General features: G+C 39.1%; 3 protein-coding genes across 6 annotated transcripts; 1 reads left to right on the top strand and 2 right to left on the bottom strand.

The window, feature by feature from the left end:
• Nucleotides 1-54,601: 54,601 nt before the first annotated feature.
• On the bottom strand, nucleotides 54,602-99,590 carry TBK1 (TANK binding kinase 1). The gene is made up of 21 exons (XM_036894924.2): nucleotides 99,476-99,590; nucleotides 97,459-97,573; nucleotides 92,257-92,397; nucleotides 89,192-89,321; nucleotides 87,142-87,323; nucleotides 82,406-82,566; nucleotides 79,525-79,635; nucleotides 77,899-78,078; nucleotides 76,006-76,202; nucleotides 75,220-75,278; nucleotides 74,738-74,829; nucleotides 72,606-72,707; nucleotides 71,721-71,799; nucleotides 60,063-60,184; nucleotides 59,892-59,968; nucleotides 59,279-59,318; nucleotides 58,692-58,793; nucleotides 58,475-58,571; nucleotides 57,983-58,089; nucleotides 57,532-57,603; nucleotides 54,602-54,816 (listed from the first exon to the last, which is right to left on the bottom strand). Exons 2-21 carry the CDS (start codon nucleotides 97,543-97,545, stop codon nucleotides 54,765-54,767), a joined length of 2,190 nt encoding a protein of 729 aa, XP_036750819.2. The 5' UTR covers nucleotides 97,546-97,573; nucleotides 99,476-99,590; the 3' UTR covers nucleotides 54,602-54,764.
• On the top strand, nucleotides 63,956-65,143 carry LOC130679096 (uncharacterized). Its single transcript, XM_057486849.1, has one exon. It carries the CDS (start codon nucleotides 63,956-63,958, stop codon nucleotides 65,141-65,143), a length of 1,188 nt encoding a protein of 395 aa, XP_057342832.1.
• Nucleotides 99,591-102,208: 2,618 nt separating the features above from the next.
• XPOT (exportin for tRNA) lies at nucleotides 102,209-142,977 on the bottom strand. 4 transcript variants are annotated; one of them, XM_036894867.2, is made up of 25 exons: nucleotides 142,575-142,977; nucleotides 139,431-139,564; nucleotides 136,828-136,910; nucleotides 126,652-126,708; nucleotides 125,890-125,959; nucleotides 124,981-125,199; nucleotides 123,937-124,121; nucleotides 123,455-123,623; nucleotides 122,020-122,256; nucleotides 121,007-121,045; nucleotides 120,813-120,875; nucleotides 119,776-119,900; nucleotides 119,255-119,399; nucleotides 118,972-119,091; nucleotides 118,510-118,604; nucleotides 117,205-117,274; nucleotides 114,258-114,496; nucleotides 113,031-113,316; nucleotides 111,916-112,105; nucleotides 111,235-111,351; nucleotides 110,954-111,069; nucleotides 110,249-110,296; nucleotides 107,045-107,116; nucleotides 105,028-105,084; nucleotides 102,209-102,801 (listed from the first exon to the last, which is right to left on the bottom strand). In XM_036894867.2, exons 2-25 carry the CDS (start codon nucleotides 139,488-139,490, stop codon nucleotides 102,775-102,777), a joined length of 2,889 nt encoding a protein of 962 aa, XP_036750762.1. In that variant the 5' UTR covers nucleotides 139,491-139,564; nucleotides 142,575-142,977; the 3' UTR covers nucleotides 102,209-102,774. The 4 variants fall into 4 exon arrangements, with proteins under 4 accessions (XP_036750762.1, XP_036750759.2, XP_036750763.1 ...); XM_036894864.2 differs by lacking the exon at nucleotides 142,575-142,977 and having other exon boundaries at nucleotides 139,431-140,603; XM_036894865.2 differs by lacking the exons at nucleotides 102,209-102,801; nucleotides 142,575-142,977 and adding an exon at nucleotides 105,678-105,727 and having other exon boundaries at nucleotides 139,431-140,604.
• Nucleotides 142,978-144,179: the final 1,202 nt, after the last annotated feature.

Below are 144,179 nucleotides of genomic sequence, written 5' to 3'. Positions count from 1 at the left end.
CATAACATTCCTCATGTAATTATAGATTAATGATACCAAAATTAAAAAAAAAAAAGCCTCATCATCACCAGGTGCATTACTTTCAAGTCATATTACACTTTGTTTCAAAAGAACACTTTGCCTATAACCACTGCAACTAAAAACCTAACCTGATGGTATACGGTGCTCAGTTAGGTCTCTTGTGAGCTTTGTGTACAGTCCCGGCAAGTCCTCACTGGTAAAAGACCAATAGTCCAAATGGTTCATAGGCCCCCAGAGTGCCTACTAAGTCAGCCACGTGGTGGTGGGCTCAGGGTAGACCCAGCTACTGTGGGCGTTATTATACAAAGGTCAGTAATTGGATGGTGGTTCCATTAGTTTTTATCAAGTTTTTTTAAAAAATCACAACTAATATTAAACACACTTTACATTGTGACTCAGTATACAAGTTTTGCATATACACAATTGTTATGGATTGAACTGTGTCTCACTCCCCACCCCCAATATGTTCATGTCCTAACCCCTGATGCTTGTGAAATGTCACTTTGTTTGGAAATAGGGTTTTTGCAGATGTAATCAAATTAAGATGAAGCCTCTGGGATGGGCTCTAATCCAGTGTGACTGGTGTCCTCATGAGAAGGGGGAAATGTGAACACAGTCACATGCACAGAGTGTAAGGCCAAGTGACAACAGGGGCAGAGGTGGGAGTGGTGCAGCTGTGCACCAAGGAGTGCCGAGGACTGCCAGCCTCCATTGTTCTACCCTGAGTTTCAGAGGGAGCACAACCTGACTGACATCTTGATTTTGGACTTCACACTTCTGGAACTGTGAGAGAAGCCACCCGATTTGTGGTACTTTGTAATGGCAGCCCTACGAAATGAAAACAATAATTAGAACAAAAATTTTGCTAAATGAATCTGACCTTAACCATATATGATTTTATTCTACTGTTATGTTTTGAAAAGGCTTGTCATAACCCAGTCCATTGATTTTACAAACCACCAATCAGTTGTGATCCACAGTGTGAAAAATACTGGACTAGAAAGGCCCTTTCTCTTTCCAAACTTAAATGGGGTGTAGATCAGAAGAACCAGAACACAAAAAGACCTAGTTTTGTATTTTTTTCCTCAGCATAACCAATCTTTACCCTCTAATCCCTGATAGATTCTGGAAAAAGATAAATATTTTGATATTAGACAGCACAGTTATAACATTAAGATTGTTCATTAATGACATTTGGCTAATGCTCTTAGTTTCCTTCCCCCAAATAACAGATACAAAAACACCTAATTGTAGCCTAAATGTGATGACTTTTATCCCAAAATTCTAGGCCAACTGCCAATCCCAGAGGTGTTGGTCAAGGGATACAAACTTGCAGTTAGAAGGTGAGTTCTGGGGAGCTAATGCACAGTATGGTGACTATGGTTAACAGCACTGTATTATAAGCTTGAAAGTTGCTAGTTTAGATCTTAAATGTTTTCACCACCAAAAAGAAATGATAAATATGTGATGTGATGGAGATATTAGTTAATACCTCAGTGGTAATCATATTGTAGTATGTAAGTGTATCAAATCAACATGCTATACAACTTTTAAACTTACACAATACTGTATGTCAATTACATCTCAGCTTTAAAGAATGGACAAGTCCAGTCCTATTAGAAATGCCTCTGCAGCTGAGTAGTGGTACAGAATTTCCTACCTGGTTATTTGGTTAGTAGATTGACTAGACCTCCATCAAAGAGGCATCATTTTGTAGATCAGAACCTACCTGCAGGGGTGATTGAATGCAAGGTGGCCGAGGGAGGCAGTAATGCTAATAATGCTTGGGTGACAGTAGAGGAAAGTGAGTGGTAAAGAGCATCATCAGCTTCTCTGTTGGGGAGTCTTGTCAGTGTCAGGTCGATTTACATTTATGACTGTGAGTTCTTAGACTCTCTCAGCTTCAATTTACTTATCTCTTAAAATGATGATAATATCCCCACCTCCCTGGGATGTTGCTGGAATTAAATAAATTCATTGCATATTGATTAATACATGTTAATGATAAACAACACATAATTAATTGGGGCAGAATTAATGCCCATAAAGCAAAGTGCCTGTTACATTGTAAATCCTTACTAACTATAAGATATTTTTGTCATTATAAGACTATAAGCCCCTTGAAGGCAAAAAATGCAATTAAAACATCTTCATATACACCTCATAACTGTGAACACAGTGCCTTGCACACGGGAGTTGTACAATAATGTTGGTTGAAGGAATTTGCTTCTAACAATGCAACAGCCCTTCTACTGGTTCTTTCTGCCTCACAAATCACACTGATTTCTCAAAAGAAGGCTATAATCTGAAAGGCCACAATTAACTTCATGGGCATTAAATGTACCTCATCAATCTAAATGCTGCAACAAGTGGAACTGTTCTCAGCTTCTAAAGATGGGAATAGCTTAAAGGACATGCGTGAGGTCCATCATCAGTCTGTCGGCAGGGCTGGAAATAGAAGCCAGAACTCCTTGCAGCTGGACCCCTATGGGATGGGCTAGTCCTTTTTAAAGAACCTCATTACTGTAAAGCTTAACAAACTGCTGTACATTTCTGGGGAAAATAGGATTTTTCACAGAGAAGAAAGGCTTTCCCTTCTTCTTTACTCTGTTCTTCATGGGAAGATTATGCCACAGTTTTAGGGATCCTTTGGAGTAATGAAAAAATCATGACTACCGTTTTTGTTTTTGCAAAACACATTGGGGTCCTTGGTCAGAGGCACTCACATTTTACATATTCGCCCTTGCAGTCTGCATGCCTCTGTGCATCCTGCATCCCTTACTTTGCATAATATCACAGATCCTTTTCCATGTTCCTACCCTTCATCATAAATATAATTTTTAGTGGCTCAATTTTTAGACCACTGTGTAAGTACCATTTACTAAACCATTCCCTCATTTTTAGTCCTTTAAATTCGTTTGCAGGAGTTAAGCATACATTCACAAAAGCATATGTGTCAAATTAACTCTCTTCTTTGTGTGAGCAGAGGCAAGCTTATGGACATTTTAGATATTAGATTTAAGATATTATTGACTAACTTGCTTAGGAAAAGCCTAAAAGTTCACCGGTTATTTTTCATATACCTACTTTTTCACACTCAAAGCAATTAAGTCAGTATTGTCAGAAACTGAACACACTACCTCTCTCATAATATTGAATTTCCCCCTTAAATTAAAGAAAGGCAACAGAGAAGACAGAAAGGGGTGACTGGTGTTTTGGTCCCAGTTTTTCAACACCTGATGTGTATTGGCCTACATGGTCTTTCTCCCCAAGGCCATTCTCTTCTTTTTTATTATGTATCAGCCTGTGGCTTTGGTGGGTGTGGGTAAAATTGTAATTTATCCAGAATATCTCACCTGGCTTTAGTATATATGCATATCAACAGGAGCTCAGGGGTGGAGAGAAGTGTGGCTTTAGTGGATTTGCATAATTCCTCAGGAGTGGAGAGAAGTGCATCTCCATATCAGTGGGTAATTACCTGGGCAACGGAAGGCTTATCTGTACCTGAGAGGTGAGGGGGAAGGCCGATTTTGCTTCTGCTGGAGCAGGAAAGAGAGATGGCCACTGGACTGCAGTTTGTGAGCAATAAACAGATTTTAAACTTTGTTTCTCCCTTTGACTGATTTTGGTTTTAGAGGTATTTTGCCCAGGGATTTCCTTTCCCCGGACTTACCGTGGGATATATTCCGCATCCAAAAGTTAGCCCTGATTAGTCTAAAGGAACTGTTTTCAAACAAAGTAGAAAATGCCCCCCACCCCGATGCCAAATTGGGAAATTGGGGTGGTGTTGAAGTGTCTAGTTAGTGTTTGGGGGGCCAGGGATGCTGTGGGACAGTCGTGTACCATGAAGAACTAAATTCCCCAACGGCACCCTTATTCAAAGATACTTGTCTACGCTCAGTCAAGATACTCTCATCAACCTGCACAGTGATTGGTTGACGTGTCCAGTCTTCAGCCAACCAGACCTCGGTGTTCTTCTGTGCTCGCTCTACCAACAACTCAAAACTGAAGACTTAACTGAAGGATAATTTACATATGTAGAAATGTGAAACTCTGGGAAGTACAGCTCAATGAGTCATCACAAAGTAAATACACCCAGGTAACTACAACCTAGACTAAAAAAAAGAACACTGGCAGCATCAAGCCCCTCAAGCCCCTCCCTATCACAGTCCCTTCCTTCTTTTCCAAAGGAAACAATTTGCTAGAGTTCTGATACCACAGATTTCCCTGATTTTTAGCTAATATAAGTGGAATCATATAGCTTTTTTTTTTCTTTCAGTCTGGCTTCTGTGATTCAACACTAAGTTTGTGAGATATATCCGTAGTGTTGATAAATCTGTAGTAGCAGTTAATTAATTTTTATTATTGAATAGTATTCCATGGCATGACTATTACAATTCATTTAACTACCGATGGACATTTGGATTGTTACAAGTTTTCAGCTATTATAAATAACGTTGCTATCAACATCTTATACATGATTTTTGATTAACATATGCTTACCTGTTCAGTAGCTAGGAATGGAGATAATGGGTTATGGTACATGCATATGTTCACCTTTAGTAAATATCACCAAATAGTCTTTCAAAGTATGTGCTAATTTACTCTCCCACCAGGAGCATATGGGAGTTCCATTTGCACCATTAGCAATTTATTCATCTGAATTTCCTGACTTATGCTGTTGAGCATATTTTAATATATTTATTGGCCACTCTTCTTTTGTGAGGTTAGTACCTATTTATCTCTTTTCCCCATTTTCCTATTGCTTTTTTTTCTTATTAATTTAGAGGGGCTCATTATTTATTCTAGATAGGAGACCCTTGTCAGTCACATATGATTTTTTTCCATTTCAATACTTGCCTTTTTACTCTCTTAATGGTGCCATTTGGAGACCTGAAATTCCTAATTTTAATTTAGTCTAATTCAGAACTGGCGAACTTTCTGAAAAGGTCAGATAGTAAATATTTTAGGCTTTGAGAGCCATAACATCTCTGACACAGTTACTGAAGTTTGCTTTTGTATTATGAAAGCAGCCATAAATAATATGTAAATGAATGGGCATGGCTACCTTCCAGTAAGACTTTATTTACAAAAACAACTGGTCAGATTTACCTATGGGGTATACTTTGCCAATCCCTAGTCTATTTGTCAATCATTTAATTTACGGTTAATGCTTTTTTCAACCTACTTTAATAAATATTTTCTACCCCAAGATCATGGAGACATCCTCTGTTATCTTCTAGAATCTTTATTGTTTTACTTTTCACATTTAGATTGATAATGTAACTGGAATTTATTTTTCGTGTATAGGAATCCAGTTTGTTTTTCTTTTTTCTATCCAATCTATACAGAAGCATTTATTTCAAAGATAGTTCAGGAGCATCACATTTGTCCTAAATTGAGTGTCCATAAATGCATGAGTCTGTTTCTGGGATCTCTGGGTTCCTTGATTTATTTGCTCATCCTTGAGCCAAAAATCATATGGCCTTAATTGTATTCATTTAATTTTTCTGACAAAAAAGATATTTCCATATTGTTTTCCTCAAGATTGCCTTAGCTATTCTTGGCCCTTTGCATTTCCACATGTATTTGGATATTTGAATCAATATATAAGTTTTCACAAAAGACCTATTGCGAAGTCAACTGGGATTTCACTGAAGAGATCAATTTGGGGATAACTGATATGTTTACAATATATAGTCTCCCAAACCATGAACACAATATAATTCTCCTTTTTTTGTATTTCTAAATGTACCTTCTTTAGTTTCTCTCAATAGTCTTTTGTGCAGAGATGTTGAAAATCTTTTGTTTGCTATATTCCTAGGCATCTGCTTATTTTTCATACCATTATAAATGTTATTTTTTTTTGTATCATTAATCTACAATTACATGAGGAACATTATGTTTACTAGACTCCCCCCATCACCAAGCCCCCCCACATACCCCATACAGTCACTGTCCATCAGCGTAGATGCTGTAGAATCACTACTTGTCTTCTCTGTGTTGCACAGCCCTCACCCCCACATTATACATGCTATTCATAATGCCCCCTTTCTTTCCCCCCCCTTATCCCTCCCTTCCCACCCATCCTCCCCAGTCCCTTTTCCTTTGGTAACTGTTAGTCCATTCTTGGGTTCTGTGGGTCTGCTGCTGTTTTGTTCCTTCAGCTTTTTCTTTGGTCTTATACTCCACAGATGAGTGAAATTATTTGGTACTTGTCTTTCTCCGCCTGGCTTATTTCAGTGAGCATAATACCGTCTAGCTCCATCCATGTTGTTGCAAATGGTAGGATTTGTTTTCTTCTTATGGCTGAATAATATTCCATTGTGTATATGTACCACATCTTCTTTATCCATTCATCTACTGATGGACATTTAGGTTGCTTCTATATAAATGTTATATTTTTTAGATTTTATTTTATGATATTTTTTTCTTGCTGGCATATAGAAATACAATTGATTTTATGTATTGTATTTGAATCCACTGACCTAGATAAATTCACTTCTTAATTCTGATAACTGATCTGAAATTTCTTCAGGATTTTTATGGACATAGTCATGTCTTCTGCAAATTATAACCATTTCATTTCTTTCTTTCCATATTTATCTTTTATTTCTTTTTTCTTGCCTTATTGCATTGGCTAAGGTGTCCAGAACAAAGGTAAATAGAAGCTCATCAACAAAACCAAAGGGCAACCTACTGAATGGAAGAAGATATTTGCAAATGATATCTCCAATAGGGGATAATATTCAAAATATACAAAGAACTCATACAACTCAACACCAAAGGACCTTAAATAATCTGATTAAAACATGGGCAGTGGACCTAAATAGACATTTTTCTGAAGAAGATATACAACTGGCCAGTAGACACGTGAGAAGATGCACAATATCACTAAGCATCAGGGAAATGTAAATTAAAGCCACAATAAGATGTCACCTCACACCAGAGTGGCTAGTATCAACAAGAAAAGAAATAGTAAGTGTTGGTGAATATGTGGAGAAAAGGGAAACCTCATGGATTGCTGGTTGGATTGCAAATTGGTGCACTCACTATAGAAAGCAATGTGGCGGTTTCTCAAAAAATGAAAAATAGCAATACCATATGACCCAGCAATTCTATTTTTGGAGAATTTACCAAAAAACAAAAACAAAAACAAAAAAATCACTAATCAGAAAAGTTATATGTACTACTACACATTTATCACAGTATTATTTACAAGACCTGAAATATGGAAACAACCTAAATGTCCATCAATAGATGAATTGATAAAAAAGATGTGGTACATAGTTACAATGGAATATTACCCAGCCATAAAAAAAGAATATCTAGTACTATTATCTCTGAGCTTCCCTTTCCATATCTGTTAAGTGGGAACAATAAGACCAATTTCATAAGAATGTTGTGAGCATTAAATGAAGTGATGTTTTAGTAAACACTTAATGAACAGTCACTATTGTTATTCTCACAATTTAATTGCTATTTTTTAAGGTAGTAATTGAACTTTATTCAACTTTGAATTCTCTAATACTTACAACAAAATAGGTATTCAATTAATATTTCAGAATTTGCAAATTCAACTTGTCTTCATATATGTAAAGTAAAAAAACCCAGCTTCATAGATTTGGACAGACCATTTAACTTCTGTATTTTTGTAACAATACTAGACTTAGTCTCTATGGTTTCTTCAAGCTCTATTTATTCATTCATTCACTTATTCATTCATTCAGTAAATATTTGTTGGACCCCAACCATATGCCAGTCTCTGTGTTTGTTGCTAGGATTCAATCATGAGCTGAACAGATGCGGCTCATGCTCTCACAGAGTTTACAGTCTAATGGGAGGAAGACATAAAATACATAATCACACACACAAATTTATAATTACAAGCTGTGATATGAGCCATGCAAGAAAGGTTCAGGGAGCCATTGGAGAAATTAAAAGGGGAACCAAGCCTAATCCAGGGCAAGAGGAAGCTTACTAACATCATAATCTATGAATTCTGAGCTTGGTTGAAGGACCTTTGCCCTCAAGCTATCAGAAGGAACAGGTTGAAATAAATGACAGCACCAGCAGAATCTCAGAGATCACTCTGCATGCCCCCACTGTTCTCACCAGGATACCTTGGTTTGCGTACACTGCCATTTACAGCCGGGCATGGCCAAGCACTCGGGAACCTGGGCAGAGGAGGCGACGCACCATTTGAACAAAATCCATCTCCCAATTTTAAGGTGAGCATTGGAACTGCACAAAGAAGGTGCCACAAATCTCTCGACAGAACAGCTATGTTAGGGAGATAATTGCTGGAAATGACTGGTGTGATGCATTACCACCAGCTCAGGGGAGACTGCAAGAGCTTGGCTTTTTCCCCTACATGACAGCCAAAAAACACAGGTGTCTTAAAGAAAATAAAGTGCAGAGAAGAGTGCTGAATGATCAGGAAGCATATTAGCGTTGAAGCCTCAGCCCAGCCTGGTGGATCTCCAAACAGTTTGTTGGGGGCACTTTCTCTCCTGTTGCCAGGAAATAGTGAGGCATCATCCTGGCCTTCAGGTCTGAGGGCAGTGTCCTCACTTCCTGTTGCCAGGTTGCCTCACAGTCCTCCAAAGTCCTTGTCTGGGAAACCTGACCACCTCTCTTCTCTGTGCAGGGGCTTCAGGGCCCCAGCGTCTATCACATGGCATTATAAAGCCAAGAACAGGACAAACTCAAAAATGAACTGTCATTTGTAAGGACATTTCCTGAAGCACCTCTTCCTCAAGCAAGCGAGGTAACATCTAGAAGCCTGACTTCCAGGTACTGCCTATTTCACACGCACCCTGCTTCTCTGTTCCCTTAGATTTTTCTTATTATGGGTTATTCCTATCTCTGGAATTCAAAATTCTCTTGTAAGTTATGTATAATTTGGTCTCCCTTCAGAGTGTCCCATGAGTTACATGTTACCTCCACAGAGCGCACGCCAGCGTAAGCCTTTCTGGAGTCAGAGTCCCCTGAGGTACAAAGATTTACATGCTTCAGGAAAATGCTTCCAAATGGTCACTGACAATTCCTTGAAGCCATCCTGACTAGCTTCTAAGGAACTGGGAAGCAGGCAGAGTTAAAAGGACATAACCTTGAGCAAGGTTTCTAGATAATTCTAGATACTTCCGGCTTGCAGATGACTTGAGATCCCCTCAAGAGCCTCCTCTGTGGCAGAATGTCCCCTTTACCAGGCTGTAATGAACCACTCTGCGGTGGCAGAACCCTCAAGGCTTCTATACTAAGCAAACCCAGTGGGAAATGCCACGACTGACAGTAACACAAAAGCAGCTTAGATTCTTGTGGGGGATGTTCGTATGGCTGGTGGGGTGTTGGGAGGTGGGAAATGCAGGCAGCTCAATGGCCCTTTAAACAGACAATTTTTCCCTTTGTTTCTGGCTGCGGGCTAAAAGTATGTTTCAATTTTCTAGTCAGCAAGTTAAGCCAGATGCACATATGGTGGTTGACAAAGAAAGAGACCAGTATGAAAAGATATTAAAATTCAAAACGCACTTCAGGGACGGCCTTCTCCTCAAATTGCATGGTCATGTGGAGAATTCATAAATCAGAAATGAGATCAAGTGATGGTGTTGAGTTTAGGTTTGTTTGTCCCTTGATATTAGGATGCTCAGATGAAAAATATCAGGGAGAAAAGGCCCAGGTAAACATTTGTCCTCCTGACCCATCCGCCATTGAACATCAGTTTTAGGATGGCACCAAAATAAGTATTCTGAGAGGAGAAAGGCATATAATCAGCATCTGTCCACTTTTTAATTAAATCAGTCATTTACAAAGACACAGACTCTGCTGGGGGTTCAAGTTTCAAAGAAAATATACTATCCAGAGCTTGTGCAACTTGCAAGGCAAAGTCTGAGAAGCAAGATCAAATTGGAGCCAGCTAAGGCCAGAGTTAGAGTGAGCCACGTTCACAGGCCTAAGGACGAGAAGAAAGCCAAATGCACTATAGGCAGGTTCTGTGTTTTTAAGGTGTAGATTGACCCCCTAAAGAGTTATTTTTAAGTGGAAAAGACCCAGGAATACATTCCTCTATAGGAACGATGAGATTAACATAGTCATGTTCTCAGATTAGTCCCCAGAATTCTACCTGGCACAGTGGAACTAGAATCACCGTCATCATCTGCAGATCCCAGACCTGTGCCTTTGAGCCCCTAGGGTGATGGTGGTGAGCCGGAGGCAGGAGGGCCTGGCTTCACCCACGGCAACGTTGTGGGGAAGATGTCAGCAGGCAGGTGGAAGGGTGTGTGGTCTGTCTACTGCACAAAGCGCCGGGCTGGAGTCCAGGCGGAGTCAAGCTGGGGCTCAGGCAGGGCTGTGGCTGCCCGAGGAGGAACCTTTTTCTCATTGTGCTAGAAAGCTATGCCCCAAAGGAGCTCTGGCGGCACTAACAGCCACAGTGGAAGATGGCTTTTCTTGAGTGGGGTATCCAGAGCAGGGAGTAATTTTGGTAAAAGGCATCAGTGGGAGAGAGGCAGGAGAAAACCTGCTGTCCACATACATTTCTATTTCTGAATCAGAGAACACTGGAGAGAATATAAACATGTCCAGACCAAAATCTCTCCTGAAAGCAAAGTGCGGTCCTCACCTACTGTTCTCATGTTCCACTTTGAGACCTGCTCCAACTGACCTGGCTGCTTCAGTGAGGGGACAGCCGCTAACTCAAAAAAGGCTCATTACACTTCACAGTTGGTGCCTGTGGGTTAATGAAAATGACATACTTTCTGTAGAATGGGACTTCCCCCCTCCACCTGCCCAACCAAGTGGGTGAGCAAGGGCCCACCTACAGCTCCCGCTCTGGTGGAGTCCAAAGACTCTTCTGGAAACAGAAAAGGAGCAAGAAGGTATGGCCACTGTGTACTGTATTGGGACGTGCACACACACACTCCAGGGTGTGGAGGGACAGACAGGGGAGTCCATCCCGATTCTCTTCGAGCATGCAACTCAAGACAGAGGAACAGCAGCCTGGTGGGAGAGGCTGTGCCTGCCTGGGTGCAGGCCTGGGAGGCAGGCCCAGAGTGGAGGGCAGGAAGCCCGCAGGTTGGCACCCGAAGAGGAGGCTCTGGTGTGTGGAGCCACATCTCCCAGGCCAGCAGCTCTGTCAGTGAGACTTCAAGAGACTCGTTCACGGTTTGGGTTCCGAGCAGTTGGAGCTCCAGAAGGGTGTCATTCAGGGTGAGAGTACCTGTTACAGGCAATCCCCTGTCCTAGTCCCCCTGCTGCAGGCGATGCAGGTGAGCAGTCATTCAGGGCCCTGGCTCCTCCCAGCCCTGGCTCATCCCCATCTCTCACTTCCCAAGCTGTCTCCGCTCAGCCAGTAGATGAGGAAAGTGACTGGCGGCTGCACAGGGGAGGTTCTGGGGCCAGGCCTGAGAGTGGCCTACAGCCCTCCCACTTCAGTTTCATTGGCAGGAACCGTCTCCATCTGGAGAAAATACTGGCTTGCGGCTTGCATGGAGGGGATTCCTTCCACTTCTGTACTTGCCCTAGTTCGGGCAGGAGGGCTGCGGTGTAGCTGTGACTGATGAAGGCAGGACCAAGAGCCGGGGTGTGACTATCACCTCCTCGGAGGTAGGTATGCTGCAAAATCAGGTTCTTTCCACGGGAATCACCAGGGACCCCATGCTTTTCCAGCACCTGCGACGGGCTGCTTCTAACCAGGCCCCTTTGGAAACTGATCTACCACAACAGTTGCAAACCCCAGCTGCTCCTTTACTCCTTGGCCCTGAACAAGAGAATCAATTACCCCTGCGCTCCGTGAATGGCAGCATCTGCTCATCTGCCAAAAGATAGGATTCATGATCTCGGCCCCCACTGTAAAGCTGTACTTAATCTGGACCGATTCCCTGGAACAACTGCTTTGTATCCTTGGTTCCCAGCCGGCAACAATGAAAACATCACCTCAGACTTTAGAGTCCAGAATCCCTACCCGTGAATCCCTACCTGTCAAGGGAGATGGGGGCAGGCATGCACAGTGAGTCCTATTTTACAGATGCCCTGGGCACAGAATTGTTCGCAAAGTGGATGTCTTGTTTATCTGCCACAAACCTGCCCACCATCTCTCTGCTTAGGTCTCCCTGTGGGCTCCTAACCGTGACAACCTGTGGTCTATTGGTCTCTACTGGGAAAGTTCTTGAGGGTCTACCTGTGGAACCCTCAATTCACGTTTGCTTTAGAGTTCTGTGTTGCCGTTTTAGGACTCATTTACTACCATTGCAGCCTTCTTCTTTTCATCTACTCTCTTGGTCATTTTGGCAACAAACCTTATGACTAAGCCATTGAGAACTGGGGCTTTTCTCCTTTCAGGACCCTTTCAGGTCTTCTGGGTCTGGTTAACATACTTACCAAGTGCCCACCAGTTGCAAGGCAGGTTGGACACTGAATTCTGAGGCCAATGGTCTTCCTTCCAGTGAATTCTGCTCTGGAATGTGTTCTTCAAATGCTTTGCAACAGTGCCCATGCAAATGGATTAAATGATAACACAAAAAATGTAGAACAAGATAGTTCACATTCCTTAGGGAAAATAAAGCAGAGATGTCTAGGATGGTGAGCATTCTTAGAAAGGTTTCCCTCCTCTCTTATTCTGGATAGAGTTCCATCAGCCAGACTCTTCGTGCTTTGGGCATGGGTGATGGGTACAAAGAGATGCGCCCCACAGAGCCCTCCTAACACACACCCCAAGTTGAAGCAAGAAATTTTCTCTGTGCTTAGACTGGACTTTTGCATCTTGCTCCCAGTATAATTGTTAGTTACCTTCTTCTACTTATGTATGCAGAATTTACTTCTGAGGTTGTTAAAAATTTATGCAACAGTGTTGAGACACAACCAATTGTTTTCTCAAAGAACATTAATTGTTTCTGCATTAGAGATGGCAGTTTGTGGAAATGTGATGGGGGAGAGGAGGTATTTGTTGAATTTAGGGGCTAATAATTATCATCCCCCAATCCAATAAAATTAGGGTAGTAGTTATCAGGGGGCAGGGGACCCTCACTTGTTTTATAAAACATGCTCTTTTGAAATTACACATGTTCGACTGTCAATTAACAATCATTGTGTATCAGTTGAGAGCGGAAGTTAATGCTGACAGCGTTTGGGATAATAACTCCACATTTGGGCTGCTGCACATTGAAAGCCAAAAGATCTAAGTCGGTGGTCAAAATCTGCACCATTAGGTGTACAGAGGCCATGTACGTTGGAGGTACTCCTCATTCATTCAGCACATATTTTTGAGACCCCAATCTGTGCCGAACTGGGACAGATGCTCTAGGGGTGCAGTCATGAACAAAACAGATACACCCCTTCTCTGATGAAACTTACATTCTACCCAGAGGAGACAAATAAATATAAGCTAGAGGGTGGTAAGTTAAATGAGGAAGATAAAACAGGGTAACGTGTTAGAAGATTACAGAGGGGCTACTGTCATTTGGGTGGTCAGGGAAGGCCTCATCAAGAAGATGATATTTGAGCTTAGACCTGAAGCAAGGAGGGAATCCAGGCATGGAGAACAGCAAAGGAGCTCAGCACTGAGCCTGGCCTGTGTAAGGGCTGGAGCCAGTCATCACGGCTGGAGTCTAACGACTGAACGGGGCGTGCGGTGGTTTGAGCCAAGATCAGCAACGCAGGCAGGGACCAGGTCATGAAGGGCCTTGTAAGCACGGTAAAGAGGCAAATTTTATTTTAAGGGCAGTAGGCATTTAAAGAGGCATATCATGTAATCTGATTTCTCTTTTAAAATATTCTGCTGCTGTGTTTCAAAGAAGCGAGAAGCATGATAGCAGGTTGTCCTAGGTGGTGCCAGTGAGAGATGCTGGTGCTTGGACAAGGGTGGTACAGGGGACATGGAGGCATATATACACAGTGGGTATACGCTGGTTATTTTTTGGAGAGAGAGCCAACTGAATCTGCTCATTGGATGTAGGGAGAAAGAGAAAGGGAGGAGCCGAGGAAGATTTCCAGGTTTTTAGCTCGATGAACTAGCTGCACGGAGGTGTCATTTATTTGGAAGGGAAAGAAGGGGAAGAGGTGGGGAGGACTGGCATGCGGGAAAAAGACAGAAAAGCACCAGTTTGGTTTTAGGTACTTTTCATCTTGCTAAGAGGGCAAATTGAACTGTCACAGAATTACTTAGGATGGTCCTCCTCACTGGGATGTCTAAGGAGCTTCTATATGCAAAATAAATGTATCACAATGCAGACTGCTCCCTGAGGCAAGGGAGAGGGGCTCCCTGGGGCATTTTTTTTGTATGGTGTTATGTTTTTGTTGCAGGAAGTTATGCAAGTGCATGGTCCTGGGGTCATATCTGCATAATAATTCTGACTGTAATCAGTGACTTTATGTGCCTTCAAGAAGCTTTTAGAAAGGAAGGGGGCAGTTTTGCTTGTCACCATGCAGGGCTGGGGGGACCACTGGCATCTAATCCCTGGGAATAGGAATGTGAGATGTGCTGCAAGGTATGGAATAGTCTTCACAGAAGAACAAAGGCCCTGTCCAAAATTCCTGTACCTTGGGAAAGTTTATCTAACATTTCTGAATCTCTCTTTCTTCATCTTTACAATGAAGACATTAGGTGAAATCATCTCTGAAGACTGAGCCTCCTTAATCTATGACTCACAAGGTATATGAACAATAGTGATAGAAGTAGTTTTTAGGGGAGCTGGTGGGGGTTGTGGTGGCCACGAAAACGCACCACTCCGATCTCCTGTGAAGGAGCATGCATGAGTTATGGCGGCAGCCGCTGACCTTCTGGATCCACCCCAGCACTTGCTTGGAGACCATGCTTCCTGCAGGCTGCTCCCAGCCTCTGACTGACCAGGGAAGGGGGCTAATGCAGGTCCATTCCTGCAAGATGCAGGACCCCTTTCATGAGTGACTGGCTCAAGGACTCCACATCAGCCTGGTGCAACTGTTCTTGTGATTGTAGCCCAAGGCTCTCCTGCCCAAACTTCCTTCCTTCCCCGCCTCCCTCCCAGGGGTCAGACCTGCACAGCTGCCTGAAGGCTCTCCCTGCCTATTCCAGCTCTGTCCCCTTTAGCCTTAACAATTGTTTCCTCAGTAAATCTCCTGCACTTCTAATCCCATATTGCCTTCTGCTCCTCAGAGAACCCAGACTAAAGTGGGGCTGGCTGTGGTTTGAGAAAACAAAAGGGTAAGATGGTTGGAGAGAACTATGGGTTTGGAGAAAACAAAGCGCTGGGAGACTGGCCTCCTCACTGCCCAGCAGGCTCAGACAAGGCTATCCTGAGTGGTAGGGGGGTCGGGAGAGTCCCTGGCACAAGGTCGTGGCACAACTGCTAAAGACTGGCCATGCCCAGGGACCAGCAGGTGAGAAGAGTCCACTGCTGCAGCAGGAGCAACTGGCCCTGGTCAGGTCCTGGAATCGCAGCAGGAGGAGGTCGGGCTGTGCTTACCTGTGGGGGCAGGGAGAGGTATGTGGAACCTGGTGACCCAGTTGGGCACCTCCTGGTACTCCGGCTAACTGCACATGGACACACAGCAACCCCCAGTATCAAAAGGGGATGATTGCCAAGAACTCAGGTCCTCAGGAATGGTGGTCTGGGTCACACCACATGGTAAGCCACTGAAGCCAGCCAGGGTGGGGAGTTTGCGGTGAGGGGAATCAGACGGACAGGGAGGGCAGGGGAGACTGGGTACCGGTTGTGCCCCACAGACCATGGGCAGCTACAGGGAGTGTAGTTTGTCCCACTAACCTTCCTCTGTTGAGTCTCTTCTCAGGAAGAGAGGTCTGTGTGCCATGCAGGAGGCGCTCCCCGGCATGGAGAAGTACATATGTGTGATGCAAAGGTGGACTATGGCAGCCCCAAAAATGCTCAGCTCACACCTCCTGTTGTGGCAAGGGAGCTGAGGGCCCAGCTGCAGACCCCTGCGTCCACCCCACATGCACCCAGAGCCACGTTTCCTGTGGCTGCTTCTCCCCAGTGACTGAGCAAGGAGGTGCTCATGCAGGCCCATTCCCACAAGACCTGGACCCCTTTAACAAACGGCTTTTATTTTCAAGTTTCCATCCTTTTAATTTAAAAGAAACCATTTTATTAACATGCAATTGATGTAAACAAAGCCATACATATGTAACATGGCCAACTTGATGGGTTTGGAGGTAAGTACACATCCATGAAAGCGTCACCACCATCTATGCCATGAACTTGCCCATCACCTCCGGATTGCCTTCCCAGCCTCCTGATTTATTATTTTGTGATAAGCACATTTAATGGAGATCTACCCTCTTAGCAAGTGTCTAAGTATACACCACGGTATTGTTAACTGCAGTCACTGTATTGTACACTAGGTCTCTAGGACGTATTCATCTTGCAAAACTGAAACTTTACACCCTTCAGCTCATACCTACCCCCCTCCACCCCCACCCAGCCACCATTTTCCTTCCTGCTTCTCAGTCTATTTTTCATTCCTTGTGTAAGTGTTACCATGCAGTTTTTGTCCTGTATCTGGCTTATTTCACTTAGCATAATGTTGTCCAGTTTCACCCATGTTGTCACAAATGGCAGGAATTTTTTAGTCCACATTTTAATGGACTCAAAGACTCCACCTCAAGAATTTCTCAGAACTGTGCAGCAGCCTCCGGCTCTTCTATGCAAGCTCTTCCCATCCGCTTCTCCTTCCTGCTCAGGTGCCAGGTCTGGTCACTGCATGAGCTCCCTCCCCCTTTTCTCTGGCTCTCTCTCCTTCCCAGAGGATCCCACAGTCAGTTTCCTGGCTGTCTAATCCCATCCTGACTTCTGCTTCTTTGAGCATCCAAATGATGCAGAGTGTCTTATGAATTCTCATTAATCTACTTTAAGATGGAGATTTGACTGTATAACAGATTGCAGACCCATCAGAGAGTTTCTTAGAGGTATAAATCTCTTGTTAAATGCTTTATGAGCCAGACACTTCCAGTTTTCAATTATGGTCATATTATCAAAATTCACTATTTATTCACCCAAAAAATATTAAATGAGCCTCCATTATGTGTCATGTGCTATGAATATAGTGGCGAAGATGAAGTCCTGCTGTCAGAGCTTATATCCTAGTAGGAGGAGACAGATTCTTGCATTCAAATGTTTATATCTCACTTGTGTGTACTAGTAAACATTGCTAGCTCAACATGTGCAAAACTGTTCTCATCCTCCCCCACCAAATCTGCTTTACTCTTAGCCTCCCCGCCTCAACAGGTGGAAACTCTGTCTTTCCAGTTGCTCATCAGTGCCAGCTGGATCTTCAAAAGACACCCACCCCCGACTACATCTCCCCTCCCCTACTGCTACCATGCTGCTCTGAGACCCCACAATCTCCTGCTTGGGTTTCTACAGCAACCACTTAGTAGGGGCCCTTGATGCCGCCCCTGCCTCCCTGTGGTACCTTCTCAACCCTGTAACCCCGGTGATCCTCTCAGAAGAGAAGTCAGAACACATCCCTCTATTCAAAAGCATGTGACGGCTCTCCATGTTACTCAGAATAAAAGTCGAAATATGTTTAGTGGGCTACATGATCGCCCGTCATCACCCTTCCTTACTCTCTCCCCTTCACTCACTCTGCTCCAGCCACCTGGCTTCGAACATGCCAGCCACCCCTGCCAGAGCCTCTGCACCATCTGGTCCCTCTGCCTGGGCCACTCCTGCCTGTTAACTGGATGGCTCACCCTCACCTTCGTCAGGCCTTTCTCAGATGTCACCTGCTCAGTGAGACCTGCCTCGACCACACTAAAAATTCTCAAAACCCCTACCCCTTGGCATTCCATTTCATTTTTTTTCCTTTTCCAAAGCAATTAACATTATACTATGTAATTTAATTCTATATTTTGCTTATTGTTCATGGCCTGTTCTCTCCAACCAGAACTTAAGCTCCACAAAGGCAGGGGTTTTTGTCTATTCTGATCACATGGTTGACATGCAAAGAATACTTTTAGAATGAGGTGCAGGCCTACTTCAGGGAAGACTGCTCCCTAGAACTCCTGGAAGGCAGGGCTGGGCTGGTCACCAACGCCCCACGCAGAGTGGACATGAGGGGAGCACTTGGAATCTCAGTGGTTGCAGGGAGCCAGAAGGCAGAGCAGGCATCTCCCTGGGATGCTGCTAACGGGGGTGGCAGCTTACCTGCTGCTACTCTTAACACTCACTTGGCCACAATAACTCCTGGACCCTGCTCACTTCCGTTTTTGTGTTTGCTGGAATTCTGTGCTTAAGAAAGACTTTGTACCAGATTCCTCTGCAATCCTGACAGCATTAACCCTTAACCTCTGCTTTTCATCACATTGTAAGAGGAACAATGATCCAGAGACAGGGAGATGGTCAGGAGTCGGAAAAGAGAAGGGTTTATCCTGTTTTGTTCCCAGGATCAGAGGTTGGGCCAGTGGCCTAAAACTGCAGGGAGACGACTGTCTATTCAGTTATCAAGTCATCAGTGTCCCTAGCCATGTCAAAGACTCCTCCTTAAATTGATAAGTTCCCCATCAGGGGAAATGTTTAAGTGGAGACTGGATGGTCACCTGTCAGGTTGTAAAAGCCTGACTAGGAAGGAGTCAGGCCTACTGACACCCAAGATCCTATCTCCCTCTGAGATGTGGCCTCTGTAGCCTTGATAGGGAATCAAATGTTTTTTTTACCCCAAATGGTATATTTCTTCTTATGAAGGCTGTATTACCTGAAGCATTATCTATTTCATTATAATTCTTTGAGAAATTGTAAATTTCTTAGCAGTAATTCACCAGCACTACATTTTCACAAATCCTGCCCTTTCACCCCTCTGGGTCCCAAGGTCAGGGACGTTTAACCCCCCGGGGCCACCCTCAGTGCCCTGGAGTGCTGCACCCTAGAAGCACTTAGACACATTTGCTCCCTGTTTATGGCTCCATCAGTTTTAATTTACAGAAGGACTTTGCCTCTTCTCTTCAGTGATTGAACCTAGTGAAATTCCTGAGCCAGCCTTTTAATAGTAGTTCATAAAGGCATTGGACAGGAGAAGCTGAGAACACGAAGTGCTGGGTGAGAACTAAAAGAGAAGGGGACTGATCAGCCAGATGGTGTTGGAAAGAAAACAGGCAATCACAGCATTAGAAGTGGAATCCAAGCTACTCATTTCAGGAAAAAGGACAATGACACCCTGAGTTCCAATCTCTTGCCCTGGACCTCCTGGGCCTGGGTTCTGGTGTTCCCACCACACTTGATCTCTGTCTCCCTCCCCCTTCTGGCCACGTCCACCAACCCCTGGAATTACAGTCTCCCATAGCTTTTAAAAAAAAACAAATCACAAAGAAGGTGTTAACTCTTCCTAGATACCACATTTAAATTAAATCAGCTTTAAGGCTCCCCTAAATGTGGGGTGGAGGGTCACAGCCTTGTTAGCTCCTGGTCTAACCACCCCCAGGCCTTTTCAGAAGGCTGTTAGGTCTTTGGTGCTTGTGTAAGGTGGGCTTACAGTGCTGTGTGCATTTTGTAATCTATTTGAACATCTTATCTCTCAGTTCTTCTACTGAAAAATGAAACCTTTTTGAAGACATTTTGTAGTCCTCAAACTAGCCATGGACCTTTGCTGAGTCACTTGGCCTCATGGGAACTCAGATTTCCCCTTCCGCTAACCACCAGCACATCGTGGTCCTAAACCAGGTCTTCTGCTAAATGCCTACCATAGGGTTGTTGGGAGAATTAAAGAAATAGTACTGTTAGCACATTAATTGAATAATTTCCTGCCTAGCACTAGGCTAAGTATTTTTCTACACATTCTCTAATTAAACCTCCATAAAAGCCTTAAGAACAAGATAGTGCTACACTTGTTGCTTACATTTGAGGGATGAGGCTACACAGCTGGACCAAGGGCCACCCAGCTAGGAGCAGTTGTATGCCTTGTACCTCTGGCTCTTGGTCACAGTGCATACACTGTAAAGTGCTGGAGAAGAAAGCAGATAGCTGTCATCTTTAAGGGGTTCTGGAGATCCCTCACATGCCCCTCTTCTCTGCTCTTCCCCGCTCTGAATCTGAATAAGGTTGAAACCAGGATCAAAGTCATTTAGGGCAAGCTTGAGTCAGTAGAAACATCTGGCTGCGAAATGTGTGGAAGCAGGGCTGGGGTGCAGGAGGCTGTACTGCCTGAGCAGTGGGCAGACAGGACCGGAAAGTTCACCGACCTCATGGACATGAGCTTCAGTTTTTCCTTTTCTTTTTAAGCGGGACGCATCTCCTCTGGGTTCCCGGTAGGAAAAGAGAAAGAAGAGGGAGGGAAGGAAAGGGAGTTTTAATGGAAGGCTGGGTCTGTAGATAAAAATCTGTTATATTTCTCTCATTTGTAAAATCGTTTAACCTCTGTAAAACCTCAATCTCCTGATCTGTAAAAATAAAAACAGCATCTTGCTGATTGAATTATGGTGAGCCTGAAAATAAAACATGACGAGCACATATTAGTTTAATTAATGCTAACAATAAAAAATTATTATGATATATGTCTAAACCTCAGTTATGTCCATCATTTCTCAATGAGTACTAGCAATCAATATATTTACTGTCTTTTCACTGGAATCGGGCAAACGCGCCAACATAAGGTAATCAGTGCTAGAGCGCCCTCTGGTGGCCCTGTCGCCGCAAAGAAATCCAGCAATCCCGACCTGGGTCTCGGGGCCGGGAAATTACATCCACCGAGAGGAGAGCAGCGTGCTACAGGTATTCTCAGCAGAAAACGGCGCCAACTCGTAAAGATTAAGCACAATTGTCTACGTATGTTGGAGTTTGAGACTTATGAAACTAGCTGCTATTCAGCCATTTAGGCCTACAAAAAGCGATTTCATACGGTTGGACTCAATAAATGCCGCTCTATGGGAAATAACTAAAATTCTGAATGTGTAAAGCCTGAAAATAAAGGAAACAAAACACAACACACTATGACTTAAGAATGACTTGACGGCCTGTGGGAGCTAGAGCGGAAAGAGGAACCGACTACCTCTCAAACCCCTCTGGGGCTGTTTTCCTAAGGTCCTAGCTCTCTCACACCTTTCATTCTTAAATCCCTGCTCTCACCTCAATTAGAGGCACAGGTGGTGGTGGGCTTTTGTGCCTCCTTTTCTGCTAGTTCTCTCAGACCTGCCTCTTCCTTCTCTGCTTTTGAAAAAGAGCCTCTCTCAGCACCTCGGGAGGACAATTGATGGCGAAGCCCCATACTCTGCCTAGCTCTTCGGGGCAAGACCAGGTTGTGGGGGTCACATAATCACCAACTTCTCTGAGTCCTAAGTTTACTAGTTACAATTTTAAAAAATGAGACCTGGGATTCCCACTCCTTGGAATTTACCCAAAGAATACAAGTTCTCAGATTCAAAAAGACATATGCACCCCTATGTTTATCGCAGCACGTTTTACAATAGCCAAGAAATGGAAGCAACCTAAGTGTCCATCAGTAGATGAATGGATAAAGAAGATGTGGTACATATACACAATGGATATTATTCAGCCATAAGAAGAAAACAAATCCTACCATTTGCAACAACATAGATGGGGCTAGAGGGTATTATGCTCAGTGAAATAAGCCAGGTGCAGAAAGACAAATGCCAAATGATTTCCCTCATTTGTGGAGTATAACAACGAAGCAAAACTGAAGGAACAAAATAGCAGCAAACTCACAGACTCCAAGAAGGGACTAGTGGTTACCAAAGGGGAGGGGTGTGGGAGGGACGGTGGGGAGGGAGGGAAAAGGGTCTGAGACGTATTATGTTTAGTACACATGGTGTGGGGGATCACGGGGAGAACAGTGTAGCACAGAGAAGGCACATAGTGGATCTGTGGCAACTTGCTGCACTGATGGACAGTAACTGCATTGGGGTACGGGTGGGAACTTGATAATATGGGTAAATGTTGTAACCACATTGTTTTTTCAAGTGAAATGTTCGTAGGAGTGTATATCAATCATACCTTAATAAAAAAATTTTAAAAAAAGAAAACGAATTGCTCTATAATTTCCCCACCTCACCCACCAAATCTTAAGGCACTTAAGCCTTTAAAACAATTCTTTTTTGGTGGAATACATTATGCAGGAGACTACAGGTGAATTTATAGTGAGATAAGCCTGCTTAGTAACTGCTGGTGGGGGTGTAAACTGGTACAGACTTTCTGTTGAAAAAAATCGGCAATATTTTCAAGAGCCATAAAAGCTCCTGACCAAATAATTCTCCTTTGGCAATCTGTCTTGAGGAAAGGAGCAGGAATGTGGGAAAAGACTCCTACAAAGATGTTGTCACGGCCTTATTTATAACAGTAAGAAACAAAAGAAACAGAATTGTTTAATACTGTGAAGATTACAAAACTCAAATTTGACTTCACAAATGAAATTGCTTTTATATTGTATATATTTTGGGGATTATGAAAGTAATGCATGATTATTATAGAAATTTTATAGGAAATGTCCATAATTTTGAGCTGTATGTTAAACTACACACTCAGATTTATAATTACTTGCCATACAGCAGTGAAATTACTTTTTCTGTGGGTCAGAAATAGCTGAATACCAGCTAATTTAATAAGAAATACTATACTTTAGAAATCGTGTTTTCAAAGACTATACAGTGACAAGGAAATGGTGACACTGTAATGAAGAGTTAAGATATACCTATATGTATATTTATCTAATTATTCCAACTACATAAAGAAATACATATGGACAATAGACCCTTAAAAAAAAGAGGAAAGAACTAATAGAAAGAGAAATCAGGAAAACAATTCCATTCACAATAGCATCAAAAAGAATAAAATACCTAGGAATAAACCTAACCAAGGAAGTGAAAGACCTATACCCTGAAAACTATAAGACACTCTTAAGAGAAATTAAAGAGGTCACTAACAAATGGAAACTCATCCCATGCTCCTGGCTAGGAAGAATTAATATCATCAAAATGGCCATCCTGCCTAAAGAAATATACAGATTCGATGCAATCCTTATCAAATTACCAACAGCATTCTTCAGCAAACTGGAACAAATAGTTCAAAAATTCATATGGAACAGCCAAGGACCCCAAATAGCCAAAGCAATCCTGAGAAGGAAGAATAAAGTGGGGGGGATCTTGCTCCCCAACTTCAAGCTCTACTACAAAGCCACAGTAATCAAGACAATTTGGTACTGGCACAAGAACAGAGCCACAGACCAGTGGAACAGAATAGAGACTCCAAACATTAACCCAAACATATATGGCCAATTAATATACTATAAAGGAGCCATGGACATACAATGGGGAAATGACAGTCTCTTCAACAGATGGTGCTGGCAGAACTAGACAGCTACATGTAAGAGAATGAAACTGGATCACTGTCTAACCCCATATACAAAAGTAAATTCGAAATGGATCAAAGACCTGAATGTAAGTCATGAAACCATAAAACTCTTAGAAAAAAAACATAGGCAAAAATCTCATGGACATAAACATAATGACTTCTTCATGAACATATCTCCCCGGGCAAAGGAAACAAAAGCAAAAATGAACAAGTGGGACTATATCAAGCTGAAAAGCTTCTGTACAGCAAAGGACACCATCAATAAAACAAAAAGGTATCCTACAGTATGGGAGAATATATTCATAAATGACAGATCCGATAAAGGGTTGACATCCAAAATATATAAAGAGCTCACACACCTCAACAAACAAAAAGCAAATAATCCAATTAAAAAATGGGCACAGGAGCTGAATAGACAGTTCTCTAAAGAAGAAATTCAGATGGCCAACCGACACATGAAAAGATGCTCCACATTGCTTGTCATCAGAGAAATGCAAATTAAAACCACAATGAGATATCACCTCACACCAGTAAGGATCGCCATCATCGAAAAGACAAACAACCACAAATGTTGGCGAGGTTGTGCAGAAAGGGGGCCCTCCTACACTGCTGGTGGGAATGTAAATTAGTTCAACCATTGTGGAAAGCAGTATGGAGGTTCCTCAAAATGCTCAAAATAGAAATACCATTTGACCCAGGAATTCCACTTTTAGGAATTTACCCTAAGAATGCAGCACTCCAGTTTGAAAAAGACAGATGCACCCCTATGTTTATTGCTGCACTATTTACAATAGCCAAGATATGGAAGCAACCTAAATGTCCATCAGTAGATGAATGGATAAAGAAGATGTGGTACATATACACAATGGAATATTACTCAGCCATAAGAAAAAAACAGATACTACCATTTGCAACAACATGGATGGAGCTAGAGGGTATTATGCTCACTGAAATAAGCCAGGCGGAGAAAGACAAGTACCAAATGATTTCACTCATATGTGGAGTATAAGAACAAAGGAAAACTGAAGAAACAAAATAGCAGCAAAATCACAGAACCCAAGAATGGACTAACAGTTACCAAAGGGAAAGGGACTGGGGAGGATGGGTGGGAAGGAAGGGACAAGGATGGGGAAAAAGAAAGGGGGCATTACGATTAGCATGTATAGTGTTGGGGGGTGCATGGGGAGGGCTGTGCAACACAGAGAAGACAAGTAGTGATTTTACAGCATCTTACTATGTTGATGGACAGTGACTGTGAAGGGGTATGTGGGGGGGACCTGGTGAAGGGGGGAGCCTAGTAAACATAATGTCCTTCATGTAATTGCAGATTAATGATACCAAAATAAATATAATAAATTAATTTTTAAAAAGAGGAAAGAAAAACACTAAAATACTAAGAGTGATTATCTCTCGGTGGTGGGATTACAGGCAATTTTAATACTTTTCTTAAACCTTTTTACATTCTCCAAAATTTCCACAATAACCATGAACTACTTTCAGAATCACAAAAATATATGCAATTTGATCGGCAAAGTCAGTGAGATGTCATTTTCATAATCTTTATGGTATTGAAGTAGACACTGAATGCAGGTTTTACCAGATCAAAGTTGATAAGTAATGAAGCATGCTTTAAAATGTGGCTTGTAGTTTAAAAGGATTTTCAAGAATCCTTCAAAGTCCCCACCATATCAAAAAGCAGCAGGAAAATAAAAGTGAAAGAAGTATTTTCTTGGGTTTTTTTTTTGGTGCAGCGGCTACAGCCTCTAGGAGATTCTGCTTGAACTCTTCTTTTTAAGGGTCTCCACTGAACTGAAGCCATTCTGAAGTCTACCCTTTTTCAGTCAGTGGTCAAAGCCAACAGCATCGCAGATTATAACTAGACTGGCAGATGTTGCAACACACCAGCTGATACACACTTTCAAAAGGATAACATCCTGAGTCTTGAGATATTGCCAAGACTCAGAATCCTGCTAGTGATTTTGGAACCATGCACTTATCACTGTGCACCTTTAAAGCCAATAATAGAGAAGTTAAGCACGGTATCAAATCCCACTTCCCAAGAGTAGATAGATAAGGTAGAATATTAAAACAATGGATATGTAGTTCCACATTTTGGGTATGCCACATGGAAAGAAAATATTCAAGACCTAATTTAATTCTCATCACTCCTTGGGAGGAACGTATTATCCCGTAGATGTACACACAGGAAATTATATGCTAGAGTGGCATTCCCCTTTGAGGGAATTCTTATACTAACATAGAGGAATTTTCTGCACAGTCTGTTGGAAAGGCTTTTTTTTACATGCTCTGTGTGCCCTCCCTAGCAAACCAGATCTGTGGCTCCCCAAAACACCTACTTCTAAATCTTAAATGCCACAATTAAAAAATCAATTAAATATCAAATTACTTGATCACTTTCTAAAACTTTTAGAGCCACACAGGAGAGCTCAGTAGGCCTTTAAAAAAAATCTGTGTAAGAAAATAATGTAAATTATTCAAGCCTTGATAATTTGGGTACCTTTTGAGAGACTTCCCAAAGCATTTGTTTAAACCTTACACTTGAACTCTACATTTTTTTCAAGTCAAACAAGCATATATCTGTTCTCCCTAGAGCTTCTCATAATACCTCTTTTATCCTCTCTGCTTGCTCCAAAGTCATCCTATTAAATTACAGACTGTATCCCTAATACAGGCTTTTCTTCTTGAGATGAAGGCACTTTCTGAAGTTAGTTCTTAGGCTGGTACAACTTTGCAGGAACTCCAAAAGGCTCCAGTCATAAAATTCACATTAGTCATTACTTAAAATGAAGCCATCAGTTTGCCAGAAGACCTATTATTTGTGCCCTTTATGGCATCCCCATTTGTTTCCCATGGCCCTGCCAAGTCTAATTAAGTTGAAAGGGGATTTAGCAGATGTGAACCACACATGCTGAACACACTCTTCACAGCAGCTATTACTGTTCTGATCAAGAGTTCACTTTGTTAGAGGGGAGAAACAGTGGCAAACCAAAAACAAGTGGATTCAGTCTTTTGTGCTCAGCCCTGGTCAGGGGGTGATGGGGAATTGGCCTCTTGGCCCCAAATTCAAATACTTTTTATCCACATGTGAAAGAAAGATGAATATTGCTGCCTAATTTAAAATAATTTCAGTAATCCTAGTCAGACACACCAGGGTCCTCAACCTTCTGGGGAAAAAGAGCTGATTTTTTAAGAAAAGTCTTGATGTGTCCAGAAAGAAGATTGCAGAGGAGTGGGCACCACAGCCGGTCGTACCCCTTCCTTGGGAGAGTCTCAGCAAGCCAGGGAGAATAGTGAGGACCAAGGTGCTGGCAGACAGCACGCTGAGATCATCAGAGAGCAGATTACTACCTACTGGCTGGAGATCCTTGCTTCAATGGGATCCATAAAACCTGGTGGACACCCCACCAGGGTGTTCATGCTGAGGTTCTTTGCTGGATGTAGAAACAACCAACATGAACTTTCAGATTTCATGTCAACAATTACACTTGGCAACAAGACCACATGCAGAACATGGGTGAGTGAGTCATTGTGCTGATGAAAGCCTGGCATCTACCCCAAACCTGTTGGCTACACTATCCATGCATTCTACCGTGTAATTTCTAAAATCACAACCCACAGTTGAGCACAAATAAAAAATAAAATCTGATACTACATTCTTCTGATGCGACAGGCCCTGAGAAAAGGAGTAAATAATGGCAAAGAGGGAGCCTCAGCTAGACCCGAGGAAGATCACAGGCAAGCTGGGGGTAAAAACACCGTCCTACCGGCATACGAGGAGACCCATGTCGTGCAGCATGGAGCACTGCCTACCTGGGTGCCCTTTTTGCTTGACTGTCTCCCTTCACAAATGGGCATGCAGCCTGGAGATTTCCCATTTGGTGGATAATCCAGATGGACCAGGTCTCGGCAGTAAGCATGACATATGTATTTGCCGTCTGAAAGAGAACGCACGTAAGGCTCCGGTTAGTGGGATGTGACACAGGAAACCTGAAGCCCCGAACTGAAGGACAGCATCTGACTGGAGTAATAAAAATGTGTCTGTGTGAGGCCCATTTGTTCACAATAACATGTGAAGCCCATTTAGACCCTGCCCTTCCTTGAAATCCAAATGAAATATCTGTGAGTATATTTCATAAAGACAAGAGATTAAGCTATGATAAAAAATTTTCCAATATTAAAATTGAGATTAAAATTCACATAAAATAAAATTCACCATTTTGAAGAGTAAAATCCACTGGTTTTTCATATATTTATAATATTGTACAGCCATCACCACTCATTCCAGAACTTTCCCATCACCCCCAGAACAAATCCCTTGCCTGTCAGCAGTCACTCCCCATTACCTTCTTCTAGCCCTGGCGACCACTAATCTACTTTCTGTTTCTAGGGATTTGCCTAGCCTAGACATTTCGTAGACATGGAATCATACCATCCATGGGCTTTTGTGTCTGGCTTCTCTCACTCAGCATCATGTTTCTAAGGTTCTCCAGGGTTGTAGCATGTATCGGAATCTCACTCCTCTTATTGTTGAATAATATCCCATTGCTTGGAAGTGCTACATTTTGTTTACCTGCACCAGCTTATGGATCTTAACCTGTTTTCATTCCTACCAGTGAAGTTGCTGGTTCATATGGGAACTCTGTTCAATTTTTTTGAGGAACTGCCTCTTTCCCAGTGTAACTGTCTGTGAAGGTGCTCTTTCAGTCACATTACCGCACTCAAATGAGAACTTCTACGACTCTATAAACCAGCAAATAGAATCCGCTAAATGCTAGTCTACTCTTGGAGCCCAGTCAAGAAGGATCTTACATGATGAAATACTTATGGGACCTTACTATGAAAAACCTTACCTATTAATGTGGTGTCTGGGCAAGAAGGACCAACCCTGGAAGAAAATTTAGAGTGGGGGCTCTCCCTGCAGTTTTATTCTGGCCAAGGATAAAGCAGTCTACATTATCACCATTGTAAAAACATTCTGTGTGCCAATTACAGGATTAACCCTACAGGACAGTAACAGGGACCTTACAAAATAGCACCCAGGGTGACCTAGAAACCACAGTATCTAGCGTCAAATTCAGGTAGTTTGCAGAGACACGCATGTGTACATTCTTAAATCCTTGCAAAAAATACCAGTGCCGACTTCATCCCAGAGCTTATTAGACAGTTCCGGATGCAGTGGTAGAAGGCTCCGTCTCTGCCCTCAGTGGGAGAAATGGGAGAGAAAAGCAACTCTCACAATACAGTGTGGCAAAGGCTGGAACAGTATGGTGGGGACAAAGAACAGACATTTAAGTCGGGCTGGGAAGGTCCAGGAGGCTTCTAGAGGAGATTACACTGGGATGAAGTGGTCTAGGAATAGCCTGTTGGGTTGGGGTTGCGGAGGGAAGGGCAGTCCATGGAGACAAAGCAACATATACAAGTTATGCAGGCTGGACAGAGACAGGCTGCAGGCTGGGGACGGGCCTCGGGGGGCTGTTAGGTGGGGAGGGTTACATGAAGTGTGTGCTGGGCAGGACATCCTGAAAAGGCAAACAGGCTGAAACCAGAGGGCAATGGAAAACAATGGAAATACTTTAAGCATAAGGATGATAAAAACTAGGTCTATATGGTAAAATAAAAAAAATCCCTCTGTTAGCAGTGTGGAGAGAAGGTGGATGGGGGAACTGGCAGGTGAAGGAAATGAATTAAAAAATGATTTTATCCACTTCACTAATCGATCTAGTAGGTCAGTTAGCAAGTCCAATTATATTTGCTTACTGAGATTGAGGGATTTTATTTTTTATTTGTGCTTTTTTGTGTTTTCTACAGAGTTCACGTATTTCTTTTATAATCAGAAAAAATTACTTATAAAACATAATATTCATAATAGTGAGAGTATCACAGCAGTGAGAAATGGCATGGTCCTAACAAAAAGGCTGGCGATTGGGATGAAGATGCAAAGTCAAATTTGAGAGATGCCTCAAATCTAGTGTTACGGGGTAAATTTTGTCTCCTGAAGATTTCAGTGTTGAAGTCCCAGCCCTCAGGACCTCAGAATGTGGCTGTATTTGGAGATACTGCCTTTGAAGAGGTGATTACGTTGAAATGAGGTCATGTGGTGGACCCGAATCCAGTATGACTGGTGTTCTCACAAGATGTCAGGACACAGCACACAGACCGAGGAACATCTGCGTGAGGACACCTGTCTACGAGGCCAGAAGGGAGGCCTTGGAGAGCCGAACCTCACACTGTGACCTTGAAACGCTTTGATCTTTTGCCTTCTGGAACTGAAGAATACATTTAAGAAAATCTGTTTTCTGTTTAAGCCTCCCACTCTGTGGCGTCTGTTCCGGCAGCCCCGGCGGACTAACGCAGCTAGTATCGCCAGGATTCTGATGTGGGGAGAGACTCTAAGGGGACTCCCAGAATATGCTTTTCACGAGGTACACACTCTGGCAGAAAAGATGGCCGATTGAGCCCTGAGCAGTCTGAGAACCAGGTTCCAGTGGAACTATGAGGGAAGCTGTCCAGTAAGGAGTTGAGGGGGTGAGCTGAGACGGAGTCATGAGCTTACTAGCCTATGGGAAACCTGGGTGTGACTGAGAGCAGTCTGAGAATAGCCTATGGGAAAGAGCAGAGTTTGTTGGTTAGACAGACTGGATTTGAATTCTGCTTCCACCTCTTTCTAGCTGTGAGACTTTGCACAAGTTGCTAGCCGATTCTGAACTTCAAGTTACCATCTGTGAACAGAGGGGAAAATGGAGCCTCACCAGGCTCCTGTGAGCCCTCAGTGGTGTCACATAATAACTCCTGGAATGCTCTAGAGTTAGGAGCTCACCCAAAGGGGCAGCTGTCCCTATTATAGTAAGAACTAGACGGTCGTACAGCATGGGGAATATAGCCAATGATTCGGTACCATCTTCCTATGTTGACAGATAGTAACTGCACAGTGGGGGTGAGGAGTTATTAACAGTGACTCTTGAACCACTGTGTTGTATACTTGAAACTAAAATAAGATTGTATATCAATGATACTTCATTAAAATAAAAACATAGTTGAAGAAAAGGGAAAACAAAATCCAGGCACTGGGCAAGTTTTGTCCCATTACTATAATAAGCAAATACTTATTCCTTATTATAAATGAGGAGTTTTAATAGAATGGGAATACATTTCTGAGGAAGCACTTATTTATAAGACTTAAAGGATTTTGGAAGGCTAGCTACTGAATTTCATCTATACCAAAAGGCACTTCTTCTTTTTAACATGTAACAGGCATACATCTTACAATGAGTGGCATTTCATGGTTTAATAGACAGCATTTTCCTTCTTAACGGTGCATAAAATGATGTCACAATTGATAGTGTCTTATGTATATGATGAAATATGATAACACTTTGCCTTTATTACCAGGTAACCTATTCTAGAAATACAACTACTTATTAGTTTTGTAAAAACCTGTAGATAATAATACTAAGATGGTTGTGTGGCAGACGTACAGCCCTGTCAACAGTTTCCGTGGCTTAACATGAGGCAGGCATCTGATTGCCCACACTGAGAAACTAGACAGGCCATGGCTTAACACCAGGTAGAATTCCTCTGAGTCTATTCCAGCCCCTCCCACTCTAAACACCCCCCAACACACACCCTCTCACTCCCAACCTAGCAGAGGTCTTTACTAGCCTTGGGATGGGTTACTATCAGCCACTGACAAAAGAAAAGAGAAAGACTCCCCTGTTTTGCTTAGTATTAAATTTTTGTTAAATCTTCACTTAGATTTTGTTGATAATAAAAATATACCCCCCTTTTGGAGCTGCAGGCTCTCATACGCATCTCGGCCCGCGTGTGCCACTGTACCCAGACTCCTGCCCCGTTCTTCCAGCACTTAAAGCCTGAATGCGCTTTCCTCTGCCTCTCAAGAAAGACTTGGGAGTCACAGACCAGAGCCCTAAGTCCTTTAGTCCTTTCAGGAAGAATCTGAACTGTAAACACACGTCTTTGGTATTTATAACCGGTCAAAATCACACTGGAGTTAGTGTTCCATCTGTTATGGAAAATTAACCCTACTGAGCTGTCCTGTAATAGAATCTGCACAGCTCTGTGTCCCCAGCCTTTGTTTAACTCATTCAAAATCTAAAAGCACATTTGCCTACGAGAAATCGAGCTTCCTTGTGAACCGGCTTACAAATGAACTCAGATGATGGGAGACCAAAACAGCAGGCTCCGAGAGGCAGTCATCCCCAGCTCTGAAGACCAGCTGGATCTTTCTGTAACATCAAAGGCACGAACACTGACCCATTCCCCCCAGCAGCCCAGGTGCCATCCGATTCCAAGCAAAGGTAACCTACCCTGGATGTGAGTTTTCTTCGCCTGGAAGTTGATCTTGCCTGAGAGCTTATAAATCGCAGTTCCCATCTCTGAGCCCCGGCTCTGCTGTGCAGCATGGGGACAGCTGAGGGTGACAGGCTGGGCGGGCCAGCCCCGCTGACCTGTGTGACTCTGAGCCCTCTAGGAGGCCTGGCCTCCCTCTGCTCCCTGGCTTCAGATGTTTTTCGGACAGGCCACAAGCATGCCCAGCAGCGCTGTTCATCAGGGTTGTCAGCTTTCACAACCACATCCATAAATCATGTTAGAAGAGGCTGAGGAAGCATCTCCCAGTGCACGGCATTGAGTGGAGACGCCTGTCATGTAGTTGTTAAGTCCTTACAGACGTCTAGGTGAGCTGCATGACCTTTGGCAAGTTATTTAACCTCTCTGTGTCTCCATTTCATCTGTACAATGAGGATAATAACAGTTCCCATCTCACTGAGTTCTGGTAAGTGTGAAAAGTGCTTAGAATGGGGCCTGGCATCATAGTAAGTACTCTACAAGGGCTGACCATTGACATGATCACTGTCCAGAGAAACCTTGTGCTTCAGAAAAGCTCTCTGTGCTTCAGATAATTTACGTTTGTGAGCAGGGTTGGTGATTGATGGGAGAAGTGGCCTCTTCCAAGAATACTAGGAGGCACCATTTCAGATATAAATCAAATCAGGATTTCCAGGGTTTGGGGTAAGGGACCACTGTGATAAGAGCCAGGAAGAGGAGAAGATGCGAGGCTGCCCACCAGCATTCTTCAACCCGAAATGGGACGGCTTTCTATTCGTCCCCTAGACCTCAGTCCATCCTGAGAGCGGGAACTGCGCCTGGTGCCGTCCGTGTCTAGAACTCTAAGCATTCTCTGCCCAAGGGCCGCCTTCCTGGCGGTAAGAAATCCTACAGGAAGCCATGCTTTGCTGTCCCTGATCGCCCCTTTTTGCTGACTTCAAGGCATTTTTATTCCTTGGTTTAACTCTCAGGTCAGTGGTCTGAGGAAGGTGCATGGTTTCACCTTTCTGATGTCCAGGGACAGTGAGGAGCATTGATTTCACCCAAGTGGGATCTCTTTGGAGGAGGCACCAGGATCCAGCACACCCCCAGGAGCACAAAAAAAGCATTTCTTCCTTCTCAGTTGGCTCTGTCATTCACCAGGGCAGGATCTGGGGGTTTGGTTTTCCCATCTGTAAAGGAAGGGCTGCTTCTAGGTGACCACTATGGTATGTGTAGATGCTGATTTCCACTGAGGCTCTCACACGGGAGTTCGCCTGGCAAGGGGAGGGAGGGAAGCCACGCGGCCTACACAAAGCTACCGGCAACATCTGGCTCGTCTTTCTGGACCACCAGACATTATTTTCTATATGAAAATGAAACTGGGAGTGTGATGGAATGCAATTTGAAATTCCCAAGCATTTTTTTAAGAAAAAAGCAAGATTACAAAAATGCTCATTTTGGAAAAAATTGTGATGATGATTGAACACCATTGTGAATATGATTAATGTCACTGAATCGTGTAGTTAAATAGCAAATTTTCTGTTATAGGTATTTTTACCACTCTAAAAAAATGTTAAAAGCAATGTTTAGGTAGAGAGTCCAGAAATAAACCCACACATATCTGGTCAACGGATTTTTGACAAGGCACACAGTTCAGTGGAGAAAGGATCGTCTTTTTGACAAACAGTGCTGGGACTTCCAGATATTCATCTGCTTTTTATGTATTTTAAAATAAACTTCAATTCATACCTTTCACCATACATGAGAATTAACTCAAAATGGATCATAGATCTAAATATAAAACTTAAAGCCATTATTTGCGGTTTAATTTTATTTCCTGAATATTTGAGTTTTGGGAAGTAATTGCATTTTTGCATTAGTGATACATAAAATTATGGACTCACAGGATCAGAAGGACGTAGTTTAAAAGCTAACTATTCCATTGCCTGTGACCATTCAGTCTAGGGAGATGAACGACAGAGTAAAAATAAAGGCCACCCTGCTGTTGTAAGCATTTTCTCTAGATAGCACTTCTCTAGACAGCACTTCATTTCTCCAGCAGCCCTGTGAGGGGCCTGGGTTCAGAAAGGCTAAGGCATGGGTCCCAGGTTACACCTGTGAGTGGTGAGGGAGGCTAGACTCCAGGCCCGCCTGACCCTACTGCCTGTGCTCTTATCTCACCAGGCAGAGCCCCGTGGCAGCATCCTGGGCACCAGGAGTCCACAGCGGGCTCAGTCCCTCAGCCTGCCGGCCCTGTGTGCTCATTGGCACCCACGGGATGGCCGAGAGGGATGAAAGAAGGTGAGCCTACATTTTCAACTTCCTCTTCTGCTTGATGTCCAAACGTTTCCTTTGTAGCCAAATCAGTATGTGAGGGTTATTTCCATCTGCTAACATCAGGCTACCAGGGGACTGCTCCCCTTTCATACATTTCAGTGCGTCTTTTAAGAACCCTGAAAGAGCAGCAGGTTGATGTAGAGTCAAGAACACTGCCCTACAAAGGAGACCTGAATTCCTTTATTTCTGGCTTTTCCAACAACTCCCTGTGGGGTCTTTGAAAATCCCCTTAACCTCTCTGAGTCTTAGTTTCCTGAACTGGGGTTTGATTAGTTTAGTGTTCCCTGCTGATGACAGATGGTCCATGGTGGTACTAATACAGTGTCTTACATTTTCAGTAGTTAGGCACCAATTTTAACATGTAAAAAATCAGTTATTTCCCAGGTATCATTTCTTAGGATGATGCTAAGTAAAAAGGGCAAGTTATTTAGTAGCAAATACGAAGTCAGTTCTAGTATAGGGTTTTCTAAGTCTGGTAAAAACTGTGACAATGGCCTGTGAATGACCTACCTTTGGGAGACACTGGGCTGGAAAATGACAGCTGGCTGCCATTATGGCATTTACTGTGTGCCAGGAACCTTGCACTTTATATACATTAATTTATTTAATTCTTAAAACAATCCTAGAAAGCAGTATGGAGGTTCCTCAAAAAACTCAAAATAGAAATACCATTTGACCCTGGAATTCCACTCCAAGGAATTTACCCTAAGAATGCAGCAGCCCAGTTTGAAAAAGACAGATGCACCCCTATGTTTATCGCTGCACTATTTACAATAGCCAAGATATGGAAGCAACCTAAGTGTCCATCAGTAGATCAATGGATAAAGAAGAGGTGGTACATATACAAAATGTTACACTATTCAGCCATAAGAAGGAAACAAATCCTACCATTTGCAACAACATGGATGGAGCTAGAGGGTATTATGCTCAGTGAAATAAGCCAGGCAGAAAAAGACAAGTATCAAATGATTTCACTCATATGTGGAGTATAAGAACAAAAAAAAAAACTGAAGGAAGAAAACAGCAGCAAACTCACAGAACTCAAGAATGGACTAACAGTTACCAAAGGAAAAGGGACTGGGGAGGATGGGTGGGAAGGGAAGGACAAGGGGTAAAAAGGGGCATTACGATTAGCCGACATAATGTAGGGGGTGGGTACAGGGAGGGCTGTCCAACACAGAGAAGACAAGTAGTGATTCTACAGCATCTTACTATGCTGATGGACAGTGACTGTAATGGGGTATGTGGTTGGGACTTGATGATAGGGGGAGTCTAGTAACCATAATGTTGCTCATGTAATTGTAGATTAATGATACCAAAAAAAACAAAAACAAAAAAAACATACCATCATTACCATCTTTATTTTACAGAAAAGGACACTGGGGCACAGAGAGGTTAAGTGTCTTTCTTACTGTCACCTGCCAATACGTGGCAGAGCCAGGGTCTTACCTCAAGTCTCGTTCTTAGTCCTTGCGCTCTGCTGGCAACCTCAGGGAAGGGCAAGGGACGCACTGAGCCCCAACGCCAGGATTCCGTAGTTCAGCAGGTCTTGGACAAGGACAGTACAAGCAACATCAGGGGAGCTTGTAAACACTGCAGAGTCACAGCCCCTCCTGCAGAAGTTCTGGCGCTTAGATTGGAGGGGTGTGGTGTGAGGGTGCAGTTTAACCAGCACCCCAGGTGGTTCTAAAGCAGGTGCACCTGTGGTCTCATTGCTACGAAATGGCTGTGTAATTAGAACAATGGCTGGTGGGAGATGAGCTCACAGACTTTTCTCCCTGTTCCCCTGGCCTGTCACTCACACTCGAGGCTCTCTGTAGCCTGTGGGACGGAAGTAATGAGCTGACATCATGTCTCTTTCAACTGTTCCTTTTACGCACATCACAGTGGCAGTGAGGAGTCCACTGACTTCCACCTTCAGGTCAGTTCTGACAGCAGGTGCCTATGTCCCTGACCACCCCACCAGTAATAAAAGACACTCCAACGCAGAGGAAGTGGGAAAGTAGACTTTGAAAAACTTTGGTGGGAGCCAAACGCATTCTGGTCTGCAGAATCTCACCCACGCTCACCACTGCCACCTGCCAGCCCATTTTCCCCATCAGCAGCCAAGGCTCATTATGATCACAAGTAGACTGAGTATATGTAATGGGGCTTAAAAAGGCTGAAGAAGAAGAGCAAGAAAGTGTCGGACTTTCCCGAAGAGGCAGTGAGGAAAAGAGATGCTCTTGCCCAGGCAGGGCTTTGCTCCACAGGCCTGCGAACAATAAAGCAGGGAGAAGGGAGGGACTGATGGCGCTTCCAGAGCTTCTGAAAAGAAGGAAGCCACCTTCTGGTTATATTCCCCCCAGACACACAATCTAGACAACAGATCAGAAATGTACATAAATAACTGCATTCAAAGTACAAGATAGCAAAAAGTGCCACAAGAAGAGCACAAATATTTTCAAACAGTGATGGAGTAAGTTTGGAGAGCAAATGAATGAACATATTTTCAAAATTCTAAGACCCGATGCTCAGCAGTTGCATGAAGAGGCTGGAGCTGGAACACGAGCTGTTCAGCTTGCCATGGCCCCCACCGTTTCCTGTTTTTATCTTACCCTTGACCCTTCTGTGCAGTTAACAGGCCTGGATTCCTACAGGTGTGTGAGTTGGCATGTTGGCTGAGGTTGCTATTGCAAAGGACGCAGTGCAGGAGGGTGTGGGGATGAGAATGGCCATGTGGCTGGACTGGCGCCCGCCTTGAATGCCTTACAAAGAGTTTGTGAGATAAAAATCAGTGGCGCTCAGCTGGAGCGTGGGTGCCTTCTTTCGACCCTACAGCTTGACATCACTGCGTAATGAGAGGTGCTCTGGTGCATGAGAATGACCTGAAGTAGAACAGCTGCCACGAGCCAGGAGCACACTTGGACTTCGGGAACTTCACTCTGTGGGGAGCTTGGAGCATGAAGGAAGGATGATGGAGAGCTACAACAGCCAGCGAGTGGCAGTCATCCTGGTGGGGCCTGGGGCCCCCTCCTCACCACCAGCACTCCCGTTCGTTCCTGACTGGTCACCTGATAGGCTCGGGGCAGGAGAGCAGCCTGAGATGGTAAAGGCCACTTTATTAAAAACCTCAGTTCCTGCAGCAGTTTTTTTCCTTCCTCAAGCCACCCCAGAGTTCAGGGTCTTTGCTCTTAGTCTACAAGTGGCTCTGGATCCTATGCACATTTGGGAGCTGGTCTTCCCAGAGTGCTCCTGCTGCAGGCTGGCGGACCTGGGGGTCAAGAGGGAGCTTTTTGGAACTTTGGGGGACATTTTTGTTCACAAGGCAATGACTGTACACGGAAGCCTTTTTTTTTTTTTTTGAGCTTCTGAACAGAGAGGAATTTCAGAAAAAGAGCAGAGCAGCAGTTTAAAAAATGTGAGCTTCTTGCTTTGCCCTGGAATGAATCAGCTGTCCCCCCTTCCCCATGCCCTCCCCGCTCCGCCTCCCCAGTGCTTGATACCCTAGATTTGGGGAATGTGGCAGGTCCAGAAGCTTCTGGATTCCCAGAGGGCTCGGCAGCCCAGAGCAGGGGAATGAAAGTAAGGACATCCTTTCCCCACCTTTTTTTCCCAAGGAGACAGATTATCAGGATTAATTCTCTATAGATTTTGCTGCATTTTCAACCCCTACTGGGACAGAGAAATTTGTATATCCCCAACCTAAGCTGAAACACAAAGGGTAGTTAGCTCCAGAAACCAGAGCCAAGAAGACAATACTGGGGGTGGGAGTGGGGGAAACATCCAGTCGCTTAATTACACAGGTGGGCACTCCTGGGACTCAGCCTTCAGCCATTCTCATCAATGAGTTCTCAATTCTCCTGGCCAAATATCTTAGAAAGCAAATCATCCAAACCATGTGATGGTAGCCAGTCCTAAAATGGCTCTTGACAAGAGACTTGGTTAGATGCTGTGTGTACATGTGCATACATGTTTCTGTTCTTTTGTGTGCACACTGGGCTGGGTGGGAGGAAGGGGGAGGGTGGGATGAGGGATTAAAAAATTTTAACCACGTATTTCATCAACAGCACTGAGCACAAACCTACTGCTGTGCTGGTGCTTCAGTGACTAAAAGAAGCTGAAGACAGCTCCCTGCCAATCCCCTGTGTCCCCCAGCAAGAGCTGAGGTGAAAATAATCTTGACATCTGGAGAACAGACGTTCCATTTCAATTTGTTTTTATTTTATATGCTCTCAAAAAAAAAAAAAGAATAGTTTTGAGCCTGGAGAAGATGCATCCTGTGACACAGAGTTTTTGATATTTTTAAAGGTGTTCTACTTTGAACTTCCCAGATCTGTGTGGAAAACCATGTCATGGGAAGCACAATGCATTTCCAAAGGCATTTGCTTTCATGCCTCCTGGTGTTCCAAAAGTTTGTTGTTTGTGAAGAATTTATAGGTGTGAAATTAAAATTTGAAGCTTCATAACTTGAGCTCTGCATAATTTCAGACTCCTCCTCTCTTCTAGAGATGAATCAACCCAGCCAGTAAAACAGCTGTGTTCCCAGTGTTTTGGGGAATAGACCCAAGACGGTGGGCAGAGAGCTCAAACCCCAGCACAGCTGAGGCTAAAATTCACTTCCCCTGATTCTGCTGCTTGGCAGCTGTGTGACCTGGGAAAGTCAGTAAGCCCCTTTGAGCCTCTTTGATTCCTTCTTCGGTCAAATAAAGAGGAGTGGGGAGTAACAACACTGGTAGTGTTGAAGTATGGGTTGCAGACACATAGTTGTCATCCAATAAATGGTAATGGCCATGAGGAAACTTTGGAAACCAGAAACACAGACTTATGGAAGGAAGAAAAATATTACCTACAATCCTGACATCTGTGGACACTATTCTTTCTTCCTTTGTGTGTTAGATGTCACATGTAACTGCATTAGATTATCAGGTTACGAATTTCAAAACTAATAGAATTCTCTGCCTTTAATTTTGGCCTCGGCAGATTTACCTATTTTCAGGATCTTTGTTTTATCAGGACACCTTGGACATACTCAAGGTAGGACGTGGGCCAGAGTGGCGGTGAGGTGGGAATAGAAATGCCATGAGCTGGTTAGGATCCCAGTATCGGCCTCTGTCTCCTGTCACTGTCCAAGGATTGGGGGACAATTAATTAATTCTCCTGAGTTTTCCTGATACACAAAAGCTCATTGGGAGTATATAATAATAGTGGTGACTTTTCTTTTCTGGAATTTTAGATTGTATTATGTTCTCTTTGGTTTTTTTTTTTTCACATTTTATTGTACATTCAGAACAGTATTATAGAATAGTGGAGATAATGGAAATCCTCATCTTATTTCTGACTTTAAAGATAATATATCAGACATTGATGTTGGGTGTTAGTTTGAGGGAGGGATGCATAAAAATTATGTCTAGAAAATATATCTCCATCTATTTTTATTTTACTAAGATTTATTTATTTTTATTGAAGTATAGTTGATACAGAATATTGTATTGGTTTCAAGTATACAACACAGTCGTTCAACAGTTACCCATATTAATCCTCACCCCCACGAGTGCAGCTGCTCTGTTAACATAGGAAGATGTTACAGAAACACTGGCTATATTCTCCATTTTGCCATCCCCATGACCAACTTACATTATAATTTAGAAATTTTGTGCCCTTTTATCCCCCTCACCCTCCCCAGCCACCTACCCTAATGCCTCCCCCATGGTAATCACCAGTCACTTCTCAGTGTCTATGAGTCTACTGCTGTTTTGTTCATTTTGTTTTGTTTTTTTACTCCACAAATAAGTGAGATCATATGATATTTATCTTTCTCTGCCTGGCTTATTTCACTGAGCATAATACCCTCTAGTCCATCCTTGTTGTGACAAATGGTAGGATTTGTTTTCTTTTTATGGCTGAATAATATTCCATTATGTATATGTACCACATCTTCTTTATCCATTAATCTACTGATGGACACTTAGGTTGCTTCCATATCTTGGTTATTGTAAATAACAAAGAAATAAACACATGGGTGCATATATCTTTTTGAACCAGGGATTTTGCTTTCTTTGGGTAAATTCCTAGAAGTGCAGTTACTGGGTCCTAAGACTTATTTTTTAAAAACCAGGAATAGATGTGAATTTTATTATATGCCTTTGAGGCATATATTGAAAAGATTATAGGCTTTGTCCATTTTTTAAACCTACTGATACGGTGAATTACATTAATAGTTTCTTAATAGTAAACCACATTTACACTCTTGGTATAAACATTGAGGATAATTTATATAACCTAAATCTTTACTGATGCAGTTAGGTAGATTAGGAAAACATCAGTCTAAATAAATAAAAAGTCTGAATTATTTAATAAGTCTAGTTTAATAAGTTTTGTTCTCATTTTTACATACATTTACATCCAAATTAGAACTCATTTTCTGATGGCCAGCTTTACGAAATAGGTATGATGTCAGTCCCCTTTAAGGAAATTAATGAGCATTATTTTTATAATCAGCAATGGTCCTAATTAAATATAATGTAATGAAGTATTTAGAACAAGGTGGCTGTTCTAATCGGCTTAACATCCCCACTACATTCTCATCAAATAGTGTTTATCCATCTGTCTTCACAGCATGTACAAAAGCACACAACAGCCTGGCATAGACACTAAGTATGAGTCAGAAGAGGTTACAGTGAATGTTGTAATGTTCATTACTTTTTAGTCCTTTCATTTATTTCCTGAAGTTTCTGTTTTTCTTAAATGTACAAATTTCTGAAACAGAAAAGAAATAATCCTGGTCTCTCTAGAGTTTGTTAGGTTCATAGATAATTGCCCAGGACTTCTTTGGTCCTGGGAAAGAGACTAGAGATAAGGAATCAAGCAAGTTTCTGTCCTCCTGGAGCCCACAGTCAGTTGCTGGGGTATAATGCAGGATGAAAAGACAACGAGGTGCCTATGGGGAAAGAAGAGGTTAGAGGATCAATCCAAGAGGTCTGATACCTTCAGAGAGAACAGAAGGACCAGAGGGTAAGGGATTAGCAGAGAAATAATGCAAGAAATTTTCCCAGAGCTGAAAGATTTACATTCCCAGTTTGAAAGGGCGCAGTGAGAGCCTAGTTAAATAATTTTTAAAGGGCTCACTCCAAAGCACTTCATTGGGAAATGTATGAATACAAGACATGAAATGCCTTTCATGAACCCTTCCTATCAAAAGCTACTAGATGCTCTCCACTCACGTGAGGGAGTAAACAAAGAGAAAAGAAGGCGTGGGACTTGAAGTAGGCAATCCAGCTCAAGGAAGAGATAAAAGAAATTCCCAGAAAAAAAGACTCGACCAGGTCTAGAAAGCAACATGTGCACATTGAACTGAGAGTGCTCTGGGGTCAGGATGAAAGTGGGGATGTGGAAATGATCTTTACATATAAAGTTGTATTGAGAGGCTATTGAAACATGTGGAAAGAATTAGAGGTAGGAACAAAGAAAACAAGTAAGTTTAAAGAACCCCAGCAATTACTAATGAGATGGTACAAATTAGCTTGGACCGAGAAAGTTAAATTCTCTCCTACTATTCACCAGTCTGGGAAGATATGCTGATAATATTAATGTTTCTCTCACACTGCAGCTGTCAAGTGTCACATGACCCCTGAGAAATCTCCAAAACTAGATACTATGAGAAATTTTCCTGACAGAAATAAAATCATTACGAATGAAACATCACATTCTTGCCTAAAGGATCTAAGTCACTTTGACACAAAAAGGCAGCTTTGATTTTTAATCCACGTGCACAACCTCAGATAAAGATTTTCTGAACATGACGTCCCACATTCATTGTACTGTGATTTCCCAGCTAACAGGAGCCTGGGTTCACTGTGAAGTCCAGACCTCATGTGCGTCCCTTTATATGTATCCCCACTTTGCACCCGTCAAACGCTGCTTCATTTACATTTTACCAAACCTCAGTCTCTCTCCCCAGCCCTACACCATTTCTTTGGCGAGACCCTGCAACTGCTGCTGGGGCCTGGTCTCCAGTGCCGTACGGTCTACAGGTTTGTCTCCCGGATACCGAGGCCGCTGGCACTAGGGCAGTTTGTAGGTTCTTCAGATTTGGCTGAGACCCTTACCTCGGTTTCAATGTGCATATGTGAGACCTCAGAGTCTCCCGTGCTCAAAGCCTCCATCTCTGACTGCATAGGTTTGGCACTGGACCTGGACTCTGGTCATCTCAGGCCTTACAGTGTTAGGCTTGTTATGTGTCTCCTGAGATTTGAAGGTTCTCCTCAGACTTTCATACCTTCTGCTGAAACCTGGCTTTTAATACCCTCTCCACTCTTCTGTCTGCTTGTCCAGTATCTTGCATGTTGTGTGTCTCTAAGGACACTCCTCAGCCTTGTCTGCGCATTAGAAATTTGCTTTGGGAGAGAGCTTTTCATGACACATTCCACCTGCCAGGAGGCCACTGGTATTCAGGTCAGTGAATGGATAGCTTTAGGATTGGGGGCTGAGATACTTAGAAGTAACATCTTTACTTTTGACCAACCATCAGCCAATTTCTCATGGGCTTTTCTTCCAGTAAACTTACACTACCTCCTGACATAAATAACTTAACTGAGGACAATTTGGAACTGTGGTGGCCACTTGGGAGAAACTGGACATGAATAAGATTGCTAATTTAAGAGGCCTTAGGAAAAGATATTGTCTTATCCGTCTAAAGGAGAGAGAATTTTATTGAATGTAGGAGGCACCTATCCTTTACTTCCATATTTGAGGGATTAATAAATACTGATTTCTTGTTAGCATGGCTTAATGCTATTGCTAAGGGCCTGGGTTACTGTTTAAGCCATCTGTAAGAACTCTTCTTTTGGGTGTGAGAAGACATTTTTTTCTGCATCTAAATTTTCTCCTCTCTCCTTGCAGAGGGAAGATGACCAGCCTTTAACAGTGATAGTTTCATATTTGTCAAGCTTGCTCCCTCTCACTTGGAGTTAGAGTTTTCTTTTTATAGGCTACTAACTATAGGACAGACCTGTATTTTGTGAAGTCATCGCATCCATTAGCCCACCCATTGCCCCATTGATGGAGCAAAGTCCGCGAGGAGGTCACACACTGCTCTGTTGTCTCACCTCCAAGGGGAGTTGCCCTCCTCAGGGCCCCTCCTCTACAGGGGCATCCTAAAGAGAGCCACACAGTACTGGGAACAAATGGGGTGCCGCCCGCTGAGCAGCTCTCCCCTTCATCTTCTTCCCCAGGGAGGGAGGGGCTTTTTGTGTACTCCAGATGTGTTCACATTTGCCTCCTTAGAGAAGCAAGAGCCTTTCATCAGTCACCAAATCTCATTGAGCGAGCTAAAACCTGAGGTAAAGAGGGAGAACTGGAGATCTTTAGTGTTAAGAGTCCCACCCTGGAATTTCTCCTCCCGAGGCCCTGAAAGTGATGGCCTTGCCATCAAAATTAAAGCAGGATGATGAGCCGACACACCAGAGTGCCCCCGAGCAAGTCACACAAAAAACAAGGCCAATTTCAACACGTAGGAGCCTGAAGTTTAGAGCTCACCCCTACATATGGAGAATCTGGATTTCTTGTTTTTAAAAAGAGCATGTATGCATTTGGTATGTAAGCTCCTAAACTGGATTTAACATAAGGTCTCAAACATAGTGACAATTGACAATGCCCGTCCTGTTTCTGTGGATGAATAACCTGGTGAAATGCTACTTGACCTCCCTTTTGCTCTCTTCCAGGAACTATGCAGCTGCCTTGTCTTTAGTACTATGTATGTCAGTGTCACGGCATTTATAAGCTGGAAGGAATCTTTATAGTCAAGTCCAATCCCTATGTTTTCCAGATGAGAAAGCTCCAGTCCAGGATTGTTAAGTGACTCACCCAGTCACGCAGCTCTCAGCAGCAGGAACAAGGTCTGGTGCTGAAGTCCCCCGCCTTTCCACTGGACTACAGTGCTCTCAAGCTCTGAATTTTTCATATATAGCTGAGGTTACTCAGCTCTCAACTTAGAAATGGCTCCAGGCCATCAAATGAGGATTTTTTCATACACCTCTCTCCATTCTTTTCCTTTAAGATAATAGATTAGTGAGGTGGTTAAAATACTTGTTGAACTCAGATTTGTTGACTTTCTATATTTTTTCCTAATTCATGCCTTGGTGTAACTTGTTGCCTTCAAAGGTGGAGATGGGGACACAGAGAAGGAATGAGAGAGAGTGTGGTAAAGTTGTGTTAAGTTACATGGTGAGAAAGCCATCTGGGAGCCTTCACTTAATCAGTACTAAAATATCAATCATTGGTCTCACTCTGAGACCATTTACCTTTTCAAGTGCAGTTGACTGGGTACTTAGGGACCCCTGGTATATTCCATGGCCACCTTCAGATGACTCTAAGGTACTGATGAGTGGCAGAAAGAGTTTAATCCTGAAGAGGTCTTTTGTAGGTGGTCACATCCATTCATCTGCACAGAAGGCTGGCACAAGGATCCCTGGGATTGACATTCTAAGAATCAATTCGTTCTTTTAACTCATCCAACCCAAATCCCACATGGCTGTCTTTGTAAATCAATTCAGTGAGACAAATAGTTATTGTCAACTATACAAAACAGTTAGACATTGGAGATAGGATAAAAGATAGTTCTTGCTCTTGAAGGGAAATAATTCTGTAAGGCATGTATTTAAATAATCTCATTAGAATGGGGTAATATCTCAACAAAAGGTTTTACTTAATCAGATTCTAAGTAAAAAGATTGCTGCCAAACTAATGAGAATACTAGTAAGCTTTGCTTAGGAAAAATAAATGGCCAACTCTCTACATGTATAACTTATCCACTGAAGAGGTGCTCTGTAAATTACTCTGTGAGGGTTTATCAGCTCACATTCTCTGATGTTTACCAACCATAGCACAGTGGTGTGGCAAAAAAAGAGCATTGGGTCAAAATTAGAAAATCTAGCATAAGGTTCTGGTTCTTTCCAGGCAATAGTTTTGGAAGGTTAAGATAGTTAACATTTCTGAAGAGGATTACTCATCTTTAAAATGAAAGGAGTGAAGAAGATGATTTTTCTGAATTCCTTTGGGGCTCAAATCTCAAACCATGCTGTTCCGTATCTGAAGGGTAACATGTAAACAGAGGGACTTCTAAACTACTAAGTTAGAGTACCCGTACTTTGTTAATTGAAAAAGAATGAAAGAAAATATTAATCCAAGGAAAAATGGATGGTTGAAATGCACTAGGCCTTGCATTTCACAAATATCTTAATCAGATACCTTCCTTAGAAACTGTAGATCATAGTCATTTATGTTTTAATTAAAGGAGGGTCTGGTGCTGGATCACCTATCCTGTCATCAGATTGTTTGCTAATGTATATATATATCTTTCATATCTAGTTGAGGTTCCTCAATTCCCAACTTACTTAGAAATGGCTCCAGGCCATTAAATGAGGATTTTTCTCAGACAAGTGGTAAACGCTAAGCACTTATGTAAGATATAGAATGGCATGGAAACTCATCCCATGCTCGTGGCTAGGAAGAATTAATATCGTTAAAATGGCCATCCTGCCCAAAGCAATATACAGATTTGATGCAATCCCTATGAAACTACCAGCAACATTCTTCAATGAACTGGAACAAATAATTCAAAAATTCATATGGAAACACCAAAGACCCCGAATAGCCAAAGCAATCCTGAGAAAGAAGAATAAAGTAGGGGGGATCTCATTCCCCAACTTCAAGCTCTACTATAAAGCCATAGTAATCAAGACAATTTGGTACTGGCACAAGAGCAGAGCCACAGACCAATGGAACAGACTAAAGAATCCAGACATTAACCCAGACATATATGGTCAATTAATATTTGATAAAGGAGCCATGGACATACAATGGCGAAATGACAGTCTCTTCAACAGGTGGTGCTGGCAAAACTGGACAGCTACATGTAGGAGAATGAAACTGGACCATTGTCTAACCCCATATACAAAAGTAAACTCAAAATGGATCAAAGACCTGAATGTAAGCCATGAAACCATTAAACTCTTGGAAGAAAACATAGGCAAAAACCTCTTAGACATAAACATGAGTGACCTCTTCTTGAACATATCTCCCCGGGCAAGGAAAACAACAGCAAAAATGAGTAAGTGGGACTATATTAAGCTGAAAAGCTTCTGTACAGCAAAAGACACCATCAATAGAACAAGAAGGATCCCTACAGTATGGGAGAATATATTTGAAAATGACACATCCGATAAAGGCTTGACGTCCAGAATATATAAGGAGCTCACACGCCTCAACAAACAAAAAACAAATAACCCAATTAAAAAATGGGCAGAGGAACTGAACAGACAGTTTTCCAAAAAAGAAATACAGATGGCCAACAGACACATGAAAAGATGCTCCACATCGCTAATTATCAGAGAAATGCAAATTAAAACTACAATGAGGTATCACCTCACACCAGTAAGGATGGCTGCCATCCAAAAGACAAACAACAACAAATGTTGGCGAGGCTGTGGAGAAAGGGGAACCCTCCTACACTGCTGGTGGGAATGTAAGTTAGTTCAACCATTGTGGAAAGCAGTATGGAGGTACATCAAAATGCTCAAAACAGACTTACCATTTGACCCAGGAATTGCACTCCTAGGAATTTACCCTAAGAATGCAGCAATCAAGTATGAGAAAGACAGATGCACCCCTATGTTTATCGCAGCACTATTTACAATAGCCAAGAATTGGAAGCAACCTAAATGTCCATCGATAGATGAATGGATAAAGAAGATGTGGTACATATACACAATGGAATACTACTCAGCCATAAGAAAAGGGCAAATCCAACCATTTGCAGCAACATGGATGGAGCTGGAGGGTATTTTGCTCAGTGAAACAAGCCAAGCAGAGAAAGAGAAATACCAAATGATTTCACTCATCTGTGGAATATAAGAACAAAGGAAAAACTGAAGGAACAAAACAGCAGCAGAATCACAGAACTCAAGAATGGACTAACAGGTACCAAAGGGAAAGGGACTGGGGAGGATGGGTTGGTAGGGAGGGATAAGGGGGTAGAAGTAGGGGGGTATTAAGATTAGCATCCATAGCGGGGTGGGAGAAAGGGGAGGGCTGTACAACACAGAGAAGACAAGTAGTGATTCTACAACAGGTTGCTACGCTGATGGACAGTGACTGTAAAGGAGTATATAGGGGGGACCTGGTATAGGGGAGAGCCTAGTAAACAAAGTATTCGTCATGTAAGTGTAGATTAATGATTAAAAAAAAAAAATGCAGTTCCTATGTGGTGACCTCTAATGAGTTCTACACAATGATATAAAGGACATATAAAAGTGTAGGCAAAGGGTCTGTTTGTGTTTATACAGAGGATCAAAGCCTAATTTGGCTACCCCGAAAATGAACTAAGATACGATATGAAAGAGAACTTCCAACATCAGCACTCTCGGGAAGACTCATGCCAGAAGATGATCATCAAAAAACCCCAACAAAGATCCACGCACTGCTACAGCTGTAGATGCACCCATCCCACCAGTTCCTGGACTTGCCATGGGAATGAAGGAGATATCTAAGCTGGCCTGTGCATACAGTAAAACAACAAATTTGACTGGATCTATACTGTTGGAACTCAACCAAGAATTAGGAGAAGTGCAAATTGTAGCGCTCCAAAATCTTACAACTACAGACTATTTACTGTTAAAAGAACATATGGGATGTGAACAGTGCCCAGGAATGGGTTGTTTTAATTTGTCTGATTTTTCTCAAACTATTCAAATTCAGTTAGATAATAACCATCATATCATTGATAAGTTTTCACAAATGCCTAAGGTGCCTAACTGGTTTTCTTGGTTACACTGCAGATGGCTGGTAATTACAGATATGCTTTGGTTATGTAACTATACTCCTATTATGTTAATGTGTGTGCGCAATTTAAGTAGTAGCTTAAAACCTATACATGCTGAAGTTACTCTACAAGAAGATATGTCAGAGAAATAATCAATCTTCCCATGTTTTCTTCCGCCTGCTACTTCTACAGCTTTTCTTCTTCCTTCCTAATTACAACCCTTAAATAGAATTCGTGCCTCGTATCAAATTTACCGAGTATCATAATTCTTCCAAGTGGTAAAGATACCTCAAGACAAATGCTGGGCATAGAAGCCACAGGGCATAAATATGCAAAGAAGTAAAAAGCTAACCTTTTCAAACAATAAGGCTTCCCTCTCACTTACCAACTTCACATTTCCCTGTATGGCCCCGGAAGATGACTGGTTAGCCAGAGACCGGTAAGATTCCTCAAGGGAGGAACAACCTAAGACAGGCACAGTCGCGGGGGGCCATCAGGTGAGAAATTGGGGATCAACAGAGGTGAGGCTTAGAACCTCACCCCCCCTGTTCTGAGAGAAATCTGCATACGTGGATGTTTTATTGCCCTGGTCTAGCTTGGATTAACACATAGTCTACAGGCACACACCTGATCATCTACATTTGCTCTCTTACAACACTAAACTATGTTTTCTACCTTTATCTTGTATCTACCTACCACTTCAGCATTTTATTAAAAATAATAATAATAAAGAGAGAAATGTGGTATCCACATATAAATCAAGTATAAAAACCAAATGAGTATTCATATTTGAACTGTTTAGAGTTCATAATGCATGAGCAAAACTGAAAGTTTCTGTGATGACTGCCCTTGTACTGTTCACTATGTAACTTATTCATTATGTAAGAATTTGTTCTACATGTAAGAACTTGTTTGTTATGCCTCAGAAGATTGGAGACTGACGAAAATTAGGCTTGGGGTGGATTAATGATTGTGAATTGAGCATTGACTCCCCTATACAGAATTTTATTGTCGTTAACAACCATTTGATCAATAAATATGAGAGATGGCCTCACAAAAAAAAAAAAAAAAAAAGGACAGACTTCCAATGGTAAAATAAATAAGTAACCGGGATGTAATGTATAGCATAAGGAATATAGTCAAGATATTGTAACAGCTTGGTAGGGTGATAGCTGGAACCTAAAATTATGTATATAAATGTTCTACCACTGTGTTGTACACTTGAAACTAATGTAATGTAATACTGTGCGTCAACTACCCTTCAATAAAAAATAATTATTAAAAAAAAAAAAAAGATATAGAATGGCATGGGTGTCAAAGGAACCATAACTATAATACTGATCCAGTTGCAAGATGAAACATGATAAAGACAGTCTGCTTACCTCAGTGGAGGCGGTAGGTCTGCCGGGAGCCACGCTACTCAAGCTGTGTAGCAAAGCTCAGGCTGGAGGAACCCCCACAAAGCAGGGGCCTTCACAGCTGGCTCCCTCTATTACCCACCTTGATTTTGTTTTTCTCCATTATACTATTGGCTTTCCTTTTGCTTGCATTTTTGCCAAAGACTAAGCTAACCTTTGATAAGCAGCACGGAAAGGAGGAGAACATAAACTTCCCAGAAGCTTTTCAGGACAGTGCTCCTGAAGAATAGAACACACAGGGGCCAGATGGCGATCTTGGCATAAAATACCAAAACCTGCAGTCAGTTATTCCAACATTGACTACCCCATCTCCACCTAAGTAGGAATGCCCCCCTTGTTTGCAATGCTAGTGAAATTAGTGATGAAGAGTTTTAAAGGAAAATTAGAGAAATAGAGTTATAGGGGAATACTGAATGGAATACCTGTCTGACACTTGATCCATCTTCTCATGTTTCCTTCCATCTGCTACTTCTATAGCTTTTCTTCTTCTTTCCTAATTACAGCCTTTTACTAGAACCTGTGCCTCATATTTGGAATTACCGAGTACTATAATTTTTCCAAGAGGTAAAGATGACTCAAGACAAGTGCTGGGCCTGGAAGCCACAGGGCATAAATCTGCAAAGAAGTAAAAAGCTAACATTTTCAAAGAACATTACTTCTCTCTCACTTACCAGCTTTACATCTCCCTGGATGGCCCTGAAAGATGGCTGGTTAGCCAGAGATGGGTAAGATTCCTCAAGGGAGGAACAACCTAAGACAGGCACAGTCGCAGGGGGGCCATCAGGTGAGAAATTGGGGATCAACAGAGGTGAGGCTTAGAACCTCACCCCCCCAGTGTTGAGAGAAATTGTCCACACCCATGGATGTTTTGTTGCCCTTGTCTAGCTTGGATAAATACCTGGTCTATAGGCACAGGCACAGACCTGATCATCTATACTTGCCTTCTAACAGCACTAAATCATGCTTTCCCTTTTTTTGCATTTACCTACGATAGAATAAATATTATGAGGGGATAAAATGTACCCACTGCATTAGAAATATAGATGATGATACCTGCCTAGCTAACTGTAGCAGTGAGTGACCTGTACTTCACTCTGAGCTGATAAGACTCTATAGTCACTGCTACATGCTGCACGTTTTTGTGGTCACATGCATTACTCAGAAACCACTTTGCATAGAAACAAGAGACACAATAGAGTACATGTTGCTAGGAAAAGTTTAGGTCAAGGAACAGAAAAAAGATCACCTGTCTAACACTTGGCTAACCATGTATAGATTAGAAAGAAACAAAGAAAAAAGCTTGCCTATGCTTGTTAATCAAAAGAACAAATAAAAAATAATCATATCCTTGTGCAAAATGGTATAAATAAAGCTGTCATCGGCACTTTGTCAAGAGACCTCCTCCAACTGACTCCGTGTGCTGTCTCTCCATACACCGACTCCATCCTGCACCTTCGGGCATCCCACCCCTAGGCTGGAGCTGGACTCCCGCAAGGTCCACACCCTTCCCACCTGCACAGCATGAAGGAGAAAGCTAAGATCTGCAGAAGGTGCTCCAGAGAGGTCACTTACCCCTTTATGCCCCTCTCTCTGACCCTTTTCCATTCCAGTCAGGCAGGACTGGACAGAAAATGCAGAGCTTTAAGCAGTAATGTATTTAAGATGCCTAAAATCTTTCAGTTACACTATGCTTTATAAACTGACCCAAATAAAAGAAATACAACGTCCACTGTCCTTGCTTAGGTTTCTAAGGAGGAGGAACCTACTGTGATTATTCTTTTGTGTATTCTTAAGTATTTAATTTTACACGCCAATTAAGGCCATTGAAAATAAGAGCTGTTTGACTCATAGACACTGAGAAGTGACTGGTGGTTATCATTTGAGGAGGGGTTGGAGTGAGTGCTTGAGGAGTGTGCGGGGGAGAAAGGGGCACAAAAATCTCAATCACAATAGAAGCTGGTTAAGGGCATGGAGAAAATAGCCAGTGATTCTGTAACATCCTCCTCTGGTGACAGTAACTGCATAATTGCGGTGAGGATTTAATAATACAGGTAACTGTTGTATCACAGGGTTATACTTGAAACCAATATTGTCTATCAAGTATACTTTGATTTTTAAAAATTTAAGAAAAGAGCTGTTTTTGTTTTCTTTTAAAGCTAAATGTTCATCTCTATCTAGAAAACTTCTCTGAACCTGAATGGCTAAAAAGCATAAAATTGGATTATAAAAATGTTCATGGCTTTTAATACCTCACCTTCAAATTGTTTTTCTTCATTTTATCTCAATTTCCCCTCAGATAGCCATGTTAAACAAGGCCTTAGGAGCTGCTTCCACCCCCCTACTTAAGGGATGCTCTATTTTAGTAACAGAAACAATATTATCTGAAGTGAAACATTAGCCCGAGATAACTTACCTCCACCTTGGCTCCAGAGCAACTTGGATTTCCAATTCTTCAAGCAGGTCAGTGATTTGGGGAACCAGTGAAAGAGCTGTGCTATTCTTCTGAAGGTCTTGTTAAAGTCAGTTCTTATGGCCATGGCTAGAACTCCGAGTGTTCCAGAACGACTCTCTACAGAAATCATGGATGAGGAAAACACAGTAACACCCACATGTGACACTTTAGCTGTGAACTCTCTTCCAGCCAATGTGTCTGGGGACCACCTGTTAGCCCTAAATCCCCTTCCTCTGTCATTCCTTTGGTTTATCCTTTAGACCTTAGCCCTCATAAAGAGAAACTGTATTAATAGATGTTCTTTCTAAAGAAAGAGTTTTAATCTTCAGAAACTCTAACTTAATGCAACACTTGATAATTTTTAAGCACAGACCCTATCCCCATCCCACCCTGCCCCACTGCCTTCATAAAACACAATTACTTTCATAGGGGAGCAAAGTAACTAAATATCCCCTCATTCTGCATCCCAGAGAATTGTCCATGGCAATTAAGAGGACTTAGTGGTGACTAACAAGCTACTGCCTATAGCCATAGTCTTGATCCCATTTGTTATGTACATTTTTCACTGGAAAAAATGTATTTTAAACCTTGGCAGGAATTTATTCCAGAAAAAAAAAATTTCATTCTTACAAGTCAAGAAATGTGTAAAAGCGCAAGATTTTCCCCAGGGTCCTGTAACTTGTTGAATATTTCTCTAGACTGTTCTTCCACAGTATCCTGTATTTGCCTACTAGGCAACCAGGTCTGAGTGTCTCATCAACACTCCTGAAATTCTAACAATTGGTCCTTGTGCTTCCTGCTTCTGCCAAAGGAAACACATCTCAGCCTGCTTAGTCCCTAAACATACTGATGCAATATTTGGGCTCTGCTTTTACATGTCACATTGAATTTTTGGTGCTGATTTATACTCTTAAAAAATAATAATAACCCAAGGATATTATTACATTATCAGTTTTTATTTCCACATCAGATGTCTTAGTTTTCTATTCCATTTCCACCATTTCTTAGGAATTTGGACTTTGAGTCTCTTATAAGTGACAAGTGGGGAGAAGTCCAACTAAAACAACAGTGTTAAGACTTTTTCAGATACTTTGGTCTTCCTAAGAACGGGCTTTGGGGTGGTAGAGCCAGCTGAAGCAACAGTCTTAAGATTTATGTTTTCCTTTCAGCACTATCTGCTCCAACACTTCCTCAGTTTGAAAGAATTGTTTGCAAATTCTTGAAAGAAAATTGCAAATTTTCTATAGCACTTCCTCAGAGACAAAGCACAATGTGTAATATGCAATTCTGAGATAAAAGACTAGGTCTGGTTGTGGCTGAGAATTTTTGACATTTTGGATGATTGCTTATTCCTACTAAAAAGTCCCCTTCTTAATTCCAAACATCTTACTTTAGCATAGACCACCAAAGGAAGTGAACTTCATTGCTTAAAAAAATAACAGGAAAACAAAAAAAATCCAGGATTACTATAATTTTTTTCTGTAATTTACCGATGAATAAATTGTATTTTCAAAGAAATATTTTGAGGAGAACATCTTTTATAATTTCACTTAAACAGTCACTCTGAAAATCAGATTAGCCAACTGGTACCACCTTGTATTTATTAACTTATGATGTTTTCAATGAAGATGTATTTTTGAGGGTGAAACATTGAAAGCAAGAATGCTTGGTTCCATGTTGCTATAATGGGGAACAAAACATTAAGTTTTAACAATTAAGACATACAAGTTAGATGCACAATTAAAGACATACATATTAGATGGACAAATGGAAAACAAAAATCAAGAGGGACTGAACACCCCCTTGTCTCACTTTCAGAACAAACAGGTATTTGACAGGGGATAACTATTTTTAAAAGTAAAGTCATTCTCCCATGCATTTACAGCTATAATGCGTACACATGACACCTAAAACTCACCACTAAAATAATACATCCATTTGGGAGTTCATAAAAGTCTTACTCCATTTTTAGTTTCCCAATGTTCATGGTAGTCAAATTTATTTACTCTTTAGGACATGATGTCTTTTTGATACACAGGTTGTGCAAAATCACATTTAATACTCTGATAAATCAGAAGCCAAAACCAAAACCAAAACCAAAACCAAACCTTACTGAATGAAGTAATTTCTTGCTGAGTTTACTCTAGGACTCTGGATGGGTTTTTAAAGAGAAACAGATTTTTAAAGAGAACCTTCCTAGATTTGTATACCATAAATTTATGAAAGAATTTCTATTAAACAGAATCAGGAAGTTTAGAAAAGACACAAAATTGTCCCTACATCCAATATTCTGAAAATAATTTACCATCATCACCCATTACCCATATTATTTCTTTCAAAAGATAACTTTCGTTTCTCAAGCTGTTGTACACAGAAAAATATAAACTCTTTACATTAAAATTCATAAATTTATTGATATTTTTTCACCAAGTACTAAGCAGAATTTAAGGTATTTACGGCTTAGAACAGTTGAAATGATCCTAAAATTTTTATGACTGTAACACATATATAACTAAAATAAAAATGAATAGTATTTAATAATTAAATCACTTGAAAAAATTTGCTCAATAATTTATCTGAAATTAAACAGATACAAGGATAACTGGGATCTGGGCATCTTGTAAAATGAGATAGTATCACTTTATCCTTCTCATAAAACTGTGATCCTAGTAAAACAGTGGTTCAGTTCTATTCCCCACCCACAGAAGCCACAATGTGCCAACTCTCAAGCCTTTTTTGATTTGTAAGAATGACAATTTTGGGTCCGCTTAAAAAATGTTTCCAGGAGGCTGTCAGAGATGTGTGACTTAGTCTCACTCAGAAGAGGAGAGGATCAGCATCTCAGCCTATGGGTCATGGCTTTCTTCTGTGCTCACTGAGGTCAAATGTCCTCATGTAATTATAAATGTTGAAAGGTAAAATTACATCTTAACAGCAGCCAAAAATTTATATATTTTTAATGTATTTACAATATTGTACATATTTACATGACCACATCAAATACTGAATTGTAGAAACAGGAGACCATCTATACAGGCATTTATTTAATGCCTCAGCATTATTTCCTTGTGCAAACTGAAACCTTTCTCAAATTTCTTAGAAAGCTAAAGACAGTCAACACTGCGAAGGCCACCATCCATGGTTAAAGAGCCAAACCTAAAACACAAAAGAAAAAAGGCATCTCAAAAGATTTATTTATTTGGCTCCCAACATTTTAAGGAAGAATACAGTATACTTTTCAGAGGAATAAACTGTTATTTTTAAAGGTTTTTTTTAAAACCATGATCTGCTCTATTTTCACTGAAACAGTAGAATTATCATTAAGTATGTGAAAAAATACAGTTCAGTAGCTTGAGAAGACTTCTTAAGAGAAAATGGAAAGTGAGAAAATCTAGAAAATATTGGGAAGAACTGGATAATTTCATTTTGGTGGGATGTGATTTATAGGCAAAGATGTAGAGTTGGGAGTGTGACATACTCAAGGACACTAAGGAATGGAACCTGCTAGAACAGAATGTTATTTGGGGAAGTAGTGGGTAAAAAAAGGTGAGAGAACAGGTGGGGGGCCAGATTATTATATTCTTTGAATTCTGGTATGAATTGAGACTTGCCCTTTTAGGTAACAGGAATGACTAGGAATTTCTGAGCCAAGGGAACAGCATGGCATGATTAGTCTAGTGTTTGGGAAGATGGTTTTGGCTGTAATACCTATGGCAGATGGGAAGAGCCTGGGGTTAAGGTAACAGGTGGTAAGTTATTAGCACAGCTCACATGGAAGAGTAAAGGAGACCTGAATGAGTGTGATGGGGGGAAATACGGAACATTTTGAAGGAAGACTACCAAACCTGATGAAAGGGAGTAAAGAGTAAGTGTCTAAAATAACATGTTCAAGGAAGTAGGAGAAAGGTGGTTCCACTGAAGAGGATGAGGAAATCAGAGGGGAAAATGAGTTGGGAAGAGTGATACTGATTTTTAGGTAGAAAAAAATGTGAAGTGACTGCGAGTTATGCATATAGAGACAGTGCTCAAGACCTGGCTCCTATTAGTTCTGGCACAAATCCTTCAGCAGTCACTTAACATTTAAGTTATGACGATGCTGTATTTCATCACCCATATATTGCAAGTGAACTGTAATATAAACACAGGGGGAACTGACTGATTGGACATGCCTATGTTGGGAAGTGGGGATTTTATTCCACAAGGCATTAAGTGATTCAATGTAACAGTTTGTTAAAGTGTATTTTAATAGTCTCTTCTATTGCGGATTCTTTAGCCTTATAGGATAAATTCAGGATTTAGCTGAAGTTGTAAAGAAACTATAAATTAGATACTAAAAAAGTTAGATAATTACTATGTAAGTGCTATAAACCAATAGGAAAAAGATTAAAAAACCCAGTAGGCAATTGGCCAAAAAAGTTGAATGAAAGTAAAAAGATGCTTGACATCAGTATTAACCAAAGAAATGCAAATTAAAACAAAGTATCTGTTTTTCTAAACAAATCAACAAACGTTTAAAAACCTGATGACAGTATTGACAAAAGCATGGCTTTGTCTGTTTGGGACTATAACATATAAGCCTTTTAAAGAGCAAATCAGTAATACCTATCAAAGTTGAAGTGTGCATCATCCTTTGACCTAGCAATTTCACATCTAGAAATTGATCCCTCAAAAATTCTTACACAATTACATGAAGCTCTGTATACAAGTACGTTCACTGAAGCATGGTTTATAATTGTGAGAAATTATGCCCAAAAAATAGGAATGTGTTACAAATAGTTATGGTAGAATCACATATTGGAGTATTGGGAAGCTGTTAACAATGAAAAAAACATAGAGTTTTATGTACGGACATGAAAAAGTACCCATGACACATAACCTTCAGTGAAAAAGACTGAACAGAATTATTCCATTCTTATAAAACACACATGTACAATAAATTATTAATACTGATTATATCTGCAGGAGCAGAGGGACATGAGAAAGGGCAGGTGGAGTCTTTTCCAAATTTTTACCATTAACATGTATGAAATTTTTACAATAGAATGTATTCTAAAAATCAATTCATTAAAAAAAATTGGTAACACTACAGAAGCATCTGGTAACTTTCTGCACATAGGTCAAAAATTATGTGACTTTCTGATAATCTTTCTAAGCTTTAGGAACTTTTATTTAGTCTTTTTATTTGAAAGAATAGGTGTAGTGGGCAAAGGATTATTTGAGGATATAGGAGGCTGAGTTCTAGCTCCAGCTCATCTTTTTAGGTATGAACTTCACTACCAACAGAACATGGATAAAGGCTATCTGCTCTGCTACCTACTGTATAAGGTTGGAATGCATGTTAAGTAAGATAATGCAGTACAAATATGCCCTTCAAGTGTACAAGATACCATATAAATGTGAAATATTTCTATTAGCATTTTAGGGCTTACAGAACCCATGGATGAGCACTTAAGGGTACAACAGAACCTAAGAGTTCTATTAGCTAAATATGACTTACGTAGCACCATTTAGAGTGCTGGCATCTTATAAGCAATCTTATTCCAAAACTGAAAATTATGATTCTAATGAGAAAATATTATGAAAATAATGTGTAAGAGAGTTTTGTTTTCACAAAGTGGTTCAAACAAGCAAATAATTCTACTAACCAGTGCTTCTATAAAATGTATCAATCACAGTTGACTTGTCTTTATCCAAATAACCCTAAACATATTAAGAGGCTCTATGGAAGTCATAAAATATTAGGGTTCCAATTCTTATATCCCTTTCCCACTGCTTATCATATTGATACAAGCAGACAGACAGATACAAGTACAGATGTACATATACTCAATTGCATATAAAATCACAGGGCAGAATATTTGCATTACTCACCTTTCTAAAATATGGTTATTTTCAGCAAGTTCTTTAACCACACCTTCCATTTCTTCCTTTAATTTCTTCATACTATACATATAAAATAAGGATGATAAGCATCTCTGCTCGAAAAAGTATGCAAATATTTTAGAATTATATTTATATTATTTTAGTTCTCTAGATTGAACTAGGTCATTAAATAAGATTAGCAAATATACTCACAACAAATATAAAAAATTTCAAAATAAAAGAGTAAGATCGTTCACTACACTGATGGACAGTGACTGCAATGGGGTACGTGGGGGGGACTCGATAATATGGGTGAATGTAGTAACCACATTGTTTTTCATGTGAAACCTTCATAAGAGTGTATATCAATAATACCTTAATAAAAAAAGGAAAGAGTAAGATCGCATGCTGAAATAAACACACACAGAAATATCATAGTTACTAAATAATAAATTCTTACCCTAGAGTCATTTCCACTAATGTGTTAGAACATGGATAAATTGGGGTCATAGTATGTTTGATTCCACTGGAGGCTGCAAACATTTTCTGAGGCAAAGTTTCTTGTAACTAAAACATCAGAAAAACCCACATCAATCACAGAACAAAGTGCTTACCACAGATCTTCTATCAAACATTACAGGTTTTAAAAAGCTCTTTATAGCTTTAAGTTTTAATTTTAAAACCATTAATGATAAATAGTTAAATCACATTCTTTTTAAAAAGCTTTTCTTATATATATAAAAGAATGGTCTCTCAGATGCTTTTAACTATAAAACATGTTGTTTTTGAAACGGCTCAAAATACATATCACAAATGGGCAAGCAGAGCTAAATACAGGCATATTATATCCTATTTCTTCCTTCTTAATCATTATCAAATATAAATTAAGAATTTTATTTAAAAATTTCCTAATAGTACAACAGCTTTTTTTTAGGTACTATGGTAGCTATACCTCATTAGTATAGTCTTGATACTTCGATACTTCTTCCTCGATATCAAAACACTGACTCGTTAAGGATAATAACTGTTTCCTAAGATGAAGCATCTTTCTGAAAAACAAGAAGAATTAATATAAGCTGTCTAATGAAATCTTACTTAAAATATACAACATACATTAAATTGTATATTGTGCAGTCAACCACTAATCATTCCCCAAAAAGTTTACTTACCTCATCCACTCTTCTGACTTATCCAAGAATGCCTCATACTTTTTGACACATTCATCTGTAAAGTGGGTCATGGCTTTTGTTGCATGGTAATACAGTTTTTGCCTATAATTTAGAAATAATCAGAGGCTTAAACTGATGTCACTATTTCTATTCCTGGTATTACAAATGTTATATATTTGAAAGTGACCTGTTCCCTGTAATGACTATTGTGGCTTTAGAATATTTACAGTAGAAAGTCAAAGTTAGTTCTAAGATTGACATTATAGCAACAAGATGAGAAAGACAAGTATCAAAAACTATTTGATGAGGTTAAGGTTAAGAAGGTGGTTAAGTCTGGCTTTGCCCATGATCTCTATTATCTGTCCTTCTGCAAGCAGAGTACCGAGGCAGAAGACTGCCATCTCATTCACTGATCTCAGCAACCTCTCAACCAGGGACCAGATAGGTGGGCTTCAAATATATACACACTTAGTAAAAATTCTGGAAAGCCAAGATTAAAATGTACTTTTTATTGTAAATAATTTTAACTTTAAGAGGAATCATATTAATAACAAAAAATAGTTATTAAACATAATCTGGACACTTACTTATCAAATTTGTGGATCTGCTCTTCATTGTATGCTAGTCCTAAAAATAAGAAAACATATTGATTCTGTAAATGCAGAATCATAAAACTGAACACAGTATTTTTTTCTGAGATTATTACTTCAAAGAGGCTGAGTTTAAAGCAGATGTCACAAATTCATGACGCATGGGTTAGGTTTAGCCCACAATTGTCTGTATAGTGTTAACATAAAAAACCATTAACTGCCAACATTTAAAAATCAGGATATTTCTAATAACATCTGTATTTCTAGCTTCTCCTGAGATACAGGAACAATGGGTAAGAAATCAGGTGAATGTGAGTAGTGGCTGCCCTTTAGATGCGTATTTCCTTTCCAGTTGTCCTCAGGCTCCACTAGCCAATCTCACTCCTTTTTTTGTTACCTGCCTGGCCTCTAAAGGTTTTAGAGTTCATGACCCCTGATTTAAAATATTCAAAAGGTTGGTTTTAAGAATAATTTTTAGTACATTCAACCTCTTTCCTGATAGAATCAAGTCTCTGAAATAAGTAGCCACTCTAACAAACACACCAAATTACTTCAACTGAATTACAATTAGTAGGGCTGATTAGATTAACAAACAGCAAACTTTACTTACTGCGTTCTGCTTTGTCTTTTTTGAACTGATAGTAAATTTCTGTGATGCAATTTAACAGGACTTGCAGTTTTTCTACACTAAGGAAGAAAAACCCAAACAAATTAGTTGAGTCAATGTGAAAAAGGCCATTTGATAATAAAAACAGAAACTACCAATAAAGTTATGACCTACTGTCTATCTTTTGGATGAGTGCCTTCTTGATGGGCCCATGTATCTGCCAGCAGTCCACCTGGAGATAACCTGCTTTCGATATCCTGAAGACTGGTTTCTATTGTTCCCTGAGAACTGGAAAGCTAAATCAAACCAATGGGTTGAGATCCAGATTACCCAAAATGAGAGATGATAATTACAATGACAATGGAGTATAAAGTCTGAATCATATTTATTGTGTAGATTCAATTCAAAGGCAGGATATTTATTTTTATCTTTAAATGCAAGGTCAGTTTCTTAGTCTGACATCCACAAGCACTATGATAATAAAACATGAGACTAATTAGTATTATAAAACATCTCTTACATTAAATATACTTTTAAAAAAATTCAAAATACTTTCAGGTTACCTTTTGTTTTTCTTTATCTGTAAAATACAGTTTAATACTTTGTATCTCATAGTTGTTATGAAAATCAAATAGGAGAACCATTAGCATATTCCCAAGAATAAAATATAGGTATTCAAAATTGTGCTGTCTGTTTAGAGGTCAAAGGAGAATGAAGTGAAACTTTAAGATTCTGTTCATTTTAAGCTTAGTAAATTTATCACTTATTTACCCCAGAATTCAGTACTTACAAAACTTTTGAAGGATGAAGGTTACAGGACAAATATCTAAAAATTTTAAAGGTCCTGATTCTGTTGTTTTCCAAATAGTTTTAAATGGCAGTTTACACTGGTGCCCTTTTTATTACACTCTTGTCAGCGCGGGTATTATGTTAAGCCTTGCTAATTTGAAAAACAAAAATAGTATCTAACTGTTATTATGATATGCAATTTTCTATCACTATTGTGGCTGAATATTTTTTTTCAAGAGTTTCACTAGATCTATTCATTTTTAAATTTCTAAATTTCTTTTGTCTATTTATTACAGATTTAATGTTTTCCTTATCAATTTGTATGAGCTATTTTTATTAAAAAATGCCGTATCCCATTTCCTCAATCTATTTGCTTTTTAGCATTATTTTTTTAAATTACAGAGAGCTTAAATTTCTATAGTCAAATATATATCTTGCTTTTTCATGCTTTATGTCTTCTGTAACATTAATTTTAAGAATGTGTTACCTTTTACTTCCAAAATACAGAAAATAGTTTATGGACAAAATTTTTCTACAGCGTGACACAGAAGTGCGAAAATAGCAAAGCCAAAGGACCAAGGAAAAGGGGGTAAGAAGTAAAACTATGAATAAACCCACTGGTGGCAATACTGTGTCTATTAAAAAAGTAGTGTCACACACATATGCAAAAAAACCTGGAAAATGCCTTTACTATAATGTCATACAAAAAAAGTAAAAACAACTGTATGTTCACAGGATAACACTTAATAACATATGGAAGGTCATTTAATAATATATATAAATAATCATTTTGTAATATATGAAGAGATGACTAAAACAGTTGTCATTATTTTAGCAGCATGATGAACACCTGCAGGGCTTGCTAAAGCAGTAATTGCTGGGCCCTACCATCAGAGGTGTCTGAGTCTACAGATGGGGCTCCCAAATTTTCATTTCTAATAAATTCCCATGTGAGGCTGAGGCTCATGGCCCAGGAACTACTTTGAGAACCACTGCTATGGGACACTGAACAGTGCTAAGAGCAGAGCCTAGAGAAGATAGCAAGCAAGCAGGAGACAGGAGAGTAGAGGCTGGAGGCAAGGGCAGAGCCTGCAGCAGAGGCTGACTGGGAGGCAGAGATGGAGACGTAATATTCTAACATTCGACCTACTGCCCTGAGAATAAATAACACATGGTATGAGCCCCTTTTTACCCTCACATTGTTGTTCTTACCCCATCTCACAGAATCTAGAGTGAATTGTCCCGGGCTGAAACCCTCAAGTGAGACAAGTAGCCAAGCAGAAAAGCTAGGTAAATAGGGACAGATCTGGCAACTCTCATATGGTACATAATTCCATGCTCTGGTAGGGACCAAGGGTAGGCTGCCTCAAGATCTGCCACGTTGACATGCAGATTTCGGAGTTGAGAACAATCGAGGCCCAAAGAAACACAGAAAGAAACTCTGACCTCCTCCCCAGAGCTGCAGAGAAAGAATTCAGATAGAGGACCTGCTCTAGGAGGATGTCTGTATTATAATGTATTTTGTCTGTATTATAATGTATTATAATGTATAATGTCTGTATTATAATGTAAACTAAAGGTGGTGGACAGGGAAGGATGGGGCTAAATCTGTTAAAATTCCTTTTTGTGCTCCCTTATTGTTTCTGTGTGGCCCATCAAGTATTTTGTTTATCAAACATTTACTCTTCATATTCCTGAGAATTGCTTCCCCTTCCTTTGAAGTCTCAGATGCCTATCAGCTTCAGGATGACATATATATATACCTCATTTTCTCCCTGTCTTTGGAACCCATGTGTGTGGCTTTCCCATAGGCATGTAATTAGACTGTTTTTTTGCCTTTCTGTTAATCTGTCTCATGTTAATTTGATTCTTAGACTGTAGAACCCTTCACTAAGAATCAACCTTATTGAAGATAGAAAGTTAGCATAAGTATAGCCATCTTAAAAGTTTAGACACCATTTTCTAACCTAGAAGGAAGAAAATAGGAAAATATTAGAACCTTGAAAAACAAGTTAGTCAGCCAGCATTGATTGCAGTGACCTTTAGTTAGCCAACCTCAATCAGTTAATCATACATACCAAGCTTACCTTACTAAGAACCACCCTAACATTCCGAGGGTGATCTTATCTCACCAGACCCCCAGGATGTGGCGTCAGCCAAAATGTATGTGTTTTTGGAAAAACAATGTGATGTGCTTGTGGAAAAATACTGCCCTTTTTGAAAATGCTATAAAAACCTCTGACTCTAAGTGCTCGGGGTCCTTGTTGAGACCCGCTGCATCGGGCTGACACTTGGACCCCAGCTAGCTGGTCTCTGAATAAATTCCTCTTGCTTGTTGCATCAAGAGACGCCTTCTGTGAGTGATTTGGGGCGGCGCTCTCCTCTGGGAGAATCCAACATTTGGGGGCTCGTCCGGGATTGTGCGCTCGCCCCGTTTCACTCCTGAAAGTCGCCCTTGGAGGGAGAGGTAAGATTAAGTGGCGCCTTGAGTTGTCTGTGTTCTGTTTTCTGTTTCTTGGTAAGACCGGTCAGAATTCTGAAAAGGGGTACCCTTGTCTGGCAGTCGTCCCGATCCCGTAAAGGGATCGAGACTGCGGTCGGTAGACGTACTTGGAGAACCGCAGGCTGCAACCCTGGGGGACGCCTCAGGGAGATTGGAGGGCCAGGGACGCCTGGTGGCCTCTCCTCTGTTTTTCCGGCAAAGTGAATCTGATGAGATAAGGTTGATATTCGGGCGCCAAGAGTATCAGCCCACTGATTCTTTTTGGTTTTTGGTCAGAAATCTGAAGAAAACTAAGTGCGGCCGCTGTGTGTCTAATCTCTGTGTGTCTCTGTTTTTTGTGTTCTGTACGTGTCTAATAATTGTTATACTGACCATGGGACAGACGGTAACGACTCCACTCAGTCTGACGTTAGATCACTGGACAGAAGTGAGAGCGAGGGCACACAATTTGTCAGTAGAAGTTAAGAAGGGGCTATGGCAGACTTTCTGTACCTCCGAGTGGCCCACTCTTAATGTAGGGTGGCCCCCGGAGGGGACTTTTGACCTCTCCACTTTACTTGCAGTAAAAGCTGTTGTTTTTCAGAGTTCGTCTCAAGGACATCCGGATCAGCAACCCTATATTGTGGTCTGGCAGGAGTTAGTGGAAAATCCACCACCCTGGGTAAAGCCCTGGGTGCAAAAGAAAATGAGCTCTTGAGTCTTAGTGGCCCAGGCTCAACCTCAGAGCAAGGAAAAAGAAACTACCAAAATTCACCCTGACACTCAAGATTTACTCATGGTTGATGATCCCCCTCCCTACCCTCCTGCCCCAGCCCCGGCGCCTCCAGCCCCGGCGCCCTCAGCCCCGGCACTTCCAGCCCAGGTGCCCCCACTGCCTCTAGCTTCAGGCACCGGGGCAATGGGACCGCCTCCGGGACCAGCCCAGGGAACTCAACGCCGCCGAGGGGCCGTAGTGGACCCGCCGGGTATTTTTACCCTCCGATCTTATGGGGCCCCCATCCTAGGAGAGGAAGGGGACCCGCCTTTCCAACCTCTGCAATATTGGCCATTCTCCTCTGCTGATTTATACAACTGGAAAGCTAACCACCCTCCTTTTTCAGAAGAACCGCAGAAACTAACTGGACTGATAGAGTCCCTAATGTTTTCTCACCAGCCCACTTGGGATGACTGTCAGCAGCTTTTACAGGTGCTCTTCACCACGGAAGAAAGAGAAAGGATCCTCCTGGAAGCACGAAAGAACGTGCCTGGAGCTGACGGACGACCATCACAACTCCCTCATGATATAGAGAGGGGGTTCCCACTGACCAGACCCAACTGGGACTTTAATTCCCCAGAAGGTAGGGAGCGACTAACCATCTATCGCCAGGCTCTGGTGGCGGGTCTTCGCGGGGCCGTGAGGCGCCCCACCAATTTGGCCAAGGTAAGAGAGGTCAGTCAGGGAGCCACTGAGGCGCCTGCAGTGTTCTTAGAACGCCTGATGGAAGCCTTCAGGCGGTATACTCCCTTTGACCCCACTTCCGAGGAGCACAGTGCCTCAGTGGCTCTTGCTTTTATTGGGCAATCAGCACCCGATATTAGAAAGAAGCTTCAGAGATTGGAAGGCTTCCAAGATTTGTCGCTGAGAGATTTAGTGAAAGAAGCTGAGAAAGTTTATCATAAGAGAGAGACTGAGGAAGAAAAGGAACTGAGGAAGGAGAAGGAAAGAGAAAGTAAAGAGGAAAAAAGGGATAGGAAATATGAGAAAAATTTAACAAGGATCTTGGCCGCAGTGGTAGAAGGAAAGGGACGCCCGCCCTCTAGCGGCAGAACTAGTAAGGCAGGACACCTGGGCAACCGGCCTCCTTTGGATAAAGATCAATGTGCATATTGCAAGGAAAAAGGGCACTGGGTAAAAGAATGCCCTAAAAAGCCACTAAAAAAGCCTCCGAAGAAGGTGTTGTCCCTGCTGGAAGACGAGGATTAGGGAAGACGGGGCTCGGAGCCCCTCCCCGAGCCCAGGGTAACTCTGAGAGTGGAGGGGCAACCCGTTGAGTTCCTGGTAGACACCGGTGCTCAACATTCTGTATTGACTCAGGCAAAGGGCCCCCTCTCTGATAAAAAATCTTGGGTGATCGGGGCTACGGGCCAGAAACAATATGTGTGGACTACCTGGAGAACAGTGGATTTAGGAGTAGGACGAGTAAACCACTCGTTCCTTGTCATACCAGAATGCCCCACACCCCTGTTAGGAAGAGACATCTTAACCAAAGTGGGGGCCCAAATATCCTTTCAAGCTGGGGAACCTCTGGTGACCAATCAAGAGAATAAACCTTTGAGCTTAAGCGTCCTGACTATAAGATTAGAGGATGAATACCGTCTTTTTAAGGGACCGGAGCCCTCCAAAATTAGTCAGGAGTGGTTTAACCGGTTCCCAGGAGCCTGGGCGGAAACGGCCGGCATGGGGCTCGCCAAGAACCAGCCCCCTGTAGTCATAGAACTAAAAGCTTCAGCCTTACCAGTAACTGTGAGACAATATCCAATGAGTAAAGAAGCCAGGGACAGAATTAGGCCACATATCCAGAAGCTTATGGAACAGGGGATATTAGTAAAATGTCAATCCCCATGGAACACCCCCTTGCTGCCTGTAAAAAGGCAGGAACGGGAGACTACCAACCAGTACAAGATTTAAGAGAAGTCAACAAAAGGACACAGGACATTCACCCCACCGTGCCAAATCCTTATAACCTACTAAGCTCCCTGGCCCCGGAAAACACCTGGTATTCAGTTTTAGATTTAAAAGATGCTTTCTTTAGTCGGCGCTTGCACCAGAGCAGCCAACCGCTGTTTGCTTTTGAATGGAAAGATCCCTCCACAGGAACTACTGGACAATTGACCTGGACTCGTTTGCCACAAGGATTTAAGAACTCGCCCACCCTCTTCGATGAGGCTCTACATCAAGACTTGGCTTTCTACCGAGCTTCTAACCCACAGGTAACTTTGTTACAATATGTTGATGACTTATTGATTGCCACCCCTACTCGGAGAACCTGCCAAAAGGCCACTGGAGCCCTTTTGGCTGAGCTTGCCAAATTGGGGTACAGGGTATCCGCTAAGAAGGCACAGATCTGCCAACAACAAGTGACTTATTTGGGATACTCCCTGAGAAATGGGAAAAGGTGGCTTACTGAAGCCCGAAAGCAGACTGTGACGCAGATTCCGGTTCCCACTACTGCACGCCAGGTTTGCGAGTTTCTGGGGACAGCGGGGTTTTGTAGACTATGGATACCCGGATATGCTTCTTTGGCTGCCCCTCTGTATCCCCTCACTAAAGGAGCAGCCCCGTTTGTTTGGGGATCTGAACAACAACAGGCCTTTGATGATATCAAAAAGGCCCTCCTCTCGGCACCCGCTCTGGCATTGCCAGACATAACTAAGCCATTTGTCCTTTTCATCGATGAACGGAACGCAGTAGCTCGAGGAGTATTGACCCAACAATGGGGACCTTGGAAGAGACCTGTCGCCTATTTGTCTAAAAAATTAGACCCCGTGAGTAGTGGATGGCCCACTTGTTTGAGAGTAGTGGCAGCTGTGGCCCTCTTAGTTAAAGATTCTGACAAGGTAACGCTGGGACAAAAACTCACTGTGGTTGCCCCTCATGCGCTGGAAAGCGTAATTCGACAACCACCCGAAAGATGGATGTCGAATGCCAGAATGACTCACTATCAAACCTTACTCCTGAATCGTGATCGTGTGGAATTTGCCCTGCCTGCCATCCTAAACCCGGCTACTCTGTTCCCCGATGTGGGAAAAGAAGTGCTTCATACTTGCCAGGAAATCCTGGCTGAGGAGACGGGGACCCGTCGGGACTTACGAGATCAGCCCTTAAAAGGACCGGGGACTCCTGACCTGGTACACAGATGGGAGCAGTTACATCATGGGAGGTAAGAGGATGGCAGGAGCTGCAGTAGTAGATGATGACCGAATTGTGTGGGCCAGCGGACTCCCAACGGGCACTTCTGCACAGTGAGCAGAGCTCATCGCCGTGACTCAGGCTTTAAAGATGGCAGAAGGTAAGAGACTTAACGTCTATACTGACAGCCGTTATGCTTTTGCCACTGCTCATATACACGGGGCTATATATAGACAGAGAGGGCTGCTGACTTCTGCCGGGAAAGATGTTAAGAATAAACAAGAAATCTTAGATCTGTTAGAAGCCTTCCATAGGCCTAGAGAAGTAGCAATAATACATTGTCCTGGGCATCAAAAAAGTGACTCTCCAATAGCTCAAGGAAATAGAAGGGCGGACCAAGCCGCAAAACAAGCAGCCCAGGGAACGAACATCTTACCCCTCCAGGTGTACCCGGAAGCCACATGTAGTAAGAACTTTCAGTATACCCCCGAGGATCTTGCTCGGATGGACAAGTTGGGGATCCAAAAATCCCCACCCCTTGGAATGTATAAGTCAGAAGATGGGAAAATTATCCTGCCCCAGAAAAAAGCAGGAGAATACTTAAGGCAATTACATCAGTTGACACATTTGGGGGCCAATAATCTAAAAACCCTGGTTCGAGATTCCCCTTATCATGTCATCGATTTGGGAAAATTGGCAGACGAGGTTGTAAGAAATTGTGTTCCTTGCCAATTAGTAAATGTGAACAAACATCAAGTAATATGCGGAAAGAGGCTTCGAGGAGATCGGCCAGGAGCCTACTGGGAAGTTGACTTCACTGAAATTAAGCCTGCTAAGTATGGATATAAATACCTCCTAGTTTTCCTAGACACCTTTTCAGGATGGACAGAGGCGTTCCCCACCAAAACTGAGACAGCTCAGATGGTGTCCAAGAAGATCCTTGAAGAAATATTTCCCAGGTTCGGGATCCCAAAGGTAATCGGCTCTGACAACGGTCCTGCCTTTGTTGCCCAGGTAAGTCAGGGATTGGCCAAGATCCTGGGGACAGATTGGAAATTGCACTGTGCATATAGACCCCAGAGCTCAGGACAGGTAGAAAGGATGAATAGAACTCTAAAAGAGACCCTGACTAAATTATCCATAGAGACTGGTTTATGTGATTGGTTAGTCCTCCTTCCTTTCGCCTTATTTCGAGTCAGAAACACCCCCAGCCGTTTTAAATTAACACCTTTTGAAATAATGTTTGGAGCTCCAGCTCCGCTAAATGCAGTTCACCTCCATACATCCTCTGAATGTGTGACTAAAAAGTTTCTGCTTGAAAGGTTACGGGCTCTAGAAGCTGTGCAGAAAGAAGTGTGGGCCTCTATCCGAGAAGTCTATCGGCCAGAGGACATCTCAGTACCTCATCAATTCCAAGTGGGAGACTCTGTCTACGTGAGACGACACCGAACAGGAAATCTTGAGCCCCGGTGGAAAGGACCCTTCATCGTCCTTTTGACTACTCCCACAGCTGTGAAAGTAGATGGCATCTCCTCCTGGGTCCATGCTTCACATCTGAAGAGAGCGCCTCAACCAGGCCCGGATTGGCGAGTAATTCGAACTGATAATCCTCTTAAACTTCGCTTGTGTAAGGATGATTGTGTCACTGATGATTCTGATGGCCCAGTTACTCCCCACTCTTCAGGACCCCAACCCCCACGAACCTAGACTACTGACATGGCAGGTCTGTTCCCAAACTGGGGAGACAGTATGGTCCATTTCTAAGGTTGCTCCTCTTAAAACCTGGTGGCCATCCCTGCACCCTGATGTTTGCACCTTAGTCGCTGGAATAGGAGGATGGGATATACCCGAGCTTAGCTGGAAACAGGCAAACAGGGTCAGGCCTGCGACTTCGGCATATTACGTCGGAGGAAAACAAGCCCAGAGCCAGAGTGGCTTATGGAGCTTTGGGTGCAGAAATCCGGCTGCACACCAGCAGATAAAGACCACTACTTTCTATGTCTGCCCCCGTGACGGACTGACCTACCAACAAACCCAACAATGTGGGGACTTGCAATCTTTTTATTGTAACTCTTGGGGTTGTGAGACTACGGGTAACGTTTATTGGGACCTCCTTAAAGTAGCCCAGAACCGCACATCCCCCGACTGTGAATGGACAGGACTATGCATCCCCTTAAATATCACGTTCAGTGATAAGGGACGCCAGTATGATGGGTGGATCACTGGACGACAGTGGGGACTTAGATATTATAAATCTGGATATGATAAGGGCCTCGTATTTACTGTCAGACTCAAAGTTGAGACCCTTCCAGCTGCCCCAATAGGACCTAATTCTGTCCTAAGAAATCAACCGCGTCTCCCAACCTCGATCTTGAAGCAGACTCCGGTGCCTCCGGTAGACCCTACCACTATTTCTGCTGCCCTCACCCCTGACCAAATAGCCCCCTTTCCTGACACTGGACAACGCCTCTTCAATCTTCTGGAGGGGGCTTTCCAAGTTCTAAACACCACCAACCCTAATACTACTAAATCCTGTTGGTTGTGTTTCTCCTCTGGACCTCCTTACTATGAAGGATTGGGGCTGTTGGGAAATTTTAACAGAACAACCAGCCACGAGATCTGTAGCTGGGGAAGCCATAAGAAACCTGACCGAGGTGACGGGAAGAGGGAAATGTTTAGGTTCAGTTCCCCCCACTCATGAAGCTTTGTGTAATGAAACCATATCCGTAAATTCCTCAGGTGAAAATGAGTATCTAGTCCCTCCTCCCGAAGGGTGGTGGGCGTGTAATACTGGATTGACCCCATGTGTCTCTACTTCCACCTTCAATTCTTCCCGCGACTTCTGTATCATGGTTCAATTAGTACCTAGATTGATGTATCATGATGATTTCTCATTCGTAGCTGAATTTGAACCAAAACACAGGTATAGAAGGGAGCCAATCTCGCTGATCTTAGCTGTATTATTAGGAATAGGAGTCGCAGCTGGAGTAGGAACAGGGACAGCCGCCATAATCCAAGGGAACCAACATTATGCGGGATTGAGGACAGCAATTGATGAAGACCTAAAGACTATAGAACAATCCATTACCAAACTTGAAGAATCTCTAACCTCCCTGTCTGAAGTAGTCTTGCAGAACAGACGAGGATTAGATCTATTGTTTTTAAAAGAAGGAGGATTGTGTGCAGCCTTAAAGGAAGAATGCTGCTTTTACGCAGACCATTCTGGAATAGTAAGAGATTCAATGTCAAAACTTAGGGAAAGGTTAGATCAAAGAAAGAGAGAACGGGAGGCTGGCCAAGGGCTATTTGAGTCCTGGTTTACTAGATCTCCGTGGCTTACAACCTTGATATCCACCTTGACTGGGCCTTTACTTATTCTTATACTACTCCTCACTTTAGGACCCTGTATACTAAATTGGCTGATAACTTTTGTTAGAGAAAGAGTGAGTACCGTTCAAGTGCTAATGTTGAGGCAACAATATCATTCACTCACACAACAAGAGGACACAAGCATTCCATGATTGGAATGCTCCTTAGAAAAGAAGTGGGAAATGTGGAACCCTTCACTAAGAATCAACCTTATTGAAGATAGAAAGTTAGCATAAGTATAGCCATCTTAAAAGTTTAGACACCATTTTCTAACCTAGAAGGAAGAAAATAGGAAAATATTAGAACCTTGAAAAACAAGTTAGTCAGCCAGCATTGATTGCAGTGACCTTTAGTTAGCCAACCTCAATCAGTTAATCATACATACCAAGCTTACCTTACTAAGAGCCACCCTAACATTCCGAGGGTGATCTTATCTCACCAGACCCCCAGGATGTGGCGTCAGCCAAAATGTATGTGTTTTTGGAAAAACAATGTGATGTGCTTGTGGAAAAATACTGCCCTTTTTGAAAATGCTATAAAAACCTCTGACTCTAAGTGCTCGGGGTCCTTGTTGAGACCCGCTGCATCGGGCTGACACTTGGACCCCAGCTAGCTGGTCTCTGAATAAATTCCTCTTGCTTGTTGCATCAAGAGACGCCTTCTGTGAGTGATTTGGGGCGGCGCTCTCCTCTGGGAGAATCCAACAAGACCAGCTAGGAGATCCTCGAGGGATAGAGGAAATTGTTTCCTCTCCAACATTCTTCCATAATACATTTTAATAAGACATCCAGACACTATCTGAAATGCTATTGTATTTTTCAGCAGAGTGCAGACTGTTGTCCTAATTTCCTTTTTTAGTTATAGAAATGATTCACTGCCAGGAGGAACTCAAATCTTTCTTTCCTTAGTTTTTATTTTAGAGAAGATCTGATGTTTTCCTACCTTATATCTATTTCTAAACAAGTTTAAGCATTCTGCATGTTAAATCACACTTATGAACTTGTTTTCATTGCCGTATCAGCAACACAAGAGCATGATGGATTTTAAAGGCGATTGGGAGAGCGGCAGAGAGACAGGGGCTTTAAGCAGGCATCTGGAAACATCATCAAGAATTCCATGGCAATAAGGATACTTAAATACTGTAAATAGTTGAAGAAAAGGCTACTACTCTTTCTCAGGAGATCTTTGGGTACATCATCTCTCTATGAAAATTTAGATCTAATATTGCCAGCAAAGGAATAGACTATGAGCCTATTATTGTCATGATTTTGTAAATACTTACCCTCAACAATTTGGTGTTTATGTCTGAAATTTTGCCTAACTCTGCTGCTTCTAGGTTGATCTTCATCAACTTTTCATATCTATATGAAAAACAAGTATGGAAAAATTAAATGAACATAATGAATACATTGACTTTCAAATATGTTCTATAAATATTTGTTTTTATCATAACCATTTAAGAATGAAATATTGAATTCAAAACCTACAATCAATAGATTCCAAGAAAACTCAATGTCTGTATAAAGAGGAATTTTATATATTTCTATTTATAAATTTTCAGATAAGAGACAAAATATAAAAGACAATTTCAAATAGTCTTAACAGGATAATAATCAAAATACTAGGTTTCAGAATTAATGGAAGTCAACAGGAAATACTGGTTTCATTTATTCTATTTCCTCTGAAGTACAAATAGTTTAGTCCAGGAAGAGGGCAATTTTAAGTACCATTCTGTTTCAAAAGACATTCTAGAAGTAAGATTAATGTAGAGTAAACTATAAGTAATCCCAAAATTCTAAAAATACTATCAAAATACAGTTATAGAATACATCTTTCTATTTCCTTCATTGATTACAGGTTTTATATTTTCCTATTCAGAGTGTAAGGTATTTGCAAGGTAAAAAATGAGATATTTCTATTTCAGACTACCTTTTCCTTTGCAAAGGAAATGAGAAAGTACCACTGAACAGATGGTATTCATCTTTTACTGGGACAACTGGATATTTTTGCCTTTGTGAGGAAGTAACTTAATCTAAGGCTGTGCTTAATACAAACACCTGCATAGCATGCTGTATTATACCAAAGACATAACTAAATAAATTACACAGAAATGTAACAGTATTTAACATTTTAACCACAATTAGTAAGGAAGTAATAATCTACTTACACTTTCACAGTTTTTTCAATGTTTCTGATGCAGAAATCCAATGTGATCACAACTTCTGTCTTTTTGTGAACAGTTTCATTATAATCATCTTTAATTAATTCTCTAAAAAATAATATTCTGATTAGTTTATCTAAGGACTTATTTGTTTTCTCTTGTCTATCACTAATTATACTGCGGTACTGCTGTTCAGAAATTTAATGGTCTTGCTATACTATGAAAGCCAATTAACATTTATTATTTAAAAGCATCTCTGTGACCTTTATACATATCTAGGGCATAAACCATTACTACTTATTAACAGTTTAGAAATCTAAGGCATTAAATTATATTAAGGAAAAAAAACACTAATCTACAATCACAAAAATAAGCTGAATAGCATTTCATTTTATACCACCAGGATTAATTTTTACTACTCATAGTAGACAGCTATCTGATTTGTATTTTAAATCAATTACTATGATCTCTGAAGAAGGAAGATGACACAGTAAATAATACAACAGAAGGGTCTACATGAAGGGTCAACAAATTAACACCTGACACTTATTTTTGCTAAGAATGGTATTTACAAAACAAAAACAAAAACAAATAATAAGACATCTATGAAGCCCGTAAAGTCTAAAATATTTACTAACTGAAAAGGAAGAAGCTTGCCAACAGTGGTCTGCATTAAAAACTATCTTCTTGTGACTTACTAAACTAAAAGCTAGTAAATACATAAAAGGAATAGAAGCTTCATGGAGCAGTGACAGTGGTAGGTAAAAAAGGCAGGGGAAATCTAGAGCTCTTAGTAACAATACTATGAAAATAAATGGAGTCAACACTTAGATTTTTCTAGAAACTACTTAGTAAAAACACAGAGTCTTCTTAATGGAAAGATAAAAACAAATGCTTACAAGCTGGACATGATGTGAACACACACAATAAATATTATAAGCATAAACTTATGGTTTAACATAAAGGTGACCAGAAAAAAATAGGCTTATTCTTTTTTCCTTAGAAGAAGCAGCAGGACAAGAATGATGAGATGCTTCGTACATGCTTTTTGCAGGAAGGGAAGGACAGGTGTGAATTGGGTCTACATAGGCTGGCACAAGCATTAAAGCCGAAGAGCTTACTAGCCCAGGCAAATGTGAGGTCCTTACTACATGCATATAAATTCAAAAGCCTCAAGGGAGGTTGCACAGAACAAGAGGCATGAGTCTCAAAAGAGACCATTTATTATCTGCTTCTATCAGATGGAAAGATGACATATACAATCATGAAAAGGAAGAAAAAGTGAAATCATATCTATCCACAGACATTTTTTAGGGTCACTTTTGGGGAGAAAATACTTAGCAAGATAATCAATATTCTAGTCTAAAATAACTATATGAAGTGATTTAGTAAAAAAAAATTAGCTCCTCAATTGCTTGTCAAGATGAGTGTGTACTCATACTGTATAATCATTTCATTTATATGAAATTGCCAGAAGAGGCAAATCTAAGAAAGTACCTTAGTGGTTGCCTGGCGTTAGGAGATTATGGTGGGATGGGGAGTGACTGATAACGGGGTGCAGTGTTTCTTTTTGGGTGATAAAAATATTCTAAAATTGGTGATGATGGCTGCACAACTCTTTGAATGTACTAAAAATCACTGAATCGTACACTTTAAAATTGCATGAGTTACACAGTATGTGAGTTATATACCTCGATAATGCTGCTAAAAAAAAACGTTGACTGTATACTTCATTTGGGAAAAGGCAAGGAATGATGGAAGAGTGTGAGGATATAAACCCTAGAGAGAAATACAGGGTGTACTGCATTATAACAATGTCAAAGCCTTTAAGATAGTGAAACGACAGCCAAGTCAAGGCTCTTAGAAATTCATATGCTATAACACTGAACAGTGTGGTGAAGGTTTTAAAATTTAGATACTATTTGTCCTGTCTCACATGGTAACTGTAGGAATCAAATGAAAAAATAGCTGCTAAGTGTTCTGTAAACTAAATGTGAAACAAATGTACTATAATGAAAATCATGCACTTGACCCTACCCAGTCTGAAGAGGTAAAGTATTTTATTAATGATGGGGTGGTTACGTTATTTAGTGAGGTCTATGTGACAGTCATTTTCCAAATTTCAGTCTATTACTTACATCAACCATCGTATCCCCTTTCGCATTAATTCCTGATAAAGCAGCAAGGTACTGGCAATTTTACAGGCATAACACACAACTCCTGTTATTGCCTAATGAAGGAACACAAAATGTCAGTATTTGGTGCTAATTGTGAGATAAGGTAAGAAAAACTTTCACAAAAAAATTTTAAAGCTTATGCATGTTTAATCAGTTTAATTAAAAACACAAACTACCAATTTCTAAAAGCTAAGCACAGATATAACTACAATAAATATTTCATCCTTAACATGATTGTTAAAACTTACTATCTCAATGCAGAACATTTTCTCATGAGGTTAAGAAAGGACATAAACAAGAAAGAAATTTGCAATGGGTAACAATCTAGATGAATAACCTCCTAAATCATATAGATACATATATAAAGACACCACACATTTTATTGCTTCCACTATTGATAGGAAAACTTAATTTAGATGTTTATAATTTAATTAAATACTAACCTTAGCCATGCTAGCATCCCCATCTAAATCATAACGTGGATGCACTTTAGGGAGGGAAACTGAAATACGAAGTAAAATAATTAAAATCAGAAATAATTTTAAATAAATTATTTAACCTTTACATAGCAATCTCTAAATTAAGCATTAGTGGGAAAACTAATGTTCTTTTCCTGGATAAAAAAGCCATTTGAAACAATAATGCTCTTTCTTCACAAATTACTAACAAATTACCTGTAATATTTCTAACAAGCTTCATTTTTTTCTTAAATATGTTCCAACACAAGCTCAATGCTTCTCTTTAAATCTAAATCAAATTCCAAAGATCCAAGTAAAATTTAAACATCTGAGTAATTTATTTATTTTTTTCACCAGTAGGATCAGTAATTTAAAATATTCCAAAATGCAGACCTAATTTCACTTAGACTCGAAAGTCTGGCAGAATGTCCTATTCACACTGGACACAGTAAATATTTACTCAAATTTATGATACAAAAGGTTATTTTGAGAGGTAGTAAAATACTAAAAGCAGAGAGCTACAGAAAAACATACTTGACAGACTACTTCACCATTTTATGAAACAAAATATTTAAGGTTAAAGTATGCTGCCAACAAATCTTTTCAACTTTATTACTGGTGTCATTCAACTAATTCACAAATTTTCAATGTTTGTGAAAGTTCTACATTAATGTCATCATCAATTAACTTTATGAATATGATAATCATTTTTTACAGTTTTTTTTTGTTTTTAAATAGCAAGTGAGAACAGTAAGAAAGGTCCTGACTTACTTTTTTCATATATCAGTCCTATGGTACTCAGAGGTTCCCGACTTACTAAGAAGATGGGATTTTCCTCAGTAGTTTTAGGAAAATGCTGTGCCAGTCTTCCAGGTTCTAGAACTAAGCGACGTCCTTCATATATAAGTTCTTGATTTGAAGAAACAATTTTGGTTTGTTTATACACCAGTTCATGAAATATAGTAGCACTGTGTGAGAAAAATCCAAAAGGACAAAGTAATTGGGATAAAATGAGAGGTAAATTTTTTTTTTAATGAGTGCAACAATATCCATTTCTAAGTATACTTCAGATCATAACCAGTCTGTAGAAATACTGCTGTGCTGATGTGGATACTATAAAGACTATTAAACTGAAAATTCCATGTAACCTTTCTATATAGCAATCAATTATAAAATGTTTTTGTGTTTGGCCTTCTATTGGCTATGTGCTACATACAGGACTCTTAATATTGAGTAACGGGAGCCGACGCAGCAGAGTGCGGAAGAGCACTGACTCCAGAATCACACTGCCTGAATTCAGGTAACAGATTCCACTATGTCCTGTATCACCTCACGTTACCGAAGTCTTCTGGGCTAAAGTCTCCTCATGTTTAAAGTGGGACCAACAGTACTCACCTCACAGAATTATGGTGAGGATTAAATGACTTTATATAAAGAACTGAGAACAGTATTGGCAACATGATAAAATGTTTGTTAAATGAATTAATAAAGACATGTATTTTCAAAATGATGTTTTAAGGAAAAAGGTAGATTCTCCCTAAACTTCAGATCGATGAAATCTAAATAACATTTCAGCAGCAGTGTTGAGATCTGTCTCTGCCACAAGCATTAGCTGAGATCTGGTTCAGGCTTGGGTGGGCTTTTTACGTTCAAACATACTCTTATGAGGACATAGCAGCCAACTCCTAACCATAATAAACACTTATCCAGGCTATTAAGTATCAAAATAAAGATAAGTAATGTATTTAGTCTAATGTTACATTATTTTACTTATTATATTTATATTTAATGTTTATAATTTTCATATTAGATACAGATACTAGATATTATATCTAAAATACTATTTTATTCTAATTTCACTCCTTAATAAATTACATGAAAATTTCCTTTTGGGTTTTTTAGGTATCAAAACTATTTTCTGAAACTTCTTAAAGCAGAAATTTAGGAATACAGAATGAGTGTAAGTTTTTTTCTTTTTCTTTTAAAAACATTTTACTTTGAGATCCCTGTACATTTACATGTGGCTCTAAGAAATAATATGGAGAGATGCTATAACCCTTCACCCAGTTTGCTCCAATGGTAACATCTTGCTAAATACAGTATTACAACCAGGATATTGATAAAACCCACCTATCTCATTCAGATTTCCCTAGTTTACATGTAAGCATGTGTGTATTTAGTTATTTGCAGTTTTATCACAATGCATGTAATGTGATTGTTTAGGTAAAACAAATCATTATTCTCCAGCACCTAATAAGGGCTTTATGCAAATAATAACTATATTAACTATATTTAAAACATGCATGAGTATTTTTCAAATGATAGGATAGTACTCTAAAAAAAACCTGGCTCATTTATTAGTAGATGATATTTGTGGTTGTGTGATTATGTAATTTGAAAGAAGGTATAGAAATGAATATAGTCTTGTAAAACCTGTTTAAGAACAAGCTAATTTACTCTTAATTTTAGAACACTAGAAATCTTTTTACTCCAAAGCTAAGTGAAAAGGAATTTATTAAACACACAAACATAATTTTCTAAGTGGGAAGTAGTTGGCTTTGGTAAAGCTGAGGCATCTTTTCTATTTCTCCTCCCAATTTATGAAGATAATTATTATGTAATACAACATTATGATACGGAAAGAAAATACAAAGAGATACTTACGTGTTATAGCTATGAATGTAAATCTTATGAGATGTCATTTGTTGTAGTGAAAAAACATGAATTATCATTCGATGAAGTATATCACTAGTTTCTGCAAAAAACTGGTCAAAACCCCAACACTTTTCCTGATCAGCTTCAAGGATATTTGCAAGAACAGGGGTAAGTAGAACTTGAAGACCCCTAAAACAGCATTCAAAAAAGTTAGGTGAAAAATGAATGTTACATTTTGTCTAGGTATAAAATCATATTTACCAATAAATCAAAGGAACTCCTATCAATATTATTAATTTAAAAAAAATTTCTAAATCTGCCAACTTTTCAGAAAGCAAGGTAACTGTGATTTAATATTTATAACTTGGTGTGCTAATAACTGATTAGCTAGATAAGGCCCAATACCCTCACAAAATATGCAATCTGTGCTTCAGATTGTCAAATTAGTGACTCTGAGTTTCAGCAATATAATTTTAAACAGCAAGTATGTTTCCTAAGCCCAATTTTATCAGTTTTGCCTGATATCCCCAAAATGCATATTTTCTAAATCAAAATTTAACACAAATCACTATTATAATATTAAATTTCTGCTCTCCAATAAAATTACTTTCTCTTGGTAATTGTAGCTGCATGACACTATTTTATTTTAGAAACTTTTCTTAAATGATACACAATAATGAAACTGTCAGACAGTGGTTTTCAAAAATGATTTTAGCAGTGAACTCTTGGTTTAAAATGAGTTTTCACAGAAATTAATATATAAAATGAGAGTTGATATTTCAATAGCTTGTGACATGTAATCTATTTAAATATAATTAATACACTTTAAATATTTAGTATTTAAATAAATGAAATTATATCTTGAAAGTTATACAGATAGCACCCACAAATTGTAACAGGTGTTTAGCCAGTGAATCATAAACTATGTGAGTGTTTGCTTGGAGATTATACAATTACTACACTCAGAGAAAATGGAAGTTAATTCAGTAATCACAAATTCTAAATACTGATGAGTGTCTTAGCTTTATTTCCAGGGTAAAATCTAAAATAATTACTCTCTACTTTTAATTTATTTTACCTTAAATCTTTCTTTGTGATAACAGGATTCATATCTGACAATGTACTTTTTTCAAGTTCTGGCCGCTAAATTAAAAAAGACCCATATGAACATTTGAAATGCTGGAAAAAGCAGTAGAAACTATTAGTTCTCACCTTTTAAATAATAAGAATGCTTATTAAAAATGAGGATAGTGTTAAGCTTCTTTAGTGTTTGTGTTTTAGAACTCTAGTTACTCCTAACTATACCACTATTTGTGGTCTGCCGACCTGGAGGTCAATACAAAAGATGCAGTCCTAAACTGGATCCCCTCACTGGACAGAACTCCAACAGCAGTGACAAGCAATCTCAAAAATGTATATGCCCTATATCCTAACAGAGACCTGGCAAAATTATTTATATAGATCATAATCAATCTTTACATTACCACAAAAATTACAAATCAATACATACGCTTTAATAATATCTAATAAAAAAACAAAACAAAACAAAACTACACTTAAGTATCTGTAATTTTAGTCAACAAAGATTCCTAACACCAAAGTGCCAAAGTTGAGAACCAGGTACCCTAATCTTACCGAGAAAGACTACAAGAAACAGGCATGTCTCCACTCCAGTCGATTGGTCCATTTTCTGCTTTCTGTACTCCCGATATTGCACCAGAAGGCTTTCCAGTAATTATTTTATACCTTGGGAGGAATAACAGCAGAATAAAACAAGTAGTTCATTACTGCATAGCCTATCAATGGGCTTTGCAAAAGTATTTCCTCAGTTGCACCTACAATTATCTACTAGACGAAACTTTGTGATTGTTGTTCACAGGATCCATAAAACAATCAAAATACTTTGAATCTGACTGACTGAAGTAGAATAGTGGTTGTATGATTATTTTATATATGCCATAATTAATTTTCATGTGGGATGTCAGAGTGCCATATAACAGCATCTTGATGTTCACAACAAAAATATTAATTTTTCCATCTGAAAAAATTGAGCAAACACAAAAAGTTATGTTACAGGATGTCTCTAGACCATGAAAAAAGCATTTAATCCCTCTTACCCATATTATTAAAAGGCACAGTCAACTGGACTATGAAGTTACTTCAGAATGAACAGTAGCACTGTTTAAGAATAGATAAAACCAATCATAACACAGTATCAGAATGATTATTTGCATAATGAAAAAATATATACACATAGAGGAATAGCTGTGTGTACCAAACTTAAAAGCCAAATTTAATTTGATTATTGATGAGGTGATAAAAATACAGATGAATTGAAGAAAGGGATGTCTGAGGAAGCAAAAGAATGATGTAAATGTAATGATGTGGCAAGTCAAGGAAAGCAACCTTTTAGGTTTCAGCATTTTCTAAACAAAACCTGAGAGTAGGAGAGAAAAATAAGAGCTCATGTCTTCAAAAATACTTTAACCCAGATGAAAATGTTAAACCTAACATAGCAGAATCTTACATAAATTTATAGACATTATTTCTGGCATTATTATTTTTTTGGTTTAATGTCTACATAAATGTGCTCTGAGCAAATCATACAATTTTTAAAAATATAGAACAAACCAGTACAACTCATTTGGACTGCTTGCTGCTTCCTCAGCAGAGACAGCCAGGATTTCTGCCTTAAAGAGATTTTTCAGAGAAGGAAATTAATGTAAAAAGTAAGCTACATTCAGGTGAGAAGGATCTGACTACGGAGGAATATATGTGAGATTAATGCAAGAAAAGAGAAGTGAATAGAATGAATGGCAGGGTTCTCAAGGGAATGCTTACAAATTCTTGAAAAAAATTAACTAATTTTGATAAGATCATATGTAACACAATCCTAACATATAATAGAGGTGCTGAGAGATCAACATCATTGTGAAGTGAGAGGAATGCTTCATTCATTAGTAAATAACAACAGTCATTTTTACTACTTCAAGTACCTCTGATCATTCATTAGCATCAGTGTTCACGGAAAGTTGACTTTCTGCGCAAATAAGGAAAAACTTTTCTAATGGTGTATCTGCCCACATGGTGGTCAAAATCACCAGGTATTTCACATGCTTTATCAGGGAGAATCACACTTTAATACATTTTTAGGACAGCAGGAAATGCTGATATTGTTTAAAACATATCTATGACAATAAAAGCATGATTAACTGTTAGGTTCAATTTACATCTAATGAGAAAAACACAAATTGACTCTTGGACCTCATTAATGAATAGATTTTATAAAAATGGGCACTGCTGTAAAGCAGGCTCAAGAAGATGCTATCCCTAATCATCAGTGTAGTAATGGGTATCTTCTTCCCATGAATATGTACATTGTCTTTGCTGGAAAATATTTAGATACCCAGGTTTTAGCAAAAGTCATCGTATCAGATGAACTGGTTTTACTTCCTCAAACCAACAAAAGAAACATAGGCTTTTCCCTCCATTTTCTAAGATTAGATAGAAGATTCTATTTTTTACAGTTGTAAACATTACTTTTAAGTCATGTTTGCTTATAAAAGGCAGAGTCAAATATATAAAGGTGTGAGGAAAATGTTAAGATCTAAAAGAATGTGTGATAGTGGATCTGTGGCATCTTGCTTCACTGATGGCAGTGATTGCATTGGGGTATGGGTGGGGACTTGATAATATGGATAAATTTAGTAACCACATTGTTTTTTCATGTGAAACCTTCATAAGAGTGTATATCAATAATACCTTAAATAAATAAATAAATAAAATAAAAGAATGTGTGGACACATTAGGCTTTCAGTGAGTCACTGACCCAAATCATTCTCTAAACACCATTCATAACCTCATAGCTTTATGTGGACACGGGCTAGCTGTTTCTCATTAAATAAGGTCACTCACAATTTCTCTTAAAAAGATAAGTGGCCAATGTATGGATGGATTTTATAAAAAATCTCAAGCTAGAAATCCTAATGATTATGGCAGTACATAAATGTATACAATATATAGCAAAATGCATTCAGTCTTTGGACTGAAACTACAACACTAAAAAAAAATTTAGTATTACATTAAATGTTATTTTTGAAATGGTAGAAGAAATCAGATCAGTTCAGGGTAAGAATTATATTTCTTTTAGGTCTGGTAATGATTTCAGTATTTCACAGAAGTACTATTTTTTTCAGTTATATGAAGGAAAAACCCCGTTTAGTACATAAAAAGAAAAAGTGTGCCAAAATAAAATCTGGAAAGCAGTATATTTTTAATGATGGATCAAAGACTAGATGCCATTTATACCTGTATATGAGGTTTAAAATATGACATGAAAAATTATGCCTATACAACTTTTATAAGTCTGCATTTTTATTAAAAGTCAAATAGCTTAAGATACCAGAAAAGATGGCTCTATCAGTGTTTATTCATATACACCTCTAACATGATGAAACAATGTAAGACAGAAATACATTTAAAAATTATTTCTAATTTCGATGGAGAAAACACTTACATCACTTCCTTATTCCTACGTGGCCCTTCAAATGGTCTAAATGGCAGTGATCCTGTAGCTGCATGGTAAAATGTTACCCCAATGCTCCAAAGATCAACCGTTGCTCCATATTTCTTCTGATGATCTTTTCTCAGCACTGCTCTCTCATACATATCAGGATGCTTGAAAAAACAAAAAACTACGAACTTGTTTTCTGCAGTAATATGTTACACAGAAATGGGCATTCAATTTTTAAATGCCTAGAAATTCTATCTTATTTTTCTAGTAATTCCACTTTCCCAAACTGAAAAAACTATTTTACATCTTCCTCTTTCTCCTCAAACCTCTCCCGCCACCTCCTTTGACCCTCAATTTTGATTCCTCACTTTATACGTTGGACATGGAAATGAAAGCAATCAGAGATCAACTCTCCCTTACTCTTTTTATCAAATACCAACCTCTCTGACTCTGTGTCCAAACTCCAGACCTACTTTTCAGTTACAGTGGAACTGTTCCTATCAAAGGCCAACTTTTTCATTTGTGCTGTGCAGCCTGTCATACTGCCTCACTGGTTCTGGAAATCAATTCTTGCAATCACCTTTTATTTTATGCATCCAATTTCCCCCTTTATACACATACTTTAATATCCATTTTTAAAAAACGCTAAATTGATTGTATAATCTCTTCTAGCTATCATTCAATTCTCTGCTTCCCACCATAGCAAAAGTTCTCAAAATAGCTGTCCACAACTTATAACTGCCTTATTTTCTCATCTCCCATTCAGGCCTATGGCATTATTTATAAACTGTAACTCCCAAAACTATCTCCTGCCCTGAGCTCCAGATTTATATATCCCACTGTTTTCTTGCATGTGTAAAAGGTAGCTAAGCTTAACATACCAAAACAGATGCTTGGTCTTCTTACTGAAACCTGTTTCCTTCTAATCTTTATCCTCTAAGTAAATAGTACCACCATCTATCCAGCTGCTCATATCCCAAACCGTCAGGCAGTCTCAATTCCTTTCACCCCTCACATGTAATCCATCAGAGCAGGTCATATGGGCTCTGAGATGAGAATTAAATGTTCTAGAATTAATTCAGAGGACTAGCCTGAGTAGGTTTATTGGGGACCTAGCGACCCAGGTAAGTAGTTGGTCTGATGTTAAACACATATCCTTAAGCACAGAAGACACTATACTACAGTTCATAGAACAGATCTTTTAAGACATGGTTTAAGAGCTTACAGATTCTAATGGACATTTAAGCTCTGCATGGGTCATACGCGCTTAGCTTCCTGAAATTTGCCTTTATGGAAGTTACACATTAGAACTTTCATATTCTTTCAAGATAAAGCTGCAAGAGTGTATTCTGGCCGAAAGCAGAGTTATCACCCAAATAATCCCAAACCAAAACAATGCCTTAGGACATTGTGGTGTTTGGCTATGGTGCAAGGGACTGGGAATCAATGCAGGCAACACTGCTTGGGCATGGGGGATGCTTCTAAATAATGCAGTCTATAAACTGACTCCCAAAGGGTCACAATCACAGAATTTTTTCTGGTGGGGAAGGAGGTGTGGGACTCTTTTGGGAAATACATTTTAATAAGAAATAAGCAGGTAATGAGCATGAAGGGTTTGAAGTTAGTGTCCAAATATATGCCTACCAGAAGCACAGAGTCCCAGTGGTTTTGCTGGTTTTGTGGCACAGCACATAAAGAACTGTCCCAAGAGGCGCCAGTCAGACCTCTGACCTAGCAGCTGGACTTAGTGTATACTTGGTACTGTGAATAGCCAAGTACCTGGACATGCCTGACATCTGGAACATGAGGCCACCAACCTGGCAAGAGGAGATACAGTGATTCTAGAAGACAAAGGGGGCACCTCCTCAAAAAGGCGCAATAATATACTGCCTAACAGGTACAGCTGGAAGGTTCTCCCTAGGGAGTGTCTGACAGTGGCCTGGCACGTGCTGCTCTGAACTATCTGGGCCCACTGGCTCTCTCCTCCATGTACTACTTGTGCCTGTGTGGGGCCTGGGCTTCCACATCTGGAATGGAGCATAAGGATGAAGCTACTGCAGAGTTCTCCCATGTTAGTAAGACATCCATCAAATTAAAAACGGTGGAAGAAAGAATGTTGGAGTTTTCTTTGGGCTTTTAACACACAAATGAAAGAAGATTTAACAGGTAGCCTGGAAATTCCAAGATGAGAAAAGTTTTCATTTAATTAAGGAAATATTTCTAGATTGCTGAGCTTCAGGCTATTACTTATCTCTTTTAAACTTCTGGTGCACTGTTTGAAAACAGGATTGGGCATAATCTGGAACAGGAAGTAGATTAGAGTAAAATTTCAGGTTAGAGTACATTATGGACTTGGAGTTCATTATTTAGTGTTATTTCCATTTAAAAAATCTGTTAAGAGGCAAAACCTAAACTGTGGTCCTAGGAGGATTTAATGAAAGAGTAATAGTTGATATTGGGGGATCAACCTCAGAAGGCTGGTAGAGGACTGCTGTTTGTTTTGGTCGGGCTACTGGTATTAGTGGGTGGAGACCAGAGAAGAGAGACATTCTACTGAATATGGGACAGTTCTGAAAAATTAGCTAATCACATCCCGCATGACTTCTGAATATCCTGCCAGAAATTTGTGCAGGTGAGGAGTCTGTTTATAATGATCTAACTCTACTTTAAATGTAAACATAACTTATGTTGTAAGCGTAAGGAATTAATTGTAGCTACAAGAATACAGCTATTATAAATCTACTTTGTTTAGTTAGAAATTTTACCACGAATTATTCACTGCTTTGGAAAATCATGTCAGTGATTACACCACCGCTTGAGATGTGACTCACTAAAACAACACCTGAGTTGCCACTGCGCCTGTACAGAAGTTGTATACATATGGGTGCAAACATCTGATTACATCATCGGTTTGCCAGTGAAGCTGCTCTTAAATGTTTACATATTAAATACCTATGGCTTTATTATAAATATTTCCCTTCATATTATTATGTTATGCTATTCTTTTAATTAGGTATGATGGTTGATATATGATCTAAGAATTTTAAGATATTGAAGGGAATATTGCAAACATTTATTATAAAAAGGAGGTGTTGATGCCGGATTGAGAATACAAGCTTGTAGGAGCTGGTTGACCTCTGCTTTCCAATTCCAACTCCTACCACCTGCCCCTTCACTAAATTCCAGCCAAACTGCCACCCATTTTGTTTCTCAGACATCTAAGGTCATTCTTGTTTCTAGGCTTTGCAGTCGGGGTTCCTCCGCTTGCAATGGTCTCCCCCTTAGACATCTGCATGGCTTCCTCTTATCATTTAAGTGTCAGTTCATTCAGGATTGAAATGAGGCTTTCACTAGCTATGTTTCACCTGCTAATCATTCTTACTACCTTACTGTCTTCCCAACACTTCAAGTATCTGAATTTATCTTATGTACCTGTTTACTTTTTAACTATTTTCCCCACTAGAAATGTGGATTCCATAAAAGCAGGAATCATGTGCTTCTGGTTTTCCCCTGAAATCTCAGGGCTTAGAACAGCCTGGTACATAGTAGGCACTCTGTAAATACTTACTGTATGAATATAATCCATCTTTAGGTACTCTCATTAAAAGATTATCAAAACATACCATGGAATTGTCAATTTGTGAGGTATGATAATGGCACTGTGGTTGTGTAATAAAATATCTGTAATTCTTATTGACATACTGAGTTAGTTGGGAGTGAGACTGTATGCTGAGATTTGCTGTAGGCATTTTAGCAAAAAAAAAAAAAAAAAAGGAGTATGTGAATAAGGTAAAACTGATAATTGTTGGATATGCCAGATAATACATAAATGGAGATTCAATATTCTATTCTCTACTTTTGTGTATTTTTAAAACTTCCATAAATTAAAAAAAATTATCAGAATATAACTACAGACTAATTTGTGGTTGTATATTGATGAGAGAACTATTTAATTGCCTTAATTTATGCCAGACTTAGAATAATCTGATAAGACTATAGGGGTGGCTAGACTTCATTCTTCATGTTATAAGATTACAATGGCAGAATCCAACTGGAAAGTCACAGAATCTAAGACTTTTAAGACAAAACCCAGAATCATGAACAATTACTGACAGCATATATTATATACTTAATTACATGCAATTGTACTTACTTTAAAGTATATTTTCTTCAGTGTGTTTACTAACTTCATACAAACACATCTACATGAACTGTTTCAGTCACAGAGCTTTTCCAGCTTTCTACCATTTCAGGTTAGATCTTTTCAAAGGTTTTCATTTTTAGTGTCTCTAACAATGGTCCTTTCTGTCTTTCAATAACCAACCTCCCTGAATTGAATCTTCTGCTTCAGAATTATGACTTTTGCTCTACAGGGAATAGAATTTATAACCAGCTTGTAATATATCAACTGCTTTGACCCAAAAAAAGGGACCTTTACTAGTTAGCAGCTTTTCTGGAGTATGCAATAGAGCTTTTTCCTTTAATATAGATCCATAGCATTAGTAAAATTATAGAATTTAAGAGTATTATACAACTTAGAAGAATTTTTAACAGAAAAACAGCAGCACCTTTAGGAACCAGTATCTAATTCCCTTGCTACAAACCATGATCATTAGATTAGAAAATTTTTTGTTATAGAAGTTACATAAAACATTTTATAGTGAATTGGCTGACCAATTACCCACATTTCTGACATGCCCAGCTTCTTTAAACAAAATTACTAGTGATACATGACTTACCAAATATTCCTCTGTGCCATAAAGAGAAACAAACTGCTCACCATCTTCTAATTCTCTGGCCGCACCAAAGTCTGTGAGTTTGTACACAGACTGTCCATCGTCCCCTATAACGCGCATGATATTTCCTGGCTTGATATCACGGTGCACTATGCCATTCTCTCGCAAATGATTCATTCCACCCACTTCAACAATAAATATAAAACAAAAATAATAATATATGTCTCGTGTGTGAGCATCAAATTTATTGAAACAATTCATTCATATCACTCGTGTTTTTCTGTGGGTTGGTCCAAAGTCATTTTAATCAAAGAAGTAATACGTGGCATTCAGACTTTATATCTCATGTTTGAGCAAGAGTTTTAGAATAGGATTGACATAGTCTAAAAAGAGTCCAATTTCAAATACTACCACAAAAATAGAACAGAATGGTCTTAACCACAAGACCTCCTGTTACTTTTGGTTATATACATGTGGGCAACCTGCCTAAACTTAAAGATTCCCAAGGAACATACCAATTTTTCACCAGTTTTACATTTCTCTTATCTTAGGAAAAAAATTTCACAGAAAAGTAAACTGGACTCAATCCATGAAATAGTAGAAAAGTAATAGAAAGAGGCAAAATGACGAACTTGTTTCCATAAAAATGTATTTCTCATATGCTTGGTGCTATTCTAAAAAGGCCGTTTTTCTTTTCTTTTTCTTAAGGGTAAAGGTGGGCTACATTGTTGAAATTAAGCTGTGATAGTTTGAGACATTTGTTTGACAGCTGATAGATGAATGCCCAAATATAACATATGAAAGTAAGTTCAGGGGTATCAACAGTCAATTATGAAAACTCAGGGCTACCAGTATATTGGGAAGGCATCATTTATCTTAGTATCTATTTGATTAGAAAGGCTAGAGCATATCTTCCCTCATTTTATCCTCACCTGAATGTTCTCCACACTATTCCAGTATGAAATTCAAGAATTTCCACTAACTTTACAACTTCTTTATCCTGAGCTTTTCCTATTCCCCAAATACTGATTCCTTTCTTTCCAAGGAGGTATTATTCCGTTTGGTTGCCATATTCTTTTTTTTATAACCATTTTTGTTGGGATAAAATTCACCTATCATAAAATTCAGCCTTTCAAAATACACAACCTTAAACTCCTCCCAACCACTAATCTGCTGTCTCATTGGTTTTGTCTATTCTGGACATTTCATATAAATGGAATCATGTAACTGTGGCCTTTCATATCTTGGCTTCTCTCACTTAGCGTAAGTGTTCAAGATACATCTATGTTATGGAATGTATCACTACTTCATTTCTTTTTATGAACAAATAATTTTATGGAAAAACCACATTTTGCTTATCTATTCATCAGCTGATAGACACTTAGGCTGTTTCCATTTTTTGGCTATTATGAATATTGGTGTACAAGTGTTTTGTGTGGGTGTTTTTAATTATTTTAGGTAAATACCTAGCAACGGAATTGCCAAATCATATGGTAATTCTATGTTTAACCTTTTAATTAACTGCCAGATTATTTGCCAAAGTGTCTGTACCATTTTACGATCCCACCAGCAGTATATGAAGGTTCCAGTTCCTCCACATCTTCACCAACATTTGTATTTGTTCTGTCTTTTTTATTTTAGCCATTCTAGTGGATATGAAGCAGTATCCTCTTTGGGGTTTTGATTGCATTACCCTAATAACTAAAGGTCTAGCAAATTCTTTTGTCCATTTTTAAATCGGGTTCGGGTTATCTGTCTTTTTACTGTTGTCAGGATAAAAATTCCTCATCCGTATATGATTTGTAAATATTTTCTCTCATTCTGTGGGTTGTCTTTTCACTTACTTGATGTTGTCCTTCGAAACACACAAAAGTTTTTAATGTTGGGGAAGTCTAACGTATCTATGTTTTTCTTTTGTACTTGTGCTTTTGGTGTCATAATAAAAAAGCATTGCACAAAGGTCTTGGGTTTTGAATGTAAGAAATTAATTTTTTTAATTCTTATGTCATTAAATTATATATACATATACATAAAATCATGTAAACAAACGTACCCACATCTCGCAAAACAATTAAGAATTCAGACTCTGGTAGTCCATAGGCATTAGATGGCTCTTCTAAAACAGTGTATAAACTCCCGCATGGACAAAATTCCATAATAAGTACTTTATGTCTTGTTGTTGTCTGGAAAAAAAAATCACTGATTGGAATTCAGTAAGTTTTATTATACACCAGTAGTTAACCTGATTTAATTTAAATAATGATGAAGGCACTTTGAATGCTTTACCTGGGATATGTTAAATATTTAACTGTATACAAGTTAAGAATTAACATCATCTAAATTTCTATTAAAATTGTATTTGTTTTTGCAGTGGACTCACAGACACTGAGAACTGACTAGTGGTTACCAAGGGGGAAGGTGAAGGGGATAGAGGGGCACAAAAATTCACAATCACAATATACGTTGGTCACAGGGACAGTAGTACAGCATGGAAAATATTGTGATTCTGTAACATCTTTCTATGCTGACAGATAGTAACCACACTAGAGGGGGGTGAGGATTTGATAATGTTGGTAACTGTTGAACCACTATGTTGTACATCTGAAATCAACGTTAAGATTGTGTATCAACCATACTTCAATTAAAAAAAGATTGGATTTGTTTTTGAAGACATTCAAACCACAGTGTAAAGTGGCTAACTCTGAACTAAGAGAGATCACTGCTACTATATTATAATGGTTCTTTAAAAATTATCTTTAATTTCTAATGCATAATAGTAGATACTAGGACATTAGCTCTTCTAACAACTCTCTTAAAAGCTCTTGAAATTCTCCTCATGACAAGTACTTTTATTTCAAGGGGTGCTAGCCTTAAAAACAAATACAGGTGGCAGAACAGCTGAGTGGTCCCTCTTGCAGCAAAGTTTGAGTCCATTCACTTGCATATAAGCTGATTTGTTTTAAAACCTGATTTTAATGTACCACTGATTGTAAGAAACATCACTTATAGGGATCTAATAATAGCTTTACAGGGAAAAAGAAGTAACACCAAATTACATATACACATTGATTATAAGATGCATGTCTATTTCAGAAACTTCAAAATGTGATTCTGAGATTTAAAATCCAGTATTCATCCAACTTTTTATCCTTTCTTCCTTTTATAATTCTTTCTACATATCTCCAAAACACTTTTTATTTTTAATTTCTCAACTATTCAGTACTTGTAAAAGAAGAAATAATTTTAAAAGAAAACACCTCACCTCACCTGGTGAGGATTTAATAATAGGGGTAACTGTTGAACTACTGTGTTGTATACTTGAAACCAATATAAGATTGTATATTAACAATAATTCAAAAAAATTTGAAAAAAAAATGCTTTTAAGTTATGAAAAAATTATGCTGACTGTTGAAAATTTGGGAAATACCCATAATTCCATCACCTTGAAATAATTATGTTAATACTTTGGTGTACTCCTTTAAGTGTTTTTTTCTACATTTTAAGTAACATTATAGATATATAACACTATTTGATATATCTGATAAATACATAACACCATACATTCAAGATCATACTGCATATATGTATATATATATTTAATCCTGATTTTCTCAAATAGTATTATACATAAACATATTCCTAGGTGATTAAAATTTTGGTAAATAGCTCTTTTCATCACTGCTTAAGTATTGTGTGGTAAAGAATTAATTTTACCCAAAGAGAGGTCTGGTGTTTGCCCTTGGCTACTAGGTGATCACTAGGCCTCTGGAATGTCCTGTCAGAGGGCTTTAGCCCCATGACAGTCTAACAATGTGATTTATGATGGGGGTTTCAGAACATGCATAATCATTCCAACTTCCAGGGGAAATGGAAACTAAAGGTATAGCCCAGACCTCTGGGAAGAGCTGATGACTAAAAACCTGTCACAAAGACAGTATGCGATCAAGCCCCAATAAAATCTCTGGACACCAAAGGCTCAGGTGAGCTTTCAAGGTGGACAAAGTTGGTGTACATTGTCATACATCAATGCCAGGAGGGTAATGCATCTCTGAAGACAAGGAATACGTATGTCTGGAACCCTCCCATATTCTGCCCTATGAATTTCTTCCTTTGGATAGTGCTAACGTGTATCCTTCCATTATAATAAAACTGTAATTTAAGTATAGCCCTTTCCTGAGTTCTGTGAATTATTCAATATTCTAGCAAATCATCATATCTGAAGGCAATCATGGAAAGCCCCACAATTATAGCTAACTGGTCTCAAGTGAAGGTATGGCCCTAGCAACTCCTGAACTTGCAGCGAGTGTCTGAATGGGCACAGTGTCATAAGGACTGCTCTGATTGTGCAGTTTGCCAACCTCTGCCACAGCTTCTACTTCAGAAGTCTTAAGCAGACTTGGCAGTCTGGGGGGCTATGCTGTTAACCACAAATGTAGCTAACTTCAGGTAACTATCCATCACACATTCTAACTTATTTACCCATTTTTTATTGTAAATAAGGCAGCAATGAACATCTTTGTGTGTAGAATTATTATTTACATTTCTGAGTACTTAAGAAGTAATCACTAAAAATGAAATCACTATTATAAGGAGTATAAACTGCCAGACTGTTTTTCGAAAGGTGTGATTTTCTTGATTGCCATGTCTAAGGGGATTAAAATGTACTTCTATCTCCATTATTTTTAATTTTCCTATGACATTCTTCTTTTCACTGTTTCCCACTAAAATCAATCTATCTTTTACAAGTGGACTTTATGTATTAATCTCTTGATTCCCTGGAATTTTATTTTACAAAAAGAATTTTTCTGAATTTTTTTATTTTCTCCTTTCTATTTTTATAATTATGTCTATTTAATTTCACTTACTTTTTTTTTAGTAATAATCCTGTTAACCATAGTCTATACTGTTTATTTCTTACACTGCTTTTTCTAATGCCATGATATTTTATCTCCATTATCATATTTATTCAAGAATCTTTGAGAGTATTTGGTTGCATTAGCCCTAATTTTCACTGTTTTTGAAAACCTGTTTACAAAACAATTTTTTATTAGATTATTTTTGCTGAAGCATAATAATTACAGGAAATGTGACAAGATTAATGGAAGTTTGATTACTTACCTCCTCTTCGATAGCAAATAATTTGACAATATTTTTATGATTGAGTTTTTTTAATACTTCAAATTCCCTCATTTGTACATCCACTGGACGAAGGAAGCTTATGTTATTAAATACTTTGATAGCAAACAAGTCACCAGTTTTCTAAAAACAAGAAAAGAAAGGTTTTAGTTGTTTATAATACTATAAAGATAAAAAGGTACCATTAGAACAAGCTATAGCAATTTATCTTTCTTACAGAACACCTTGAATATCTTTTTAATTAAAGTATCATTGATATACAATCTTCTGATGGTTTCACATAAACAACAAGTAGTAAGATGTTACAGAGTCCTTAATTGTCTTCTCCGTGCTGTACTGCCTTCCCTATCACCTCCCTATATTGTGATTATAAATTATAGTGCCTATTAATCCCCTTCTCCCTCCCCATACACCTAATCCAATCCCTACCCTTTGGTAACCACTAGTCACTTCTTAGTGTCTATGAGTCTACTGCTATTTTCTTCCCTCAGTTTTGCTTTGTGGTTATACTCTACAAATGAATAAATCATTTGGTACTTGTCTTTCTCCACCTGGCTTATTTCACTGAGCATAATACCCTCTAGATCCATCCATGTTGTTGCAAATGGGAGGACTTCTTTTATGACTGAATAAATTTCATTGCGTATATGCACCACCTCTTCTCTATCCATTCATCTATTGATGGACACTTAGGTTGCTTCCTTATCTTGGCTACTGTAAATAGCACAGTGATAAACATGGGGGTGCATATGTCTTTTTGAATCAGAGATCTTGTTTTCTTCAGGTAAATTCCTAGGAGTGGAATTCCTAGGTCAAATGGTATTTCTACTTTTAGTTTTTTGAGGAACCTCCATATTGCTTTCCACAATGGGAATTTACATTCCCACCAACAGTGTAGGAGGGTTCCCCTTTCTCTGCATCCTCACCAGCATTTGTCGTTTCTTGTCTTTTGGATATTGGCCATCCTAACTGGTGTGAGGTGATATCTCATTGTGGTTTTAATTTTCATTTCTGTAATGATTAGAGACGTGGAGCATCTTTCATGTGCCTATTGGTCATTTGCATTTCTTCTTTGGAGAAGTGTCTGTTCTGATCCTCCACCCATTTTTTAATTGGGTTGTTTTTTGGGTGTTGCGGGGTATGAGTTCTTTATATATTTGGATGTTAACCTCTTATTGGATAAATCACTTATGAATATATTGTCCCATACTGTAGGATGACTTTGTTCTATTGATGGTGTCCTTTGCTGTACAGAAGCTTTTTAGTTTGATGTAGTCCCACTTGTTCATTTTTTATTTTGTTTCCCTTGCCCAAGATGTGTTCAGAAAAATTCAAGAGACTTTTGCCTATGTTTTCTTCTAAGAGTTTTATGGTTTCATGACTTACATTCAGGTCTTTGATCCATTTCCAGTTTACTTTTTTGTGTATGGAGTTAGACAATCCAGTTTCATTATCTTACACAGAGTTTCCAGTTTTCCCAATATCAGTTGTTGAAGAGGCTGTCTTTTTCCCACTGTATATTCATGGCTCCTTTATCATATATTAATTGGCCACATATATTTGAACACTGAATATTTTAAAGCACAGGTAGTTTGTACTAGGGCTTTTTTTTTAAGCTAAAAGAAAACAATCAATTGCACAATATTCTCTCAAATTGTATGCTTTGGAATGAATAAAAGACTACTTTCTTTCATATTATAAAGCTTCCATTATGACATACAAGGTAAAAATAGTCATTTTCCTATTGTAAGATAAAAGCTCTAGTAGTACCAAAAGTGAAAGTATACTTTGGATAAGAAATAGAAAATGAAACTCACAAGTATTTCTTCATGCACTATGAATTTTTTTTTTAATAAACTAATCAAAACAGCAAAAGAAAGACTGAAAGCTGTACTCCACAAATGGAATTTTCCATAAGATCTCAAAGTAATGCAATTAACTTTAAAGAACTATTCCCTGGCGGAGATAATGCATGTGTGTGCATGTTTGCACGTGGAAGCCAGGGCTGAGTCAGGAGAGGTTCTCCTCCTTGGACTGCACCACTGCTGCCTGGGTAACCTCCTGCAACTACACCTCAATGACTACGGCCAACTGCTGCAGCCCCAACCATCTCTATAAGATAAAAGCATTTCTTTTTCTCTATGGATGTATCTGAAGCACCCCACTCTCATTATCTCATGGCACACTGAAGTAGATCACACATATTTACAATGCACAGCTATGGCTGGGAAGGAGTCTCAGAGGTACAAAACAGATGCTTAATTTCAGGTAAACACCTTACTTTAAGATCCTCCCCCCTCCTTCCACTCATTCTAATCAGCAGGCCTCTCCTTGTAGGTCAGTCCAGAGTTTAATCTTACTTTTCCCATAATTTAAGGATGACCATCCCTGGAGCAAGTGGAAAGACCATTTCCTCTTTGACCTTGGAGTTTGAGCAACACCTGCCTAAAGATATTTCACGGAGTTCCTGTCTGTCAGGGCCCCAGTGCTGTTCTGCTTTGAAGTCCTCTCTACAGCTTTCCACAAAATCACCACTTACAGTCCCCCACCCCCACCCCAAAAGCCCACTTCATGTCAGAACCTCACGATCCTATCCTTAAAACCATTTAACCGCTTCACAGTCCCACTCTTCAAAATCACTATTTGGAGACCACCCCTGTGATCGCTCTTCCCTCACTCCCTTCTCCCCCCACTCCCTTCTCCCCCTCACACCAAATACACATCTACTCCTTCCAGAGGAAAAGGGCTATAGTATATAGAACGACGACTGAACTTGATACAGCTTAATTACAACTGCTTTTCCCTTTTGTTCCGCCAGAGAAAGGACACTGCCAGACCCACACCATCCAACAGAGAGATTTTTCTTGATGATACTTACCTCAAACTTAGTCTAAAAACAGGAAAATCCAAACAGAGGAGCAAGCAATATACCCACTGTGATCAAGGAAAATAATACAATGATACCAATAATAATAATACAACAATTCCCATAAGGCCAGTATTTTCCAAACTTTTGTAGCCTCCATCATACCTGTGAGACCACTGCAATACATGTGGGGTACACTGTTTTTCCTTTACTCAACTGCAGTCATTTACCATTCACTGTCCCTAATCAAAGCATACATGAATGATATGTAGTGACCTACATGTATACACATACACATGTGCAGATCAACGCATCCTTCCTACATCCTCCTTTAACTGTACCATGGTTATCACACACACGCATGCCATCCATACACATTAGTAGTTAAAGGCAACTTAATGAAAAAAGTTTTATTAAGTAGGTAATATACTTTGAAACAAACAGTAAACTAAGGGCCCTGGTCATTTGAAGCAGTTAACATAAAAGAGTTTAGCTAACACCATGGTTAGCCTTTAATGGATATTAATGGCAAGCAGGATTTTGGGGGTATAGTCCTAAATCCTTGAAACTGATGTCACTGAACATGGGTTCTCAAAACACATCCTAGAAAGACTCTTATAGATTAAATACAAAACTGGGTCTTTGCAATCTTTTAAATCAATTCTTGAACTTCTCAAATCCTTATTATAGGCTTTCAAACTATACTGGGTACACTTTTTGTTTCTTTTGAAGAACTTCAGGTTGTCTTTAGGTAGCTGCTCTGTTCTCATTCATTCATTTATTCTATCAGTTAATAAGCATTTACAGTGCCTACTATTTGTAGGTGCTTACATGAAGGGCTGACTATCTAAGTAATGAAAGAGGACTAGATATATCAAATAGTTACTAGAGTCAGGCACTTTAAATATGCCTCACCAAATCTCTATCACTGTTCACTGCTGACCACCTGTCACTCCAGCAGTTTCATATTATAGCCATTCCAATGCCAGCCTTGCTCCTAAGCCTGAAACTTGTGGGCAGGAGCCTCACACTGTCTGCAGTTACTGTTCACTAGATCCACCACAGTGCATGACACATACCAAGTGATTATTAAAGGCTGTTAAGTTAATTTGGGTCACAGAGAGACAAATGGTCATGTGTGTTTTCAACGGTAAATCCTATGTGCCCCCCATTTTCTCTTGTTCTTGGCACAGGGCCCAAAATAAGAACAATTTCTAGGACAGGAATATCCAAGACTGATCACAAGGGACTTGATAAAGAATGCAAGACCACGTGAACTTCACCAAAGACCTAAAACCTGTGGATGGTTCTCGACCTGGAGGGAAAAAAGCTAAAAGCTGTCTACATGGTACTTCTGATTCATTCTCTAGGAACCACAGGGGCTGTTTATAGTCATCATCTCTCCTCACAGCAAACAGCCCCTACCCATGAAAGCTTATCTCACTGTCACTGACAGAAGTGATTGGTAATGTGAAGGCTACAGGAAAATATGAAGAAATGCCTCCTTACTAAAATATCTAGAGATTCTGTTTCTGAAAAAAAGAATTTAGGCTCTAAACATCGTTTAGTTCAAAACAAACTCAGTGCTCAAAAATTGGTGGATTATTTGCATTACAAAAGGATTTTTCACTCCATTGTTTTTCTAGCTTTCTTCCCAGAACAGAAACTTTAGTGATCTTAAATTTCTTCTTTTTATATTACTTAAATTATCTTTAACTTCATCCATCAATACGCAATCTGACACAACATCGCTTTGGTTCTTGAAGTGCCTCAGAGATGGGCCCTTTTATTCTGGCCTCACTTTGCCAGTGGTTACCTCATACCAGGTAACAGCCTTTTCAACCTAGGCTCCTTTTTGATACTCTGCTTTACTCCAGTCGACCCAGTAGGAGTCTGGGGTTGAAGCCTCAGAATAGCACATCAAAATCACCTGCCTCCAAACTACACATCTGCCTCCCTCTATGATCCTCCCATCCCAAATGATGGCCACAGTGAACTTCTGTTAGTGAGATCATTCATTAGCACGGGATGAGGAGGCTGGGGACAAAATCAAAAGGCACAACACTCATCTGCCCCAGTGTCTTTGCAACGAACCTCCTGTTTTTCTCCACTCTCTCACACATAATGCCTGCCACCACTGGGAAGATACCACAGCCTCTGATGCAAGCTATACCTTAAATAATCACAAGAACAGGTATTCTCTTCTCTTCAGACAATATAATAAAAAAACACCAAGCCTCACATTTTAGTACAAGTGTGCTTCTCAGAAGAGTACATGTACAGTGATGAAAAGCCTTCACTGTTTTCTCTGTACCAACCTTATGTCTCCCACGAAAGACATTTGCAGTAGCTCCTTGGCCTAAAATATCAGACAAAAGCCACAGATGATTGGAAGTGCTCTGCATCTCGACTTGGTCCAGAGATCTTGTTATACTAAGAGAAAAAGAAAAAATTTGCATGCTTGTTTTAAGGGAATAGCACACTTAAAAAACAAATGTTAGTTATTTTTAGTCTCAAGTAAGATCACTCATTATTTGTTTCTATATTGAAGATGTTCAATGTAAAATCTAAGTTTCTAAGGATATTAAAGGCTAAAGTACTGTGTAGGCTCTGAAAGAACATTAACCAATGACACCTTACATTTGCAATTTAATGCACTGACCACAGGGCTGAAGAAACATCTCTTTCCTTTCTAATTTTGCCTCTGTCAGTGAGAGTAGTATTGGTTACTTACTTCCTTCAAATGTTTTGAAAGATTAATCAATGACAAATTATATTCTGAAGTGTCTTAAAGTAATAAGGTAAAACATAACAGAAATATAAAAAAATTACTTTGTTTCCTTTAAGGGCAGGTCAACACTAATGAAAACAACTGTTGTCGCTGTATAACACTTCCCTAACTGAAAATGTCATCTACATAGAGTGGCAATTATAATGGAGAAGTGCAAAAATGACTATTTCTGAAAGGTTACTAACTCTTCTGAAATTAAGGACAGTTTCTCCAACTTCCAAGTATATAAATACTCACATACCAAGAACATACTATCCACCATGTCTTAAAAAATAAACAAGGGGAGGCTGTGCATATATGGGGATGGGAGATACATTGAAAATCATTGCACCTTCTGCTCAATTTTGCTGTGAACCTAAAACTGCTCTAAAAAATAGAGTCTTTTAAAAAACCCAGCATCATCCTCGTCCTTTAATACTAAAAAGCTATACAACTATAAGGATATTAAAAATATTTGTCAGCTAAGATACCTTAAATCAGCTATCTGCTTTCCATATGCAGATGTAAAACTAGTTTCACAAGGATTACAGAAAATGTCTCTTCAAACTATCTTCCAACAACACCATGCTAAAACATGACTCAGCATATCCACAAGGTGTTTGCTATATAAATCTTTCCAAAATTTTGACACAGTATTGGCAAGCACTCAACAAGTATGTTACTAGTACCCTGGCTTAAATCTACTTCCTTACACTGTCCAAAACGAAAGTTACCATTCGTCCACAGATGAAAATAGATTTAGTGACACGGTATATGGACAAAGTTCCAGGATTTCCAAACTCTACCACTACGTGAATCATTTGTTAAAACAGATATTATATTCAGCATACTAGAGTGAAAGTAGTCGGTCCTTGGTTATGCATTTGGCAATTTCTGGATACAACTTGTTTGGAGGCCACGTACTGAAAATACCTGGGAAACTGATTGGAAAATAAACTCGTAAGCCATTCCCCAAAGGACACGTTTGGTAATTTGCAGTGTATGTGTGTATATTCAAAACGTCTTCAGCCTCTAGCTTCCGGTAAGTCAACCCCCGCTGTTACCGTCATTAAAACCTTAATGCAACGTCTTTTTAATCGTTTGAAAAAAAAAATCAGTCCATTTACAGACTGCCGATCTTGTCCACACTCGGAAAGGGGCAGAGAGCAGCCAGTTTTAACTCCGGGGAAAGCTGCATCCCGTCCCTCCGGGCGGCCAGGGCCCAGGCCCGGCAAACGACACGTACTCATTATTCGAGCCCAACGTCGCTAGACTTTGCCCCGGGAGGGCCCCGGTCGGAAGGCTGGACTACGGCGCAGTCGCAACGGAGCGGACGGGGCCCGTGCGACCACCCCGCCCCGGCGCCCAGACACCCGGGAGGCGGGGTCCACCTCCCGGGTCGGGGGAGGGGTCGGCCTCGGGTCGCCCGCGCGCCCCCGTTCTGACTCAGCATCCCAGTTTCCCATAGGGGGCGAGAGAGCTCCGCGCAGGCCTCCCACAGGCTCGGCTGCCCGTGCCCCGAGTGACTTGGGCCCTCCGCCCGCGCCCGCCCCCGCCCCACTCACCGCGCCCGGTCTCCGCCGCGCCACCGCCAGCGGGCTCCCGCGGCCTCCTGGAGTCTCAGGACACTTCCGGCTTCGCCAGCCCTGGCCGGGGGCCACGTGACCGACGGCCGGCGCGCGCGTGCGCACGCCCACCAACCGGTCTGAGCCGAGACGCTGAGGCGGCGGCTGAATCCCGCTCGTAACCTCTGTAGCGAGAGGCGGCCGGGCTGCCGGGTGTCTGGAGTCGCACCCGGTCCACACCCTCTGCTTGTGCCCCCCCTTACTCTTCGGATAAACGTGGGGAGCCTCGCTCAGCGAGCACTGATTTATATTCCCTCATCTGCAAATCTCGCCTCGTCCCCGAGAGTCAAAGGCAGAGTGCGGACTGCAGTCATAGGGGGGGACAGACATTGACCTCCTGACTGCAAACATTCATATCACAGGTGTGCAGAATGCTGGACAGTGAGGAGCTGGCACTGGGGAATGTCGTAGTCCGGAAGGATAGATTTGTTTTCTATTTTAAAGACCACGTTGGCTGCAGTGATTATAGCATCAAAATGACCCAGACGTGAAATTCTCTTCCGAACGGTATCTTGGAAGTGGCAATTATTGGAAAACTTACGGCCTAAAATCAGGTCCTGCAATATGTCGCCAAGATCCCAAGCGTCTATTCCCTGGAGTGATCCCTTCAGTCCATTGACTGCACTGCAGCCTCTCAGCAGGAGAGGCCAGACTCCAGCTGATCTAGGGCTAAACTTCAGAGATGGAGGAGGAAGGGCAGTTCTTCCCAGATGAGAACTACAGCAACCAGCAATGAAATGGGAAACCATGGCAGAGCGGTGAAGAGCAGAGGCTTTTGAGGGGGTATCCCCTCTCCCTGCCAAATACTGACTTTAAGCAATTTTTTGTTTGTTTTGACCTCTCTCAGGCTATTACGTCATTAAGCACAATGGAGATAACATAAGTAATGTGTTACTTACTAGACTTTTAAACAATGTTTAAATGATGGAAATCATTCTAACAAATCTATTCTGTGTTTACAATTCCAATCATTTCAGTTTTCCTGGATCTAATGAGATGTAGGGAGGGGAACCTGTTTTAAGTTCCCTACAACAGTAAAACTCACACAGCTCTTAAGTTGTTGTGTGGAAGAAAATGTGATTAGTTGAGCCACAAAGGCCTTGATTGACATACTTATGACATAATTAAGTGATGCACATTGAAATACCACAGTATTTTACTTTCTTAAAGGTCAAGTTGCTTGTGAACCATTTACTGTTAGCATTTATTTTAAGATTTAAGTGGTTAGGCACAGAACTAGACCTGGCATCAGAAAGCCCAGTGGTTCTCTAGTCAAGTCACACAAATACCCATCTTATACCTCAATGATCACCTGTTAGATTCACCGTTGAAGCAATTACTTGGGTGCTTGTTTTTGGAAACTTTGTACAATACAATAATGTAATTCATGATGGAACAGTTTCCAAATTTCTATGGCACTAGGTACTTTGTGTAACTTAAGGGAATGAAGATGGGAAATTATTGCACATTCTTATATAACACAAAGCTTAATTTCTATTACAGACTCTTAAATTTCCATATCTTGATTTCTTAGCTCTGAACACCTGGAAATCTTTTGAAGGGCTTTAAGGAGCTAGGGGAAAATGAAGGTGTTACTTTTACATATATGGAATAATACAGTAACCATAGCTAATACCAAGCCTGCATGTGCAGGTACTTTAATAAGCTCTTTTTATTTAATTTATTGAATTTTTAGTTAAGAGGTAGCTACTATTTTAGATGGGGAAACTGGGGTAGGGAGAAGTCATTTACCTTGCTCAAGTTTCTAAAACCAGTTATTGGCAGACCTGTTATTTGAAAGCACTTAATGTGGATCAGAAGCCTGGTTTAAGCACACTGCTATATGCACCTTGTTACTATACTTTCAACCATTAGTACTACTTTAATAGATGCAAAGATCTCTCCCACAGTACAGGGGAACTTATCAACAAAACACTCAGCTTTCAATTATCTTAATTTTAAAAACATTTTTATTAAAGTAGAATATACATTCCACTGATCTACTTTTACAATCAATTGTTTAGTACCTTTATTCTATGATGTAAGGAAAATATTTAAAATCTCTTCTGGAATTTATCCCAGAAAAAGATTTGTGTGCACAATTCAAAATACAGTTCTAGGGTGTTTACAGACCACTGAAGCCTACATGAAACACCTAGGGACCACATGGGCCAGAAGTTAAAGAAAACCAAAAAAACCAGCCCTCCTCTAAATTCTTTTTAGGATTTAAACTTAACTGCAATAATCCTGTTGCTCAGTTTTGTCCTTTCTTAATTTTCTGATATTACTATTGATACTATTGTTTTCTCTCTTGCTTTCTTGCATAGTCATGAATAAAAATGGGGGGAGGCAGGGGAAGGTACTTCTAGCAACTAAACAGGCAGCTACTACTTATATGGATGATAAACACGTAAGTATATTCCAACAAAGTAATATTTAAGCAAATTAATAAAAGGAAAAAACTTGATTTTTAATTCTATCAACAGATTCACACAGGCTTTTTCTAGTGTATTTTTAAAAGATTCTATTTAACAGAACTCACTTGTATGCAACTTTTTAGGAGCATAATAAATCATCCATATGCTTATATGTGTAATAGTTTAAATGCAAAATCAGAGAAAATGAGATGATATTTTCAAACATAAAGTATAATTCCAAAGAAGACTCAGTAGATTTCACTACATAAAATTTTATTTTTATAAAAAGTGTGTAACACTGGCACCTACTCTTATATCAGTTACTTTATAAAACCATTCTCTTGCAGAATACACATTGGCATTGAAACAGTTTAAAGAAATGTAATGGCTATCTACAAAAAGTTAGTTTTGATTTGTTGTATTCCCCCCATACTTTGTAAGTCCTCACAAATAAAAGGAAATTATTATTTTCAAACAGTTTATATTCGGCAATTAAAAAAAAAGTATACTTTTCCTGCCATGGTCTTTATAAAGGACTTAAAGTTTCAAGTTTAAAAAAAAGGTACTAGGCTAACTGCTGTATCGTTTAACAGCATTTTTATATAGAACAGTTTGAATTGGCATGCAAGCAACTTCTCTTGTTGTGATCACATACCTGTATTTAGAGAAAATTACACCATTTTACAGAAAAATCCCAATACATATATTGCAATGAGCTCAAAGCAATGTTAAAAAGACCAATGTGAATGGCACACACAAACTGCTTCTTTAATTATTAACTGGAATTACGGATCATGATGTAGGCACAGGGAGATCCAGTCCTTAGGGCTTTGCTCTCTGGAAGAACACCTGTAAATAACGTATTGGTACAATGAAAGTACTGATGTCAGAAGATACCACCCTTTACCTGAAGAACGGCTCCAAAGTACTGAGTACTAGTCACTCTTTCATAAAATACAATAGATATTTAAAACATTTCACATACTTCACAAATCAACACAATAAGAGACTAAGAACTTTCTCTGCTGGACAGTTTGATGAAGTCTGGAGATAACTTTTGTTGACATTAGTTGGGAAACTAGTGAAAATATGGTATTACCTCTAATACTATGAGATTCATGTGGTCAGAAGAAAATATGCTCTTGAAACTTTTTCACTGATTGGCACTACTACCAGTTAATGTTGGGAAATTAAAATTTGAGGAAGAGATAAACAAACCAAACCTAAAGATAGCAGCTATTATCCCTTAAGGAAATGTGATTATTTAAAAAATACTTCCAACTCAACATCTGAGACTATGATTAAGCTCAAGGCTGCACTGGACTTTGGTCCAATATTTCATACTCACCTCCACAGTTCGGTACATGTTAAGTGAGCACTAGAAAGCGTAAATGGGTAGGCAGTGAGCTCCCTAAGGTAAGAACTGTATTCATCCTTGTACCCCCCAGCACCAAGATAAGGCATTCACTGAACAATCTATTGACTAAGGGAAAAGAATAATCACTGTATATGCAAAAGAGACCCTTACAAAGAAGCCATGCTTGAGTTAAGTCTAGAAGCATAGGTAGAATTCAGAGGAGGGTTGCTAACAAGGCAGAATTTTTGAAGACTACCAACACCATTCCTGCAAGAGAAACCAGAAAGGAAGTCTGTAATCAGAGTATGAAAAAAAAAAACCCTGAATGCCAAACTAAGAAACATGAACCTGTTTTTAGTCAGTAACAGGTTTGTGAAGATTATGAAAGGAATGATTCTCAGAGGACTGTTAACTGTTTTCAAACAGATCAGCTTGGTGACACAAGGGAGGGTGAACAAAGTGAAAATACATCTACACTAGAGCGGCAGCACAGAGACAGAAGGGAAGTGCGAGAGAGAGAGAGAGAGAGAGAGAGAAAGTCAGCAGTCAGCAAGATGTAAGGGTCAACCAGGCATGAAGAGAGTGGGCACAAAAGGAGGAACCTCACTTTTCTAAATGCAAGAATGATGTTATCACTAAAGTAATCATGCTAACACCGAGAGAAGTCTGGTTTGGGAGGAAAACTCTTTATAAATGTTTTTTGGGTGGATTACTGTTTGAAGCCCCAGCCTGCTGCAATGTTCCAAGATCTGCTGTAAAGGAAGCCTCTAAGATCAAGTTACCAATTCTTGGGTCCTTTAATACAGTTTGACTGGCAGTTATTTAACAAAGGTTACCTCCACAGACACTTTGCTTTTCTGGGGAAATGGGAGTGGGGAGGGTTCCCAGTGACAAACAGTCACTCCCAATATTCTCACAAACTCTTTTGTCAGTTAAAGCTGATAAACTACTATGAAAAAAGGGAAAAAATGACAAGGGAACATGTTAGAACCTAAGTCAAAGGATGGTACACTTATTTCCCAGGAAAGCTCCTTATGAATTCTATTGTATACCCTGGGCAAAAGAACAAAGCAACCATTCAATAAGTTACCTGTTACCAAGAATTTTAGCTTTTTTGTAAAGTTCATCCCTGTGACTTATTTACTTTGTCATTGTCAAGTCTGTAACTCTTGATCCCCTTCACCTATTTTGCCCATCCCTCCACCCCCTGGAGGGTTATTTTAATTCAGTGATTTTATGAATGCAAAAAGAACCTAAGGATTCTTTCTGTCTTTTTACATTTCAAGTTTCAAAATAGGAAACAATCAAGTAAATCATACCTTCTCTTTTTATATTTTTGGCTCCTTCCTTTCAACTCAAATATGGGCTCAAGTTCATAGACATTACTTCTTCTAATCCTCTAGTTCCTATTTAACTACATATAGAACTGTAAAAGAAATCTGCCATTTTCATACTATGCCTATCCATGTGCCCAGTGTGCTTATCTAACTTTTTATGATCCTTTTTTGGGTAAGAGCTCAGTTGAAAGACGCTTTTCAGAAAACCCTTAAATACAATATCTGTAACTGCATATTCTTAGAAGCATGTTTAAGAAGGCAGGATTCCAAAATAACTAATTGGTAAGACTACAGTATGACACAATATCCTGTATATGTACTTTGTTGGCTCTGAGACCTCACATAATCATATGAAGACATGCAAGTTTTCCAAATACCTACCTTTAAGTAATTTTTAAAAACTTTAGCATCAGGCTGCTGAAGTGCTTGACAAAACTCCTGGGAGGCCAAGAGAGGAGAGGGGAGGAGAGATGAGAATCTTTTTGTATTAAATATATCATAATTCAAACCCACAGTATTCTTTTTAAACTGTAACTAAAGATAAAATTTACCATCTTGAAGACTTCAATGTACACAGTAGAGTAGTGGTAATGATACACACACCATTGTGCAACAGATGTCTAGAACTTTTTCACCTTGCAAAACTCAAACTCTATACACATTGAACAACTGCTCCCTTCCCTCTTCCACCAGTCCCTGGCCACCATCATTAGACTTTCTAAGAGTCTGACTACTTGAGATACCTCATTCAAGTGGAATCACACAGTATTTGTCTTCTGTGACTGACTTATTTCATTTAGCATAATGTCCTCAAGGTTCATCCACTTTGTAGCATATGACATGGTTTCCTTTTTAAGACTAAATAATATTTCATTGTGTGTGTATATATGCTACATTTTACTTATCCATTCATCTGTCAATGGGCATTCAGGTTGCTTTAAATCTACAATATTCATATTATATTTCTCAAAATCAACTTAACAGTTCCTCACCAAAAAGGGTTCTATGGCATTTTCAAATGTAATACTTGCCAGATAGGCTGCTTTCACTTTTGAGAACATGGAACAAGACTGACTCACACCTGAGAAGGCAGAGGAGGACAAAAACTACATTGTTATGGCTCGTCTCACCTGCTAAGAGCTGGTAACTGAACAGAGCCAGACCAAAAAAGAAAAGGAGGTAATTCTCTCCAGCAGAATTCTGCAAGTGTTGCCAGATGGCATATGAAAATGGGAAAACTGGGGATTCTTACCTTTTATAATCAAACTATTAGATAGAAATATAGTAATTTTGATTTTGCAAATTTGAGAGAATATTAGTTTTCACAATCAAGTGGTATAGTTCTATTTTTCATGGGCATTAAGATCACATGAGTAATTAGTAACTTATTCATTAAAACATTAGCTTACCTATATAGCAAATTATAACTAAGAAAATTCATTAATACCTCTAAAGTTGAAGATGGTATATCATGAAATAAGATATCATTGTCATTAAAAGTGAACTGTGATTACTCTTATGAGATCTATACTATTCTTCTGTAAATTCTTTTGATGCCTCTTATAAAACAGCTAAAAACACACTGTTGATGAAAAAACAATTCTTAGAATCTATGTAAGCGATTCTAACTCTAGTTATAATAAAAACTGATATGTCATTAGATATGTGTTATTTACTACATCAGAAATCTGGATAACTATATGCCAAGAAAATAACCAAATGCCATTATAAAAATGACTTTGTAAAAACATAGCTTTCCAGCCACTTATCTCAAAATAGTTTCAGATGTACAAAGTAAGCATTGATAAGCTTGGCATATTTACAGAAAATGAGCTACCTAGCACAAACCTTCAAAAGCAGAGTTTTGTGTGCTGTGTTCCCCTTTGGCAGTTGTGAGGAGCCTACTGTACTCCTTTTAGAATGTTTTTAAAAATGCATTTATAGCACATAGGATTAAAAGGAAACTAATCATAATGAATTATAGTTATCAAAAATATCTCTGATGTAGAATTAAGACTTACTCAAATAACAAGGTCTATAGTGGTATATCTTAATAACTCGTAATTTCAAAATATTGAAACGTAACCCATTTTTTTAGATCTCTGGAACTACTTATATGAGATGAAAATATCTGTGATTTCTATAAACTTGTGAGTACTACTGTGATGATTGGTCACCTTCATGATGGTAGGAAATTAAACTTCTGGTTAAAGATAAACTGTACAATTTTTTTTTCCCATTCAATCTCACACACCCTTTTTGTTTGGACTCCTGATATCCTACAGATAGTGAAACATCAAATTGAATACAGTCTGGCTTTCTGGAATCAAGATTTAGATTGAATCATATAGTCCTATTTAATTATATTAAAAGGAAAACCTGCTAGTGCAGCTCTTACCTGAATTATTTCTGGAGCTACTTGCAAGGAAGGCAGATATTCTTGTTGAAGATACTGAACACATTCTGGGCCCTAGAAAGAACAAAGTAATAAGATAATAGCAATAAAAGCATACCTCCCTTTTCATGTTCAACAAACTAGGGAACTGGAAGTTAGTAGCCAGGTGAAGAGACCAAGACCCAGAAACACAGGGTGATTTGTCAGGTCTGCTGTTGATTAAATCTGTACTGAAAAGCGCTGACTTCTAAAACCACTGCTTCATCGCCATCTCCAAGTACTTCTAGATGCTAAAATCTATAATAATAGTTTTCAGGGGGGAGGGTTGGGTAAACTTCGTAGAGGGAAGGGAGAATTCTACAAACTAATCCCTGACCCGTACCCATACTGAGCAGTTGCAAAGGAACTTAGGATACAATTTGAAAATGTTTTTCCTACAACAAAATGCTTCTCAGAGTGGCCTTAAGCAAATGTAATAAACTCAGTATTTAAAGAAAAAAAACTGATTTAACTTTCAAACTTGAGTCTGATTTAAAGGTTTTAATATGTTCATGACCTCAACCTAGTCCAACAGAAAGGAAGTTATCAAAATGAAACCAATCCATCTCTCCTCCCGCCTTAACACCTGGATTGCCTGTTTAATGCTACTGGCTCCTGAATCAAAGGATTTCTTTAGGTTTCCTCCTCTACCTGAATTCCAGGCCCTCTAATCCAATGGATAACCTAATGCCCATCACCTCATATAACCCCACTGTTAACATTTAAAAATCGAGTGTAGAAATCTTCTGCATACGTGGATGTTTTATTGCCCGTGTCTAGCTTGGATTAACACATAGTCTACAGGCACACACCTGATCATCTACATTTGCTCTCTTACAACACTAAACTATGTTTTCTACCTTTATCTTTTATCTACCTACCACTTCAGCATTTTATTAAAAATAATAATAATAAAGAGAGAAATGTGGTATCCACATATAAATCAAGTATAAAAACCAAATGAGTATTCATATTTGAACTGTTTATAGTTCATAATGCATGAGCAAAACCAAAAGTTTCTGTGATGACTGCCCTTGTACTGTTCACTATGTAACTTATTCATTATGTAAGAATTTGTTCTCCATGTAAGAACTTGTTTGTTATGCCTCAGAAGATTGGAGACTGACGAAAATTAGGCTTGGGGTGGACTAATGATTGTGCATTGAGCATTGACTCCCCTATACAGAATTTTATTGTTGTTAACCATCAATAAATATGAGAGATGCCCTCACAAAAAAAAAAAAAAAGTACACTTCCAATGGTAAAATAAATAAGTAACCGGGATATAATGTATAGCATAAGGAATATAGTCAAAATATTGTAACAACTTGATATGGTGATAGCTGGTACCTAGAATTATCATGTATATAAATGTTGAATCACTGTGTTGTACACCTGAAACTAATGTAATACTGTGTGTCAACTACCCTTCAATAAAAAATAATTATCTACAAAAAAAAAATCGAGTGTAGTTTGTGTTTTTTTAAATCAGGAACAGTAAATGTGTACTTTAAGAAGTCAATCAAGGGAATAAATGAGAAAATAAATAATGAAGCAAAACATTTCAAATAGAGTATTTCATTTGATTCATTTCTGTATGTGTCTAAATTAGAGTTTGCAGGGACAAGACAAATACTTCTGAATTGTACATTCCTTTCTGTTTCTTTTCATTTGTCATCTTCTGTGCTTCTGTAGCACTCAACCCATCATCTCTTCTCTTGTGAGTCTCTTTCCTTAGCTTTCATACCTTTGGTTCTACTTCTAGCTCCCTCTTGACTCTTGCTTTTTAGTCTCCTGACTTTAGCTTGCTGAACTAGTCTTAGAAAGTCTCATGCATTCCTACCACTTCATCTTCTTTAACTACACACCGAGGACTCCAAACTCAGTATTTAGTTCTAACTGCTTTAGACTCATATTCCTCACTGCTTTATAAACATTTGTTTCCACCCCGCTATCCTAAGTTACAACCTCACCACCTACTAACTTCCGAACTTTTCATATAACATAAGGCTTTTTACCACCTAGTCCCATTTTACTATTTAGCTATTACTTCTTTATTTTAGCTAAACAGGGTAATTCTATTATTTCCTACCAAATTCACTATACAAAGTCTGATACGTTTTCATATATGCTTAACTGCGCAGAACACAAGCTCCTCCCCTTGCCAGTGCAATTAATCTACGTTTGTCTCAAAGCCTGTGAAGAAACAAAAAAAAAAAACTACCTCTCTCCTATGGCTTTCTTCAACCACCATCATAGGCAAAACTGCTCATTCATGTTTAGTCCATTTAATTCAGATGTATTAATTTAATATATTTCTATTCAAGGACTTATTTAACCCACTGACTTATTTATGCATTGGTTTTCCCTGATTCTAAGCTCTAAAATTATTGGGAACCTTTAAAATTCATCTTTATACAGCTCCCGTTCTGCCCCCAAATACATATTCTTCACCTTAGCAAATAGCAGACATGGAGAAAATGCTGAGTGGGGGGCTCGTGCTTTTTTTGTGGGGCGAGGGGAGCTGCTGCTGTGTGGGAATGCCAGGCCTGTACTGGCATCCTGGCTTTGAGTGAAGTTGGAGATAGCGATTTTGGTTAACAAACAAAAAGCCCTGATTTTTAAATGTTGTTAATCATTTCAAGTTATTTAAAAATACTGTATAAGGTAAACAACAATCATTTCAACAAGTTATTTAAACAATACCCCGTAAGGCAAACAACATACCAGGTAGCTTCAGCCCAGAATCACTTATGATTTATGCAAATGATTAGCCTGACAAGGAGAACAGAACATTCTAAAGTAGTGAGGTGCTCTAACCATTTGTACTATTAAGAAGCTGGAGAAATCTGGTTGTGAAGAGCCTACTAGACTGTGAAACTTGAATCTTGAAATTCTGGTTAAGATCTTTCACATTGTTTGTCAAACCAAAACACACACATTTTAACCATCTTACCCAAAACATAAAGGACAATAACAGATACTACTACTTCAATTCAAGTCCTCTCTCACATCTAAAACAGTCAGAACCGAAGGTTAATTAACATTTATAAAAGCTACAGCAGCAAAACAAATCACACACATTAAAAGCCTAACAAGTATACAGGTTATACTTGTTAGAGTGTAATAAGCAGAGATGAGCTTAAGGGCACGAGGGACAAAGCTTACCCGTTTCAGATGAATTGTTTTCAGTGTCACGGCACACTCAGACAAAGCCTATGAAAAACAATTTTAAGATTTCTTCATATAATCAAATCTTGATGACTGATCCAACTTTTCTATTTATTTCCCTGGCCACTGCTTATTATTACCTCCAAAGAAGGTATGGAGAAAGAAAAGGTAACAGGCAGATGGAATAAGTGCGCTGAACAGAAAAAGAAAAGTACAGGTACTGTCTTAACGTAGTATAATTATGAAATCTAGCTTTTACTAGGTGGTGGGAAAGCAGGCAAAGGGCAACTGCTTGACATTAAGTATTCTGAAGATGACATCGTCAGAGTAACTACCATTCAAGGAGACAAAGTTACTCTTCATGGTCAGAAAACCATTCAGCCCAAGTTTTAGAATTAAAGTAGTAGTAGGAAACTAGTAACTCAATCAAGTTTTAAAGACTGTTTGCATCTTACATTCCTTTGTGGTCCTCCATAAAGAGTCTTGGTTGTTAAAGTTGGAGCTGGATTTTACATATTCAACTTCAGTATTGGGATTCAATAAGAATCCACAAAAGATCCAGAAGACATATTGGCCTTTTAAAAATGAATCCCAATTTGAAATTATTAATGAAACCTAATATAATCAACTTGGCATTAAAGAAATTGTTGAGTTAGAGCCCATGAGATCTATACAGGTAAACAAAAATTCCTAGGTGCTTACCAATACTGTTTGTGCATCTGCCAGGTCAAAGGTTTGTTTCAGAGGTGCTAGGAAACATGCAGGGACAATGTGCTTATAAACAAAATCAGCAAATCCCACTGGTCCATCTTTACCTCCTGTCAAGAGAATGCAAATTTTCATCTTGTGTAAAAAAAAAGAGTTAATTACTACTGGGGAAAATCAACTCTGAGTGCCTGTCTGTATTACAGCTGGGGTTCCATTTTCATGTCTAAGAGTCTTACGAAACAGGCTGGGGAATGAAGTTAAAAAAAATATCTTACCCCAGAGTTCTACCAACTTAGAGAGGATGATAAAACATGTTTTCTGTGCAATTGGATCTGGATATTCAACCGCTCCTTGGATAACAGTAACTAGCACTCGTTCTACATTCTCAGCACCTCAAGAGAGAAAAAAACTTAAGTACAACTTCAAAAAGAATTAGAATGGCAACCTAAAGTACTCATTTTATATACAGTAACAAGGCAAAAGCATTTATAGAGTTGGTAAGATCTCTTACTTTTTATTAACTCAGCTCCTAAATTTTAGGCATATAACACTGAAAAATCACTACTCCCTTGTTGTTACCTCACCTTCAGGATTTCTTATATAACAAAACTATGTGGATCTAAACACTCCTGTTTATTCTAAATTTCAAAATGGCAAACAGGCTAGTAACACTCCATTGTCACATCAGTTCTGGCAAGCAGCCATATGCTATTTGCACTACTAAAGAACCAATTAGAGAATGCTGCCTTAGGAACAAAGGGGTTGAATACAAATTAATATTAAGGTCCTCTATACGAAACTCATTCCCACCCCGATAACAGTAACTGTCAATCCTTGGGATCAACACACAACCACTTGGAAACCTTAGTGTTTGTTGCAGCTAGCTCTTGCTCATAGCGACATATAACAGTGGTAGGGACTGAGGCAGACAATTTAGACTTCTTGTGCAGCCCTACCTTGATTTGCTATGACTTCGCTCATCCCACTGCCTGTGACTGTTTGCAGGAAAGCAAAGTAACTCCTCCGCAACATCTGCTTCTCCAAAGCGGCAGACTGGTCGTTTTCCTCTGCTGGTCGGAGCAACACTTCAAAAATTGCATGAAGCAAAGGCATGAACATCTGCTGTAAGAACGGGGATACCTGTATCTGAAAATAAGAAACAACTATTACTACTTCAGAAATGAGTAGGAAAATTATTAGTATGGAACTTAGAAAAACCATGTTTTACATAAAGCCTATCTCCAGAGTGTCTATTTAGGATATAGTTTTACATACATTATTAAGTTAGCAAATACCAATGTTAAGACAAAATCCACATAGTACGGACATTATTGGAAGTCTCAAGACCATGAAGTTCAACAGTTTAAAGTAACAGGGAGTCAGACATTTCACAATTAAGTACTGCCATGAGTATTTTCATATTTAAATTCTCAAGAAATGAATTACATTGCTAAATTATAAATGACCTTATATGATTGGGCTCTCAGATTTTACTTGCCCTTAGGCAAACAGCTTAACTTCTCTGTGTCTCAGTTTCCTCATCTATAAAATACAATTCTTATCTCCTACGGTTGTTAACAAGGTTCAAATCAATTAATGTACAAGGAAATGCTCAGAACAGAGTTTGAACACAGAAAGCAAGCACTGTGTAAATGTTAGCTATTTTTATTAGCTTATTTTGGCTTAAATTTCCTTGTACATAAAACTGACTTTAGTACACTGAATTACTTTCAAACTTCTGTGAGAGCACCCAAATTACAATGCTTTTTATTTACTTCTTTGGACATTCAGTACTCAATGTTGTTTTTATTTGCTTTCTTAAAATAGCAGACTAATAGTTTTTCTGCACAGAGCAGATAAGGTTTGATTTTACTGAACATCTATTAAGCATGTCCTATGTGTCAGCCAGTGTATTAGATACTGGGGATAATAAAAATAGATATGATCCATGCCCTCAAGTAACTCCTATCTAAAACTACAAACCAAGGGGCAAATGCCAACATGTATCTAAAGATAAATACACCTCATCTTTCAGTCAGGAGATTCTCTGAGCTCTGAAAGTCTGTGGTACCTTAAATTTGGCTGTAATCTGGTTGATAAGAGGAATGAATTCCTGGAGGTCTTTTGCTTCACAATCTTTGAGCATATGTTCTGAGGCAGATGGAATGAATGGAAGAACTTCCTCCTCCAGGCAAATAATCATTCGATGAAGAAAAGTGCGAACTCCACTTCTGAGAATATCCTTTTGTAAGGGACAACTGAGGGCTGGCAAGAATGTCTGTAAACAGTCCAGATAAACTTCGGAACAGCCACATTGTTTCACAGTCTGCTTGTTGCTGAAAGCTTTGCTTGTTCGACTACATAAGCAAAAGTCAGGCAACTAGTTAAAACCTTAACCTTTGCAAGTTTTATGGAACAATAAAAAAATAATACACAGCAAATTACAAAACTGACAAGATTAAAAAGTCAATTCTTTATTTTCCGTGTCACAACTACTTTCATATTTAGCTAATATGGTTATTTGTACACTATTGCTTCCAGTTACCCTTCCAGAAAGGGCTCAAATTAAATTAACAATATGTAATTGATAAAATCCTTCTAATGTGAGTCAACCTAAATGTTTTACTAAAATCCTGATAAAGTATGCAGAAAATAGAAGAAAAAAAGCCATTTACTGTGACTTGGCTGTGCTAGATAAATATGCAAACTACCCATTTAAATTTAAAAACTCTTTAGAAATCAAGTTATTTATACAACCTCTCTAATATTAGCTTTTTCACTGAAGTACTTTGTAGAGTGATTTCTCTATATAGCTTCTAGTTATCAATCACTACAATTTTCATGCTTTCATTGTTTACCAATAAAAGTGATGGGTAGAGAGAAAGAACTGGCAGTTGGGGTGGTCTTCAGGAAATAATGCAACAGCTAAACAGAAGCCTTATTAGCACTTTCTCTTTAAGGTGCCAAGACAGATCCAATATCATTGGTATATAGTAAGGCACTTATATTAATCCCTATAAATACATGATCAATTTATGACAAAGATGTCACAAGGGTTAAGGATTTTGATAGCTGTCAAGCCAGAAATGCAGAATGTTATGTAATCTATTCCCTTCCTCAGTTAAATTTTTTAATTCACTCAGTTTAGAGAAGAAACCTTTAGAGAAGAAGAAACAATTCCCCGGACAATCCAGTTCTGGAAACATGGGTATGTGTGCCCCACTCTAAAAGAGCCAAGTAAATATTTCTGTGGGTGCAGAGACACTCACTTTACAATTTTAAGTGCAATCACACTCACCTGGCAAATCCAACAGCGTGGTTCAGACAGTCTGCTAGAGATGCCTGTCTTTCTTCATCTTGTGCCAGCATCAGTTTTTCTAACAGAATTTTAAATTTCTCCATTAGTGGAGTCAACAGATTCCTCATTAATGCTTGCTTCCGTTCGGCTGGATATTCACTATTAACAATCAGCACTCCAGCTGTCTCATAAATAAAGAGTTGATCATCGCTGCTCAACAAAGACTGGTAACCATTTTCCTAGAATGAAACTTAGTTTTATCAATGTTTCTCTTTGTTCAGTTCCTCTCATTTAAGTAGAGTAAGTGCAACAGGGCAAGAGATACAAGCTATCACACGTCAACACATTATTAAAGGGTAGATCAAGTACTTATAAAAAAACACTTTCTCCCAGCACAATACAATAGAAAGAAGACTGAATCAGGTATCAAAAAATCATGGGTCTAGGACAAAGGGGCATAGGAATTCACAATCACAATGTAAGTTGGTCACAGGAATGGTAGTACAGCATGGAGAATATAGTAGATTCTATAACGTCCTTCTACAGTAACTGCACTCGAGGGGGTGAAGATGTAATAAAACGGGTAACTGTTGAACCAAATTACATCTGAAACCAAATTAGACAGTATATCAATGATACTTTAATTTAAAAAAAAAAAGGGTCTAAGTCTACTCCTGATGACTTTGCAAACAGTCATACAATTGTTAGTCTTCTTTCTAACTTGTTGTCTTTTATGAAAATCTTATTTGTAAGATTATGATGCTATGGATGGAGCTAGAGGGTATTATGATCAGTGAAATAAGCCAGGCAGAGAAAGACAAGTATCAAATGATTTCACTTATCTGTGGAGTATAAGAACAAAGAAAAAACTGAAGGAACAAAACAGCAGCAGACTCACAGAACCCAAGAATGTACTAACAGTTACCAAGGGGAAAGGGACCGGGGAGGGTGGGTTGGAAGGGAGGGATAAGGGGGAAAATGGGGCATTATGATTAGCACACATAATGTAGCAGTGGGGGGACACGGGAAAGGCAGTATGTACAAAGAAGACAAGTAATGATTCTATAAATGGACAGTGACTTTAATGGGGCATGTGGGGGGGACTTGATAATGGGGGGAGTCTAGTAACCATAATGTTGTTCAAGTAATTGTACATTAATGATATCAAAATAAAAAAAATTAAAAAAAAAGATTATGATGCTAAAAACAAAGTGTACAAAAGTGATTTGAATGTGGGTACAAAGGCTATACCGTTAATATTTTGAAGAGTTGAGTAACAAAAAAAGCACACATCATACACAAGTTTTTTTTAATTAAGGTTATTATTGATATACAATCTCATGAAGGTTTCACATGAGCAACATTGTAGTTTCAACATTCACCCACACCATCAAGTCTCCCCCAACACCCCACTGCAGTCACTATCCATCAGTGTAGTGAGATGCTATAGTCATTACTTGTCTTCTCTGTGCTGTACTGCCTTCCCCATGACTCACCTATACTGTGAGTGCTAATTATAATGCCTCTTAATCCCCTTTTCCCTCTCTCCCCACCCACCCTTCCCAACTCTTTCCTTTCATACACAACAGTTCTTACTTTAGAACATTTGAAAAAAAGACTGCAAATGAAAAAAACAGACCTCATTCAGTCACAAGTAAACATCCCATATACTGGTCAGTTTTTATTGAGTTTTTTTTTTTTTACATTTATGCATTAAACAGAGGCCAAGAGGTGGGGGGAAATATCAGAGCCCTCTCTAGGTCCAACACTAAAGCTCCCTGTTAAAAAATCATAAAAAAACCTAGTCTTAACACACAAAAATTATATGGTCATTTTATTACAAAAGAATTTTTCATCCCTTAAAAGACAAATGTACTTATTTAAAAGTTAACTAAAGCATTTATATAGTATTGCTAGGACTAATCACTACTCTAAGAGTTGAGAACACAAAGATAAAATAGCTATATAAATACAAGGTACTTCAAAAAATGAATACTCATAACCCTATTAAGCAGCCAACATTTGGTAAAATCAACTTGAATATACTAAAGGTATTTATTTAGTTTTTTTAATACAACAAAAAAATGACTGCAGGGATAGTACAAGTTCTTGTTCATATGAACTATATGAAAACTATGAAAAACTTCCAATATCTATAAGGTAATAATTATGGCTAAATTGGGCTCTCTGAATGCCTAAGTCTTATGGGTCAGTGTGAACTGCCAAGGAAAACTGGCATTAAATGAGTGAAGTACTTTAATATATAGGTTTTTGTAATAGGTAGGCAAAGATAATTTAACCATATAAACCACCAGTAATCATTTATTCAGTGAAATTACATAATATTTATACTATAAATATTGACATTTATTTAGAAGAACCAAAGTATTATTTTAGGTTTCATACTTTAAGTGGTGGCTCTTATAACTTACCAAATAGAAAAAAAATGAGTCAATGTCAATACTCTAAACAAAACTACATACAAATCATAATACACTTACAAAGTACAGTAAGTCTTTTCAGTGAAATGGACACCAAAATATTCAGATCAACCAGCATTTATTTTTATCCCAAGGCTGAAGATACAGAAAAACTTCAATCTAATACTAGCAGTGACTGAGAATGGCTAATATGATCATAGTATTAAATAGAGAAGAATTTAGAAACTGATTTTTTCCTTGTCCATAAAATAACATTAAGAGACAAAGCAGACCATCTCACACTGCCAAATTTGTCAACTTGTTCCCATTCTATTTCTGTTACTATACTTTGTTTACTGTATTTTCACAGAGTTTTGGTAAGAGAATAAACTAATAACTCTTGCACAGGTTGCACTGCCCCAACTGAAAAAAGAAAAGCTCACAAAGGCAGTAGCACTAATGGCTAAAGGCACGGGCAGCCTTACTGGCATCTGGGGATAACCTGTAACTTGGGGATAAATACTTACAGGTGGAGAAAGCTCTAATAAATCTTGTATTCTGTTCAGAATATCCTCAATGAAAGGATTCATTTGTTTGCTGAACAAAGGAAAAAGGAAAACCACAATTATATAAATAATAATGCTTGACAAATTTTGGAGTCAGACTATCAGGGTCTGTCAGTTATGGGAATGTGACAGTGGGCAAAGTATTTAGCATCTCCATGCTTAAGATTATCTAAAAAATGTAGAATAACTGTCTACTTCCTTAGTAGTTATATCACTTGTTAACCTATTAGAGTGCATTTATTTGTATTACAGGTTTAATTCATTATTATTTGTACTCTGGACTAAAGATTTACCTGCTATTTCTGTTCAATTGAGAAGTATTTAGAGCCTGCAGTGCAAGCTATTTTAAAAAGTTACCATTTGTAACTCCTTATCTGTGACAATCAGACTTTTCTGTGTATTATGTAATTAAAAAAATTAATGAACTGAATTTTTAGAGCTGAAGTAAGACTAAGGTGTATTACCAGCAATTGTATAATTGTAGGTACCTATGCTTTGGAGTAGGACAGTTGGGTTTATAGGTAAGCGCTAACATTTTGCCATCTGTGACCTTGGACATGTTTTAAAATTTCCTTGAGATTCAATTTCTTTATCTGTAAAAGGAAGATAGAAATAGTACTATCTCAAAAATTCGATTCTAAAGTTCTTGCTCATTAGAACAGCTCCATTATTTTTTCACTGTTTAATGTTATAAGTAAATATTGTAAGAATAAAATTTTTGTTAGTAAAGTAAAATAAATAAATAAATAAAAACAATGTTTGAAAAATTGCTAAAATATCAAACTCTCTTTAAGGCAGAACTAAAAAAAGTTCAGTTCTAAACTAGTCACATGTGACTAATACTAGCTATGATTTCAAAAGTCACAACCTTATAAGTCTAAAAACAAGTAATTTTCATACCAAAAAATGTGCTAGTAAAGAATACAAAACAGATTAGATTAAAAATGTATTTCTTAGGAATGTATTTAGAATTTCAAAGTATCCATATAGTGATCCACAGCAATGAAATTACTGGTTAAATAAATAATGTCATTAGAGATGACAGGCATTACATATAAAAGTATGGAAAACCACTTTTCAGTGATAAACAAAAGTACCCAGGCTAATGAGCAGGAAAAGAAATCATAAAACAATGATACAAAAAAAGAACACCATAGGGCAAAAAGACCCAAATCTACCACAGGCTCTTAGAAAATAACTTATATATCTTATTTAGTAATCTTAAAAAACAAGAATTAAACACAACAGGTGATATTTTGTACTTACTTGAGAGATTTGACAAATCTAGAGAACAGGTAAGCAGTTCTGCTCCGTACTTTTGCGCTAGAATGCCGCAGACCCCTGTGATCTAAGAAGGCCATCTAATAAAAAGAGACACCTTTACCATTTCTGCATTTATTCAAGGCTTTAAAAACTCCTATTGTTACAATACACTTCTGTCTATATACATTTTACTTCTTAGCTCCTATATGGCAGGAACAGAGAACATATGACAAGTAATCCTGAATGACACACAACAGGCCCTTAGGATTTGTTTTCAGTTAGATTAGACAGAAACTGTCCATTTTAAAGAAATGTGGAGGGGTTAGTCTCTATGTGTTGAAGAGTTTTTGAGAGCTTCTGGGTCTGGAAAAAGTTATACAAGATAGGAAGATAGAATACTATCTGCTCTTAGCTGAAAAAATACTTGGGAAAAAACAAAAATTGAGAATAAAAATGTACACTTACTAGTACACAAGGAATGTGCTGAGGTTCAACTGTGAAAAACTTTTCGTATCTAACAACAGTTTCAAAAAACTCCAATGTCACAGATGTATGCTGATAAGAACTCACTCCTGATGTTACCAACTGGAGCAGGAAAAAGGTAAGACATCTATCCTTATTTATTGTAACATCAAAATGCCCCAGTATTAACAGATACTAAGTTCTAACAATTAAGGAACTCCCATTATATAGTTTATAGTGAAAATAAAAAATTATGTTCAAAATAAATTATCTTCAGTATACTTACAGTTCGCATCATATCCTGCAAAGCACTAGCTTTTGAAACATCACCTGAGAAGTGAGCACCATGAGATACTGGAAGAGCTTCTGCCAACATATACAGCAATCTTATTGCTACTTCAACTTCCATAAACCGTGTAGTCTGCCAGTTCCTGCCAAGGTATACTGTGTCAGTGAGCTCTGAACATCAACTTTTTATACAACTAGTGATAGATACACAAGATACAAAGACACCAACAAAAATTTCAGTTATTAGAAAGTTAATAGCAACTGTTAATTTTGCCAGGCAACAAAATCTGTATCACAAAAGTAAAATTGATGCAATCCATTTTATTGTTTATGTTTCCAAGATCAGTGCTTTCCTGAATCAAGATAAATGAAGAAGACAATGTAAGTGCATTGTCTGAAAGACACAAAGAGTATCTTAATAAGTAACATAAATTAAAAACCTGTGTCTAAATCACTTGTCCTAGACCATCATCAGGGAGAAAAGAGGTGGAGTTGTTACAAAAACATTAACAAACTTACTGTAGTGTAGAGCTAAAAACTCTGCGAACAGAAGCCAGTAGTAACTCTGGTGAGACTTGAGCAAGCCTGTCTAACAATAACTTCAGTTGTTTTCTGTATTCTACAAACATGGCTTCATCTTCACCCTAAAATATATTTTAAAATTCTCATTTAAAGATCTTAAAGTTCATGTAAATGGTTAGCTCTAGTTTTCTGCATTTACAAGTTTAGTACATTTTCACTGATTTTTATTTATATGGAAAAACTTAACTATGTTTAGTAGGCTTTCACCTCCTGCACACAAAAAGTTATTTCTGAACATAGTCCTGGAACTCAAAAGCCCAGAGCCAGAAAAAGACAGGGAGGAGGTTAAGGACAATATGAATCTAGAGGCAGAATAGATTCATATTGGGCTTTTATGAGACTATCAACACCTTCTTTATACTCCTTGTATCTTGTAATAATAACCTATGTTTTAAGATATTCTATGTAATGAGCCTAGCACTTGCTCAAGCATGCAGTATGTTGGTTATTGTCACCTTCTTATAGCCCAGTTTTTTTATGCCCGAGGTGGGAACAAAACACTTCAGCACACAGCTCAATAGTACATGCCATAACTGAATTGCTAGAAAGCACCTGATGACCCTTGTGTTTAATGGAAGATGATCACTGGCAACTAGGGGTGAGACTTCCCACTAGAACAAGCCCAGACGGTTAGAACCTCATTCTACTTCCCCACATACACCTATGATCTAAGGTCTACGGACTGAACCTCAACTCATCATTTGTATTAAATACAAAGTGAACTATGATCACCAATAATTATGTCAGTATTTTATGATGTTCAATGTTACCTAGTGTTTTAAAAAGGGACAAAATCACCAAAAATTAATTATAAAGCTTCCATTAATTTCCCCTAAGGACAAACAAGGTCAATATAAACAAGACTGATTGTTTAAGTACTTTATGTCTCAAAGCACTCTAAAATCTTTAAAACTTGATAAATTTGATGTAAGTAAACAATTAAAACTGATTTCTCCTCAACACAAAATTCTTACCTCATTTTCAAAGTTATATTCTTCATCGTAAGTTAGTTTTTTCATAACAGCCAACATGATTGCCTAAAATTAAGAATAAAGTACTGGTTGTCAGTCTCTTTTAAATTGACACCTGAAGTTAAGCTATATTTCAAGGCAAACTGAAGACACAGATTCTACTATTGGTTTAAAACAAGCAGAAAGAAGTCAGTTACCTCCACATTAGCTTTCTGCTGATCCGAGAGCACTGTGAGCTGTTAAAAAGTAAGCAATAATTTATCAGATTTCCTGAAGTTATACTTGCTTATCAGAATATTCTTTAAATCGATCAAGATCTTTTAAAACACGCATACAACTTTCTGGGGGGCAGTTTGGTAGCACCTTTCTATATTTAAAATGTACTTAATCTAAAACCTAGCAATTCCCTTCTCCTAAATAACTTACATGTAGGCAAAGACATGTAGATGAATTTGATTTTTAAATATACTTGTAATGTATTCAGCAAAGAAGTAGGTTGTAGGACAGTGAAGTATGATTCACTGTATTTTTAAATAAGGCAAAAAAAGCCTAGAAATCCATTAACAATTTATATACAGTGGAATCACCAATAGTGATTTTAACTTTCTTCATACCTTTCCACATTGTCTAAAATTTTTTTCATGTATGCATGCAGATGTGTTATGTTTATAACAATACAGAAGCTAAATTTAGTGTGGAATAAAATTATTTTAAGCTTGACTTTATTCCACTAATCCAATGTAAACAAAACAGGAATGGCTCTTTTATCTAATGTCACATTGAGCTTACTAATTCTTTCAAAAGGCTACTTGCTATAAAATACAGAATAATAACATCTATGTTTTCAGTTCTTATTAGAAGCAACTCTCTAGGGTGAAATCTTTAATTGTAAAAATTGTTTATAAGAAATGATAATTAAAATAAAGAACCATATTTAGCAAAATTTCTACTGTATGTAGAAATAAAGATTCAAAATGACAAAATAACCTAAAGCTAGAAGTAATTCTGAAACTACTGAATTTTAGAACCTGACCATTCCTGTTTTCTGGCTAAGTTTAAAGGAAAAAAAAAAAAGAAATACGTTGTTTAACAGTAAATACTGTTAGGTACTAAAATGTGGGTATTTTCTTGTTTTCATTTTTCCTGTATTTTCCAATTCTCTATGGCTCTTCTATATCTACTGGGTAAAAAGAATAAAATGATGACTCACCTGCTTCAAGATATGAAGATAATCATAACAAAATCCAATAATGTTAGAAGAGATGTCATCATCCTCATGAATTAGTAGCTGCAACATCAGCGCCACTTTTGTTTCAATAGCTTGTAGTGCCTCCTGAGCATTCTTGATATCACCGTTCTTAATTAATTTAGTCCAGCTAACTATCAATGACTGTCCCATTCCATTTACCAGTTTAGAAAATCTGGCCAGGAAGTCTACATCTTCTTCCTATAAGAAACCAGGACAGACCTCAATTTAAAACCACCCACTGAGGAATCAGAGGGAAAACTCTAACTTCAGTCAGAATTCAAGTGCCAATTATAGGATTCAGTTTCAAACTAACATCAGACATTTAACGATTCACCATCTTGATAAAGACATTTTTAGAATTTGTAATTCTTCTACTATTATTATCCACTAGTCCTCTTTAAAGCCAACTGTTCTTAATTATTATACTACTGTAGGTAGACATGGCCAACTCCATAAAAACATAAAGAAAGAGATCTGTGGTTTTAGAACCTTCTCTATCAACTGCTGAGTTTAGTAAATATGCTGTACTAAAGTTAATGCTGTCATATAACAATGTGTAACAATCTACAATATTCCTTTCTGAACCTATTTAATTTGAGCCTTAACTATGCTGCAAAGAGACAGAACTGCTACTACAATTACCTGCCTAAGGTTTTATTAGTGTTAGAAACACTCAAACTTAGATTATTTTCATCAATTATCCTTATGATACTCTATTAAAAAAAAGTTAGCTTCAACATTTTAGGTCTTTCACCAGACTAAGTAAGACAAATTATTAGCAATGTAAGAAAACTACTAATTGTCTGACAGCAAGGAAAACACTAGAGCTGTATTACTGATGTATCAGCAAAATGAAGATTTCTCAGGAATTTCTTATCTCTATCACTGGTAAAATTAAAATAGAAACCTTCAAAGTCTGTTTCTAAATTAATGATTTACCACACTCAGAGCCCTCACTCTGTTGGGGGTAAGCTCTAACAACTCAAATGAGTAATGATTCAAAAATAAAATGGAAGTGTAACATTTACAACTGAGTCTAATTTTGGCCAAAATGCACTAACATGTAAATAGTATTGCCCCATGACACTTACAGTATGGCTTGCGGTCCAGCACTACAGCATCCATCACCTAGGAGCTTATCAGAAATGCCTAATTGCAGGCAGCCCAGATCCTCAAGTTTAAAAACTGGTATAATCTACCGTCTAAGGCAAATGCTAGAAGTAACATTGTAGCTTCTGGATATAGCATTTCACTATTTAAATTTCAAAGACAGCTTCCAACATTAAAAGGATCCCTCACACTCAAAAAACATAAAGAAAAAGAAAGCCTATTTAAATCACTACCTATCCTAGTTTGTTCTAACAACTTTCAAAACTTTATACATAAATTTACTGACCTGGTCAATGCTGAAAAACCCAGCAGACTGTAATACTTGACACAAAGATTCTACTAATTTCATTTTATCAACAGGATCCATTCCTTTATTTACAATTTCAAATAAACAGTCACATGCTTCTTCCCGTAGAACTTCAATTGACATATGACCTAGCAGCATATTTATAAATCTGGTAATGAGGGAATAAAAGTGTTATAACATTACCAAATTCATGAGTTTTACATACTGTATTTTGAGGGTTATATATTTTTACTTACTCATTTTTATTAAGGTATTGTTGATATACACTCTTATGACTATTTCACATGAAAAACAATGTGGTTACTACATTCACCCATATTATCAAGTCCCCACCCATACCCCATTGCAGTCACTGTCCATCAGTGTAGTAAGATGCCACAGATTCACTATTTGCCTTCTCTGTGCTACACTGTCTTTCCGTGACCTGGAGGGTTATATTTAAAAAATATAGGGATACTTACCTATCATTGGCTATAAGGGATAAGTCTATCCAAGAGACATAAGCTCCAACTACTTCAAGGCACTGACACGTCACTTCTGAATTAGTATACTGATAATTTTGTAAGATTTGGTACCATGATTCCACCAAGTTTGGAATGCACTGCTCCCTCATGGTATCTTTTATTAGAGTATTCCTTCGAGCCTCCTAAAAACCAAAAACCTTAATTGCAATCAAAGTATATTTCCTCACAAAATGTCTGACATCTGAATAGTTGCACATAGTAATTTCCCCTCCACTAAACTTCCAGATTTGTTCCCACACTCCCTGCTAGGATTTCCTCTTTATCAGTTCTAAAGTCATATCCTGTGATTCTGTTTCCTTTCTCCATTCGGTTCCTCGATGATGGATTTAATATCTTTTAAAACACAAATTAAACACAACCATTGTTTAGAAATCTTAAGCATGTGATAAAAGTTATTTCTTATTATGCAAATATGATAGATGACTTAAGAGAACAATAATTTACATGTGTGATAACCTTTAAAGTTATAAGTATGTTTGACATACATTGACCTTAAATTATTATATACATTTGAATTAAACAATCTCTATTGTGTTCTTTAAGACTAAGGAAAAAGTCAGTTCAGGTAATGAAGAAATAGACTAAGGTGATGGGCTATATGACTGAGAATATACAAGAACCTAGCATGGATTCATAAACAATGCTTCTTACTCACTAACTATATAGTGGTAGTAGTAAATAACCACATTTCTCTACAAATGTATAGGAGAGAAATCAGTTTGTATATTTCACTGGAGAAAGTGCTTATATAATTTTTTAAAATCTAAAGTAATACTCTCATTTTAACATATACCTGGAAAAAAACCTACAGTTTAAATTCCTTTGTAAAATAAAATTCAAAATGTTGGGTAAATTTGTAAAGTGTTCTTAAGAAAATTTACCTGAAAAAAAGATATAGTACTTTCTGCTCCTTTTATTACATGCCCATCATGTCCTACAAAATCTACATTCAAAACCAAAAATTAATGGAAAGTTACTTGCCTCTGATGTGTGCACCACATCTCGATCCACCAACTCTGAATCAATAGCCATGAGAATTCGGAGGTACAGATCTACTCCCCTTGGATTTAGGTCCACTACTGAGAGAATGTCAAAAAAAAACTTGGGCCATTTAGTGAGATATTCTGTAACAAAAAGCAAGGCGAAGACTTGGGCTGCTTTATTTCGTATAAAGGTCTTCTCTGGTTGGGGATTCAGCATCTAATAAACAGAGAGACAGTCCATGAAATTAAACCCACCAAACTTCAACATGGGCTAGATTAGCTATGTAACAAATATGCTTGAGAATTATCAGTCTTTAACTGTGACTGGCCAGATGGAATACATTCAAACAAGCAAAGGTGCCAATTATTACTTCTCATTCTCAGACTTGCAAAGATAAGTTTCATATGCAGAATTTTACTAGGTTCTATAATTTTTTCTAAAAAGAAAAAAAACTCATTTGTTTTTCTAGATGCTTGCTCTTTAAGAAAAATTAAAATTCTAGCTACACAATTGATTTATATGTTAAAATTAATGAAAAAGAACATCCTGCCAATAAAGAACTCTACTGGCCCCTGTGTAAAGAGCTCTTTGTGAAGTGGCTATCCAGGAGGGCTCACCTTTAAGAGTGAACAGAAAATCCACTTTTGTCAAGTAGTTAAAAACAAAAAAATTATTTTAAAATCAGTTTCCATGATGTGTCATAGAAAGCATAAGAGTTTGTTACTGATATAACTTTAAATTACAGTTTTTATCTACCTGTGATCTTCAAAACTAGCACTTTCTAAAAAGACTATGGGATCAAATGGAGGATAAATAATCCATATTTTTGAGGTAAAGTTGCAAACTCTTACAGAAATAAAAATTTAAGTATCTGGTCATTTGAGGTACTGAATGAAATTATTTTACCTGAGCTTGAAGCCAAGATATGAGCGTCTCCCTAATTAGTTGTTGTTGAACAGTAGTTAGTTCTGAGTACCTGTTCAAAACAGAGAAGAAAAATAATAATGGCTATATATTTAGTGTCTGTGGTTTCAAAAACAATAGCCTCAAATAACTGAAAGAGGAAACTTGTGTAACATTCAATTATCTAGGATTTCCTAAAATAAGTCGATAATGCCTTTTCTCACTGCATTAAAAATTTCAGCAGTGGGAGTGGCAGGTGGGTTATCAAAATTAATCACAGTTTGATTCGTGATTCAGTTCATGTTGAAAACAAACGGCAGCTGCATATATTTTCAAATGGAAATACATTCATGTTCTGAAGTGTGTGGTTTGCAGAATATATCAGTAGACAAACTAAGGGTCCTGTGAGCAACGATTCATGGTTTTTGCTTAATTAAGGCAGAGGTTCTGAATACAAGTGCCCACCCATGCTGCCATGAAACTAAGAGTCATGTAGAAAAACAGGATTGGTGTTGCTAGATCTTCTGACTTTTCCAGAAATGTTAGAAATCTAACCTTTTCTGTGAAATGTCTGGATTTTTATATGTAACCAACTGAGTATTTTTGAAATACTCTGGAATAAATCAAAACACATCTATAAACTGGATGTGACTTACACACCCTCAATTTACAGCTTGTATTACGGTTTTCCGAGTAGGGAAAAACTAATGTAAAAATGGTCTCTCCCCCCAAATCTCAGAGTCAAAACAGTAAGAAAAGCCTTACTTGTATTTAACTTGATGTTCTAGTACTTGAAAGCAGAAAAACTTTATGTGATCATCACTGAAAAAGAAAGGAAAATAGATAAGCAGAATATGAAATGGGAAAACAAAGGAAAATATACAATAATACAGATGAAAAGTTCCTCAAACCAGACTTATGGCTTGCTTTCTACTTATTAATCTCATTTATTACATTCATATCCACTTGTTTAAAAAGCTAAGAGAAATTTAAGTATTATATAATGTTCAGTATTTCCATCATATATGGTGAGCAAAATAACCAGAAAAACTAAGATGCACAGTAACCATAGTGCTTTGCAAACAGAAGGCATTCCCCCTAAATTCTAGATAGGATTCCTACATTTTACAACAGAAAGGCTGTGTGTAAAATGACAAAGGTCTAACAGCCAGAGACTGAGTTAAATCAGAGATGCCAAATTAAGTCACATTTAAAATTCAACCCCAGACAGTTGTATTGCTGTCAACTCCAGAATGAGCAGGTCACTGGGAGTGGTAGTCCAGCTTCAACACACATACAGAAAACGGAGTGGCAAATATACACCCTCACAAGATGTGAGCAAAAGTTAACATCTACCAATTATCCACTTTCAACTGTGTTTCCAGGGGTGATGCAGAGCTGCAGTGAGCCAGCTACAACCTCTGAAAAAGTCTTTAGTGAGCAACAATCTGTCTCTCCAAAACAGCAGGTTTGAGCCAGGCTTAGCCATGGAACAATTTCTTATATACAAAGCTAAAACTGTTCAATGCACGTATAGAGACTTAAATTAAACTACATGAATTAGCCAAAATATTAATTTCACACACAATAAGATCAAAACTTAACCTTTCAAGTTTTTTTTTATGGTAGGCTTAATTAGCATCTCTTCTAAGATGAGGGTTTGTTTTTATCATCGATGACACTGAAGCCTTAACTGAATCATACAAGACTTGAACTTTCCACTCAAAAATAAACTAAAGGAGAAGGGGCGGAAGATGGCGGCGTGAGTAGAGCAGCGGAAATCTCCTCCCAAAACAACATATATCTATGAAAATATAACAAAGACAACCCTTCCTAGAATAAAGACCAGAGGACACAGGACAATATCCAGACCACATCCACACCTGAGAGAACCCAGCGCCTCGCGAAGGGGGTAAGATACAAGCCCCGGCCCCGCGGGAGCCGAGCGCCCCTCCCCCCAGCTCCCGGCGGGAGAAGAGCAGGCAGAGCGGGAGGGAGACGGAGCCGAGGGCTGCCGAACACCCAGCCCCAGCCATCCGGGCCAGAGTGCAGGGCCCTCGATACTGGGAAAACAGGGCAGCAAGAACAGTGAGCAGGCACTGGAGGCTGGGCGACAGAGGACATAAGAAAAGCGCGCGACCATTTTTTTTTTTTTTGCTTTTTTGCTGCTTTGTTTTGGCGAGCGCTTTTTGGAAGTCTTAAAGGGACAGGGACCCCAATATTAGGGAAACAGGGCAGAAAGACCGGTGAGCAGAGGCCTGAGGCTGGCACCGGAGAATAAAGAAAAACGAACGACCACCTTTTTTTTTTTAATTAAAAATTTTTTTTTTTTTTAATTAAAAAAATTTTTTTTCTTGTTTTTTTTTGTGGTCGTTGTTTTGTTTTGGCGGGTGCTTTTTGGAAGTCTTAAAGGGGCAGGGCGGGCCACTTAATCCAGAGGTAGGGAATCCGGGATCTCTGGGCACCCTAACCCCTGGGCTGCAGGGAGCAGGGAGGCCCCTTACGGAGATAAATAGCCTCCCAGCAGCTCCTGCTCCAACGCGACTCCACCATTTTGGAGTAGCTGCCCGAGACAGGCCACGCCCACAGCAACAGCGGAGATTAACTCCATAGCAGCCGGGCAGGAAGCAGAAACCCTGTCTGCGCGCAGCTGCGCAGCACAAGCCACTAGAGGCCGCTGTTCTCCCAGGAGAGGAGGGCCACAAACCAACAAGAAAGGAAGTCCTTCCAGCCGTCACTCGTCCCAGTTCTGCAGACTATTCCTATCACCATGAAAAGGCAAAGCTACAGGCAGACAAAGATCACAGAGACAACACCAGAGAAGGAGACAGACCTAACCAGTCTTCCTGACAAAGAATTCAAAATAAGAATCATAAACATGCTGACAGAGATGCAGAGAAACACGCAAGAAAAATGGGATGAAGTCCGGAAAGAGATCACAGATGCCAGAAAGGAGATCGCAGAAATGAAACAAACTCTGGAAGGGTTTATAAGCAGAATGGATAGAATGCAAGAGGCCATTGATGGAATTGAAATCAGAGAACAGGAACGCATAGAAGCTGACAAAGAGAGAGACAAAAGGATCTCCAGGAATGAAACAATATTAAGAGAACTGTGTGACCAATCTAAAAGGAGCAATATCCGTATTATAGGGGTCCCAGAAGAAGAAGAGAGAGGCAAAGAGATGGAAAGTATCTTAGAAGAAATAATTGCTGAAAACTTCCCCACACTGGGGGAGGAAGTAATCAAACAGACCACGGAAATACACAGAACCCCCAACAGAAAGGATCCAAGAAGGGCAACACCAAGACACATAATAATTAAAATGGCAAAGATCAAGGACAAGGAAAGAGTGTTAAAGGCAGCTAGAGAGAAAAAGGTCACCTATAAAGGGAAACCCATCAGGCTAACGTCAGATTTCTCAACAGAAACCCTACAGGCCAGAAGAGAATGGCATGATATATTTAATACAATGAAACAGAAGGGCCTTGAACCAAGGATACTGTATCCAGCACGACTATCATTCAAATATGATGGTGGGATTAAACAATTCCCAGACAAACAAAAGCTGAGGGAATTTCCTTTCCACAAACCACCTCTACAGAACATCTTACAGGGACTGCTCTAGATGGGAGCACTCCTAGAAAGAGCACAGCACAAAACACCCAACATATGAAGAATCGAGGAGGAGGAACAAGAAGGGAGAGAAGAAAAGAATCTCCAGACAGCGTATATAACAGCTCAATAAGCGAGCTAAGTTAGGCAGTAAGATACTAAAGAGGCTAACCTTGAACCTTTGGTAACCACGAATTTAAAGCCTGCAATGGCAATAAGTACATATCTTTCAATAGTCACCCTAAATGTTAATGGGTTGAATGCACCAATCAAAAGACACAGAGTAACAGAATGGATAAAAAAGCAAGACCCATCTATATGCTGCTTACAAGAAACTCACCTCAAACCCAAAGACATGTACAGACTAAAAGTCAAGGGATGGAAAAACATATTTCAAGCAAACAACAGCGAGAAGAAAGCAGGGGCTGCAGTACTAATATCAGACAAAATAGACTTCAAAACAAAGAAAGTAACGAGATAAAGAAGGACACTACATAATGATAAAGGGCTCAGTCCAACAAGAGGATATAACCATTCTAAATATATATGCACCCAACACAGGAGCACCAGCATATGTGAAACAAATACTAACAGAACTAAAGGGGGATATAGACTGCAATGCATTCATTCTAGGAGACTTCAACACACCACTCACCCCAAAGGATAGATCCACTGGGCAGAAAATAAGTAAGGACACGGAAGCACTGAACAACACAGTAGAGCAGATGGACCTAATAGACATCTATAGAACTCTACATCCAAAAGCAGCGGGATATACATTCTTCTCAAGTGCACATGGAACATTCTCCAGAATAGACCACATACTAGGCCACAAAAAGAGCCTCAGAAAATTCCAAAAGATTGAAATCCTACCAACCAACTTTTCAGACCACAAAGGCATAAAACTAGAAATAAACTGTACAAAGAAAGCAAAGAGGCTCACGAACACATGGAGGCTTAACAACACGCTCCTAAATAATCAATGGATCAATGACCAAATCAAAATGGAGATCCAGCAATATATGGAAACAAATGACAACAACAACACTAAGCCCCAACTTCTGTGGGACACAGCAAAAGCAGTCTTAAGAGGAAAGTATATAGCAATCCAAGCATATTTAAAAAAGGAAGAGCAATCCCAAATGAATGGTCTAATGTCACAATTATTGAAATTGGAAAAAGAAGAACAGATGAGGCCTAAGGTCAGCAGAAGGAGGGACATAATAAAGATCAGAGAAGAAATAAATAAAATTGAGAAGAATAAAACAATAGCAAAAATCAATGAAACCAAGAGCTGGTTCTTCGAGAAAATAAACAAAATAGATAAGCCTCTAGCCAGACTTATTAAGAAGAAAAGAGAGTCAACACAAATCAACAGTATCAGAAACGAGAAAGGAAAAATCACGACGGACCCCATGGAAATGCAAAGAATTATTGGAGAATACTATGAAAACCTATATGCTAACAAGCTGGGAAACCTAGGAGAAATGGACAACTTCCTAGAAAAATATAACCTTCCAAGATTGACCCAGGAAGAAACAGAAAATCTAAACAGACCAATTACCAGCAACGAAATTGAAGAGGTAATCAAAAAACTACCAAAGAACAAAACCCCCGGGCCAGATGGATTTACCTCGGAATTTTATCAGACATACAGGGAAGACATAATACCCATTCTCCTTAAAGTTTTCCAAAAAATAGAGGAGGAGGGGATACTCCCAAACTCATTCTATGAAGCTAACATCACCCTAATACCAAAACCAGGCAAAGACCCCACCAAAAAAGAAAACTACAGACCAATATCCCTGATGAACGTAGATGCAAAAATACTCAACAAAATATTAGCAAACCGAATTCAAAAATACATCAAAAGGATCATACACCATGACCAAGTGGGATTCATTCCAGGGATGCAAGGATGGTACAACATTCGAAAGTCCATCAACATCATCCACCACATCAACAAAAAGAAAGACAAAAACCACATGATCATCTCCATAGATGCTGAAAAAGCATTTGACAAAGTTCAACATCCATTCATGTTAAAAACTCTCAGCAAAATGGGAATAGAGGGCAAGTACCTCAACATAATAAAGGCCATCTATGATAAACCCACAGCCAACATTATATTGAACAGCGAGAAGCTGAAAGCATTTCCTCTGAGATCGGGAACTAGACAGGGATGCCCACTCTCTCCACTGTTATTTAACATAGTACTGGAGGTCCTAGCCACGGCAATCAGACAAAATAAAGAAATACAAGGAATCCAGATTGGTAAAGAAGAAGTTAAACTGTCACTATTTGCAGATGACATGATACTGTACATAAAAAACCCTAAAGACTCCACCCCAAAACTACTAGAACTGATATCGGAATACAGCAAAGTTGCAGGATACAAAATCAACACACAGAAATCTGTGGCTTTCCTATATACTAACAATGAACCAACAGAGAGAGAAATCAGGAAAACAACTCCATTCACAATTGCATCAAAAAAAATAAAATACCTAGGAATAAACCTAACCAAAGAAGTGAAAGACTTATACTCTAAAAACTACAAGTCACTCTTAAGAGAAATTAAAGGGGACACTAACAGATGGAAACTCATCCCATGCTCGTGGCTAGGAAGAATTAATATCGTTAAAATGGCCATCCTGCCCAAAGCAATATACAGATTTGATGCAATCCCTATGAAACTACCAGCAACATTCTTCAATGAACTGGAACAAATAATTCAAAAATTCATATGGAAACACCAAAGACCCCGAATAGCCAAAGCAATCCTGAGAAAGAAGAATAAAGTAGGGGGGATCTCACTCCCCAACTTCAAGCTCTACTATAAAGCCATAGTAATCAAGACAATTTGGTACTGGCACAAGAGCAGAGCCACAGACCAATGGAACAGACTAGAGAATCCAGACATTAACCCAGACATATATGGTCAATTAATATTTGATAAAGGAGCCATGGACATACAATGGCGAAATGACAGTCTCCTCAACAGGTGGTGCTGGCAAAACTGGACAGCTACATGTAGGAGAATGAAACTGGACCATTGTCTAACCCCATATACAAAAGTAAACTCAAAATGGATCAAAGACCTGAATGTAAGCCATGAAACCATTAAACTCTTGGAAGAAAACATAGGCGAAAACCTCTTAGACATAAACATGAGTGACCTCTTCTTGAACATATCTCCCCGGGCAAGGAAAACAACAGCAAAAATGAGTAAGTGGGACTATATTAAGCTGAAAAGCTTCTGTACAGCAAAAGACACCATCAATAGAACAAGAAGGATCCCTACAGTATGGGAGAATATATTTGAAAATGACACATCCGATAAAGGCTTGACGTCCAGAATATACAAGGAGCTCTCACGCCTCAACAAACAAAAAACAAATAACCCAATTAAAAAATGGGCAGAGGAACTGAACAGACAGTTCTCCAAAAAAGAAATACAGATGGCCAACAGACACATGAAAAGATGCTCCACATCGCTAATTATCAGAGAAATGCAAATTAAAACTACAATGAGGTATCACCTCACACCAGTAAGGATGGCTGCCATCCAAAAGACAAACAACAACAAATGTTGGCGAGGCTGTGGAGAAAGGGGAACCCTCCTACACTGCTGGTGGGAATGTAAGTTAGTTCAACCATTGTGGAAAGCAGTATGGAGGTACATCAAAATGCTCAAAACAGACTTACCATTTGACCCAGGAATTCCACTCCTAGGAATTTACCCTAAGAATGCAGCAATTAAGTTTGAGAAAGACAGATGCACCCCTATGTTTATTGCAGCACTATTTACAATAGCCAAGAATTGGAAGCAACCTAAATGTCCATCAATAGATGAATGGATAAAGAAGATGTGGTACATATACACAATGGAATACTACTCAGCTATAAGAAAAGGGCAAATCCAATCATTTGCAGCAACATGGATGGAGCTGGAGGGTATTATGCTCAGTGAAACAAGCCAAGCGGAGAAAGAGAAATACCAAATGATTTCACTTATCTGTGGAATATAAGAACAAAGGAAAAACTGAAGGAACAAAACAGCAGCAGAATCACAGAACTCAAGAATGGACTAACAGGTACCAAAGGGAAAGGGACTGGGGAGGATGGGTGGGTAGGGAGGGATAAGGGGGGGAGAAGTAGGGGGGTATTAAGATTAACATACATGGGGGGGTAGGAGAAAAGGGAGGGCTGTACAACACAGAGAAGGCAAGTAGTGATTCTACAACATTTTGCTATGCTGATGGACAGTGACTGTAAAGGGGTTTATAGGGGAGACCTGGTATAGGGGAGAGCCTAGTAAACATAATATTCGTCATGTAAGTGTAGATTAGTGATAGCAAAAAAAAAAAAAAAAAAAAAAGGGCAGTTCCTGTGTGGTAACCTCCAACGAGTTCTACACAAGGGTATAAAGGGCATATAAAAGTGTAGGCAAAGGGTCTGTTTGTGTTTATACAGAGGATCAAAGCCTAATTGGGCTACCCCGAAAATGAACTAAGATACGATATGAAAAAGAACTTCCAACATCTGCACCCTCTGGAAGACTCATGCCAGAAGATGATCATCAAAAAACCCCAACAAAGATCCACGCACTGCTACAGATGTAGATGCACTCATCCCACCAGTTCCTGGACCTGCCATGGGAATGAGGAAGGAGATATCTAAGCTGGCCTGTGCATACAGTAAAACAACAAAATTGGACTGGATCTATACTGTTGGAACTCAACCAAGAATTTGGAGAAGTGCAAATTGTAGCGCTCCAAAGTCTTACAACTACAAACTATTTATTGTTAAAAGAACATATGGCATGTGAACAGTCCCCAGGAATGGGTTGTTTTAATTTGTCTGATTTCTCTCAGACTGTTCAAGTTCATTTGGACAATATCCACCATATCATAGATAAGTTTTCACAAATGCCTAAGGTGCCTAACTGGTTTTCTTGGTTACACTGCAGATGGCTGGTAATTACAGATATGCTTTGGTTATGTAACTATACTCCTATTATGTTAATGTGTGTGTGCAATTTAAGTAGTAGCTTAAAACCTATACATGCTGAAGTTACTCTACAAGAAGATATATCAAAGAAATAATCAATCTTCCCATGTTTTCTTCCGCCTGCTACTTCTATAGCTTTTCTTCTTCCTTCCTAATTACAACCCTTAAATAGAATTCGTGCCTCATATCGAATTTACCGAGTATCATAATTCTTCCAAGTGGTAAAGATACCTCAAGACAAATGCTGGGCATAGAAGCCACAGGGCATAAATATGCAAAGAAGTAAAAAGCTAACCTTTTCAAACAATAAGGCTTCTCTCTCACTTACCAACTTCACATTTCCCTGTATGGCCCCGGAAGATGACTGGTTAGCCAGAGATGGGTAAGATTCCTCAAGGGAGGAACAACCTAAGACAGGCACAGTCGCAGGGGGGCCATCAGGTGAGAAATTGGGGATCAACAGAGGTGAGGCTTAGAACCTCACCCCCCCGTTCTGAGAGAAATCTTCTGCATATGTGGATGTTTTATTGCCCTGGTCTAGCTTGGATTAACACATAGTCTACAGGCACACACCTGATCATCTACATGTGCTCTCTTACAACACTAAACTATGTTTTCTACCTTTATCTTGTATCTACCTACCACTTCAGCATTTTATTAAAAATAATAATAATAAAGAGAGAAATGTGGTATCCACATATAAATCAAGTATAAAAACCAAATGAGTATTCATATTTGAACTGACTGTTTATAGTTCATAATGCATGAGCAAAACCGAAAGTTTCTGTGATGACTGCCCTTGTACTGTTCACTATGTAACTTATTCATTATGTAAGAATTTGTTCTACATGTAAAAACTTGTTTGTTATGCCTCAGAAGATTGGAGACTGACAAAAATTAGGCTTGGGGTGGAATAATGATTGTGCATTGAGCATTGACTCCCCTATACAGAATTTTATTGTCGTTAACAACCATTTGATCAATAAATATGAGAGATGCCCTCACAAAAAAAAAAAAAAAAAAAAAGGACAGACTTCCAATGGTAAAATAAATTAGTAAGCGGGATGTAATGTATAGCATAAGGAATATAGTCAAGATATTTTAACAGCCTGGTAGGGTGATAGCTGGAACCTAGAATTATGTATATAAATGTTCTACCACTGTGTTGTACACTTGAAACTCATGTAATGTAATACTGTGTGTCAACTACCCTTCAATAAAAAATAATTATTAAAAAAAAAAAAAAAAAAAAAAAACTGTTAGTGAGAGCTCGAGCCACGGCCAAATCAAAATAAACAGTGCATTTTATGAATCAAAAAAAAAAAAAAAAAAAAAAAAAAAAACTAAAGGAATCTTTTAATTAAAAGCCAGCTCTTATTTACTCTCAGACATATAGCAGATGTTCTCAAACCAGTTTTCACTAGAGCACCTGGTTTCGACTATGAAACGCAGCAATGATACCCACAGCATGCCAAGAACTCCAGCTAGGAGACATCATTAACTGCCATTAACTTCTACTCCAGCCAGTAAACTTGTCTGCTTACTAATAATCAGTTGTGCTTCCCCAAATCTCACTATGGCAGTGGCACATCTTTTGGAATTAAGCAACTTAATTGCCTATCACATAACTAATAAAATGAGTATGAGATTTCCTGTTTTCATAAAAATTAAGCTGAATACTTTAGAAAGACTTCACAGAAAGTCACAAGGTGGGGAGGGGAGGAACCTTGTACATATCTGACATGGGTTAGATAACCAGAACACTTGCAAAGGTGAGAGCAAATAAACAAAAGGTCAAGAATCTGCCTTCATTGTTCCTCAATCCACTACAAAACCAAAGTGGAAACTGTAGGACGGATTATGGATGTGATCAATGTAAAAGAAACAAAGTGAGTGCTAGTGGCATATACACAAAGGAAAGACCTTGATCCAATATCAAAAAGTTCATCATTAAATGTTTATATATCTTAAATTAAAATAAAAATTTAAGATACAAGTAATTTATGATTACCTCCTTTCCTAATTTTTCATAAAACCACTACTCCCCATCATGAAGAGATAAGGAAGTTTTTACTGTACTATATTCGAGCTGGGATTTGCTGCCAGGTACACAGGCAAAGGATAGCTTTATGAAAAGCCAATCCTAGAATGAACCAATTACTAGTATACTATTTTTCTCATTCGTATACTGATTTTCTAAAACACAACTCATGTTTTTATGAAAATGTTCCCAAATACAGGTGAATTTAACAGTTCTATCAAGCTTACAGAAATTTAAATTCCTCTCTGAGTCATACAAATTTTTTTTGTTACCTGTATGTCCTTTGGGCTAGAGCTTCTGCACACACTTGCCAGGCATCTGGGGAAATCTTTAACTGCTCAAAATAGGCCAGGGCCTGTTAAGATTGCAAAGCAGAAAATGCATTTAAGCTGAACACTTTAGAAAGACTTCACAGAATGTCACAAGGTGGGGCAGGAGGGAACCTTGTACATATCTGACATGAGTTAGATAACCAGAACATACTGATTAGAGGAACCTAAAACTGTGGTTTGTGCCCCACTGGTGATGAAATCAACTGTCTTGGTCTCAATCAGCAATTTTAAAAAATCAAACACAATAGAGAATATCAGAGTGCACTGCACAGAAGAATAACTATTATTTTGTGTAACTTGTTTCAGTTGTGTGTGTGTATTTACTGGGTTGAGATGTGAAATGTTCCTTTGGTTAGAGGTATTTTTTTTAAAAAAACCAAAGCCACTGTAATTAGGTGATAGTTGTCTGTAACTGCATGAATGAAGGAACAGGTTTTCATATATGGTCTAAGTACTGTTTCCACCGAGAGGACCAGGTAAACAAAGGGAAGGAGGTGAAGGCCACTGAGTACTATCTGAAGCATAAGTAATGGCTGTCTTTAGAAATTAACACAGAAAGCCAGACAGCTGCAAAATAATCTAGTTCATTTGTTGTCTAACAACATTCCATGAAGTCTAGGTTTCCCTTAGGAATACCTCAGGGGCCAGAGCAGGAGACAAGGCGGAAGTCAATCATGTATGCTCTATCACCACCTAATATTTCCCTTACCTCTCCCAAAAAGAGGGGGGATCCAGCTGCTAGAATTGTCATGACATACCATTATGTCTTTAAATAAAAAGCAAGTTTTAAGCCAAAAACAGATCGTGAAAATAACTTGAAAGTTTCAGTTTTTAGTCTTTGCACTTTGAATCCACGTGTTACTAGCATTTTTTACAAAAGTCTGTGGCATTGATAAACAAGTCAAAGCTTTTTTTGACTTCTAGTTCTACTTCATACCTTCTTTCTAAGACGCTACTGTCTCTACATGGCAAGAGGCACTTCTACTTTTTCTGCCCATGTGGAAAAAGGAACTACAGCCAGACAACTGAGAATTGAGATTGGCAGTTACCTTACCACCAAAGTGAATTAAGTTCCCACTACTCCCAAACTCCAATATCAGGACTATTAGAATTCACTTCTCCTTAGGGTTCTTTTTTTTCCATCCTAAATAATTATGTTACTCAGGCTGGCTTAATGGGGTATCAAAGTAAGCCTAAACCTGGGTACTTCATAAATGTCCGTGACTAACAAATAAAAACAAAACATGTAATAAATGTTTAACTTCTTAAAAAAAAACTTTTGCTGATGGAGAGTCTAACTTCTGCATTAAAACCACTAACAATGTACTGGAGTTACTCTTCTGAAAAACAAAATACTGGCTCGTTTAAAAAAAATTTGTCAGATGATGCACATTAATTAAAAAACACAAGAAACCAAAAAAGGAACATAAAAAAGTAACAAAAAGGTCAACTAATAACTAAACAAATAGCCAAAGGCTTTTGGTTTTAATAACCATGCAATACGAAGCCAGACTACATGTAAAGATCTATGATGCTTCAACTGCCGTCACTACGGCCTTCAAAGTAGGTAGCTTAACTCCTATGAAAAGAAATATTTGCCTACACATAGGAGACAGGGACTTTAGTGTCTTTTGATGTCCTAACTAGTTTGAGAGGTATCTTGTAAGTAGCCACATATTTAAATCTCAATTCCTGTTATTTCCCTCTATCTGGAGGCTGGGAACTTTTGTTAACAGCAGAGTCATGCACAGGGTACTGTGTTAGAAACCACTCCAGACTTTTTTTTTACCACTTTAAGGAATTCCTGCATAAATGTAGAACAAAAACTGCTGTAATATTTATTGAGATTGTTAACTTCATTTAGGTCATTTATTAAAAAAATCCTAGGCTATGAGAAGTGGAAATAAGGAAAAGAAAATGCTTGTCCTTCCACTTCTACTTCAAAGCACCCACATCTTTAAAAAATTTAATTATGGGCTTGTTCTTCAGCTTCTTCTTTTATAGTCATGATTACAGGTATAGGTTACATTATGTTCAACTGTTTATATTTACCCAAATATCCCAGCTCCTCAAAATGGATTCCTTGTCTTGTACATAATCTAAGACACAGCATATCGTAAGTGCTTATTACCTGTCTACCTGGACTAAATAAGTATGTTAAGTATCACTAACAGGAGGGTTCAACAACTTGTTTAGACCAAGTCAGGCAATGGGAAAAGGAAATGTTTCCTGCTATAGAAAGTTCCTGAATAATCCTTTGCATTACAACTTTTAAATAATTAAAAATGATGATTGATGTGACAAAAACCTGCCCTGAATCACATGTGATTTTAATACTTTTGTCGGGCCAACAAGAAAATAAATCACAATGCTCCTGTTTCTGTATTCAGAATACATTCATATACCTGAAATTTGCTCATCTCTGTTCAGTTCTACCCAAATGAAACCTTTATCACACAGTATTTTTAAAATTTAAATCCTCTAATGAGTTCCTGTGGTAATTTGTAATTTGTTTTAAAAATGATTAAGCCAACTTAACTTACCCTTTGTCTGAAGTCTGAATCAGCATTTGGATTTAGCCCTAAAAGAGCCTGTTCATCCATCCCTGCTTCTATACTTGGAGTTTTCTGATTACAATAGGCGTGCCCTCTGATCCCACAGAGGAATCTATGAACATCTGCACACACACACAAAGATGAAACAATTCTTAATAAACAAAATAGATGCTTACCCAGAATACAGCAACAGGATAACATTATGCAAGGAAGTTTAAGTGTTAAAAGGACTTCTTTTGAAACTATCCAAATTATGACTAAAGGAGCCTTAATTTCAGAAGAATGGGCCTGCTAAAAACTCCACAATGTAATTTCTAAAAATCTAACAAATGCTGTTAATGTTGTCAAATTTCCTATTATCAACATATTCTTTTCTACTTTAAATAACAGAATCATCTAATTTATTATTATTTCTTGTCTCTAATACTTAAAAGTACAATTATACAACTACATTAAGTTGACAAATCCAGATTATTTTATTATACTAATTTGCCTATTCCCATTTACCAATATCACAAACATTAAAAAAAAAACAACAACTAGAGTGGCTGACTACATCGTGACCTCAGAGCTCAATATCCTTATTGGAGTGTCTACTACCTACTTCAAGAAAGTTAAATGAAAAAGGAGGGGGGAAAACCAGTCATTTAGCTTTTGAAGAATAGGCTTTCTTGCCAGCCAGCTCTAGAAACATGTATCAAAAAGTGTTTTTTAATAGTAGATTTAAAAACTGACAATACTGACTACTCTTATTTAAGAACTTGTTTTTAGTCTCTGCAAAGTATGTGCTTTTCCACAGCATAGAGTCTATCTAACATTCTCAAATAAGAACATAAGCCCCAAAATGCACCATGGCTTTTGACTGAATGCAATATGAGGAACAAGGAACAAACTCTAAATATCACATTTATTCTCTGAAGACCTGAGTAGGGAGACCAGGCCTGCTACTCCTAGTAAGAATGGGGGCTTTTTTTGTTTTGTTTTGATTATTGTAACCAAGGGGAAGATGAGAGCCTAAAGAGGCAAAGACACAAAGGTGGGCAGGGAAGAGGGGGTCACAGCCTTTAGAATGCTGAGGCCAGGCTCAAATGCAGGTTAGAGAATCCCTACTACAATGCACTGCTTGGTCTTCCCCTTGGCCTGCTTGAACCTAATGATAAAGCAGGATGTGCTGAGGGCCCGTGAAGAAAGCTCAGCCCCTTCTCTTACGGTCACTATCATACTTGCAGACTACCGTAAGGCTGGGTTAGTAGCTCCCACTGCCTTCAGGATTAAGATCCAAACACTTCTGACTGACTCCACCATTCTGCACCCTAACCTATCAAGGCCAGTGGCATTCTGCTTTTCATCTTTGTGCACACTGCTCTTTGTTACTTGGGTAACCTCTGTCCGTCCTTCAAAATTCAGTTTAGAGATCATCTCTTTCAAGAACGCTTCTTTGACCCCTGTTGTCCAACTCTCCCAAACTGGATTAAATGCCCCTCCTACATGCTGATACATTATCACGGCCTACTTACTAGTATTTTCTCGCATTAACCTTAAAGGGAAAGGTCTGATGGTCTTGGACATTCGCCACTATATCCCCAGGACATAGAATATAAAATTTAGATTTAGATATATCACAGTTTGTACTCCAATTTTGTCAAACTGAGGCCATATGGACAACTAAGAAACCTGAGAGTCCTTTCTATGAAACAGGAAGACCATTCTGCCTCATAAAGTTGAAAAGATTCACGTGAGACAAGATGTGTAAAGCATGCCTTAGCACACAGTGGGCCCTAGTAGGTTATTTATAATTCAGACTAGGCACGTGGGGGGTGAGAACTATTCAGAGCATTCTAGACTTAATTTTGAACAGATGGGGAAACAAAAAAGACAGTGGGTTTCTCTCTCCCACCTTTGTGCCAAAAATGACGAGAATTTGATGAGGATTCCCTCCAAAAAGTGCACATACAGAAGAGAAAAAGACAACTGGCGTTTCTATGAATCCCAAATTGAGAAGTTTTATAAAAGATTTCTTGAATTTGGCATGGCTTCAGGGAGAACTGCTTAAGCTTGGTCAAGTCAGTTTGATTCCATCAAAGGAAATAGCACCTGGTCTAAAGAAAAAACACGGCCGAAAAAACCACCTATGGAAACAAACTTGTTACAGTGTTGTCACCACAGAAAGAATCCTCCAGAAAAGGAACTTGGCTAATCAGTATTACAATGGAACATGGTCAATTACCTACATGTGTGCAAACTTAAAAGTAACAACCTGTGGAAAAGGTGGCAATTCCCCCAGTTAAAGGTTGTGAATGAACACAATGTTCTAACAGTGCATAAACCGTGCAGGCTTAACTTAAACATGTTACCACGCGAAATTTTAATTACGCATCTAGCAAATATTCTGAAGGAGGCAAGCAACATACATACTTAAAATACTAAGCCGTAACTTTTCCTGGACAGCATCAACGCTCCGCTGGCCGGCCCTCCACACCCACTATAGACTTTTCAAAGACAGGAATGAATCTTTCCAGCTTTTTTAAACGGTGACAAGTCGCTTTAATAAAACCTAACTTCCCCCAATAACAAGTAATTAGCACTTTCAGAAAGTACTCAATTTTTTTTTCAGGCTACAGGAAAACACGATTCTATACTCCCGCAGAACTGTAGGGGAAGAGAATAAATGGCGTGTCCGTGCTGGCAAATTACTACACAGAAATAACACTTTTCTCCTTTCTGTCCTAGGGGGAAAGGGGGCGATTCAAGTTTGAGGTCTCTGCAGTTGAAACTAGCCCACACTACAACTATTACAAATGTGCTTGGCCACTTCTTTTACACTCGGGTTCACAGCCGGTCGTCCTCGCCCCTCTTCCTTCCCCCAGATCCTCCGCTAAAGGAAGCCTCGTGGTAATCCGGGTGATGAAACACCCGACAGCAGGCGGCCACGCACTCGGACGCGCTCCGCGGCGACGGCCGCAGCTCGTACCCACCCCCACCAGGGCGCCCAGCCTCGGGCGCACAGCCACGGAGGCCCCGGCCGCACCCCTCCGGCGTGGGGGATCCCTGGGCCAGTGCGCCGCCAACTTCCCCGCCGCCTCGCAAGGATCGAGCCGGGCCCGAGCCCCGCCGCCCCCGAGCCCGAGTCACCTTCCCTATCACTCCATCCCGCCTCCCCGCCTGCACTCTGGAGGGCCGGCCAGCGGAGCGGCGCCGCACACAGGGAGCGGTGAGCGGCCCTCGTCCTTGTCGCTGTCGTCCTCCGCCACGGCCACAGCGCTAACGCCGGAGACGGAGCTGGCCGGGGCCGCGCGCCTCTCCTCGCTCCGCGTCCCCTGGCTCCTTCTCCTGCGTGGCGCGGGGCCGGCCAGCCAGCGAGTAAGCGGGCGGGGTCGCCGCCCGAGGAAGGGAAGGAGCTCAAGGGCCGACTAATGCCCCCGCCGTCGTCGCCGCTGAGTCAGCGCGAAGCGCGCTCCCCGCGTCGGCACCGCGCGAGCCAGCGGCAGCAGCCTCATGGAGAGTGTGGACCACAGCCTGCGGGCCGGGCCGTCGGAGCCTACAGTTCCCAGCATGCAACGTGTGGGCGGTGCTTCAGGGCGCTCGCCGGCTGGTGATGCATGCCGGGAAGGGGGTTTGGTCTACATCCTCTCCCGGCGGCTGAATTCCCTGGTATTTCTGCACGGGGCTGAGCGTCTGTCCGATTTCCTCAGCCGTACCGTTAAGGCTTCATCAGCTGGTTGGTAGATAAGAGTACCCGATCTACCGAGATTTGGACAACGTGGTCCAAACCACGTGTGAATCAGTTGTTTAATTGATCTTCCATGGCCCCATATGTTCCAAGTCATAGGATCCTTCTATGAGCACTAAAACTTTTAAAATTTCATCTTAAACGTACAAATATTATGTCGTTAATGAAAAGGGGGAGAGCGTTTTTAGGAAGTTTTACTCAGGTTCCTTTGTTTATTCATCCGCCGATTGATTTATTAATATTGCGTTACAGGCAGTATTGGCTCAAGCTGCATGTATTTGAATCTCAGTCCCCGAACCCCTCGACCTCAGTTTCAGACAAGTTGCATAATCTCTCTGTACTTTAGTTTACTCATTTGTAAAATGGGGATAATGATAGTACTGACCTCAAAGGGTCGTGAGGTTTGTGTTAATACCCGAGTTTCACACACAGTGCTCAATATTTAGATTTCATTTGATTTTTCACTACTACTGAATACAGACAAGGTTGCAGTCACTGACACTAAGGTGAAGAGCAAACGAAACTTGGGAGGGAGAAATGGGAAGAGAAGTAGGATAAAACTAATGTAACAATTTAACAGCTACATTTATTTAGTGACCTAGCACGTGGAAAACACTGCACCAGGCATTTCATATATAAAATATTTTGGTCTGCTCCCTCTCTCTTTATCTCTGTCTCTGTCTCCCTGCTCTCCCTGCTCTCTTGCTCTCTCTCTCTCTCTCTCTCTCTGTCTCTCCCCACCCCCCTTCTGGGGCAGCCACTCTCTCTTTTAGATAATAAAGTCTCTTGCCTGGGCCCATGTCTCCTGAGTCATTCTGGGTAAGGAGGGTTGCGGCGAGATGCCCTTTCATTGGTGCCGTGACTTTAGATGAGGCTCTCCCATTGACTTTGCTCTTCCTCCAGGAACCTGAGCTTCTCTGGGAACCCGCACTGCCCGATCCTCCTCCACGGGCTCACCGTCCACTTCCCCCGTCGCTCGTCTTCTCGCCCAACACCGGCCTTCAATT

The sequence above is a fragment of the Manis pentadactyla genome, chromosome 10 (genome assembly GCF_030020395.1).
Source record: "Manis pentadactyla isolate mManPen7 chromosome 10, mManPen7.hap1, whole genome shotgun sequence".
NCBI lineage: Eukaryota > Metazoa > Chordata > Mammalia > Pholidota > Manidae > Manis > Manis pentadactyla.
Note: the sequence above shows the minus strand (reverse complement) of the source record. Positions and strands in the feature narration are given on the sequence as shown.

Excerpts from the sequence above, each read along its gene's own strand:
- LOC130679096 (XM_057486849.1), top strand. The coding sequence starts at position 63,956 with ATGGTTGATGATCCCCCTCCCTACCCTCCTGCCCCAGCCCCGGCGCCT.
- TBK1 (XM_036894924.2), bottom strand. The coding sequence starts at position 97,545 with ATGCAGAGCACTTCCAATCATCTGTGGCTTTTGTCTGATATTTTAGGC. Across the intron at positions 89,322-92,256 it reads TATTTGCTATCGAAGAGGAG|ACAACAACAAGACATAAAGT; the intron begins GTAAGTAATCAA and ends TTTTTTTTCCAG. Across the intron at positions 57,604-57,982 it reads TTAGTGGAAATGACTCTAGG|TATGAAGAAATTAAAGGAAG; the intron begins GTAAGAATTTAT and ends TTATATGTATAG.
- XPOT (XM_036894864.2), bottom strand. The coding sequence starts at position 139,643 with ATGTTATCCTGTTGCTGTATTCTGGGTAAGCATCTATTTTGTTTATTA. Across the intron at positions 125,200-125,889 it reads TATCTTGGCTTCAAGCTCAG|ATGCTGAATCCCCAACCAGA; the intron begins GTAAAATAATTT and ends TCTGTTTATTAG. Across the intron at positions 112,106-113,030 it reads AGATTACAGCCAAATTTAAG|ATACAGGTATCCCCGTTCTT; the intron begins GTACCACAGACT and ends TCTTATTTTCAG.